The 143,039-nt window shown below is 49.7% G+C and overlaps 2 protein-coding genes and 1 pseudogene across 4 annotated transcripts; 2 read left to right on the top strand and 1 right to left on the bottom strand.

Moving 5' to 3' along the window:
* Positions 1 to 26,403: 26,403 nt before the first annotated feature.
* LOC143680279 (nucleolysin TIAR pseudogene) lies at positions 26,404 to 27,609 on the top strand (annotated as a pseudogene).
* Positions 27,610 to 45,587: 17,978 nt separating this feature from the next.
* ANGPT4 (angiopoietin 4) lies at positions 45,588 to 93,607 on the top strand. Its single transcript, XM_077112108.1, has 9 exons — positions 45,588 to 46,146; positions 72,838 to 72,981; positions 74,560 to 74,681; positions 77,342 to 77,574; positions 81,144 to 81,259; positions 82,934 to 83,035; positions 84,494 to 84,660; positions 90,374 to 90,504; positions 91,298 to 93,607. The coding sequence occupies exons 1-9, from the start codon at positions 45,838 to 45,840 to the stop codon at positions 91,456 to 91,458; spliced, it is 1,485 nt and encodes a 494-aa protein (XP_076968223.1). The 5' UTR covers positions 45,588 to 45,837; the 3' UTR covers positions 91,459 to 93,607.
* Positions 68,148 to 129,773, bottom strand: FAM110A (family with sequence similarity 110 member A). Of its 3 annotated transcripts, XR_013156299.1 has the most exons (3): positions 129,515 to 129,773; positions 71,802 to 71,862; positions 68,148 to 68,183 (listed from the first exon to the last, which is right to left on the bottom strand). XR_013156299.1 is itself a non-coding variant. In XM_077112116.1 (2 exons), exon 2 carries the CDS (start codon positions 120,901 to 120,903, stop codon positions 120,007 to 120,009), a length of 897 nt encoding a protein of 298 aa, XP_076968231.1. In that variant the 5' UTR covers positions 120,904 to 121,000; positions 129,515 to 129,773; the 3' UTR covers positions 118,384 to 120,006. The 3 variants fall into 3 exon arrangements, 2 of the variants coding, with proteins under 2 accessions (XP_076968231.1, XP_076968238.1); XM_077112116.1 differs by lacking the exons at positions 68,148 to 68,183; positions 71,802 to 71,862 and adding an exon at positions 118,384 to 121,000; XM_077112123.1 differs by lacking the exons at positions 68,148 to 68,183; positions 71,802 to 71,862; positions 129,515 to 129,773 and adding exons at positions 118,384 to 121,000; positions 124,330 to 124,581.
* Positions 129,774 to 143,039: the final 13,266 nt, after the last annotated feature.

The raw sequence follows: 143,039 nt of genomic DNA, 5'->3' as shown, positions 1-143,039 counted from the left end.
TACTTGTTAAAATGTACTTTGAAGTTTATCATTTTTTTGTATATATATTTCACAACAACAAAAAAATAAAGGTTAAAAAAAAAAAAGACATCTACCATCTCCCACCAGAGAAGACACTTCCAGGATTGAGGCCATCAGAAACTAAACAATATGCTCAAGGATCAAAGGTCTTTCAGTATTTTCCCTCATTTCTCAGCAACCCTCGTTATTGGAGTATGGCAGCCACAGCTGCAGGTTTCTCATGAGGCAGAGAAAGGTGCTGCCTCTTCCTGGTGCCTTTTTTTCTTTAAAGCCTTCTTGTGTCTCATTGGCTAGAATTGTATCACATGCCCATGCATAGGCCAATCATGGCCCAGGGGGATGCAAACATCCTGATTGGCTTAGACTAATCTGCTCACTGAAAGCTGTATTGAGGGAAAGGTCTTCAGTCAAACCGGGGTCCATTGGGAGGTGCACATCAGTCACTCCGGGAGGGTAAATGTGTGATAAACGGGCGGTGCAGTCCCCTGGGTATTTCCCAATACTTGTTCTCTCTTCGTCCTTAGTAGTAAGACCCCAGTTCTTAGCAGGGTACTGAGTCGCCCAGTAAAAATACTGTTATTTCTAAGCGTCCCCTGCAGCTAGGTGTGGCCGTGTGACTAAGTTCTGGCCAATGGGATATAAAAAGAAATCTCATGTGAAACTTCTAAGAAGCATCCCTAAAGAGAAAGAGCAACCCTGATTTCTCTCTTCCTCCTTCATGATCAGGATTGGCAGTGTTTACCAAATAAAAATACAGGACGCCTGGTTACACCTGAATTTCAGATGAACAGCAAGTAATATTTTAGTATAATTGTGTCCCAAATATTGCACCCTGCATTTTACCAGGCAACTCTATTCGCGATGGCGGGAGCCTAGGCAGCCACCATGGGACCATGAGGTGAAAGTTATAAGGTAAGCAAATGGTGGAGAAACAACAGAGGAGAAACTAGGATCCACATCCAAACTTTAGACTGCCCTCCTGGTCCACATGTTCATGGAAGTATGGTCCCCTGCCACCTTGTTTAAGCCACTGTTATTTTGTGTTTTGTGCCACTTGCAATGAAACCCAGTGCTAACTGATATCACAGAAAATGAAGTTAGGTGTGTGGGGGGGAGAGGTCAGTCTACACAGTGCCTTGGTGCACAGGTTCTGAAAGTCAGCTGGAACATGAGTTCAGATTCTGACTGTGGCACTTGCAGCTGTACTTCCCACATATGCCAGTTCCCTGCCCCCACCCACCCCCCAGCCAAGCATTCCTGCTTCCTCTCCTGAGACCCTAGATCTGAAGGTAGATCCCCTTTCTATCCAGGTCACTGTTGTGTCCCTAGAGGCCAACATGGAGAGAATGCAGACTCAGTAAATATTGTTGAGTAAATTAAAATTCAGACTCCAGGTGGAATACTACTGAGCAATCAAAAGGAACATTTTGATACCTACAAAAACACGGATCCATCTCAGTGTGAGTGAAAGAAGGCAGGCACGAAAGAGAACATACTGTACCAAAACCTTTGTATGAGGTTCTAGAACAGGTGAAACTGATTGATAGTGATAGACTCAGAGAAATTGTTGTCTTTGGGATAATAGATGTAAGGGAACCTTCTGGGTAATGAGAATGTTCTAGATCTTGTATATGCATGTGTCAAAACTCAACTACCTAGACACCTAAAATCCATACATTCATTTAGATAGAGCGAAATGTATGGATTTTATACATATCGTAATTTATGCATATCATAAATTATCATTATGCGTATCATAAATTATGCATAACGTAATTAAGATTATACCTCAATTTTTTGAATATGGAATTCTATGGGACCTTATACAATCTCTACCCATCTGTTCCTGATACCAGACTGTGCTAAATGCTGGGTGCTGCCTGCCCAATAGTATTCACGTCATCCTTGCTAACTGAACACTAAGTTTGTTCTTAACCAGATATTTTTCTCCAGCCTCCACTGTTGTCAGGGGTGGCCACATAACACAATTCTAACCAATGAGACTTCAGTGCAAATGTGTGAGGAGGGGATAGATGGAGCTGTTCTTTTCCTTCTCACCTTCATCCTGCCTGAAATGTTGATGTAAATTCTAGAGCACCAGTAGCCATCTTGTGCCCATGATTAGACAAGTCAAAAGGAAGACTAAGAGATCAGAGCTGCCAGCCCTAACTTTGTTGAATGACTAAAACTGCCAGCTGCTGCTGACCTCCAAACATTTGTCACCTGAGGAAAATAAAATCCTAATTTTCTAAGAATCTGCTAGATTTTCAGGAATGCTTTTGAATGAAAGTATCAGAAAACTCCAATTCACACACCAGTAAGGTCATGCCTGTTGTTGAATATTTTTAAATCACCTTTGAAAATAAAGGTTGTTTTCCCACATAATATAAATTCTGTAGGTAGGTAGCAGCTGGTGATGTTTCACTGACCTAGTGATGTCAGGGCTGGTGTTATTGTGAGTCTTGTGAACTTTCCCTCATGGTTGCAATATGACTGCCTCTGCTCCAGCCATCACATCCAGATCCAAGGTAGGAAGAAAGAGGCAATGATGGGAAAAGGCAATGTCTGTACCAGAAAAGCTCTTCCAAGGACTTTCATTGCCTCCTCCTACCCACTCACATAGCAGAGTTTTTGCCTGTGTTTCATTGTTGTATACTCCCACATCCTACGCACCTTTCAGATCCCTGTCCTCACTCAAACACAGGTGAGGACAAATACAGGTGAACAAATAAACTAGTACAACCTCTTTATTGGATAATTTGGGAATAATTCTCAAATTTGCAAATATATGCGCTATTTTCATAAATATCAGGAGTTATTGAAATATGGTTTACTATGGTAAAATTCATCTACTGCAAAACCATTTTCCAAAGTTCTTGTTGCAATGCACCCTCTTCAGCATGTGGTATTATCAACTATTTTTAATTTTAGCCATTCTAATACGTGTGTAGTGGTATCTCATTTTAGTTACATTTCCCTAATGACTGATAATGTTGAATATCTTTTCATGTGTCTGTTTGCTATCTGTATTTCTTTTTGGTGAAGCATCTGTTTAAATCTTTTGCCTTATTTTTTAATTGGGTTGTTTGTTTTATTATTACTGACTTGTAAAAAGCTTTTTATATAGGTTGGATGCGCATCTTTTTATCAGCTCTGAGTTTTGCAAATATTTTCTCCCAATTTGTGGCTTGTCTTTACATTTTTCAAACTGTTTTTGGAAGAGTAAACATTTTTTATTTACAGTAAGTCAAATCTATCGTTTTCTTTTCATTTGTGGGTCATGCTATTTGTGTCTTATCTAAAAAAAAGTCTTTGCCTAACCTACAGTCACAAAGATTTTCTCCTATGTTTGTGTCTAGAAGTTTTACAATTTTAGATTTTACGATTTCAAGTTAATTTTTGTATATGGGCTGAATTTAAGCATATGGATGTGGAATGAAATTTCACTTCTTGAAATTTATAGTATGTATAGCCCACCACAGATGTACAGAGTGGATATCCATTGCCGTCTTGATTAGAAGAGTTAAATATTAGAAACAAACTAAATGCCCATTAATTGAAGTCTGGGCAAGCACATTGTTCTAGTTTGCTAGCTGCCAGAATGCAATATACCAGAAATGGAATGGTTTTTAAAAAGGGGAATTTAATAGGTTGCTAGTTTACAGTTCTAAGGCCGAGAAACTGTCCCAGTTAAAGCAAGTCTACAGAAATGTCCAATCGAAGGCATCCATCCAGGGAAAGATACCTTGGTTCAAGAAGGCCGATGAAGTTCAGGGTCTCTCGCTCAAGTGTGAAGGCACATGGTGAACACAGTCAGGTTTTCTCTCTCATCTGGAAGGGCACATGGCAAACACGGCATTATCTGCTAGATTCTTCTCCTGGCTTCCGGTTTCATGAAGCTCCCCAGGAGGTATTTTGCTTCTTCATCTCCAAAGGTCTCTGGCTGGTGGACTCTGCTTCTCATGGCTACGTCGTTCTGCTCTGCTCTCTCTGAATCTCCTTCATTCTCCAAAATGTTTACTCTTTTATAGGATTCCAGTAAACTAATCAAGACCCACCCTAATGGGTGGAGACATGTTGTCACCTAATCCAGTTTAACAATCACTCTTGATCTGGTTACATCTCCAGGGAGATGATCCAATTACATACAGTATTGAATAGGGATTATTCTGCCTTTACAAAATGTGATTTTAATTAAAACATGGCTTTTCAAGGGTACAGACATCATTTCAAACTAACCCACACGTTGGCATTTCCATTCCATGGGAAACGCCACGGACCAGCAGCTGCATTCAGTTGCCAGCACCACACACCTGTGAGTGTTGTGCGCCGCTGGAGGCCACTGCGATTGGTCAGTGTCCTTGCCAAACCACCGTGGGATGTTTAGAATATCATATTGGCCAGGAATCAGAAAGAAAAAGGCCCTCTTTATGGAGTGGCATAAAAAAATCTCCAAAGTGTATAGTTAAATGAAATGAAAAAGGACCGTGCAGAGACAGCATGTGGACTTTGCCATCATTGGGTCAAAATTTCTATATGTATTTACTTGCACATGCATCAAATACTTTTGGGCAGAGTCACAAGAAATTGGTCACAGGAGGTGCCTCAGGTGTCTGGAGGATAGGCATAGGAGAAAGACACTTTTTACTATGTCTTGTTTGTACCCTTCAGATTTTGTACAGGGAGATGCAATAAGCATTCAGAAAATAAGTACAATTAGAAAATACAAACCAAACATACTTGCCCAGGGCTCCCTGGTCTGAGAGGTGCTGTTCCATAGTTTGAGAAATCCTCTCAGGTTTCCCGATACACAAAAGTTCTGCCTCCAGCTTGATGGTGGATGCTTATTTATCATCTGGGGAAACTGAGGCTCTGAGCAGGGCCGACATTCCCGAGGTCTCCTGGCCTGAACCAAACTGCCTCACCGGGGATCTACCAGGGCCAAGGGGGGCTGAGAGCCAGGAAGAGGCCCACAGCACCCCCACCCCACCCACCTCACCCCACTCCAGGACCTGGGCCGAGCCATGGAAGGTCCTGCTCAGAGCTGAGCCCATCTGGAAGCCATCTCCCACCCCACTCCCACCCAGGCTGTGGAGGAGGGGTGGGCAGGGCCCCAGACCACGAGCCCATCTGTTCCTCGTCACGGCTCTTGGATTTCCAGCTTCAGCCCTGGAAATCCCATTTCCCAGCCTTCAGCCCCGGACATCCCCTTTCCCGGCCGGGTCTGGCCACGTTCAGATCAGCTGCCCTCCCTGCTGCAGTACAGGTGGGAAAACTGAGGTCCGAGAGCAGAAGACAGTGGTTCTAGTTCCAGGCCTGCATGTCCCTTTACCTCTCAGAGCCTCCAGTTCCCCTAGTTGCAGCGATTTAATGTGCGTGGCTCATACAAAGCACTCGGCACAGCGAGCATTCAATAAGCAATAGCTGTTGTTATTATGTCCTGACATCCCTGCAGGCCTTCCAGCGCTCTAGATATTTAAATAACATTATCAACAGCTGATGTGCCCAGCACTGCTTTTGAAGCACTGACTGTGCATGAACTCATCCAAATTTCCCCACAGGCGTACAAGAGAGAAGCTCCAACAGCTCCTTCTCTGCTGCTGCAGCTAAGGTTCCGAGATGTTGAGTGACCTGCCCAGAGTCACAAAGTCAGCCAGTGGCACGGCTGGGACTTGAACCCAAAGCACCTGGATCCAGAGCCCCTGCTCCAAAGCACTCCCTCCCCTGCCCCTGTCCCACCGACCTGAGTCCTGACACTGCGGTGCCTGCAACAGGGTCCCTGAGATGGAGACAAACAGTGGTCCTGACCAACGCTGCCTGACCGAGGAACTGGTCACCACCAACTGAACGAGAAAACGAGAGAGGCTGGGATGCCCGGATGGATGAGTGTGGGGAGCCAAGTGGGGGGTGGGGGGTGGGCAGGGACGTGCTGGTCCAGAGCAGCCCGTGGTAGAGGGGGCTTGGCTGGACCCCCACACGTAAAGACCCATACATCCGATCAGCCTCCCGTCCAGGAATCTGCCTCACGGAAACCTCTTTCATGCAGGCAATGGGGCACCAACGAGGACCTTCCCTGCAGCACCGGCGGCTCCACTCAGGGCAGCCCAGCTTGCAGGGTGGGAAACTAGGGTGCGAGGAAAAAGCCAGATGTGGAGCCCATGAACTCTGGATGGGACATGATTTAACGCTTTGCTTTAAACCCTTCCAGAATTTCCCCCCAGAATCAATAATTGCTATATCAAAATGAGAAAGAGATAGCGAGCAGGTGTGCAGTGCCGTGTTTGGCACATGGTCGGGCTTAACCCAACACTTTTAAAAACAACTTTTATTTTAAAGTAATTTATAGATTCACAGAAAGTTTCAAAGGTCAGAACAGAGAGGGTCCCCCCATCCCTTTCCCCCAGGTGCCCTCACTGCTTATATCACGCTAACTCTATTGTACTATGTAAACCGGGACGTTGAGGTAGGTATGAAGGGTGCTGAATTCTGTGCCATTTTTTCACGGGTATCAATGTGTGTACAAGATGCAGAACCGTAGAGCCCCGCCTCCTCTCCCCCAGCCCCCTAAAGGTGAGGACCATGTTTGGAGCCGCTGGCGGCTGCTTGGCGCTGGAGTCCGGCGGGCCGTGGAGACCAGAGCCGGGCCCACCCCCGGGCTGCACCTGCAGTGCCCGAGGGAGAGCAGTGAGGACAGCAGGTGCAGGAGGGGGCAGGAGGGCCCGGGACGGGAGGGGGCCTGAGTCTGAGGGGGTATAAGACGGGCCAGGCACATTCTTAGAGTGAAATCCTCCATTACACCCCCCTCCCAACCCCAAGGAATGGATGAGGCCTTACCTGGTTCGCAGGCCGCCCACCCCCAGCCCCTGTGCGGTCCTCCCCACCGAGTGCCCAGCGAGCTGCCCCCACCCCTGCCACAACCCTGTCCCCCACCCCCACCCCTGCCCAGAGCCCTTTGGCCTTAGCTCCCTCATCCCTTCCAGCGTTGGATGGGGGCAGCCAGCAGCCCAGGGCTGGGAGCCATTAGAGCCAGCTGGGTGGGGACAGAGGCGCCTTTTGCATTTTAATCAAGCAGGGCATGAAGAGACCAGCCCAAGTCTGCTGCTCTGCGGTGGGTGGGCCGGGCAGGCCGGGGCTGGAGGGGAGAGAAGGCACAGCCCCCTGGGAAAGGAAAGGGGAACGCCAGCAGGGGTGGGAGGACGGGAGGCAGAAGCCAGGCTAGACAAGGAAGAGGGAGGATGGAGAGCAGCCCGGGCCCCGCCCTGGAGAGGGGACAGGTCTGTCTTCCCGCTTTGCTCCCAGATCCTCCCTTGCTCCCTTCTGCTGCCTCTCCAGCTCTCTCCAGGCAGGTTCTTGAAACCTACTCTCAGAAAACTGCCAGGCCCCCTTTTACACCTTCGGGTGACCTCTGACCCTTTTTCTCCTGCTAGAAACTTTCTTTTTCCAGGGAGGAAAGCTTGGGTCCGGGCAAGGAGAGCTGGAAGGCTGGAGCGGGCAGGGTGGGAGGGGCTTCCTGCTGGCGGAGAACAGCCTGGCTCCCATGCCTGCTCCAGGCATCGTGAAGCGCGCAACACCGTCCCCCAGCACGGACAGGGGGTGGAGATACGGGCGATCCCCAGGCCGATTGGCAGCTGGAAGGACCAGAAAAGGATCTGCATTGATAACTAATAACAACCCTGATGATAGTGATGGTAACGTTATAGTAATCCCAGCAGTTACAAACACCAGACTCAGGACATTCCATCCTCTCCATAACTCTGTGAACTGGGCTGCTTGCCATCCCCATTTCACAGATGAGCAAACTGAGGGGCAGGGAGGTTAAATGACTTTCCCATGGAGGCCCAGAGAGGGCCATTGACGGGCCCCAGGTCACACAGCAAGTCAGAGGCAGGCAGAGGCTGGGAGGCTCTGATTCTCAGGACTGTCCCTTTCCTCTGTTCGGTGTCAAGCTCTCTGCAAGGGCAGGAATGTGCTCCTGTCATCTCAAGGGCCTGGACTCAGCCCGGGCTTCATTCTCCCAAGGGGTTCAGCCTCCACATGTGCCAGTAGGAGAGAGAGAAAGAACAGGCATAGGTCGAGTGGAGAGCCAAGGAGATGGATTTGAACTGAGGCTTCCCTGCACTTTGGATGCTCTCTCATCACACAGTGCCAGCACCCAAATGAGACCTTCCAGGGTGGCCCTCTGCCCCTCCCCCATTGCCCACCCAAACTTACCTTTCCCTTGTCCCATCCTGGCCCCTCTCTAGAGTCAGCATCCCCTTCTCTCCCCCTGCTCACTCCAGTCCAGTGACATTGCCCTCCTTTCGGTTACTTGAATATGACAAGCTCATATGTGCCTCAGGGCCTTTGCACTTGCTGTTCCCTCTATCAGGAATGCCTTTCCCCCAACTTCTTGATTTATTGTCTTCATCTTACCCATGGTTATCCTAACCCCTCTTGTTTATTTATTGCCTGTCTCTCCGCTAGGTTATCAGCTCCCCAAGGCCTGTGACCTCCATCTAGTTTGGTCACTGCTGTATGCTGAGGCTAAAAACAATGCACGACATATGGCAGCATGGATGGCCAAGCCCCAAGGAACAGCTGTGCTGTTGGAAGGAAGCTTCTCTCAGAGAAATGCTACTACTTGAGAAGTCAGGCCTCTGGAAAGTGTCCTTGAATGCCCTCTGGGCCTCTGTTTTCTCATCTGTGAAGTGGAGTTGACACCAGCAGCACCTTCCTCACTGGGTCATTGCAAGGACTGAGTGAGCTGGGACCTACGAAGCACCCAGCCCTAGGCCTGACGTGGGGAAGTGCTCTCAACGGTTGATGTTATTATTATCATCAGTGTGGTAATTGTTATTATTTGTTTCCTACTCGGATTCCAGGGCTTGACATTGCAGTGGTCAGGGGAGGGCGCATCAGACCTCCTCAGCTCCCTGCTCTGCCTTGGCCGATGCCCACCCCTGATGCCCTCCCTGAGTGACCATCCACCTATATCCCACAAGCAGGACACCCCCTGGGGTGGGATTAAGGCCACATCCGTAGGTCCCAAATAGGTAAAAGATCTAACACCCTAGAGGTTTATTCCTCACTGGCTAAAAGCCAACACAGGTGTTCCCTATGCATGGGAAACCACCCCCCAAGCGGATTCCAGGGCCCGCTCCTGCAGTCGATGATGCATCCATCTTCCTCGCGGGGCTCCCGAGGTCTCCAGGCTTCCTCCGCTTCAAGCCCATGAAAGAGGTGGGGGGTGGGGATGGCGTGGAGACCAGCCAAGCGGAGATGAGACACAGCGGGCTTGGATGCCACCCGGTGGTTGTGGCCTCAGGTGGGAGGAGACTTTCTACCTGGGTGGTCTAATGCTGCTGGGCTCTCGGGGGAAGCATGCAGAGAAAGTGTTCTCCGTGCTGCTGCTGCTGCCCCGGCCCACCGTGGGCAGGCACTCAGCCCACCCTTTCGCACGCCTTCCTCCCCTACGCTAGTGCAATGAGTGACTTTCCGTCCCCGTTTTACAGGCCGGAGAGGTGGGAAGATGTGCTCAAGGCTGACCACCTGCTGTTGGAGGTGGGTTTGAACCCAGCTCTCCCCCCCCTTCCAGAAGTCTTGCAGGGAAAGGAGAGAGGACTGAGGAGGGGAAAGTTTGTCTTCATAATCTTTCACAGCAGCAAGGTCTCAGATGCAATAGGACAGTTCCAGAGGCCAGGCGAGGACATGGCTGGATCCTGGGGACAGAAAGGACACAGTGAATGCTGGCATCTGATGCAGCTTTTGTAGCTTGTCCCTTTTCCCCAGATCCCCCAGTTGGACTGTCCTCCTGAATTATCCTCCCCTGTCCCAGTAAGAAGGCTGGAGGGTAAAGGAGCCAGTTTCTGTATGTTCCAGGAAATGAGGGCAGAATGCTCAGGCCAACAGCAGAGTGTTTATTGTCTGCCCCCATCCAGGGGTGTAGGGAGTGCAGCCACCATGTCCCCACTCTTCTAACAGCCCCCCCACTTTCCAGCTGGGGAACCATTGCTTCCGCTCAGCCCATGTGGCGTGGGTGGCCACTGGAGTGGTTCGTCTCTGCTGGATACCGCAATCGGTGCAGAGGGGAACATGACTCCCCAGGAGCCTGTCCAGGAATTTCATGGGGACACAGGAGAGGGAAGTATATCAGTGAGGAATGCTTTCAGCTGCAAGTAACAGGGAATTTAATGCAGTGCCTCAAATAATAGAGGTTCATTTTCCTCTCTTAGGAAGAAGTCTGAAGATAGGGGTGTGGCAGTTTAACAACGTCAGGGCCAATGTCATGGTGATTTTCTTAGCCTCATGGTTGCAAAATGGCTGCCATGCTCCAAGCATCAGACTCGTGTACAAGGAGTGGGCAGCTCCAGCCATATCTGCTTCTATTATCAGAGCAACAAGAACACAGCTAGCAGACTTCACCTTATGGCTCATTGGTTAGAACTGTGTTGTATGGCTGCCCAGCTGCAGGAAAATCCAGAAAGATAGATATTTGGCTTTAAAGACTCTGTAGTGACTGGAGGCCGATAGGAACGAGCATTTGGTTAACCAACCCCAAGACCTGCTATAAGACATTCTTTTTTGCTCAGGAATAGGTTCCTTGGTAGGGGGCATGAATAAGCTGGCATTGTAGGCAGCCACCTGCCACTCTAATTTGAGCCCATCTGAGAATGGAGCAGTCCTGGGATGTAGTTTGAGACCCTTGATCTAGCCATGCCTGAAGCTGGATTCTCTTGAATGTATCAGTTACATGAGCTAAAGAATAAGGGAATATATATATATATATGGGGGTTTTTTCCCCCTTGAGCTCACTTAGGTTGGATTTAACTTCTTTCTCCTGGGCAAGAGAGCTCTCATGGTATAGAAGATGGCACTCAGACTTTAGCATCAAGTCACCCAGGTTCTACCCCTGGTTCTAATGTGAGTTTGATCTTGGCCAAGTCATTTCACCTCTATGAATTGCCAATGCTTGATCTCTAAAATGGGCTACTGTGAGTCAAATGTGGCATGGGAAACATCCTGTCACAGAGAAGAGCCTCAACACCCATTAATTGCTTTCCTCCCTCCTTTCATTCACTTACACGAATGTTTACAGAAACTGAAGATAACCCTATTACTATCTTCCCCATTTTCTTTCAGCCCCACCCCCGCCCTATTTTCAGAGGAGGGATGGAAGGCTAAGAAAGATGCTACCACCTTCTCAAGGTCTTGTAATTATGGTGGGAACAGTGAAACTGGAACCCAGGCTTGTCTGGAAAGTCTGAGCTCAAACCACAGCCTCACACCACGCTCCTGACTCCCGTGCAGATCCATTTTTCACCTCCCCCTTAGGCATCTCCTGTGGCAAGGTCATGTGCCAACCGCCTCGTTCCCATGCCCATACACGCACCTGGCTCTGATTTGCTCCCTGCCTCACAAGCCCACCCATTCGCCCAGAGGCTCCCAACAGCCTGTAAACCTTCCTAACTCTGATTCCCCCGCTCCGAGGCAGGTGAGGGTGAAGGAGTTCTTGGACAAAAGCTGAAGAGCTGCTGCCCCACCTGTCCTGCCAGCCCCCAGCCCCGTGGCAGGGGGTGAAGTGGCATTCCCATTAGGAGTCCATATCTTCCTGATCCATGAGGAGAGTGTCTTCCTTCTTCTCAGCTTCTCCCCAGCTCCAGGCCTTTGCCCAGACCTCACCTTCTACCGGAAGGGGCCTCCCCACCTGTGCACGCAAAGCTCCTCACCACCCATCTGGCCTGGCTCAAATGGAACTCTGCCAAGCAAGCATTTCCTTCCTCTGACTATCTGAGGACCCTGTTACACTCCATCATGGTCTCCCTCTCAGCACTTGTTACAACTGGAATGTCTATTTCTTTTGTTTGGTATAATTTTCCTGCACTAAAATCGAAACCGCCAAGGGCAGCATTTCTTCTGGTCCAGTCCATAGGATTTAGCTCAGTGCCAGGCACACAGCAAGTTCCCCGTAGATATTTGTTGAATGAATGGATAGATGGATGGATGAATGGGTGGATGGTTGGACTCTTAGTAGATGGAGAGAGAGGATGCCAGGTTTCCAGGAGGAAATAAGTTACGTATCTTCAGCTACATGATGATATTGTGAACCATTGGTTGCACACTTTGAATGACTACATGGTATGTGAATATGTAATATATATCAGTAAAAAAAAGTAATGTGTCTTTACTCTGATCTTCTGGGCTCTTCCCCTGTAGCATTTCTGATTCTCACAACAAATTGCAAATGAGGTAAGTGGTGGTTCCCATTTGCAGATGAGATGCAGTTGTTTGCACCTGGTCTCACCAGCACTGCCTATCTAGCATCTTGGTGATTACCAAGAGTCAATGCCTTCTTTCTGACAGCATCTATCATTTTAATTCTTTTAATCAGCTTTATTAAGGTGTAATTTACATATGATAAAGTTCACCCGTTTTATGCTTGCAGAGTGATGTGTTTTGACAAATTTCTACACTGGTGTAACTACCACTGCAATTCAATATTAAGCATTTCCATCACCCCTAAATGTTCCGTTGTGTCCTCTTCCAGTCAATCCCCACCACAACCCCCAGCCCAGGCCACCCCTAATCTGTTTTCTGTCATTATAGAGTAGATATGTCTTTTCTAGAGTTTCATATGAATGGAATCATGCAATATGAGCTCTTCTATGGTTTTGCCTTCTTTTACTGAGGATAATCTTTTGTTCTATGAATAAGGAATAATGTTGTTCTATGAATCCTGCATTCATTCTTTTTTATTGCGAAGTATGTATACATGTACCACAATTTTTACTCATTAACCTGTTGATAGACGTTTGGGCTGTGTCTTAGTTTACCAGGGTTGCTATGACAAATACCACATGTGATACATAAGTTCATGTCTCAACTTGGCTAGCTTATGGTGTCCATTCATTTGGTCAAGCAAGCACTGGCAGGATTGTTACTGTGAGGTTATTTCATGAGTTTAAAGTATAGTAAATTGATTGTATGTAGATTGATTACATCTGCAATCAACTGAGGAGATTGCCTTTGACGATGAGGAACGTCTTATCCAACTAGTTGAAAGCCTTAAAAGAAGAAGTGATGATTTCAGTGGTCAGAAGGGAGAGCTTCCACCTCTACTTCAGCCAGCTGACTTCTCCTGGGGAATTCATCAAAAACCTTCATCGGAGTCCCCAGCCTGTGGCTTGCCCTACAGAATTTGGTCTTGCCAAACTCCACAGTTGTGTGAACCGATTTCTATTTTAAAACCTCATGATCTATTTTATATATATACACATACAGATATCTATCTCCTGTCTGAACTTTTTCCCTAGGGAACCCTGCCTAAGACACCACAGAATCGTTGCTTAAAAAACAGGAATTTATTGCTTCACAGTTTTAAAGGTGAGATGGCCAACGTCAAGGTACCCGGAGGCCATGTTTTCTCCAAAGTCTGTAGTGTTCCCATGGGGCCTTAACCTCTGTCTCCATGACGAGGCGATGCTTTCTGTCTCCTCCTCTGGTTTCTATTTCCTTCACTTGAAAGGACTTCAGCCATATTGGGTAAGGCTCACCCTTACTCACTTTGGGCACCTTATTTGATAATATCTTTAAAGACTCATTTACAAATGGGGTCACAGTTGAAGGGTTGGGAATTGGGACTTGAACACATTCTCATGGGGGACATGATTCAATTCCCAAAAATTTGTGTCCAGTTTGGACTAATTATGAGCAATGCCCGTCTTAGGAACACTGGTGTGTGTCTGGGTGGACTATGTTTTCATTTCTTTTCGAAAAACACCTAGGAGTAGAATTGCTGAGTCTTATGCTAAGTGCATGTTTAACTTTGTAAGACTGCCAGACTGTTTTCTATCGTGACTGCACCATTTTACATTCCCACTAGCAGTGGACAGGTTCCAGCGGCTTCTCATCTTCGCCAGCACTTGATGTCGTCAGACTTTTTGACTATAGTCTTTCTGGTGGGTGCGCAGTGGAATCTCATTGTGGCTTTAATTCCTGACGATTAATGATGTCAAATACCTTTTCATGTGCTCATTTGCCATTTGTGCCTCTTGTTTCCTTGAAAGTGCATTAAGCTCTTTTTCCCATGCTATTATGTGGGTTCCTTGTTTTCTTACTATTGAGTTTTGCGATTTTTAAAAAATATATTCTGGATATAAATCCTTTACCAAATATCTATTTTGGCTTGACTTTTCATTACCTTAAAAATGTCATTAGAAGAATAAACATTTTTAATTTTGAGGAAATCCAATTCACTGATCTTTTATTTATAATTCAAATTTTTTGTGTCCTAAGAAATCTTAGCTTAAGTTAAACTTTTTAACTTAAAAGTGTATCATGATAGGACTAAGGTATATCAGAAGACTGGGTATAGGATGATATAGTCCATATCTTAAAATCTCAACTTCTGTGTGAGACTAAAAGGGGAGATATTTACTTGATGCAAAATTTATATTTTGGGTTGTGCATTTCCTAATTTAACTTGTATGGTCAGTTTAGTTGAACACCATAAGGACAGAGAACCTTGAATAGGGCATGAGATTTTGTTGGTTTGTCCAGGTTAGTGTGATGCCCCAATAAATCCCAGAGTGATTTAGACAGTGAGTAAAGAAGGAGTTGCAAAGTCCCCTTGGGGTAATGGGGAGAAAGGGGGAAGTATTCAACTTCCCCATTTGGAGAATTTCTGATAGTCTCGCAAGCAGTGAGGACAACCAAATTAATAGGCCAAGCCCTCGATCTTGGGGGAAACATACTCCCGCAAAGGATAGGCTAAGCCTACTTAAAATTAGGCCTATGAGTGACCCCCAGAGAACCTCTTTTATTGCTCAAATGCGTTGTCTCTCTTTAAGCCAACATGGCAAGTGAACCCACTGCCCATCCCCTCCACATGGGGCATGGCTCCAGGGGTATAAATCTCCTAGCAACATGGGACAGAAATCCCAGAATGAACTGGGACCCGGTATCAAGGGACTGAGAAAAACTTTTTGACCAAAAGTAGGAAGAGAGAAATGAGGAAAAAATAAAATGTCAATGGCTGAGAGATTTAAAACAGAGTTGAGAGGTTATTCTTACACATTATATAGATATCCTTTTTCAGTTTATGGTGTATTTGAGCGGCTAAAGGAAAGTACCTGAAACAGTAGAGCTGTGTTCCAGTAGCCATGTTTCTTGAAGATGATTGTATAATGATATAGCTTTCACAATGTGACTGTGTGATTGTGAAAACCTTGTGTCTGATGCTGCCTTTATCTAGGGTATGGACATATGAGTAAAAAATGTGGGTAAAAAAATAAACAAATAATAGTGGGAGCAGGGCGGGCCACGGTGGCTCAGCAGGCAAGAACGCTTGCCTGCCATGCCAGAGGACCCGGGTTCTTTTCCCGGTGCCTGCCCATGTAAAGAAAAAAAAAAAACAACAAAACATCAGAAATAGTGGGAACAAAGGTTAAAATAAATTTGGTAGATGGAAATACTACTGGTCAATGAGAGGGGAAGTAGGGGATATGGTATTATAAATTTTCTCTTTTTCTTTTTCTGGAGTGATGCAAATGTTCTAAAAAATGATCATGGTGATGAATATATGTGATGATATTGTGAGTCATTGACTGTACACCGTGTATGGAATATTTGTATGTTAAGAATGCTTGTGTTTGTATGTTGTTTTATCAATAAAAAATATTTTTTAGCGAGGGGTAAGGGGTATGGTATGTATAATCTTTTTTTTCTCTGTTATTTTATTTCTTTTTCTGTTGTCTTTTTATTTCTTTTTCTAACTCGATGCAAATATTCTCAGAAATGATGAATAGGCAACTAAGTGATGATATTAAGAATTACTGATTATATATGCAGAATGGAATATATCTTAATGTTTTGTTTGTTGTTAATTTTTCTTAATTAATAAATAAATAAATTTTTTTAAATATTTTTTTAGAAGTGTATCATGAATCTCTTTTTCCTACCAACTCTTTTTTTATTTTTTGCTTTTAAAAAGGGGCATTTATTGAGTTGCAAATTTATAGTTCTAAGGCTGCATAATTGTCTACATTAAAACAAGTCTATAGAAATGTCCAATCTAAGGCATCCAGGGAAAGATACTTTGGTTCAAGAAGATCAGTGACGTTCAGCATTTCTCTCTTGGCTGGAAGGGCACATGGCAAAGCCTGCTAGCTTTCTCTACTGGCTTCTTATTTCATGAAGCTCCCCCAGGGGCGTTTTCCTTCTTCATCCTCAAAGATCTCTGGCTGTGTGGGCGCTATATCTCTTTCGAAAATGTTTCCTCTTTTAAAGGATTCCAATAAACTAAGCAAGACCCTCCTGGAATGGGTGGAGTCACACTCCATGGAAGCCATCTAATTAAAAGTTACGACTCGCAATTGGGTGGGTCACATCTCCATGGGAACAATCAAAAAGCTCCCAGCCAGTAATATTGAATGAGGATTAGAGGACGTGGCTTTTCTAGCGTCCACCTCAGATTCAAACTGGTATTGCAGGTATGCGATTTTGGCCCAGGTTTCTTAACCTCTTTTTTTTTTTTTTTTTGTATAGAATAACACATATACAAAGCAAAGAAATAAAAAGCAATAGTTTCCAAAGCACTCTTCAACAAGTGGTTACAGGACAGATCCCAGAGTTTTTCCTGGGCTACCATACGATCCCCTCATATTTTTCCTTCTAGTGACTCCAGAATATAGGAAGCTAGAGGGCTTCGATATTTTTTATTATCACAATCGACTTTTTTTCCTTCTCTTTTTGTGAAAAATAACATATATGCAAAAAAGCTATAAATTTCAAAGCACAGCACCACAATTAGTTGTAAAACATATTTCAGAGCTTGACATGGGTGACAATTTCACAGTTTTAGGCTTTTACTTCTAGCGGCTCTAAAATACTGGAGACTAAAAGAGATAACAATTTAATGATTCAGCATTCATATTCATTTGTTAAATCCTGTCTCATCTGTATAACCATCACCTTTGATCTTTCCATCCCTCTCTTTAGGGGTGTTTAGGCTACGGCTATTCTAAATTTTTCATATTGGAAGGGTCTGTCACTAATATGGGGTAGGGAGATGGAAAATTCTGATGTTCTGGAGAGGCTGGGCTAGGTTTTAGGACTTATCTGAACTAGGAACCCATCTGTAGGTTATAGGTTTCTGGCAAGTTACTCTCGTGCATAGAACCCTTGTGGAATCGTATATATTGCCCCAGGTGTTCTTTAGAATTGGCTGGAACGGTTCTGGTTGAGGGTTGGCAGGTTTTTGATAGGTAGCTAGGTCTAACTGAAGCGTGCATAAGAGCAACCTCCAGAGTAGCCTCTCGACTCTATTTGAACTCTCTCTGCCACTGATACTTTATCACACTTCTTTTCCCCCTTTTGGTTAGGATGGAATTGTTGATACTACAGTGCCAGGTCTGGATTCATCCCTGGGAGTCATCTCCCACATCACCAGGGAGACTTTCACCCCTGGATGTCATGTCCCATGTAGGGGGGAGGGCAGTGATTTACTTGCAGCCTCAGTCTCTCTAAATGTCAGATTATATATAAAAACAGCCTCTCAAAATCCAGAAATAATAATCACCACAGCGGACTTAATGTGGCTGCTCTAAAAGATTACAATCTAAGCCCCTGTTTTCTTATAAGCATTTTCTAAAGGTGACCATACCATTTTTGTTCTTTTGTTTCTGGCTTATTTTGTCTCACCACATGTCCCACATGTTCATTCACATCATCGCATGCCTCAAGTCTTTGTTCCTTTTTGTAGCAGCACAACCTTCATTCATAAGTATACACCAACGTTCGCCAATCCACTTCTCCGTCAGTGCATCCTTCAGCCACCTTCATTCATCGGGCATCATGCAGAGGGCCCAAAGTCCACAGTCCATTCTCAATATTAGATAATTTCATTATTCCCAAGAGAAAGAAAACCAATAAACACACCCTCGCCAAATCTAAACCTCCTCTTAACTCTTGTCCCTCTCCCCATTACTTACCTCTGCTGTTGCTGTGGTAGTGCTGATGGTTTCCTTTTGAACATAGCTCATAGCATGCAATAGCAGTTTTTCCCCTGTACTCTGTACTTAAACACTCTTTGTACAAGAATCATATCTTTGAAGTATGAACTAATTCATATTTCTAGTGTTAATCATGCTACGCGTAGGTCTCTACAATCCCTTTCAACCTTGTTCATCTGCAATATGGTAATATAACTTACACACCCACCAGAGAATCACTTTCGCTCCTATCTATTCCCCTACATTGGAGTTCAATCTCATTAGCTATCGGTTCACCCATCTCTAGCTTCTATGTATCTCTAAGTCCCCTATAGTCTGTATTATAAGCCTCTCAATATACCTTTATGCTGGTCATAAAAGTGGAATCATACAGTATCTATCCTTTTGTGTCTAACTAATTTCACTCAGCATTATGTCCTCAAGGCTCATCCATCTTGTCATGTGCTTCAGGACGTCATTTTGTCTTACTGCTGCGTAACACTCCATCATATATATATATACCACATTTTGTTGATCCACTCATCTGTTGATGGGCATTTGGTTTGTTTCCATCTTTTGGCGATTGTGAATAATGCTGCTATGAACATCGGTGTGCAAATGTCTGTTTGTGTCATTGCTTTCAACTCTTCTGGGTAAATACCAAGTAGTGCTATTGCTGGATCATAGGGCAGCTCAATATTTAGTTTCCTAAGGAACTGCCAAACAGACTTTCATAGTGGCTGCACCATTATACATTCCCCACCAGCAGTGCATAAGTGTCCCAGTTTCTCCACATCCTCTCCAACATTTATAGTGGCCTGTTTGTTTAATAGCAGCCATTCTTATAGGTGTGAGATGGTATCTCATTGTAGTCTTGATCTGCATTTCCCTTATAGCCCATGAAAATGAATGTATCTTCTTTGCTTTTGAGCCATCTGTGTTTACTCTTCAGAAAAATGCCTTTTCATATCTTTAGCCCATTTTATTATTGGGTTGTTTGTTCTTTAGTTGTTGAGTTGCATAATTCTTTGCATATACAGGAAATCAAACCTTTGTCCAATATGTGATTTCCAAATATTTTTTCCCATTGAGTTGGCTGCCTCTTCATCTTTTTGACAGTCTTTTGATTTTGAGAAGTTCCCATTTATCTATTTTTTCTTCTGTTGCTTGTGCTTTGGGTGTAAAGTTTAGGAAGCTACCTCCTATTCCCAGGTTTTGAAGATGTTTCCCTACATTTCCTTCTAGAAGCTTTATGGTGTTAGTTCTTATATTTAGGTGTTTGATCCACGTTGAGATGATTTTTGTGTAGGGTGTAAGATAGAGGTCCTCTTTCATTCTTTTGGCTATTGATATTTGGTTCTTCCATGCCCAATTATTGAAAAAACTATTTTGTCCCAGTTCAGAGGATTTGGGGGCCTTGTCAAGAATCAGTTGACCATAGATTTGGTGGTCTATTTCTGCATTCTCAATTCAACTCCATTGGTCAATGCTTCTGTCTTTGTGCCAGTACCATGCTGTATTGACCACTGTGGCTTTATAATAGGTTTTAAAGTCAGGAAGCGTTAATCCTCCCACTTCATTCTTCTTTTTTGGGATGCTTTTAGCTATTCGGGGTTTCTTTCCCTTGCAGATGAGTGTGGTAGTCAGCTTTTCCAAACCTTCAAAGTAGGTTGTTGGAAATTTGACTGGTACAGTGTTGAATCTGTAGATCAATTTGGGAAGAATTGACATCTTAAATATATTTAGCTTTCCTATCCATGAGCAGGGAATGTCTTTCCACCTACTTAGATCTCCTTTGATTTCTTTCAGCAATGCTATGTAGTTTTCTGTGTACAGGTCTTTTACGTCCCTAATTAAGTTCATTCCTAAGTACTTGATTCTTTTAGTTGACATTTTGAGTGGAATTTTTCCTTAACTGACTCTTCAGCTAGGTCATTGCTTGTGTATAGAAATATTACTGATTTTTGCACATTGATTTTATATCCCTCCACCTTGCTGAATTTGTTTATTAGCTCAAGTAACTTTGCTGTAGATTTCTCAGGATCTTCCAAGTATAGTATCTTATCATCTGCAAATAATGAGAGTTTTACGTCTTCCTTTCCAATTTGGATGTCTTTTGTTTCTTTATCCTGTTTGATTGCTCTAGCTAGAACTTCTAGCATAATGTTGAAAAATAGTGGTGACAGTGGGCATCCTTGTCTGGCTCCCGACCTTAGGGGGAAAGTTTTCAGTCTCTCTCTCCATTGAGTTGGATGCTGGGTGTGGGTTTTTCATATATTCCCTTTATTATATTGAGGTAGTTACCTTTGATTCCTATCTTTGGGAGTGTTTTTATCAGAAAAGGATGCTGCATTTTGTTGAATGTTTTTTTGGCATCAATTGAGATGATCTTGTGATTTTTCCCTTTTGATTTGTTAATGTGCTGCATTACATTAATTGATTTTCTTATGTTGAACCAGCCTTGCATTCCTGGTATAAATCCCATTTGGTCATGGTGTATAATTCTTTTAATGTGTCGTTATATTCGATTTGCCAAGATTTTATTGAGAATTCTTGCATCTATGTTCATTAGGGAGATCAGCCTGTAATTTTCCTTTCTTATAGCATCTCTACCCGGTTTTGGTATTAAAATGATATTAGTTTCATACAATGAGTTAGGTAGAGTTCCTTTTACCTTTTTTTGAAAAGCTTAAGCAGGATTGGCGTTAGTGGTTTTGTTTGAATGTTTGATAAAATTGCCTTGTGAAGCCACTGGCCCTGAGCTTTTCTTTGTAGGAAGGTTTTTGATGACTGATTAAATCTTTTAGTTGTGATTGGTTTATTGAGATCTTCTATTTCTTCCTGAGTCAGTGTAGCTTGTTTGTGTACCTCCAGGAATTTGTTCATTTCATCTGAGTTGTCTAGTTTGTTGGTGTATAGTTGTTCATAGTATCCTCTAATGATTTCTTTTATTTCTTCAGGGTCTGTAGTAATGCACCCCTTCTCATTTCTGATTTTGTTTATTTGCATCGTCTCTCTTGTTTTCTTTGTCAGTCTTGCTAGTGGCCCATCAATTTTATTGATTTTCTCAAAGAACCAACTTTTGGTTTTATTAATTCATTCTATTGTTCTTTTTTTCTCTCATTCATTTATCTCTGCTTTAACCTTTGTTATATCTCTTCTTCTATTTGCTTTGGGGTTAGTTTGCTGTTCTTTCTCAAGTTTCTCCAGGTGTGTGTTAAGTCCTCGATTTTTGCTCTTTCTTGCTTTTTAATATATGCATTTAGGGCAATAAATTTCCCTCTCAATACAGCCTTTGCCACATCCCATAAGTTCTGATAAGTTGTATTCTCATTTTCATTCATCTCCAGATAGCTCCTGATTTCTCTGGTGATTTCTTCTTTGACCCACTGGCTGTTTAAGAGCGTGTTATTTAATCTCCATATATTCATGAATGTTCTCATTCTTTGGTGGTTATTGAGATCCAGTTTCATCCCATTGTAATCTGAGAAAGTGCTTTGAATAACTTCAATGTTTTTAAATTTATAAAGACCTGTTTTGTGTCCCAGCATATGATCTATCCTAGAGAATGTTCCATGAGGACTAGAGAAGAATGTATATCCTTGTGCTTTGCAGTACAATGACCTATATATGTCTGTTAGGTCTAATTCACTAATCAAGTTATTGAACTCCTCTATTTCCTTGTTGATCTTCTGTCTGGTTATTCTATCTATAGAGTGGTGTATTGACATCTCCTACTATTATTGTTGAAACATCTATCACTCCCTTCAGTTTTGCCAGTGTCTGTCTCTTGTACTTCAGAGCTCCTTGATTGGGAGCATAAACATTTATGATTGCTATATCTTCTTGGTGAATTGCCCCTTTAATTAGTATATAGTGCCCTTCTTTGTCTCTTATGGTGTTTTTACATTTAAAGTCTATTTTGTCTGATATTAGTATAGCTACTCCTGCTTTCTTTTGGTTACAACTTGTGTGGAAAACCTTTTTCCATTCTTTCACTTTCAATCTATTTGTATCCTTGTGTCTAAGATGAGTCTCTTGCAGGCATCATATAGCTGGATTATGTTTCTTAATCCATTCTGTCAGTCTGTATCTTTTAATTGGTAAGTTTAGACCATTAACATTCAAAGTTATCACTGCTGCTTTCAGAATTTTCTGCTTCTCTTCAACATTTGACAGACTGATTAGCATGTATGTTGGGGAAGGCCTATTTGGATTTATTCTGTTTGGAGTTTATTTGGCTTCTTTGATTTTTATATTTGTGTCCTTTATGAGGGTTGGGAAGTTTTCCCCCATTGTATCCTCAACTACTCTTCTTAGCCCTTCACGCCTCTCTTCTCCTTCTGGAACACCAATGATTCTTATATTTGTATGCTTTTTGTCTATCATTTCCCTGAGTTCTAATTCAATTTTTTCCATCTTTTTTGCCATTTGTTGTTTTGAGTATTTGAAGTCAGTTATCCTGTCCTCTAGATCACTTATTTTTTCTTTTGTTTCTTCAAATCTGGCGTTGTGTGCTTCTGGTATGTTTTTTATTTGGTCAACAGAGTCTCTAATCTCTGTGATTTCCATTATTTTCCTATTTATTCTTTCAAATTCCTCTTTATGCTCTTCTCCTGTCTTCTTAATCTCCTTTATGTCATTTGCTATCCCACTTATTTTACTAAGTAGAATCGTATGAACATCTTCCAATGTCTGTGTCAATCTAGTGTTTTAATTTGGTCATTGGACAGGGCTATATCCGTCTGCATTATGATATGCTTAGTGATCTTGTGCTGTCTTCATCGCTTGTAGATATCTTGATTGATTTACTTTGGGAGTTGATTTATTTCAGTAGTCTAAGACCTTATTTTTGCAGGATGGTTGTACAGCAGGGGGCAGGGCATGGGGTAGAACACTCAGTACAGTTATTGGTTTCAGGGCAGGCACGGGTACAAGTTGGGGATGTTACATTGATGCTTGTGAACGTGGGTACCCAGCAGCCAGGGTGGATGTAGCTGTATGGGTGCACCGGTCTGTGGGGCATAACCCTGGTATGCACTGGTCTAAGGCACAGGTTTTTAATGTGCATGCATAGAGCTGTGGCAGTAGGTCGGCATTATGCCTTCATGGATTGGGGGCAGATGTGATCTGGCTGCACAGGTCGGCACTTTCTCAGAGCTGGGAAGAGTGGCTGAGGGCCGTGCATATGCATGGTTCTAGGACTGCTGTAATGTGCGGTTCCCAGAGCTGAGTGACATGATTGGGGACCCATGTGCATGCGTGGGCCTAGGAGTGCTGTAAACTGATGTGCAGAGTTCGGGGTGGGGGCAGAATGAGGCTGTCCGACATTATGGGCAGGGGGCAGGGGTAGCCTAGGTATGGAAGTCAGTGCCTGCAGCATTTATGCACTGGCAGGAGCCTGAAGGGAACAGGGAGGGGGAGGTGGTGCTCGGGAGGGGGAAGGAGAAGTGGGTTGGCCTGCATGTGGGGTGGGGGGTGGGGGGCAGGTACGTGCACTGGGGGCTGGTGGGATGGGGGTGCCTGGAGTGAGGGAATGGGATCAGGTGACTGGGTTCGGGTGCATGGAGTATGGAATGAGTCACCGGTTACGGGGCTGCGCTGGTGAGAGTACCACACCCAAGGAGCACGGCCTGGCTTACTTCCTAGTCCCCAGCTCCCATCCATGCATTCCAACAGGCTCCGTGCCTCTGCACCAGGCTCCAGCTTTCTGCCTCTCGTTCCTTGGCCTCTGTAACCAGAGCTGCCCCATGTGATGCAGAAGGGTCTCCCAGGTCAGCCACACTTTCGAGTTGCCACCTCAGTTACCCTCCTGTCCCTTCTCTAACTTTTTCATGGAGCAGTGCTAATCTCAAACTACTCTATTCAGCCATCTTCCCGGAAGTCCCTACCAACTCATTTTTATAGCTATTTAGTATTCCAGCCTATGAACTTGTTACGATTTCCTTTTTCACTTCTGGAGTGTGGCCTTTTGGTTAGATGGAGATGTGGCTCCACCCATTCAAGGTGGGTCTTGATTAGTTTACTGGAGTCCTTACAAAGGGGAAACATTTTGGAGAGAGTTCAGAGCAGATGTAGACAATTGGAGAACAGTTGCTTCAGAGCTGACAGAGATACAGATGTTTGGAGATGTTCAGAGATGCTTGGAGTGTCAACGGCAAGAGCAGATGCTTACATATGGGTAGAGCCCAGCAGATGTCATCATGTGCCTTCCTATGAGCTGCTAAGCAAGCACCAGAGTTGTGTCCTGGAGGAACTAAGTAAAGGCTAACAGATGCTTGGAGTGGAAAACCCCAGCTACAGAAACTGGAAGCAATGGAAATGGGAAAAAGGATCAGCAGACACCAACCACATGCCTTCCCACCTCATAGAGGTGTTCTGGACAGCACCAGCCTTCCTTGTTGATAACTTAATTTGGACATTTCCATGGCCTTAGAACTGTAAACATGTAACATTAAATCCCCTTTTAAAAACTCGTTCCATTTCTGGTATATTGCATTTTGGTAGCTTAATAAACTAACACACACATGATAAATCAAATCAATCAATAAATAAGCAAATAAATACTTTAATATTGCATGCAAAGTACTAAGCCTACAGACACTTTGATGATTGTGCTGATGGTTTATAAATAAGTGGTTTTCTCATTAGTCAGGGTAAGTTAGGTTATGCTCCCATGACCAACAGTCCCCATATCCCAAGGGCTTAACATGATAAAGTGTTTTGTCTTTTTTTTCCTTTCTCGTGCTTTATGTCTAGTGTGGGTCATCAGGGAGGTTTGAAATCTCACACGAACCAAAGTTGACAGAGTTCTGGTCATCTCAACACAAGGCTTCTAGATTCCTTGAATTGAAGAAGGAAGCAAAGAATCACACGGAGGTTCTTAAAAGCATGTGCTCATGTTCATTGGTCAAACAAGCCATGCAGCCATGCTTAACTACAAAAGGGGTTGTCCTGGAAGGAGGGAGACTTGAAAATCTTGGTGAGCACAACAGATATCAATGACAACTGCCATTAAATACCTCACTCCCCATGTTCATCTTTGCAGTAAATTTGATACCTTCCAGAAATCTTGGAAGGATGCATAAGTTTGGGTAAAGAGACAGAGACAACCAGGGGGAAAGGAGAGAGGCCACAAGACATCTCTAAGACAACCAGGAAGTGAGAGAGAGGCTGCTGGGTTTTGAATCCTCACCCTGGGATGCTGGCTTGAATCATCTCGATCTTCGTGGTGACTTTTAGGGGTAGATATTATTATCTCCATTTTACTGAGGAGGAAACTGAGGCTTGACAACTTGCCCAAGGCTCATAACCAGTCACTGGCTGAGCAAGGGAAAGAACAGACTAGAGCTGCTGAACAAAACACCCCCAAAATATAGTGACTTCATGATACCTCGGATCAGCTGAATGCTTCTTCTGTTCTGGGAAGCTTGGCCAGAGCTGGATGGTGTCCTATATTTAGGGATTGGGTTGATGTCAGCTGGGGTGACAGGTTAACTTGGTCATGTGCCTCTCAGATCCAGCAGACCAGTGTGGGAGTGTTCACGTGGTGCTCTCAGGGTCCCAGGTGAAGCAAGAGAGAAAGCCCCAGTGCTCTAGCCCTTTCCATGCATCTGCTGGAGACACAGCTGCCAATGTCCCCTTGACCAAAATAGTCACATGGTCAAGCTCAGATTCAAGGGGTTGTAAAATGGACTCCACCTCTTTCTGACAGATGCTGCAAAAGTCATTTTGCAAAAGGGTGTATGTGCAGGGATGGGAGGAATTTGTGGTCAATTTTGCAAGCTATCACAAAAACAAACTCAAGTGTCCAACAATAGGGGATCAGTTAAGAAAACCTCAGCCCCATTGGAGGATTATGGCATCATTAAACATGTGCTTAGAACTGAGGAAAAATGTTCACAATATACTGTCAAGTAGGGAAAGCATTTTTTCCCCTACAAGAATAGGTTATTGCATTTTAAAACATGCAACTCATTGTATAAAACTCAAAGTGGCTGACGCAGCCCCCATACCAGCTCTGAAAGGAAACTGGACAGGCCTGAGGGGCAGTGCCAGTCCGAGGCCTGCAGAGGCCATGGAGGCGGGCACACAACATCGGCAGCTTCAAGACACTGATCCTGCAAAAGATGTGCATGTTTCCCCATCCATCAGATCGGCAGAAAGGCAGAGCCTGATAAATTCATGGAAAGCAGGGGTGCAGAGCCGTAGAAATTCTGTTCTGCTGTTCGGAAGGTTAATTTGGTGTAACCACTTAGAAGCAAAATTTGGCAATCTGGTCATATCCCAGGAGAAATGCTCCCACATTAGTACCCTAAAGAAACTCTTGCTCGTGGGCACAAGGGGTTATCTATAAAATTGCACCAGGTCCCCAGCCGGTGCCCGGAGTCCCCCTCCCCTTCCTCCCCACCCCCTCCCCTCCCCAGCCCTGCCTTCCCCCTTGTCCCGGGATCGCTCCGTCGCACCCACCATGATGGAAGACGACGGACAGCCCCGGACTCTATACGTAGGTAACCTCTCCAGAGATGTGACCGAAGTCCTTATACTTCAGTTATTCAGTCAAATTGGACCCTGTAAAAGCTGTAAAATGATAACAGAGCAACCCGATAGCAGAAGGGTCAACTCTTCTGTTGGATTTTCTGTTTTGCAGCATACAAGCAATGACCCATATTGCTTTGTGGAATTTTATGAACACAGAGATGCAGCTGCTGCATTAGCTGCTATGAATGGGAGAAAAATTTTGGGAAAGGAGGTCAAAGTAAACTGGGCAACAACACCAAGTAGCCAGAAAAAAGATACTTCCAATCACTTCCATGTGTTTGTTGGGGATTTGAGTCCAGAAATTACAACAGAAGATATCAAATCAGCATTTGCTCCCTTTGGTAAAATATCGGATGCCCGGGTAGTCAAAGACATGGCAACTGGAAAATCCAAAGGCTATGGTTTTGTATCTTTTTATAACAAACTGGATGCAGAAAATGCAATTGTGCATATGGGAGGCCAGTGGTTAGGTGGTCGTCAGATTCGAACCAATTGGGCCACACGTAAACCACCTGCACCTAAAAGTACACAAGAAAACAACACTAAACAGTTGAGATTTGAAGATGTAGTAAACCAGTCAAGTCCAAAAAATTGTACTGTATACTGTGGAGGAATTGCTTCTGGGTTAACAGATCAGCTAATGAGACAGACATTTTCACCCTTTGGACAAATTATGGAAATAAGAGTTTTTCCAGAGAAGGGCTATTCTTTTGTCAGGTTTTCAACCCATGAGAGTGCAGCCCATGCCATTGTTTCAGTGAATGGCACTACGATCGAAGGACATGTTGTTAAATGCTATTGGGGTAAAGAATCTCCTGATATGACTAAAAACTTCCAACAGGTTGACTATAGCCAGTGGGGCCAATGGAGCCAAGTTTATGGAAACCCACAACAATATGGACAGTATATGGCAAATGGGTGGCAAGTACCGCCTTACGGGGTGTACGGGCAACCATGGAATCAACAAGGATTTGGAGTAGATCAATCACCTTCTGCTGCTTGGATGGGTGGATTTGGTGCTCAGCCTCCCCAAGGACAAGCTCCTCCCCCTGTAATACCTCCTCCTAACCAAACACAGTGAGCTGGGACTCTAAACAGAATTGTAATTCATGATAGGCTTCGGTTTTCCTATGACACTCTGAAGACATGAAAGTAGACATCGGAAAATGAAAATATTTATTTTAAAAATTGAAATATTTGGAACCTTTAGCACAGCTTTACTTTGGTGAAGGACACATGTCTTCTAGTTCTGCCTTTTTAAGTTTTTGTTCATGATGGATATGAACATGATTTTTCTTTGTGTACAAAAAACTAAAATAAAGTCAATAAAGACAAAAAAAAAAAATTGCACCAGCATCGTTACGAATAACAAAAGACTTGAACCAACCCAAATGTCCATCCATAGGGAGAGTTGAATAAATAGAGTGGTCTCATTATACGATGCAATGCTGCACAACAATCAAGAGGGAATGACCCTGGCTGTTCTGTATATCTTATTTGGATATGATCTATATGCTTAATGTATAGTTCTATAAGTATAAATTGGATAGATCTCAAAAATATGATATGCTGTGAAAAAAAGGAAGACATTGCATGCAGCATTATTGCATATAGTGAAGTTTTGAAACTACAAAATAAACATTTTTAAATGATAAATATATAAAGTACCTCTGGGAAGGAGAGAGAAAAAATGAGACTGTTTAAGTGGATGTGAGGAGTGCCAACTTTGTCTATTTCATTTTTTTTAAAATATGGGACAAATTGCTAATTATTAACACAAGCTCATTAGGAGTGAGGAGTATACGGGTGTGTAGTATATCATTCTGGGCACTTTTCTGACTGTTTTTTGGAAGATAAATCCAAAATAAGTAAAATAAAATGAAAAAAGTTTGGGGAAGATTCCTTTGTTTGTTCCTTGTAAGAAAATCCTGCACAAATGTATATATTTATATGCCGAAGGATGTGATTTGGGGAAAAACTCTCCAAGATGTTAGCTGTGGTTTTGTCTCCGGCTGGTGCATGCACAGAAACATTTATTTTCTTCTTCTTGCCAATTTGTATTTTCTGACTTTTCTACGAGGGACATGCTGTGCTTGTTCAACGAAAACAAACAAAATGCAGAGGGGCCAGTTGGTTCTCTGGGTCACAGGCTCCCCTGGGTCTCTGTGGGGACCCAGGTTCCAAAATAGATCTGCCCTTGGACCTGGCAGGCTCATTCTCCACGTCCCGGAGTGAGTGCCAGATGCAGGCTCCGAGGTGGCCGAGGCCCCGAGCCTGAGAAAGGGTGGGTGCGGCTGGTGGCCGAGGCCCAGTGGTGCACCGACAGGCTGCCCATCCTCTACCCCGCTCCCCTCGACCACTGAGGCAGCAGAGCCAGAACGCTCCCATTGCTCAGAGGGGAAACTGAAGCCCCGGTGCAGACCTTGGGGGCGAAGCAGTGTTGCTAGCAGGAGAGGAAGTTGTGCCCAAGGCCCACTTTGCAAGGTGGCTTTAGGCAAATCCAAGTGCATCTCTGGACCAATTTCTCTGGCAGCCCCGATGGAGTTAACCAATCATGCTTACTGCTGCACCTTTCCCTCTCAGAAGATCTGGAGAGCATGAAAAAGATGCTGCGTCTTTCCAGTAAAAGCAAGGATGAAATAATAACAGCCTCCAACTAGGGAGCACTTATTATGTACGAAACACCTCAGGGGCATTTTCTCATCCCACCTCCTGTTAGCAGATTGTATTTTCTGAAAATGGCCACAAAACTATATCCAGCCCCCCATGCTCTTCTAGAACCTTTACACTCCCCATCAAGAGGTAAAGTCAATTTCCCCTCCCCTTGAACTTGGGTGGGGCTTCATGTCTACTTCTATTAGTAGAATGCCGAGGATTTGTGAGGCTGGTTCATAAAGAGCCGTATTGCCTTCCACCTGGCTCTTTCTCCAGGGATGCTTGCTCTTGGCACCCAGCACCAGGCCGCCTGGAGCCATATACCATTGTTCTGGCTGACGGCCCCAGCTCAGGTCTCTGCCAGCAGGCAGCCTCTGCCACCAGCTATGAGAGTGGATGAGCCTTTAGATAACTCCAGGCCCCAGGCCTCAAGCTGCTCCAGCTGATGCCAATTGGAGCAGAGATGCACTGCCCCTGCTGAGCCTGGCTCAACATGCAGATTTGTGAACAAGCTGGGGGTTGCCATTGTTTTAAAAACCATAAAGTGTTGGGGTAATTTGTTAACAGCACTGGTAATGGAAATTCCTGCCAACACCTGGACAATGAGAGATTGTTCTCCCCATTTAACAGATGAAGAAACCGAGTCTCAGCTACCAAAGTGGAATTGAGATTCAGTCCCAGGAGTGTAGGGCTCTTGATCTTCTGAGCCATCGATTGTGGTGCGGGTGGGTTTAGGGTGGTGGAAAGTGGAAATGGGGGATATTTGACAACCAGACTGTTGTCTTTGGCTCACGGGGATACTGTGTTTCTTGTTTCCCAGATTTACCCCATGATCTTCTGGGCACACTGACAGAACGTCCCCCAGCGCCTCCTGCCAGGTCACCCTGCGGCCATCAGTTGGTCTGGGAGACGTCCTGGTAATGTCCTTAGGAGGAGAACAGCACTTGGGAGGAGGACTTGGGCCTGCCTGAGGCGGCCCCCTGGCAGCTTTCGGTTATCACCCTGCATTTGGAAACACGAGGCACTGCAAAGGGAAGCAGGCTCAGGATATGGGGAGAGGGAAGGGGGGTTGCTGGATTGTGGAGACAAGGGCTAGTGACTTAATCCTCTTCTTGGGGGTCCAAATACTTGAGGAGTCCCACGTTGGCAAGTGCCCTCCAGGAATGATCCTATTTCCCACCCTTTGTTCCCAGGAATGGGAAAAGTCAGTTCCAGGAAAATGGGTCTCAGTGTGTGACTTGGAGCAAATCACCTCCCTCTCTGGGTATCAGTTTCCTCCTGAGCGAAACGAGAGAGGGGTTGGCATCCGTGTCCATGGCCCGAGGAGTAACTGGGAGGAGGGGTGCTGGCTTCTGGCCCGGCCCACCCTCTTCTCCCAATTCCAGGTCAAATGCCTCCCCGCTGTGTGGCTTCTGTGAATCAGGGAAGATGGTAACGGTGGCTTCATTGGGATTATCACGCAGATGCTATCAAAATGACCACCACCCTCTATTCTGGGCTCGCCTGTACCAGGCACCTCAATAAACCCCTGACCTGAGTGAACATGCCCAGCCCCTAGGGCTGGAGGCGTGCTGCCTCCTGATCACTTGAGCCGACTGAGGCACAGAGGTCAGGACAGCCAAGCCCTGAGCTCGAAGGCTCAGTCACTGTTAGCGGCGAATGGCCACCTGCCTTCCCTTCTCCTGGCAAGGCCCCACACCTGGTTTAATGTTCTTAGTCCCCTGGATGAGCCCCTCTTGCCCCACCACCCCCCAAATGGCCTGCCCAGCTCAAAACCCTATTGGGATTTGGAAAAACATAGGCAAAGAAATTACCGGACAGCCAGATTGCCCCCACTCTGGGAAAACAAGGAGAAGGAGAAGTGAGACTCCCACTCCACTCCCCAACCAACTCCTGGCACATCCTGTCCAGTCACAGAGTCCCCCAAGGCAGAAAGATGGGCCTCCTGGAAGACTGCTTGGCTAGCCCATGGCTCTACCGAGCCTGTGCCAAGACCGGGCTTGGAATCTGGAGACAGAGTTCGGGAGAGCCATCTAGTTCTCCAAGCAAGAGACATGAACAAGAACCTTGGTCTCCTACCATGTGTTTTAGTTTGTTAAAGCTGCCAGGATGCAATACACCAGAGATGGAACAGCATTTTTTTTTAACTTTTTTTATTGTATAATATAACAGATATACAAAACAAAGAAAGAAGAAAGCAACAATTTTCAAAGCTCTCTTTAACAAGTAGTTACAGGCCAGATCCCAGAATTTGTCATGGGCTACCATACTGTCATCTCAGATTTGTCCTTCTAGCTGCTCCAGAATATAGGAGGCTAGAAGGGATAAATTTCTTTTTATCATCACAATCAATTTTTTTCTTTTTTTGTGAAAAATAACATATATACAAAAAAGCAATAAATTTCAAAGCACAACACAACAATGAAGAGTTTGGTATGGGTTACAATTCAACAGTTTTACATTTTTACTTCTAGCTTCAACAATTTTACATTTTTACTTCTAGCTGCTCTAAGATACTGGAAACTAAAAGAAATATCAACTTAACGGTTCAGCAATCATATTCATTTGTTAAACCGTACCTTCTCTGTAAAACTCCACCATCATCTTTGATCTTTCCATCCCATTTTTTAGTGGTATTTGGGCTATGACCATTCTAACTTTTTTCATGATGAAAGGGACTATCAACAGTATCGGGTAGGGAGATGGAACTAATGTTCCGGAGATGCTGGGCCCTCTAAGTTTCAGAACTTATCTGGTCCATGGACCCATCTGGAGGTTGTAGGTTTCTGGAAAGTGGAATGGCTTTTTAAAAGGAAATTTATTATGTTACAAGTGTTCAGTTCTAAGGTCGTGAAAATGTCCAAACTAACTCATCCAAAGATACCTTGACTCAAGAAAGGGTGATGGGTCAAGAACACCTCTATCAGCTGGGAAGACACATGGCTGGCATCCGCTAGGGTCTTTGGCTTCTGGTTTCAAACAGGCATTAACTTTCTGCATCTCCAAACGCCTGGGTCTCCAGTTGACTCTGTTGGCTATAAAGCTTTTTCCAAAATGGTTCCCTCTTAAAAGGCACTAGTAAGTGACTCCACTTTGAATGGGTGGAGACACATCTCCACGGAAACCACCTAATCAAAAGGTCCTACCCACAACTGGGTGGGTCACTTCTCCATGGAAACAACTTAATCAAAAAGATCCCACCTGTTCTAGTTTGCAAGCTGCCAGAATGCAATACACCTGAACTGGAATAGCTTTTATAAAGGGGAATCTTAAAAGTTATAAGTCTGCAGTTCTAAGAAGTGAAAGTGTCCAAATTAAGGCACCAACAAAAGGTTACCTGCACTCAAGAGAGGTTGATTGGTCTGAAACACCTCTGTCATCTGTGAGGTCACCTGGCTGGCATCTGCTGCTCCCTTGTTCCTGGGCTCCAAGCTTTCAGCCTCTGTTTCTGTGGGGGTTCCTCACTTTGCTTCTCCAGGGCTGGCTTTCATCTCTTGGCTTCCCTTGGCTCTCTCCGGGTTCTGGCTTGCTTAACATCTCATGGCAATGTTTGCTGGGCCCCAAGCATCTCCAAACATCCAAGTCTCTTTTCTCCACGTGTCCACATCAGTGTCAGCTCTGCTGTGACGTTTCTGTTGGCTCTGAGGCTTCTGTTGGTTCGGTCAGCTCTGTCAGTTCTGGTGGGTCTAAAGCTTTTTCCAAAATCGTTCCCTCTTAAAGGGTTCTAGTAAGCAACTCCACCTTGAATGTGTGGAGACACATCTCTACGGAAACCAACTAATCAAAAAAGTTACCACCCACAGTTGGGTAGGTCACATAAAAAATAAAATAAAAATAAAAAATAGAAAAGCTCCTGCCCGACAATATTGAAAAGCATTGAAGAGCATGGCTTTTCTGGGATATGTAATATTTTCACACCGGCACACTGTGGAAAATGGGAAGGATCCCACCAACATCTCAGAGTTGTCAGCAGATGCAACACTTTCACTAGATCACTTACCCACGTTTCAGGCAATTTTTATTGAGCACTACTATGTGTCAGGCACCATCCTAGGCAATGAGGATATGGCAATGAACAACCCAGACCAAGGCTCCTGCCCACAAGGTGCAGGGGTGAGGGAAAGACAGTAAACATGCATGAATTGATGCAGGTAATTATATCAGGAAGTAGGGCATGGACAGAATGAAGCAGAGGATGGAGACAGAGTTGCGGACAGCTGTTTTAGATGTGGTAATCAGAGGCGGCTCCTCCGAGGGACACAGCTGTGCAGCATCAAATGGTGTGAGAAAACGAGTGATGTGCAGATCTGGGGGGAGGAGGGTTGCAGACAGCAAGAACCGCAGGTGCAAATGCTCTGAGGTGGGACTTGGTTTTTAGGTTCAAGTGACAGCCAAGAGGCGAGCATGGCAGTGAGGCAGGCTAGAACACGGAGAGAGAGGAGAGAAAAAAGCTGTGAAGAAGCCTTTGAGCAGGGATGTCAGGAGGGCCTGGTGTCCTGGACAGACTACCTGCCTGGGGCTATCCAGTTAAAGGAAACACCCAGCAGCAGCTGATCCATCTGAAGCCAAATGACCCCACCTGAGTGAGTCATCTAATGAGAAGGGTGGAGAAAACCAGCCCACCCAAATGCGCCATCTACCGTCAGGCACTGCCCTGGAAAGAAGGGAGGGTAGAAAATAAAGTCCAGAACAAGGAAGGGGGAGGGGGAGTAAGTAAAGTTACTCTATAAAAGCAATGGTTTCACATTGTTACTGCCTCTCGACTTTCTCACCTCTGTCTTTGTGAGAGTGTCCACATGTCCACTCACATGAATATTCAATAAATTTTCTTCCTACATACTGTCTGTGCCATGTCCTTGAATTCTTTCTCATGGCATGGCCAAGAACCTGGAAGCCTAAATTCAGTAACATTGTTTTGGTGAGCCAGCAAGGAGTGGATTCTCTCTGTCTGGTCTGGTGAGTACCAAAAGGCTTGGCCATGTGCTGTTGCTTTTTCTTCTCTCTTGGCTCACTGCTATCTTCTCCTATGCAACTCATGCAACTCTATGTCTCTAGGAATCTAAGGACTGTGATATGGCTCTCCTAGGACATAAACTCAGTTCACCTTGAACAAACAGCAACCTCTTGGAGGTGGCAGAAGCCCCATCTCCATGCCATGTAAATCCAAGGAGGCTCAGGGAAGTGGGTGATATTGCCCTTTGGAGCCTGACTAGGGGCTTCTCCCCACGTTGAGCTGGAGTCCAATGAGAGCCAAATTGAGTACCCCTGTCTCTCTCTACCTCCTCACTCTCCGAAACTTCCCCACACTCTCTTTTCCTCCCTTCTGAGGACCCAGACTCTTCCTCCTGCTGAGTCTGTCCCTCTTTTCACCTCCTTCACAGAGATCCTCTCCTTTGCCTCCAGATAAACTCCTTTCTTCTCTGTCTTTTTGTGCTTTTTGAGACATTCCATATTTTATAATGCATAATTCTGGGCGAAGTATTCTTATACAAACAAGGTGTTGTCATTGACATCCTAGAGGGTGACCTCTGGTTTAGGCCCAGGGAAATTGGGTACTTTCCAATGGGAGTGTTCTAGTTTGCTAGCTGCCGGAATGCAACACACCAGAGACGGATTGGCTTTTAATAAAAGGGGATTTATTTTGTTGGTTCTTCAGAGGAAAGGCAGCTAACTTTCCACTGAGGCTCTTTCTTACGTGGAAGGCACAGGATGATCTCTGCTGGTCTTCTCTCCAGGCCCCTGGGTTCCAACAACTTTCCCCAGGGTGACTTCTTTCTCCATCTCCAAAGGCCTGGGCTGAGCTGCAAATGCTGAGATGAGGAATACCAAGCTTCTTAGCTGTGCTACCTTGCGATCTCTCATTTAAGCACCAGCCAATTAAGTCAAACGTCACTCATTGCAGCAGACACACCTCCTAGCCGACTGCAGATGTAATTAGCAACAGATGAGGTTCACCTACCATTGGCTTATGTCCGCAGCAACAAGACTAGGTATGTTTACCTGGCCAAGTTGACAACTGAATGTAACTATCACAGGGAGATTCTCCCCCGAAAGCCAGAAGCGAGGTTTGCAGGGTAAATGAAAGCCCTGGCTACCCTTCTCTCTGGGTCTTTCCATCTCTTCATCCACTACTATATCTCAAGTCCCAGCTTTAGACCTCTTGAAGGTGTCGCTCGGGGCAGGAAAAAACCATTGGCTGGGGAGAATAGCTGCTGAGTGTACATTCACTTTCTTGAAAAAATCTGTGCTGTAAGGCACAGAGGAAGCCTCACTCCTGGCTCTGTCCTACAATACATCCTCACCAGACCCCTCTGATTGCCTGAAAAGCATACTAAGCCATGTTCTCAAAGCAGCCCAATTTCCTTGCTGAATGTACTTTCCCTGTAACTCAGTCATGGCAATACCAAGGGCTGGCACCCAGGAGATCCCCTCCCTAAAGTTTCTTTTTTTGTAGTAGATCCTTCCTATTCTCTTAGGCAGTAAATCAGAAGCACAGACACCCAGAAAGACAAGTGGGTCAGCTCAGCAGCTTTGGGATGGCACCAGGCCATCTGTCTTCTAAGTCTTCTAGGACCCTGGGGACACCTGGAGTTAGGGAGCCTAACCCCAAGGACCCAAAGGGGTCAGCACTGCGAATGGCAGGTCAGCAACCCAGGACACGGCACCGGTATGAAAATCTGCCTTCTTCTCTCTCTTCCTTAAAAATGGGTGGTACTTCCAGTATTCTGACTGACTACAAAATTGGGATGATCTTCCCACCACAGGGCTAAAAAAGGAAAAAGCTTATTTTCTACTGCACTGATGCCTGGCAGTAATATCACCTGGAGGACAGCCAACGTTGGCCCACGAATAGGACAGTCAGCTATAACAATTTTACAAGTAAATCTCTTTGTAAGAGGGAGGGAAGTGGCATGAAATTTCTCACACACAGCCATCGCGGCCTTATATCAGGATAAACCTATGAAGGACCCTTACAAATTCCTTTATGCACCGGAGAACTGTCAGGAACTTCTTCCTCATGCCTCTTCTTCACGGAAGGAGGTAAATATTTTAAATAATCTTCTTTCAAATATCCCAATCCTTGCACATCCTCATGCAGTTTCTAGTGAAACCCCTTGTGGCCGAATATAAAGCTTTCTTCTAAATTATGCTCTTTTTTAGCCCTCAGGAAGCTGGAAGCCTAGTGGACAAAGGTATTCCCAGGAGCGTGTCCTGGACTTCTCTTCGGTGGGGTGGGCGCCCCTCCTCGGGAGTGTGGGTCTAGGCATCTCCCGGGGAGGAACATCCCGAGGACACCCGGCGACTTTGCTGCCCGTATTTCCAAGGGATTGGGCCAGCAGAGAGGAAAACACCCAGCTCTGTGCACGCTGGGTGCCCCGTGGTCACTGGTGCTAGTGAGGCTCCTTTGTTTTTCCTTTTCCAGAGAAAATGAGAAATGGCAACAGTCGACATAGGCTAAAAGATGGGGAAGCATAGCCCTCCCACGTGACTCTCAATTACAAAACCATCCTCCGGTCTGGGAAAGTCGTTCGAAATTCCCTATACCCAGATATTTATAGCTCTCTATCAAGACAAGGAACTGAAAAAGACTTGTCACTTGCCCATGGCTCAATTTCCATTAGAGGAGAAAATACTTGTTTGCTAAAGTGCATGAAAAAAAGGTCCCACCAAGCTGGTTAACCATTATAAGCTAAGGGAAATCACTCCGGAGAAAGAGGGAAACCTGGCTCTGTTCCAGGGAAGGCCCGTGGAAGCCTTAAACAGTTACTAATAACAGCCCGGATTCCCGGGAAGTCAAATTTTGCTGGGCATGCATTTCATCAGCCAGTCTGCCCCTGACAATTCGGAAAAAGCTGCAAAAGCTCACCACGGGGCCACAAACTCCCACCAGTGACTTACTGAGAAACTGCCTTTACTGGTTTTAACAATGGAAACAAGGTCGAGGAGAAGGAGAAGGCAGAGAGGTAAGCAAAGACCAGAGAACAGGCTCAGCTCACGGCAGGCACCGTCGCCCAAATCGTGGCTCCAAGCCTTAAGGAGCCTCTTCATCTGAGTCAGGCAGCCACTGTCAGAGAGGGTGTCAGAAACCTTAAGACAACCCTCAACTTCAGGACCTACCACAGCCTTGCCCGAGGTGCCACCAACATGGACTTCGGGCCCAGGGAGTGCACTGTCTCCCGAAGAGGGGGCGGGACAGCCCTCTGAGCCCTGCTCTTGGCAAGTGAAGAAGACTAAGGGTGCCCAAGGCCACACTGACTTCACATCTGACCAACTTAAAGGAGCCCAGGTGACACTTAATGGGACAGGTGTGATTATTAATTTTTTTTTTTTAAATATCAAATTATTTTTCATCCTCACAGGACTATTCTGAGGGTGCTGCAGAAAAAGCAGTACTTTTTAATAGAGTCCTCAGGCAAATGAATTTTCCAGCGGCCCAGATGCCTGAGGTTGGGCTGGAATGGGTCCCCTCTGACAGTGGTCCTCAGAGCCAGCTTGTCACTAGTCCTCCAACACTGAGCTCTTAGACTCCACATATTCCAGTGCCTTCGCCTTCACTGTCTGCATATCCTTCTCAGTGCCATGCTGCTTCTCATAGTACAGGTAGCGCTTAAAGAAGAACTTCATTCGCTTGGGGGCCAGGCTCAGATGAATGACCCGCTCAAAGATGTCCCGGACTTCCTTTTGGCTGCCATGCTTGATGGTCATGTCAATGTAGATTGACCAGACATCTGTGCGCTTTGGGTAGGTGCTCAGGGTGTTCTCGAAAATGGCTTTGGCCCTCTCTGTATCCCCCAGCTGGAACTCAAGTTGGGCAAACTTGGCAATGACATCCACGTCTGCAGGGAGAGGGTGGCTCAGAAACACAATAAGCACAATAAGAGACCCCTTCATACAACACAAAGGGCTTCAGGGACAGAGTGAATTTGACTCATGACTTGGGTCTCATGACCTAGGTTATGACAAGGTAGGGGTGGGGGTCGGGCAAGGCCCAAACAGGACAGTGGGATGGGTTTAGGGCCAAAGGCTAGTACACAAATGGCACCAGACATTACATCCTCTGGGTACAGAAGAGGTAGGTCCCAGGGGCAACATAATTAGTTTTTTATTCCTCCATTCTTTGGAACTCTGGCATTTAAAATGAACATGCATTGTTATGTTCATGAGCATAGGATGAGTGATTATTAATTTTTTAACACTGGAATCATTCTGTCCTCAATTGCCACTCTGAGACGACATCCACGTGGACTCGCCTAATTATGGGAGTTGACGGTAAAGTTTAAACTAAACTCTGCACTACCCCTTCTCCTTTGCAGGCTCAAGGTCGTTCTAGTGTCCCATCAATTTCTCATTGTCCCTAAATATCCCACCCCCTTCTAGGGAGAGGTCTTTTTCACTTCTTGGGGTGCACCTTAAGCCTAGTAAAACCCCACTGGTGTTTGCCCCTTGTTGACCCGGAGTGCCCTCCTAAATTCAAGGCCTCTTGGCGTTCAGAGAAGATCCTTAAGCAAATAAACCTTAAGGGGATAAACCCCATCTGTAGGGGATGAAGGCATCCCAGGGCGAGCCCGCTGAGTAGCCCTGTCTACATTCAGATTTTCAGTCCTAAATCATTTTTTTTTCTAGATGCTAAAAGATCATTTATTTTAAGAATTTTATTTTCATAACATAATCTGTACATAGCCTGTGTATTAATAGATGGGCAACTCTTGCTGTATTTTAAAAATGCTTAAATTTAAATTTTTACATTCATATAGAATTGTATATTTATTGAGCCATAACATTGCAACAGGGCACAATAAATAAAATAGTCGGACAGTCAGTTCTATTGTGGCTCGAAGTTAATCATGAAATTAAAAGTAAAACTCCTTAGATGTGATTATCTAGGAAGGTAAAGGGTGTAGAATAAAACTCCACCCCCCCACCCCCCAAATGTGGCAGCTTGGAGTGTGGGGGAAATAGCCAACAGAATAAACAATTCAAATGTCAAATACTAAGTTATGTTTTATTTAAATCCAGTGTTTTCTAAAATAATAATAATAAATAATAATAAAAAGAACATGCATATTATGGCAGGCATGAGGGCCTGAACGGGTCAATGCTATGTTCATGCTAAGGCAGCTACTGCTGATCTCTGCAGGCCATTTGTCCTCTTAGGATTTATTGGCTGAGCCAAAGGAATGACGGGCCTTCATGAATATGCAGCTCTTGCTAGTTCAGGGGGACACTGGAGAGGCTACGTCAGCCCCAGGTCCTAAACGACACGTTCTGTTATATCCCTTTTCACGCAAACTCTCAATAACTATTTGCTTTTAAATGGGAGGGGCTTGAGGATGGGATTTCTGCCTTGCTCGCTGAGTACCGCCCAACGTGTCTCGAAATAATCTCCACATCTTTAAGAAGGCCTTAGCAGCCGACTTCACTGACCCCCGAATGCCTCAGAAGGTAGCCTTGCAAGGTGCTAACTTTGTAAACTAACATATTCCTAGTAGGAAGGTAAATTCTGTCTGTCATAGTCAGTGCTGACCAAATTTAATAAGCCCATTTGCAATATTCTTTAAGAAATAACACTGTGTGTGCATACAAAACTAGAATTTTCTCTGCTAAATAATGTAAATTATTATCCGCTCTTAATGAGCAATTACAAAAAGGTTTTCTTAACCATCTAAGGACTCTGTCTAAAAGATAAACATTTCATATCATATCAGAATAGTATCTTTGATATTTATGTTGACCTTATTATCCTTTATTTCAGAAGTCTTCACTCTTAAAGGAAAACTGTTAGAAAAAAATTTGTTCTCATCTCTTATAAAAATGAGGTGCTAAAATAGTTTAACGTATTACCTAAAAAAGGTGTTTAAGCAGTATTACAATAATTAAAAGAGATTTTCTATACTTCTGTTAGCTAAATTTGCACGGGTTAAATGTTATTCATATATTTAGAAATTGTTTAATATTCCTAAAAACTAAATAATATTCCATCCTCATACTGATCTGTATAATGTTAAAAGTTACAAATCATGGGAACAACCAAATTTGCTTGTCAGTTACACTACTTTACTCTAAGGCTTCTCTAAAAGTATAGGTAGTCAACTCTAAGTCAAAACGTCAACCAAAAGGACTTTAAAAGAACAACAAGGAGAATATAAAAATTAGGTTCTACTTGTTGATTAACCAACCCTAAACTTCTGCTATAGCTTGTTAGATATTTTTATTTCTCGAAGTAGCTTCATTAACACAAAAAACAAAACAAGCAAGGTAGGTGATAACCAGCTAAACTGAGTGAAGCCCAAGTCCTGCCCCAGAGACTTGAGCTCAAAAAGCAGAACTAATTGCCCTCACCTCAACTCTGGAACTAGGCATAAAGGAAAAGGCTGAATCTCAATGCCGATACCAAATATGCTGTCCTAGTCCACATGTTCACGCAGCAGTGTGAAAAGAACAAGACTTTTTCACAAAAGGCAGAACCCCAATTAAACACTGCCAAGAGATACCCGCTTTCTTAAGTGCCATGCACATACCAACAGAAAAATAGTGGCAATTCATTGCCCTGGCCACCAAAAAATAACACCCTCCAAGGGAATAACTGGGCTGACATAGCGGCCACAGCCCCATCAATCGAGCCCCTTCTAAGCCTCCTTCCTGCACCCCTAACTTGGCGCGTGTGCCTTCTTATTCCCCAGTTGAGCAGGATTGAGCTACCCAGCTAGGATTCACTCTTGGACCCAAAGGATTGTCATCCGCTTCCCTCGTTCCCAGTCTCTCTTGGCTGATACATCTCCTAGGCTCATTTCTATCCTTCTCTCACATTTGCCCTTGTATCTTTAAACTCACCAAGTCTATCTCTTCCAGACTAGAAGCCTTTCACACGAAACCAATGCGGATGCGAGGATTTGCAGGTGTTCTAACCACCCCTCTGGATTCTTCCTCTCTCAACTTAAACAAGATAGCCAGAAAATCCTATGCCCCATCAGGGAGGACCTGCACCCCCGGAAAAGCAGGAAGACGTATAGAAGACAGCAGACCTTTGTCCTTCAGCACCCCTTAAGATTAAGGAGTGGAAACTCTCTGAGGGGGGATTTGAGGCAGGCTAGAACAGGCGGAGAGCGGAGAGGAAAACAAACAAACACGAAGGAACCCTTGAGCTAGGATGGTTAATCAAGGTCAGGAGGACCTGGTGTCCTGGACACTTACGGGAAACACCCTGACTCACCTGGAGCCAAATGAGCCCCACCTGAGTGAGTCATCAACCGACCCACACAAAAGCACTATCCCCACCAGGTACTGCCCCGGGGAGAAGGGAGGGGAGAAAAAGAGCCCCCCCCGAACAAACGTAGGGGGAGGGAGCGTAAGTCAAGCTAATCTATAAAGCAAATGGCCTCACATTGCCTATCACCCCTCACCTTTCATCTTTCTTTACTTGTGAGCGTGCGCACATGTCATCTCCCAGGTGTAGCTAATAAAGTTTCTGCCTGCCTGCTCTCTGTGCTGTGCCCTTGAATTCTTTCTTGCAGCATGGCCAAGAACCTGGAAACCTAAATTCCTCTTGCCCAGTCACACTTGGCTAATGCATCTCCTGGGCCCACTCACTTCTACCCTCTTGCTATTGATTGGCCCTTACGTTTTTAAACTTCTCACCGTTTATTTCTTCCAGACTGGAAGCGTTTCACATGAAGCTAATGCTGATGTGAAGATTTTTCCGCCGTTCCAAATACCCCCTTTGGACTCTGCCCCTCTCAAATTAAATGAAATGACTAGAAAGTTCTTATCCCCGTAAGGCAAAACCTAGGCTCCCTGAAAAGCGGGAAGCAGCTCCATAAGAAACACCTTCATCCCTCAGTATCCCTGATTGTTAAGGGGTGAGAACTCTTGGAGGGGGGATTTGAGGTAGGCTAGAACAATGAGAGAAGGGAGAGAGAGAAAACACTCGTGAAGGAACTTTTGAGCAAGAACAGTTAAAGGCAGGAGGGCCTGATGTCCGAGACAGAAACCCTGCCTGGGGCTACCCACTTACAGGAAACCCCGGGCACCAGCTGACCCAGCTGGAGCTCAAGGCCCCCCACCTGCGTGAGTCACCTACAGAGAAGGGTGGAGCCAATTGACCTAATCAAATGCACTAGCTACCACCAGGCATTCCCCCCGGGAGATGGGAGGGTAGAAAAAGAAGCCCCAGACAAGGAAGGGGGAGAGGGAGTCAATAAAGCTAATCTATAAAAACAAATGGCTTCACGCTGCCTATCATCTCTCACCTTTCCCACCTCGGTCCTTGTGAGAGTGCCCCATGTCCTCTCACAGGTGTATTTAATAACTTTTCTGCCTGCTTACTTTCCATGCCCTGCCCTTGAATTCTTTTCTCATGGCATGGCTGAGAACCTGGAAGCCTCAACCCAGGGACAGTGGGAGAGGATGATGGCAGGTGAGGTGAGAGAGCTTACTGGGACCTGACTCCAAGTTGGAAGCAATGGGGAGACGTGACCACACTGACCTTGGGAAAGGCCCATCCTGCCCCCAAGGACTTCCTTGGGCAGCACAAGGCCTGGCAGGTCCCCGTCAGGCACCACTTGGTGGATGTGGCAGTAGCCCCCTCCTGGGCCTTTCCATCTTAATTTGTTGATGGAAGGAGAGATAAGGAAGGAGATGCTTCCTCGTCTTGCCCGGGGAGAAGCACAAACTGAGGGGACACATACAGATGTCCGTGGGAGACTGCCAGCAGGATCCATGGAGCTGGTGTTTCCTCCAGACTTGAACCCCTGCCTGTGTGTCCGACTTCCAGGACAGACCTAACCATGTCCTCCTGTGGTCAAGGGCTTCCCCAGCCAGGCCCTCGCTGCCCTCAGGGGGTCCTTAGACAAATCCAAACCCTGAGGCTGGGTGAGGAACTCCATTCCATCTTCCGAGGTTTGACTTCAGCCTGAAGCAGCGTCTTCCCTTGTATTGGGGATGGCCTTTGCCAGACTGAATGAAATTACAAAATAATAAAAGCAGTGGTCAACTTTTTAATTGAGCTCCTACTGTCCCCAGGGAGTTATTCTAGATCCTGGGAATATAGCATGAAGAAAAACAGATGAATTCCTGCCCTCAGGGAGTTTACTTAAAATTCCAGTGGCTGGATCCTGACCAAAAGGAGGAAAAGAAGTATAACAAGCTATCTAGTGGCTGAGACAATTCAAATAGAGTCAAGAAGCTACTCTGGAGGTCACTTCTACGCAAGCTCCAGTTAGGCATTGCTACCTATCATAAGTTGCCAAACCCCAACAAAAACCATTCTAGCCAATCCTAAAGAATACCTAGGACAATATTTAAGATTCTACAAAGGTTCCATGCACTAGGATAACTTTCCCAAAACCTGCAACCTCCAGATGGGTCCCTGGACCAGATAAGTCCTGAAATGCAGAGGAGCCAGCCTTTCCAGAACATCAACTAGTTCCATCCCCCATCCCATATTGTCAACAGCCCCTTCCAGCATGAAGAATTTAGAATGGGCACAGCCCAAATACCCCCAAAGAGTGGGAGAAAATTCAAAGGTGACAGTGGAGTTATACAGAGAAGTAGGTTTAACAAATGAGTATGATTGCTAAATCATTATACTGATATTTTTTTTTAATTCCCAGTGTCTGGGAGCAGCTAGTAATAAAAACCTGAAAATATGAAATTGTAACCCATAAACAGAACACTGAAATCTGTTCTACAACTAGTTGTTGCTATGTGCTTTGAAATGTATTGCTTTTTTGTATATATGTTATTTTTCACACACACACAAAGTATTTTTCACAAAAAAAGAAAAAAAGAGTTGATTGTGATGATAAAAAAAAAAATGTTTAAATAAATTCCAGTGGCTTGGAGAGGAGAGATTCAAAATACAGGTACCCATGACAATAGCAGACACTTATTCCCTGCTCCCCCTGGGCCCGCACTGCTCTAACTCAATTTTTATACCCTATGAAGTAGATGATATAATTTTCCCCAATTCAACAATGAAGAAACAGCGGCACAGAGAAGTGAAGTGACCTGCCCAAAGTCACACAGCTGGTAAGTAGTGGAGCCAGGAATTGAATCAGTAAACAAGTAAATAAACAAGTAAACCAAAAACTCCTTATCCCCATGCTGAGGACGCACATGCGTTCCTCATGCAAGAGGAGATCAGGATGTGGAGGCCCAGAGGGGTGCTTGTTCAAGGTCAGCCACTCTGTGTGAGAGGTGAGCTCTGACCGCACTCCGTGCCCTTCTCCCAGCGGTCACAGGCAGCCCAGGGAACAATCAGCCCAGGACAGTACAATTTCTCGTCACTGTCTCACCAACTGAGCCACCCAGGGAATAACGTTCCTCCAGACCTCAAGGGAGAAAGGACAGGGAGCCGGATTGCTGGCTGAAGCACCCAGTTTTCTGCCTTGGAAGGATTCTTTCTATCCCAAGAAGCAAACTGGATTTGCTCCCTCATCCCCTGCCCGGACTCCCTTGCCCCTTGGCTCCCCGGCTCCCTCTGGCCATCCCTTTACTGGTGTGGTTACCGAATTTAGGCTTCCAGGTTCTTGGCCATGCCACGAGAAAGAATTCAAGGGCACAGCGCAGAAAGTAAGAGGCAGGAAATGTATTAGATACACCTGTGAGAAGACATGTGGGCACCCTCACACAGACAGACATGAGAAAGGTGAGAGGTGATAGCCATGTGAGGCCACTTGCTCTTATAGGTTAGCTGTGCTTACTCCCTCTCCCCCTTCCTTGTTTGGGGCTTTTTCCTTGCACCCTCCCTTCTCCCCAAGGTGGTGTCCCGTGGTAGACAGAGCAGCTGGGTGGGTCAGGTGGCTCCACCCTTCTCCGAAAATGACTCACTCAGGTGGGGGGTCATTTGGCTCCAGATGGGTCAACAGTGGGCGGGTGTTTCCCATAAGCGGGCAGCCCCAGGCAGGTTGATTGTCTGTCTGGGACACCAGTTCCTCCTGATCTTGATCAACTGTCCTAGCTCAAGGGCTCCTTCACCGGGTTTTTTCCTCTCCCCTCTTTCCCTGTTCCAGCCTGCCTCGTTCCTAGCACTCCAACATCAGCGGGGGTGAAGTGGAGGGGGAGGAGAGCGGGAAGGCATGGGGGGGGGTCATTGAAACTTGAGATCCCAGCCTTGAGGGGGGAGCACAGAGAGAGACAGAGAGACAGGAAGAGAGAGAGAGAGATTTCGGTTGCGTTTGGTTTTCCAAAGCCGGCGGCTTTGAGTGTCTGGTATTTGCGTGTGAGTGTGCGCGTGTGCGCGTGTCCGCGTGCGGTTTGCTTTTCTCCCCCCCCCACCCCCCCCCGCAGGGAGGCCGGGCTCTCACTGGACAATAAAAGGACTCGGAGGAGAAGAGGGCAGAGCAGGGCCAGTGCGGACGGGGCAGCTGGTGGGCAAGAGCACAGAGGAAGGAAGGGAAAGGGGGAAAGAATAGAGGTGAGGGGGCGTCTGGGGGGGCAGGAGGTGGTGAGAGGAAGCTGAGCAGCTGTGGTATTTGGAGCAAGTATAAATAGCCTCCTGGACAGAGCTCGGACAAACGGGTTTGCAGCTGCAGCGGCTCTGCAGGCAGGCTTGTCCACTGCAGGCTGTGGCGACGGCGGGCGCGGCGCTGGGCAGCAGGCAGGCACATTCCCTGAAGACTCTGACCCCACACCCTGCACCTCCGCTACCTCTCTGATGCCTTCCTGGAGGGCCATGCTGCTGGGCAGCCTCCTCCTCTCGGTGGCCATCGTGACTGCAGGCCAACAGAGGGCACAGGAGGCGAGCGGGCGCCGCCAGGCACACCGTGTCCAGCACGGCCAGTGCAGCTACACCTTCGTGCTGCCCGAGCCGGAGCCCTGCCTGCTGGAGCCCAAGGCCTTCAGGGGCTCCCACAGCCTGTGCAGGGACATCCCAGCCTCCACACAGTACCTGGAGGGCAGGCCTGCCCAGCGCATGCGACAGCTGGAGAAGGTGCTGAGAAACCACACGCAGTGGCTGCAGAAGGTAACGGCCGGGCCTGCGGGACTGGGGTGGGGGGGGCACTCTGTGGCCTGACAGGTGGAGGTCCCCTCCTAGTCTGTCCTTGGTCACAGATGGCCAAGCTGATGGGACGCTTGTCTCTGAATTGTGCAGATTGTTTTAATGGTGCCGAGAGAGTGGCAGGGATGCCCCACGGAGGCCACACCCCCAAAACCAGAGGCATCAGAACTGGAAACGGGCTCCCTAGCTGCCATTCATTCATTCATCCAACAGAAATTTGTTGTACTCTGACCTCATGCCAGACTCATCCTGGGTAGCTGGGGACACAACTCAAAACAGAATAGCATGTGTCCTTCTGGACACACGTTTAAGGGGGGGAAAGAGATGATAAACAATAAAAACCTGTGTCAGATGGTGACATTATAAAATGAAGGAAGGGAAGCCAGTAAGGAATATAACCAGGAGTGGCTTAGGACTCAGGTGGTCAGAGGACTTCTCAGAGGAGGTGACATTTGAAGCAAGAGAATAGATGAAATGATGAGCAGGCCACGCAGGCATCTGGAGGACTGGCGTTCTTGGCCAGGGAACCAGCAGTGCAAGGGCCGTGAGCTGGGGATGAGTCGGTGTGCCTGGGGACCGCAAGGTGGCCAGACTGGCTGGAGCGATGCCCCTGATTTGACTGTAATAGGAGACTAGGCTGTAGGGGTCAGGGTGGGTGTCAGGAGCTGGAGGAAGTGGCTGAGACCACTGCAGGCAAGAGGGATGAGGGGAAGCCTGGAGCAGGGAGGGCCTGGGCAGGGGCAGGTGTGGCCAGTCAAATCCTGGTTGCTTCTGGAGGTGGCGCAAACAGGGTCTGCTGCTGACTTAGATGAGGGGTGGGAGAGAGCGAGGAGTTGAGAACGCCCCTGCAGCTCGGACCCCAAACCAGGGTCACTGTAGCCTCTCCTGTCCTCAATCTTGCATGGGCTCGTTCTACCAGCAAACACTTTGAGCACCTCGTGTATGCCCGGCCCAGAGCGGACGTGGCAGGCCTGGCTGGGACGGGCGGAAGGCAGGGAAGGTGGCCTGTGGAGTCCAAGATGAGGCTGGCCAGCCAAGTAGGAGCTGACCAGGGGAAGAGAGTGGGCCCTGGCCGCAGGTGCAGGACATGGTCTGGGTGTAGTGGCGGGGGGGTGGGGAGGAGAGCAGATGATTTACAGGGTTTAGAATGTATAAAACAGCTGACAGCAGCTGGCAGCTAGCTGCAAGGTGAGAGCAGGAGGAGACAGGAGTAGTCCCTGAGGTTCCTTTTTAATGAGGGGTTTCCAAATACTTTAAATCACGCATCCAATCAGTAAAAATTGTTTGCTCCCCCGATACATGCATATTTATTTAATGTTCATGTGATATGCTCAGTATTAATATGATATATACAGGGTATGACGCAGACAAAAATGGAACTTTAAAAGCTGATGTATGAAATCATGTAAATTGAAGTTCTGATCATTTCCTCCTGTTTTCTAAAGGATTGTCTTGTGCTGCCTCTGGGTTTATCCATCCCCGAGGTGGAGGGTCTGTACTATACATGCCTAACCAAACTGCTTCTTACACACACTCACATACACACTCATGCACACCCAGGCTCACATACATGCTCTTGCTCACACCTATACACACTCATATTCACACATGCTCACATACTCATGTTCACACATATATTTGTGTACACACACTCGCATACACACTCATGCTCACACCCATTCACATACATGTACACACACTCACCCTCCTGTCTTCATCCCTGCCCTGGCCTCCCCCTCAGGCCCTCGCTCACCATCTTCCCAGGGACCCTTCCCACTTGCCCTCCCACCCACTGGCCCTGCAGCACTTGGCTCAGCCACCCTCCCACCCCCATGGCCCCCTCCAGGAAGCTCCTTGCCTCATGTACAGGAGCCCAGTCCAGCGCAGACACCATGTCACTCTGCAATCTGTGTGTGTTTCTTTGGACAGCTGTTTCCGAGGCCTACCAGGGCCATTTCAAGTCTTGCCCCCTCCTCAAGCCTCCATCTTCACTTCCCACCCACCCGTCTTCTCACCAGACCATGGACGTCCTACTTCCACAAGAAGTAGAGGCTGCGGGCAGAGAGGCTGCTCAGCTGCCCACCCTACATCTGCAGGTTCACCCATGTATCCACCAGTCCCCAGAGCCTTTCTTCAGTCTCAGAGAAAAGAGGTTCCCTCACAGCCAAGGCCATCCCTCCCTCCTAGGTTTAAGAACCATCTCCCACAGCTCCTCAGCCTCCTTAAACCAGCTGTCCCCTCCTGCACCTCCAAACCTTCTTCTCTGCTGGTTCTTCCTCTGTGTTTAATTACACCAAGGTCTCTCCCATGTTAAAAAAGAAGGAAGTGGAAGATGAGGAAGATGAGGGGGGAAACAAGCTCTTCTCCTGCCCCATATTCTTCCTCTGCTTCCTCATTTCCTTTTTACTCCTTTCCCAAGACTACCTCCCACCTCCCAGGCAACAAACCCAGTGGCCACGGCTCAGCCTTCACCTCACTTGACCTCTTGAGAAATGTAATATTGGGGGCCAAGACCATCCTTCCAGAAACTTTCTCCATCAGCAAGTCCTTACCTGAAAACACACCTGCTCTGACCACTTCTCCTACCTACAACCCCCACCCCCCACCCTGGTCCAGCCACCACCCTCTCCCCCCTGGAAGATTATCATGGCTGACTTCCTGGGGTCCCTACTTCCACCCTGGAATAGGATGGGTGTCCATTGTCCACTCAGTCAGAAGGATCCTGTTAAAACCTAAGGTAGATCCAGCCCTTCTCTGCTTGAAAACCTTCCCGGGGTTCCCATCATCAGAATAAAAGCCCAAACCCTAATTCCTTGGAGCAACCCAGGACACCCATGTGGCTCACCTCTCACCCCCACCTCAAGTCTCAGTGCAAATGTTGCCTCCTCAGAGAAGCCCTCCTTGGCTCACTATTTAAACTATCCATCCTCCTCTTTGCTCTCTATCTGTTCACCTAGGTTGGGTTTTTCTTTATCACTGTCTGACATTCTTATATGCAATTCTTTGTGGATGGTTCTGTCTAGTCTGTGAGCTCCAGGAGAGCAGGGGTCATGTCTGTTTTGTTCACTGCTGGGTTCCCAGGGCCTCGAATAGTGCCTGGCACATAGTAGGTGTTCAATGAATGTCTGTTGAAGGAAGGAAGGAATGCTCTTCTCATCCCAAGCCCCCCTGCTGCTCCCTCCCCACCCTTAAATGTTGATGTTTTCCAGGATTGAGTCTGAGTCTTTTTTAATTTTCATACCTCCTGGCACTGCCACCCCCACCCTCCCCTGCCCCCAGTGTTGCCCTGATCACTCCTGAGCACCATCTCCATCCTGCTCTGGGATGGCACCAAATTGGCATCTGACAGGTCCAGGGCCCCCAGCCCGCAACCTTGGCTTCTCCTGGAAATCTCCCCTCTGAGGGTCCCTGGGTGGGTATCTCAACTCCAGGCCACATGAACCCTGCTCCTTCCCCCCCCCCCAACCATGCTCATGCCACCTCTCTCCTTTGAGTGCATCACCGCCCACTTGACAGGCTGGCGTGCAGCGCTGGGGGTCCCTGTACCCCCACCTTGCCCTGGATGGCAGGAGCTATCCGTCCCACCACCCTGCTGCTCTCGTCACCATCCTCCTCTCTTTTCTGCCACTGCCCTGGCACAGGTCTTGGCTCCTCTCGCCTGGACACTGCCACCCCTCCCACCTGGTTCCCTGCCGCACATCTCATCCTGTCAGCCACCTCTGAATCCCCTGGGTGCCTGGAGCTCAGGAGGTATTCTTGACCCCATGGGTAGATTTGAGGGGATGGCTTTTGGTGTCAGAAGGACCGACCTGTAGTGGCTTGTCCTCCCTGGGTGTCCCTCCACCTCCTGGCCTAACAGCCATGCCTGTGTCACCATAGCGCCCCTGGGACTGAGGAGCCCTGATGTGGGGGTCAGGCCAACCTGGACTCACAGGAGCATGATCTCTGTTCCCCCATCTGCAAAGTAGAGAAAACAACAGTGTCTTGGGGATGGCTGGGCGGGCGAGTGAGAGCACTCGCACGTGGCCCTCAGATTGCTGCCTGGCTCCAGTACATGCCTTGGAAACCTATGGGTGAGCTCACGCGTACAGGAACACCGCCGTGTGCTTTTATTTAATTCCGTGCAATCTCTAGTTTGAGCCTCGGCACCACTGGGCAGGGGAACCTCAATCTTGGTCAAGTCAGGGTTTCCACTTCCTGGTTGCAGGGACCCTCAGGGCCGAGTGTCCCCATCCTTGCCGGCATCCTCGGAGGGGGTCCCCCGTCCTGCCCAGTCTGTGGCCCCATTCCAGCAGGTGGTGGCTGCACCATTTCCTGGGTAAGGGGTCCCTTGGGTCAAACCTCCCGGTGTTCAAGTTGCTGCCAGGTCACCCTGGGCCCATGGAGCTTACACAGATCAGACCCTTCACCCTAAACACCTGGCTGTCACTTCCCCCTGGGTCCTGTCGCTTTCTTGGCAGCAGCATAGCCCGGAAGACGGCAGCCCCAAGTCTGGAATCCAGCTGCTGGGGGTTGAGTTCCAGTTCTACACCCTCTTAGCTGTGTGATCTGGAGCCTCTCTGAGCCTCGGTTTCCTCACCTGTGCAACGGTGTGATAACACTACCTACCGCTCTCAGGATTTAATGAGACAATGCACCTGAAACCCTTTATCCTGGTGCCAGGGATGTAGCAAACTCTCAGGAATTGCCGTCTGTCTCCAGTGGGGACCCTCCCTGGAGTAGAGACACCAGTTCTGCAAGGCCTGGATCCCTGGACCAGTGTCCTTCCTCCCCCGAGTTGAGGGCTCTCACCCCAACTCTCCCCGCCCAGTCCAGGGATGTTTGCTGCCTACCGTGGCCCAGCCTTCCTCCAGTTCTCCCTGCATTCTCCTGGCCTCGGCATATCTCAGTCTTTGAAACTCAAAAGCCGCTTCTTGGCTCCTGCTGTAATATCCCAGAAAAGAGAAAGAAAAAAGGAAAAAAAAGGGTTTCAAACTATTCTTATCCAATAGCACTATCCCCCTTACCCTCGTCACCATTAGAACTGACCCGAATGGGACGGAAGTCCATTTTCTGACCTCCCAGCCAGAGGCTCTCAGCGAGACCCCACCCACCACCCATCGCCTGTTCTGGGGGACACAGGAAGGGAATGAGGCCTGATAGCCTGGCTCCCAACTCCCCCCACCTCCATCCCACTGTTGGGAGCTGTCCTTTGTACCGCCAGGGCACAAGCGAGGAAACTGAGGCAGACAGGGGAAGTGTCGTGCTCAGGGCACACGGCAGTGAGAGCCAACCTGGACTCTCCTTGCAGACTCCAGTTTGTCTCTCCTCACTCAGGAAAGTGTCAGGGAGGCGGGGAGGCAGGGAGGGAGCCTGCGAGAGAGTGGGGTGCTTCCTTCTGCCTCCAAATTCCCAACCTCCCAGTTACCAACTCTCCTCTCCCCAAGCACAGCTGGCTGGTGTCCTGACACCTTGCTGGGAGAGCATGCCGCAGGGGACCAGCCCTAGCCCCACCCCTCCCCTGCACCCTCTCCGTTCCCTGCTTTCTCCCTGGAGAGCCTCTGCCCCAATGCCTCTTGTCTGAAATCCACTCGATGCGCTGCGCATAGGTCTTGGCTCCACTCCACCCTCTCTGGGGGGAAAGCTGCAGCCAGGAATGGTGAGGCGGGGACAGAGCCAGCTGGCACACCCGCTTCCCTGGCCAGCCCGAGCGATGGTCACGTGGCCTTAGGGTCTCGCCTCCCAGTCCAGTGGCCCAGCGCCCACCTGTGAGATGCCGCCAGGTGCTGCCATGAAGGGGAGGGGGGCAGAGCAGGTGGGGCATCCACCCACAGCAGGGGCTTGGCCAACGCTCACTCCTGTCCCTAATCCTCTCGGCCAGGAGGAGCCATGCTCTGTCCTGTCCCTGCGTCCCCCCAGAGGGACCCATTGTGCAGATGAAGAGACAGGAAAATGAGGACCGGACAAGTCCCCAGGCTTCCCAGTCACCCCTGGCTACCCCCAGCCACCTGAGGGCCGCAAGCTTCCCCTGAGCCTCGGAGCCCCCGGGCCTGACTGGAAGCCGCAGTCCCTCAGCTTTCTCGGCTGTTCAGCTCACTCTTTCTGCCTGTCTCCCTGTCTTTCTCTCTCGTTGTCCCTTCTTTCAGCCTGTCTCTTTCTATCTCTGTGTCTCTCTGACTCCCTTGGAGCCCCTCTTTGTTTCTCTCACTTCGTATTTCTATCTCTGGGGCTGCCTCTGCCCCTCTCTGCCTCCCGCACCCTTGCCCTGCATCTGTCCCTGCCCCCCTCTCAGGGCCTCTGCCCTAACCATTAGGCAGCCGCTCCCCACTCCTTGGGTGTCCACACTAGCATTCCCAGGACACACAGGCCAGATGGCTGGTGCCACCCCTCAGCCAGGCAGCTCACCAGGGGGTCTTTCTCCAACGCCTCCTGCACCCAAAGCCAAGCGGGGAGTGGTCAGGGGCTGGGCAGGGCCCTCCCAGCCTGGCACGCCCCCAGCCTCCACCGTTCACTCCTGGGCCCTAATGTCAACCCTCAGAATAGCTGGGCTCCCGCCTCGCCCAGCTGGACGAGGGTCAACAGCACGCCCAGTGGGAGCACAGCATGGGGTCCTGGCCCAGCCCCTGACCCTCCCAAACTGGCCTGGGACTCCCTGGGGACCCGGCCTCCCCATGCTGCCCATAAATTCTTGGCATTTTCATCCTCAGTTATCCAAACAAGAAATGAAGCTTGGTTATCGGACAAAATGCTTCGGGGGTTGATTTTCTAACCTCACTGCTGGCTCTTTTCTAAGCAATTTGGGGTTGGGGGATGGGGTGAGGTTAGAACAGCATCTGCTTCTTGGAGAAATGGGATTAATTCTCTAAGAAGGGGTCCTGGAAGTGGCTGGGACAGATGCCCCCAGACTAGGATGACCAGCTGCTCGGCGCCTGGGATGGGGCCAGGGGAGCAGCCCCGGCGTGGTCCCTCGCAGGGCTTTCCCCAGATGGATGGGTTTGTTTGCTCAAGTGTCTTGACAAGGTCAACCCGCAGGGGCCGGGCTGCCTGTCTCTGGCCTTTCCTCCCAGGCTCAAGTGCTTGGCAGTCTAGGATATGAACAGGCCCTCTCCTCCTTCTCCTCCTTGGGCAGGAAATGTGAGGAAACAGGCCCAGGTCTGCCCCAAGCCTGCCCCTCCAGGCCGGACTCCGGTCTCTGACCATTTGATTAACTTTTGGAGTCGGCTGTGAAATGTCTGAAATGGGCCCCAAGAGGTAGGCTGGGAGTCTGGGGCGGGCTGAGCAGCGGTCAAGGGGTCAGGTTCCAGCAGTGCCACTGACCAGCGGTGACAGATGTCACCTACATCGATTTGGCCCTCTAAAAACAGACGTCAAAGTCTGCCCTGCCTCCGAGAGGGAGTGTAAGGACAAAGATTGCAAAATCCACGGCCGGCTCTTGTTAAGCACTTACTGCATGCTGGACGCTGTCCAGTGTCTTTGTGAGATTATTGTGTCTAATGCGGCCAGTGACTCTGTAGGGTAAGTGAAATTGTCCACACTAGTTAACAGATGAGGGAAACTGAGGCATGGAGAGGTTTAGTGACTTGCCCAAAGTCACGTGGTTAGGGAGGGTGATATCAGAATTCCACCCCACAGCAGTGCCCACACTCTCACCCGCAGCCTACGCCACTGTGCAGCTCGGTCCCAGGCAGGCACTGGGGGCCACAATGAGAGCCAGAGAAGCTCACGGGCCCCTGGCCACCAACAGGGGCACTAAAAGCTGCTGATTTTTTCCCTTCCTCCACGACCCCCTCAGCCAGGGAGACCTTCCCTGAGGTTCTTCTGCTGGAAAAGATCAGACAAAGCCACACCCAGAGTGGGTGGCCCTTGAGAGAGGAGGGGACCCTGGAATGTCCAGCTGGACGTTTTCACCATCACACTCCCCACCCTTGGCTGGGGCCTGGGGGTAAATCCCAAAGAAGCGGAATATGGGCCTGGGCCCCAACTGCCTCACTTTGAAATCTGGCTCTACTGCTTGCTGCCTGTGGGTCTCAATCACTTTACCTCTACGTGCCTCAGTTTCCTCATCTGTGAAATAGGACACCAGTAGAAGCCACTTCATAGATCATGATGAGATTAAATGTGGTAACACGCATGCAGGGCTTGGTGCAGTGTCTGGCCCACGGTAAGAGTTCAATAAACGTCAGCTGTGGGTAACTCGTGGGATGTGCAAGGCAGGGGAAAGGGAATCCTTTTTGGTGTCAGCGCAGAGTTCCAACGTCCTGTCTCGTGTGGTTTCAGGAAATCTCCTTTGTGTCCTCCCTGGGCCTCAGTTTCCTCACCTTCAAAGTAGGGGTCATGATAGCAAGAATCTCAGGTGAGGACAAAGTATGGCAAAGCCTGCAGGGATCGTCTGTGCTGAAAGCAGAGCCGCCTCCCCTGGGGCAGGAGGGCAGGGCCTCAGAACTGGAAGCCTGAGGAGCCCCGCGGCCCTCACTTCCGACTCCAGCCCAACACCACCTTTGAACTACCCCATGCAGTATGGTCACCAAGCAGGCAGAAGAGGGACAATTTCCAAGCAGCAGGAAGACTGCCTCTGAGTCCACCAGGGCCAGAGCTGGGCAGCAAGAAGGGGCTACAAATGTGGCAGCTTGGACTTCTCCCCGCAGGGTCCTGCAGACCTGTCTTCACTCATTCTTCCTCTTGCCCATGACCTCGTTTCTTTTCTCAGCTTTTTCCTAATTTTCTGTGTGCAAAATGTGAGAAATGTGGAAGCATGTGAAGATGCAGAGGGAAAAAAAAATCCCTTGTCATCCCAAACCCCTGATAGCCTCCTGGCCAATTTCCTTGCAGTTTTTTTTCTATGCAGTTTAAATTTGTTACTGAAATGCTTTAAATGTATGAGAAGGAAGAAAGAGAAAACAAACAAAATCCCTCATTCCCACCACCGTGGCTTAAGAAAACCTCACCAATTCCCTGTGTCCCCTCCCCCGCCTCCTTCCCGGCCACAGAGACCTACCCTGAATTGGGGGGGGTGATAAACTCTTACTCCAGGGGTTTCCTTCCCTAATCAAAATATTTCTTTCATATATAAATGGTGTGATGCCATTGGCATCTTGGCATCTTTCTACAACTTACTTTCATTTGCTTAACCTTTTATTTGTGAGATTTATAGCTCTGCAAATGTGAGATAGGCCTGAGCCTCAGGTTTTCCATCTGTAAACTGGGAATGATGGTGACTGCATGCCTGGGATTGCCAGGAGCCCCAAATGACTAGTGGATGCTGAGGTCTGGGGCCCAGGCTGGTGCCACATCAGACACAGGGAAGCAAGAGGCTCTGATTGTTTTTCTCTCTTCTGAGCTGACTGTACTGCCGTGGCTAATACTTCTACGGGGCGTTCTCAGTGCCAGGCCCTGGCATGAGTTTTATAAATGTCAACTCATTAAACTTCACAACACCTTAAAAGAGGAGGGCTGCTATGATCCCCCGTTTACTGTGGGGAAACTGAGGCCCAGGGAGACGGGTGGTTTGAACCTAGGCAGGCTGGCTCCAGAGCTCACACTCGTAACCACCACCCAGACCACCTCTCTAGGGACTCCACTTTTCAGACAGTGTCACTGAGCCTGGGCAGGGGCCGTGACTCAACCACATCCACCCCGTGGTCAGTGGCAGGGACTAGACTGGAACTCAGGCGCCTGCACCCAGCTGAGGATGTTTTCTGCTTCTCCCCTCCAGCGAAGAGAAGACACACAGTGCCATGAACCCCATGGCAAGTCCACATGTCCTTACATTCCTGAATTACACACACTCCTGAATTTACATTGCTGGTAATAGTGGTCATTTCCCGGTCACTTAACCATCCCCTCCACCGACGTCTATATGTATCAATAATCAATAAGATAGTCCTTTTCCTCCCAGAGCAGTTGGGGGTGGGATGGTAGGACACTAACCAAGTATCCTCTCATATATAATGATGGACCATGATACGTACCCTGAAGGAGGGATCCATGTGTGCCCTAGGAGTGGGTAATGGAAGAGGGGAGGTTCCTGAACTTATTGGGGTGCAGGTGCCGGAAGGAAGGAAAGAGCTGAGATTTAAAGGGTGGGTTAGCAGTTCCTAAGTGAGGAAGGGAAGGGAAAAGTATTCCAGGCAAAGGGAACGGCAAGTGCAAAGGCACTGGAGTAGCACGGAGCACGGTGATTTGGAAGAAGTGAAAGGCATTCAGGGTGGCTGTGCTGCAGAAAGCCAGAACAGTGTGGCCAAGACAAGGCTGGAACAGTCATCAGGAATGAGACCAGACCTTCCTGAAGCTGACCCCTCTCTTGCCACCTTCTGCCCTGTCTCCACAGGGGTTCGCTCTGTGCTGGGCAGTGGCTGTGGGCGTCTGGACCTGCTCCCCGCTCCCCACCTGCCCTGACCCTATCTCAGTCACCCCATTCAAGAGGTCAGTCTTGGCCACCAAGGACACAAGGTGGGTGAGGAGAAGGAGCTCAGCCACTGGAATCAAATGCTAGTCAAGCAGCTGTGTGATGTGGGCAGGGTGCTTGGCCTCTCTGAGCCTTCGGTCACTTGTTTGACAAATGGGAAGAATCAGCCTTTCCTCTGGGCACTGAGGATCAGCTGAGAGAAAAATGACACACTGGAGCTGCGCAGGCAGGAAAGCCTGGGGCCACGTGGGCAGATGCCCTGGGGAAGCCTCTCTCTGCCTGGAACATGCTTTGCTCTATTTCCCTGAGATTGGATCAGAGCAGGCAGGTGGGCAGGCTGCTAGCACAGGACCACACCAGCCAAGGAGAACCTGCAGAAGCACGGCTTGATAGAATGGCTCCCAGACAGGTTCAGCCTGAGTTCAAATCCTGGGCTCACCCTGAGGAGCTGCCTGCTCTTGTCTTATCTGCAAAATGGGTTGACAATAGCACCTGCTCCCGAGGCAATTACAAGGTTTTACTATACATAGTGGTTAGAGCAGGTCCCTGCACATAGTCAGTATTCAGCAAGTGTTTGCCAAACAAAACATGGACACCACCACCACTTGTGCGGCCAGTAGGTGAGGGACAGCAAGAGATGTGCTGCTTCACCTCCTCTCAATAAAACTTCCAATTTCTGTACAGGGAAGAATAAGGAGGATCGGTCTGCTGAGCCCCACTTTAGTCAAACCTCCCACCCTCAGGGTTAGTCACAAACACAAAGGAATAGTGGGGTGTAGCGGGGTCATCTAAAGAGGTCAGGACCTGGCAGCCCCTCCCTACCTCCTGGCACGGCCCCCCCAGTCCAAATAGCAAAGGCAGGCCTGGCTCCCCATCCCTTGGCAGCCCCCAGCACATCTCAGTTTCTCCCGGTGGCCTCTTTACCTGGGACCAGCACTGGGTGCTGGCGAGGCAAGGCGAGGCTCAGCAGGCAGGACAGGTGCAAAACTCCAACAAATAGTAACAAGCACCCACTCTGTGCCAAGCTCTGCGCTAGGCCCCAGGGCTACTGCAGTGACCGAAACACATGAGAATCCAGCCCCAGCGGAGCATCAATTCCCTCGGTGAAGAGGAAACAATTAGCCCCAGTGCCGATGAGGCCACTGAGGGTCAGAGAAGCCCCAGGAAGGGAATGGCAATGTGACTTGAGCAAGTCCCTGCCTTGGGTGGCCGTGCTCGGGGCCAGACTCGACTCAGGCTGCAGAGGACATTTGGAAAAGCAGGGAAGTGTGATTCGAGCTGAGGGTTAAAAAGCTCGGTTCCATGAGAGGCTGCTGGTCCCTGGTTCTCCCCACCCCTGGCACCCTGACAACTTGCTCTGCTCACTCTGAGCCTTGACCTGGAAGGAAAGTGACTGCACGTCTCACAGGAAAACAGCCCAGGGCAGCTGGACTGGCTACTCAGAGAAAACTAAACAGCCTGGGTCTGCTTGGATCACAAGCAGGTGGGGTCAGGACCTGGGGAGGGTCTAGAGGACAGGGTTGCAAAGCAAGACAGAGTAGGAGGGGCCAACCCTGGGTCTTCGGGCTCCCCAGCCACAAAGTTGCTTCCATACTAAAATTGAGGAAACTGCGGCCTGGGGATGGTGGCAGGGATGTGACGTATCCCGTAAAAGGAGAAGAAACTGGAAGCAAGAGCGCCTGACCTCTGGCAACTCTGGAAAAGCCATGTATGAGTCATCTACTGCTGCGTAACAAATTGCCCTAAAACATTTAGCAGCTTAAAATAGCAATAAACATTTGTGATCTCTCAAGTTTCTGAGAGTCAGGAATTTGGAAGCTGCTTAGCGGGGTAGTTGGGGCTTGGTTTATTCATGTTGTTGCACTTGTACTTGTGTCACCTGGGGAAGGAGAATCTGCCCCCAAGCTGGCTCCCTCTCTGGCTGGCCAGCTGGTGCTGGCTGTGGCCGGGAGCCTCCCTGCCTGAGGGTCCTCAGGGCATGGCAGCCAGCTTCCCCCAGAGCTAGTGGTCCAGGAGAAGCCGGGCTGAAAGGACCTGGATATAGGAAGTTAAGCTCTGTCATTTCTATGACACCCTATTGGCCCTGACAGTCGGGGAGGGAGGGATGGGAAGGGGGCAGGCTATACGGGGGTTTAAATATCTCAAGGTAGGGCTCTAGGTGTTCTGTAGAGCCCCAAGGACTGGATTCAAACCCAGCCTCTGTCACTCGCAGGCGACGTGAGAGCCTCCTTTGTCCTCATCTGTGAAATGGGGACAGTGAGAGAGCCCAGGACGAAAGGCGACGTATTTGTAAGGCCTCAGCACTGCACCTGGCATCTAGTAGTGCCTCTGGCAATTGGGAAGACTTCGTGCAGTGATGAGGCCCGAGGCCTGCTCCGCTCACTGCCCTCTCCCCGGCACCCGGCCGAGATCCTGGCACCTCACATAGTCTGTGGAACAGATGCATGAGGGCTGAGACTGGATCTTATTCACTTCTAGAACATTCCTCCTGCAGGTAGCCCAGGCTGGCTTCCTTCCTTCCTGAGGGCCTCCCTCTGCTTCTATCCTGTAAACACTCCTCCAGGAGCTTCAATCTCTGCTCATATTTCTTCCATTTTCTTTCCCACCTTTGACCAGTTGCCTTCCTGGCCTCTGCGACCTCCACCCTCTCGGGGAGCTCCGCAGTGGCAGGGGCCAGGCCGGAGAAGTCCAGGCTTGTCTCTAGCAATCATACTATTAACTCAGTGGCAATCTGGAGCCCCGTACATGAAACTGACCCATTTGTTCTTTCCACAAATATTTATCGAGCACCTCATATGTGCCCAGCATGTGGGCTCAGGGGACACAATCATGGACAAGGAAGGTGAACCCTCCACCCCTGAGGCGGATATTCCAGTGGGGGCAATGGTCAAGCAGCAAATAACTGACCGCAGTAATTTCAGATGGCACAAAGCGCCGTGAAGAAATCACGCTGGACGCTGTGACAGTCTCGGTGGGTGGCCAAGGAAAGTTTCTTGGAGGAGGTGACCTGAAAGTCAGAAGGAGGCGGACTAGGGCGCACCGCTGGTTCAGTGGTGGAACGTTTGCCGTCCATGCGGGAGACCCAGGTTCAATTCCCAGACCAGAAAAATAAAAAGGAGGCTGATGAGAGGGCAGGGTGCTGCTGAGGTAGGGGGTGTAGATGCGTGTTAGGGGACAGGTGGACCTCTCTCTCTGGCTCCTGTGGCCCCCTCTGCAGACCCCCAGACCCCTCCTCCAAATGCAGCATGGAAAACTGGGCAGTTTGGTAGCAGCAGTCAGAGCAAACTGTACACAGCCTTAACCCCAACATTTCCACTTTTCAGGGTACACCTCACATGCAGCCTTGCACCAATGCTAAATGCCCAGGGTACAAGGACGTCCCAGCGGCCCCGTTTGAGGTGGCAGTGGATTGGAAGCAACCTAGAAGTTTATCTGTAGGAGCCCAGAGTCCATAATATTAGGAATATTATGCAGCTGTTAAAGCACTGTTGGCCAATCTCCAAAGTGTATTAAGTAAAAAGAAGCAAGGTGCAGGCAGGGGAGATAACGTTCTAATGGGATAAAAGGAGGGGGGAGGTGGCAGAACATGAAGTACTCACCACTGGTAGACACACAGAGTTTCTCTGGAAGAAAACCCAGAACTCCTGTGGTGAGCTGTGGGTTGGGGGGCCGTGGGCTGAAAGGGGTGGGAGGAGGTTTGTATTTTATTCTCCACCCTTTGGTTCCTTGGAATTTTGAACAGTGTGCTAATACCACCCATTTGGAAAAAATTAAACTTGCAAAAATTTACTTTTAAATTAAAACACTCATGTAAAGCCATCCAAACTCTGACATTTCAGATTTTACACGGGTCCGGACTGAACCCGGCCACTAGCCACTGTGGGTGGCCTCAGCCAGGTCACTTCCCCGAGCGAGGTCTCAGTTTCCCCATCTGCAAATGGGACCGAGCTGGGTGGTCCCTGGGGGTATTCCCGCCCATCCTCTGCTCCCCCTATTCCTTCCCACGTGAGCCCCCCGGCCTTTGCTGGAGCCCTCTCCCCTTTCATCACCGGGCCAAGCTCCAGTCCCCGCCCCACCTCCTTCCCCTGCCCCCCACAGGGCTGGGTTCAGCCTGTCAGTTTCCCTCTAAGTCCCACCCACCCCCAGTGCAGCTGTTTCCAAAGCAAAGGCATTTTCCCCCCAGAAAGGAATTTGTAAAGAAGCTTAGTTCATTCTAAGTGACAAGGGAGCCAGAGCAGAGGTGACAGGATGTGATTCGGGTGTCCATGAGTCTCATGGGTTGGGGGCAGGGGGAGCCAGGACGGAAGCTGAAAGGGCAGTGAACCCACACCGGGGGTGATGGTGGCTGTGACTCGGGGGACAGGGTGGGGCTGGGAGGCACGGGCAGATTCTAGGTGGAGACCACGGCCCGGCTGTGGGGCCGGAGAGAGGGGGCAGCGAGGAGCATGTCTGGACAACTACAAGGATGGAGTTCACAGACAGATGAAGCTGTTTGATCAAAGTTATGCAGCACAAACATGATGCAGAGCTGAGACTAGAAACCAGGGTCCCTGTCCGGAGTTCGTGCCACTCCACTCTCCCCACCGCTCCCTGCCGTTCTTGGGAGGTGTCCTGGGGAGGAGTCCTCAACCTTCCCTGACTTATAGGTTCGTTTTTGGTCTGGTTCAAGGAACAAGCCAGGGGCAGGGGACCTGGGAAATGGTTCAAGCAGGCAGAAGCTGGCAGTGGGGCCTGCCTGGCCTCTGGCCTCACTGGCAGGAGGGCTGAGCCCCAGGTCCTGCTCTGGGGGTGATGGGGAGGCTTCCACCCATCCTGACTCCCCGGCCTTCAAACCCAGCAGGCCTGGCTATGAACTCAGTGTCTGTCACCAACCTGAGTGACCGAGACGGGGTGACCCTATCTCTCTAAGCTCAGCCTCCCTACAGGGGCCGGGGATGAGGAGTGAAAGAGAAACCCTTTCTAAGGCGTCCAAGCCCTCCTGGCACACAGCAGGGGGAACGTAAAGGGTTACCAGGACAACCACCGTCCTCCAGGAGCCCCCTACTTTTGTGCCTATCCCTACTTCATGTCCAAGGAAATGGCCTGGTAAAGCCCCGCCAGCAAAGGGCAGCGGGGCCAGAGGCCAGGCCAAATGCGCCCTGTGCTGGGACAGAGCCTCCAGACTCCCAAGGTGCCGCCCAGCCCGGGCTGCAGGTGGAGATGCTGTGACAGACCAGCAGCAGCCCCAGACTTGGGAGCTAATGACAACGACAGCGGTAACTGCAGCTGACGTCACTGCAGCCCCCCCAGGTGCCAGCACGGTCTCATTTTGTCCTACACCAGCCCCGTGAGGGAGGCACCCTAACTGTCCCCATTTTACAGATAAGGAAACTCAGGCTCAAAGAGAGGAGTCGAGGCTGGGTGGGAACACAGACCCTCTCTGGGTTTGCAGTAAAAAAGTATTCCTAGAGCAAGAGGAAGCTTCCGGAAGCTCTCAGGGGGGACAGCAGGGAAGACCATGACGCTCGCTGTGCACGTGCCAGGTGCCATCCTGGTTCTTTGCCCAGGTGCCTCATTCATCCCTCACTTCAATCTTGAAAGGGGCTATTTGGGTCACCCCCTCTTTTGATAGATAAGAAAACTGAGGTTTGGAGACAAACCATGAGGTCCCATGGCCAGTTAATGGAGAAGTTGGGGTTCAAACTTAAGAGTCTAGAGTTCTTATGATAGAATCCTTGCAGCCTCTGGAGGGGTCTCTGTTGGGCCTCACCCTCCTCCCACATCCCCCCACCCTCCAGGACAGACCAGGCTTCCAGCTGACATCCTGCTGGCGGCAGTCCCCAAGGGCTCCACAAGCGTCATGGGCACCCCAGCTGCCTGCCCAGCTCAGCTTTGTCCACCTGGGGTCTTGGAGGTGGATCCCACGCCATCCCCACGCTGCCAGTCTCCTGCTTGGCCCAGCATCCTAGGACGGAGAAGTCACAAGCACTTCTACGGACAAGGCCTTTGGCTATGACCACCACGTGCGTGACGCTCCTCCCTTCAGCCTCACCAAGTGGCACGGTTATCACCCCATGAAGGCCGGAAGGGGAGGCTGTGAGGCAGCCCAAGCTGAGATGTATTGTTCCTGTAAATATAGTTCTTTCTCTCGCACTGCTATTACATTTCCCAGTGACTGCACCTTAGAGCTTCTCAATGCAGTTTATTTCCAAGCTATTTCTTCGGGGCCGTGGGGTTGGGTAGGGAGGGGGTTCCAATGCATTCATTCAATTTGACAGTATCCATGCAGCAACTCTGGATTTCTCAACACCCTTCCAGGCATCTGAGGTCTTAGAGCTGATGTTCCACTGTGTGGAAGGGGCACCAGGGGGCTTGTGTCCTGGGCCCTGGGCCCCTCTGGCATCTAATGAAACTCGGGACCATCCCTCAGAAAAATGTTTTTAAAAACATAAAATTAAAGGCACAGTTTTCCAAAGAAAATTTATAAACTGTAAGTTGCATTGACATACAGATTCAAAAATATTTCTTAAAACGGATTTGTGATATGGTCATTTATTGCTTCTGATATTAAGACGATTAAGTAACAGGATTTCACGGTGGCTCTAGTAGCCGTCATCATTTCGAGGGTAAACAATATGTTGGGGCATCCACAACCCCTGGGACGAGACGGGAGTAGAGCTGTGAGCCTGCACAGGCCTGCCAACAGCACCGTGGCAGCTTGTGGCCTACATTCATTGCTGTCGAAAAACTCATTTCAGTGGGGAAAGAGAATAGTTGTTTTCCATCCAAGTCTACAGATTCTCTGAATTCATGCCGCAGATTCCTCGGGATTCGGGGAACATCAGTTAAGAAAACTTAGTTCATATATGTTGTTTTTGTTTTACAGCCCATACCCCAGTAGGATATACCCACTATTTATGTCATGTTAGTTTCTCATTTCTGGTCCTCCCAAGCCGAGTTTTCTAAGAGAAAATTATCTATTTTTTTTTTTTACATTTTTTATTGTGAAATACAACGTATATACAAAAAAGCAATAAACTGCAAGTGCATTTTAACAAGTAGTTATAGGACAGGTTTCAAAGTTTGGTATGGGTTACAGTTCCACAATTTCAGGTTTTTCCTTCTCCAAGACACTGGAGACTAAAAAGAAATGTCAGTATTCAGTAGTCATATTCATTTGTTGAATCTTAACTCCTCTGTTATAATTCCTCCTTCTTCTTTGATCCTTCGCCCAATCTGTAGGGATATTTGGGTCATGTCCATTCTAACTTTTTCGGGTTGAAAAAGGGATGTCGACATTATGGGATGAGGGATGGGACCAGCTGATGTTCTCGGAGAGGCTGGCACCTCTGGGTTTCAGGATTTATCTGACCTGGGAACCATCTGAAAGTTTTAGGTTTCTAAAAAGTAAACAGTGTGTGCAACTTTTCATATACTGTTTTTAAATATTACATTAATTATGCCTGTCTACATTCTCATTCCATTTTCAAAACCCAAGTAACTTAGTAGTATGTAACGTGAAAAGATGTTCCTTCACCATCACACCCCCCACCCCCATGGCCCCCCACACCCAAAGCCAATCATCATGGTTAATAATTTGCGTCTTCGAGGCCTTTATCTCTCTGTACATAAAAAGCCATCACTTGGATCTTTCTTGTACAAAATGGGCTCACACTGTAGGTTCTGCATTTTGTCTTTTTGGCTCAACAGTCTATGTGGGGTATCTTTTCAGATCATCCCTCTAATGAAGCTTCCTCTCGTTCTCCTGAACTCTCGTGTATCATCCATGATAACCCATGACACGAACGTACCGGAATTGAGAAGCCTACACGCATCGGTTCCTTAGCCAAGCCACCGGCCCCTCCCATGACTGTCTCAGGAATCCACCCTAGCACCCGGGGAAGAGGAGCTATGATTATCCCCATTGTACAGAAGATGCTCAGACAAGTAGAGGCATCTACCCAACCTGCTTACACAGCCAGTAAGCTGAGAGTTGGGATTCAAATCCAGGCCCATCTGATAGCGGTTTACAAAATGCTTTTCCCGAATACGAACTACATTCACCATCTCCACGGAAGAGGCAAGCAGGGCAGGTCATTGACATTGATCTACTCTTTTTTGCACCTCAGATCCACAGTCATGCTCCCACCTGAGGCCCTTTACACTTCCTTGCCTTTCCCACCAGCTGGAATCCCCTTCCTCTGGACTTGCCCACAGCTGGCTTCTGCTCATCCTCTCAGCTCAGGTGACCTCCAGTGGGGCTGACTGGCCCCTAGCCCCACTCATCACCCTGCCTTACGCTCCTCCTGGCACATCACTATCAGAATTTAACTGTTTTATTTAGTGGACACCCCCTGGAATTGGGGAACTTGCCAGTTTTGTCCATTCCTGATTCCATAGTACTGAGAGTAGGACCTAGCACGTAGTAGGTGCTCAAGAAATGATTCCTGAATTAGTGGATGAAACGCAGTGGAGGAGAGGATTAGTTTAAGGAAACATTTAGCATTGCTCTATATATTTTTATCTGGGACATTTGATAGACTTTGAGCTTGTGGGGTTTTCATCAAGGTATAACTCACATACGGCAAAATTCATCCTTTGCACAATTCTGTGAGTTTTGACTGTATGAGTTGTCAAAACCTATTGTGTAACCCCCACAATCATGGTAAAGAATATGCCCATCATCCCGGAAAGCTCCCCAGGGCCCCTGGGCAATCCGTCCCCACCCTTGCCTCCAGCCCCTGGTAACCACACATCTGATTTTTATCCCTACATTTTTGGTCTTTCCAGAAAGTCATATAAACGGAATTCTACAATGTGTAGGATCTCAAGTCTGGCATATTATATTTGAGATTCACCATGTAACTGCACATACCAATACTTCATTCCTATTTAATGCTGAGTAAATCCCATTGGATGGATGAACATATTGTTCACCAGTTGCAGTTCTTTTAACGTAAATAATGCAAGAGAAAAACAGGTTCAAGCAGCTCTCCTCGGCCGCTGAGAACACTCATCCACAGATACTCATCTGTTGTCCGTCTGTCCAGAATCCACTTCCTCCCCCAGCCCCACCCAGTCAAAACTCCTTTTCTTTCCTTCATATGCCTTTTCATATGCCCCCTCTCTGACAAAGAGTAGGGCTCACTGTCCCCACGTCGCAGATTTGGAAAATGAAGCTCAGAGCCATGTAGTGATTCTCCAAGAACCCACAACTGGAGCGTAGCAGAGTCAGAACTCGAACCTGGGGCAGAATTCAAACCTGGGGTTGAGGCGGGGCGCGGCAGTCCGCAGGCCAAAGCGCAGCTTCTCTGAAGGCTGGTAAAGTAGTGGTGGGGGGGTGGGGGGGTGTCAGCTCGTTTCCCATCTCAGGCCTGAGAAGTTGCCGGCATGAGAGTGACAGAGATGGGGGCAGATCCAATCCTGGGGTGGGGATGGGGGTGGAGGTGGCTGGAGACCAGAACTTCCCATCCTGGGTTGGTTTCTCCTCCACGATCCTTCCCTGCCCCTCTGGCTGGTGCCTGAGCCCTGGCCCAGCCCCAGACCCCACCACACAGACCAATGTTAGTTGCCAGACACTAGCCCGGTCAAACTGGGCCCATCTGGCCTGGATTATCCCTCCCAGGACCCACGCTGGTGGGTGGGTGTGGCAAATTGGGTGATGGGCCCCAGCTGTGGGTACCTTCTGCTCCGCCCTTGCAACCACAGGACAAGTTGGGGACAAGTAGGGGTGCTTAGGGAGCTCTGGCCACTCAAGAGGACCCCAAACCCACCCTGAGCCCTCTGGTCAGCTCTGCAGACTTGGAGACCTGGAGGAACCAGGAGTCTTGGCTAAGCAAGGAGTCTTGGGGTACAGCTTCTCAGGAGGTGACCTTGGGCAAGTTGTAGTCACTTTCTGAACCTCAATCTGCCCATCTGCAAATGAGAGGCTTGGAGGAGATGCCTGTGAAGGTCTCACCTCAGCCATGAGCTTGCTGTCTCATGGCCTGGGAATTCAGGAAATCTGCATTTTAAACCAGGTTCCAGCAGGTTCTTGACCCATGGAAAGGTCCCAGGCCAGCTTCAGTATAACCCTGCTAACCCTCATCCATCCTGGTAGCTGATAGAGGAGCCGCTGGTAACTGATGATAGAGGAAGGCTGGTCCCAAATTAACCATATTGAGGATGGGGGGTGGGAGGAGGGAAGCTCCCATGGGTGATTCTAAGCAGCAGCCAGGGTTGGGAACCACTCCCTGTGGTTTCTTACCTGTTTTTCTTGTTGTCCATCCCCCTACCCCCATCCCCCACCCCCCACCAGCAGACAGGAAGCTTCTTTGGAGAAAGCACCATGGACTCTGATTTCTCTTTTCCCTGAGTCTCCTGAGGGCTCCTGGCACAAAGCACGGCACAAAGCTGGTGTTCCATCAGTGCTTATTTTTTATAACCAAACGTTTACTACCATGAGCCTCATTTAACCCTCATGTAGGTTATGGTACTATCATCAATCAGTTTAGGGGTGGGATTGAGGCCAGAAAGGTCAAATAACTTCCCTGAGAACACACAGCTAGCAGGTGGAGGAGTCAGGATGCAAATGTGGGGATGGTGGCACAGGGGGGAGTGAAGGGAACTTGACCTTCCAAGGGAAGTCCCTCTTCTAACTCCATAGTCATGTCTCAGTGTCTCCCCTAGACCAGGACCCCCCCGAGGAAAAGGATTTGGTGTCTCCTCCCTCCCTGAGTCTCTGGGGCACACAGAGGTGTTCGGTAAATGCGGGTTAAATGAACTGAATCCTCCAAGCTCAGATGCAGCAGTTTAATTGCTTCCTGCCTCCAGGCGTCTCCCAGCCAGCGGCTGGAGGTGGGAGATGGGTGAGGAGGGTGGACTCCAGTGAGGAGAAATCACTCATTTATTCCCTCAACCATCAGTGCTAAATGTTTGTTTGTTTCAAGCAAGCGTTGGGAGCTTTGGTCTCTAACATAATGACGATACTTGTAACAGAAAGCAGAGTGGGTGGTAATACGATTCACATGTTAAAATGAGAGTCCTGGCTGCGGGGAAGGGGTTGGAGTGGCCGGTGGGTGGCCCCATGGAGACCATGGTCACGTGAAGCAGGATTTGGGAATGAGGTTGGAGCTATGGCAGGCAGAATTTGCTAGTGGTTTGAGTGTGATGGGCAGAAGCATCACCATTTCCATCATGGACGTGGTCGGCTTGTGACACTGGTCAGGTGCCCACGCGGAGATGTCAGGTGGGCAGGACATGCAGGGGACAAGCTCGAGTGGGAGGCGAAGACGGGGGGGGGGGGCACTGTCTGCATGGGGATAACGTGAAAGTCCTAGGATGGACGCAAGCACCTGGGGCACAGGCCCCAACATGTTGAGGGTCCAAACCCTCTGATATCTGGTGATGCTGATGGAGGCCGCTTCAGGATGATGCTTTATACACATAAAATAAAAGTATAAGAATGCCCAATAATACAGAAATGGAAATCAAAATGCTAAAAGTCAAATCTGTGACGGAGTTGTAACTTTAAACAAGATCCAGCAGTGGGTTGGATAATTTCCATAATGCCGAAGTAATGGTGAGTAAAAATAGTGTTTCAAGGTACTTGTGTTGTGCTGAAGTCGCAGGATCTGCTGATACCGCTGGGGCTTGTGGCCTGAGTTTATAACAGAAGGAAAGGTTAAATTTGAACTACAGGTTATTTAGACCAAAGATGTCATTTTTTCACTCACCCGAGTTCCTGGACCCCCTGAATTCTCGTCCCAGACCCCATGGCCCCCTCGATGCAGGGAGTGAAGCAGGAGTCAGAGGAGGGGGCCGGGGAGCTCAGGGGAGACCCGGGAGAGGCGGCGTCAGAAGCGCACCCGGAAGCAGGGAGTGGCCGCCGACAGTGGCGGCCGCTGGGCCTCCAAGGAAGACGCCACCGTCGCGTCCCTAGAATTGGAGCCCAGGAGGACCCTGGCGGCTGGTTAAAGAATAAAGGGGAGCGTCAGGGCTGGAGCCCCATGACTCAGGGTTGCTCAGGGGGCTCCCCCTTTGTGGGTCATATTTTTTCTTGAGAGTGGTAAATACACAGATTTTCATTACGTTGTTTCTTTATATTATTCTTAATGCGTTTTTGTATGTATGTAATACACCATACCAAAATTGTTCATGATCTAAAAAAAAAAGTGGAGGCGAGAAATGGAGACAATGTGTTGAAGAGGTGTGCTGTGAGGGGAGAGAGGAACTGGGGAATGAACTGGAGGCGGGCGTGGGGGCTGAGGTTTGGTTTTTTTAATTTTAAGATGGGGGCTGTTGGAGCACATGTGTGGGTTGCAGGGGGCAGTGGGTGAGGGGCTGATAATGCAGGGGAGGGAGGACAGGAAAAAAGGGACAAAGTCCTCAAGAAGTTTCTGAGGGGCTTGTCTCTCTGGCCCGCCTTTCCTTCTGTGATCTCTATATGGACGAAAGGGGCTCTGAATAGCAAAAACCATTTTGAGAAAGAAGGGCAACGCTGGAGGACTCATACGTCCTGATTTTAAAATGTATTACAAAGCTACAGCAATCAAAATAGCACGGTGGGCAGTGCCATGGTGGCTCAGTGGCAGAATTCTCACCTGTCATGCCGGAGACCCAGCCAGGTTCGATTTCTGGTGCCTGCCCATGCCAAAACAAAACAAACAAAATGTATATATATATAGCATGGTACTGGCCCAAGGACAGACACATAGACCATTGGAAGGAGATTGAGAGTTCATAAATAAACCCTCACGTTGATGGCCAATTGATTTTTTTTTTTTTTTAATACATGGGCAGGCACCGGGAATCAAACCCGGGTCCTCTGGCGTTCCAGGCAAGGGCTCTTACCTGTTGAGCCACCATGGCCTGCCCAGATGGCCAATTGATTTTTGATAAGTGGGCCTACTCCACTTAATTGAAGAAGGAATAGTCTCTTCAACAAATGGTGCTAGTAAAACTGGATATCCTTGTGCAAAAGAATGAAGGTTGACTCCTACATCATACCACATACAAAAATTACCTAGAAATGGATCAAAGACCTAAATATAAAAACCAAAACTATAAAACTCTTAGAAGAAAACATGGGGAACTTCTTCAAGGCCTCATGTTAGACAACGGTTTCTTAGACTTTACACCCAAAGCAAAAGCAACAAAATAAATAATAGATAAATGGGACTTCATCAAAATTAAAAACTTTTGTGCATCAAAGGACTTCATCATGAAAATAAAAAGACAACCTACAGAATGGGAGAAAATATTTGGAAACCACATATCAAATAAAGGTTTACTATCCAGTATATATTAGGAAGTTCTACAACTCAACAACAAAAAGACAAAAAATCTAATTAAAAATAGGGCAAAAGACTTAATAGACATTTCTCAAAAGAAGATACACAAATGGCCAATAAACACATGAAAAGATGTGTTTATTAGCCATTAGGAAAGTGTAAATCAAAACCACAGTGAGATACAATTTCACACCCACTAGAAAGGCTAATATTTAAAAAATGAAAAACAAGTGTTGGAGAGGATGTGGAGAAGTAGGAATGCTTGTTCATTATTAGTGGGAATGTGAAACTGGGAAAAACAGTTTGGCAATTCCTCAGAAATTTAAGTATAGAATTACCATATGGCCTGGTAATCCAAATTCTAGGAATAAACCCCAAAGAATTGAAATCAGGGACTCAACCAAGTATTTGCACACCTATGTTCATAGTGGCATTACTCACAACTGCAAAAAGGTGGAAGCAGCATAAGTGGCCATCACAGATGAATGGATGAACAAAATATGATATACACATACAAGGGGAATATTACTCAACCCTGAAAAGGAATGAACTTCTGATACATGCGACATGTATGAACCTTGAAGACTTCACGTTGAGTGAAATAAGCTAGGCACAAAAGGACAAATACTAATATGATTTCCCTCAAATGAAAATAATTAGAATAAGTAAATTGATAGAGTCAAAAGCTAGAACACAGGTACCCGGGCTGGGGTGGGGCTTTAGGAATGAGAAGTTAATGCATAATTGGAACAGAGCTTCAGTTTGGGGTAATGGAAAAATTTTGATAATGGATGGTGGTCATGGTAGCCTGACATTGTGAATGTAATTAAGAGCACCAAATTATTTTTTGAATGTGGTTAAAAGGGGATAATTTAGGTTATTTGCATATATATTAATAGAATAAAGATAATTTAGATTGTGATGTACTTTGAAATTTTTGGTTTTGTGTATATATGTTATTTTTCACAAAAAAAAGAAAAAAAAGAGAAGGAGGAGTATAACAGAGAAGATAGGATTTAACATGTGAGTATGACTATTGAATCATTGTATTGATATTTCTTTTGGTCTCCAGTGTCTTAGAGCAGCTAGAAGAAAAAATGAAAAATCATACAACTGTAACCTATACCAAACTTTAAATCTGTTCTATAGCTACTTGTTAAAATGTGCTTGGAAATGTATTGCTTTTTTGTATATATGTTATCTATCACAGTTTAAAAAAGCGTTAAAAAAAAAAAGAAAAAAGAATTTGGAAACCATGTACAACACAGTGAACCCTAATAAATTATGAACTATAATTAATAGCATAATTATAATATCATTTCATTGATTGTAACAAAGTTACCACACTAATACAAAGTCTTAATAAGGACAACTGTGTGTGTGAGGAGAGTCATGGGAACTCTGAATTTGCTGCATGATTTTACTCTAAACTTGCAACTTGGCTAATAAAAAATAATTAAAACAAAAAACGAAAAACCACCAACCCAGAGTTTTTGATTCAGTAGGTGAGACCTGGGGTGAGACCTGGAAATGTGCATTTCTAATAAGCTCCTAGGGGGTGCCAATCCACGGATCACACTTTGAGAACCGCTGCTCTATCAATACAAGCCCCCCACCTGCTACCCCACCCCCACCCAACCTTTCTCTACAAGGAATATGCTCCTTCAAAATCACTCCAGGGGGAGAAAGAGAGTTGTGATGGAATCAGGGAGAAGAGATGAAGGGTGAAGTGGCCAGAGCCTGGCTCCCCAGTTGAGGTCACTACCTCTCTTTGGGGAGCACTGGTCTCCCCCAGGGGTCCTGGGAGCCGCCCTGTGTGACCTTCTGGCCCCCTTGGAAGATTGAGCAGGAGAGCAAGGGAAGGAGCCGAGGACGGGGATGGGGTGGTGGCAAGAGGCCAGCGCATGTGCAGCATGGAGTGGAAGTAGCGGAGGGCAGCAGGAGCTTTCTCCGTGGGCCCTGAGCCTGAGAAAAACACTGCTCACCTTTGTCACATGATCCTGGCTTCTCGCCTGACCAACTGCTGCTCCTGGAAAGAGTGCAGCCCTGGAAAAGAAATGCACATTAGCACGTCAGACCCCAGAATATGAGAGCAAGAAAAGCTTTGGAGATTGATGAGTCTTGCCTATTTTCAGATGGAAAATCTGGGCACCAGAAAATATAAAGTACAGCTTGGCAGATGGATCTGCAGACTCTTGTATGGGAAGAAAATGTGTCCCCTCCCCCTGTTGGCTGGCTCACTCCCAGGAAGCTGGTCAGTGGGCATGAGATTGGGGGCAATGCTCTGAGCCCTGCTGCTCCCTTTTATCATCGATTCGTTCAACAGATATATATTGAGCATCTACTATGCACCAAGAACCGTACTAGACACAGAGATAATGTGGTGAGCAAGACCAAGTGCCTTGCTTCATAGAATTGACATGCTAGAGGATGAGGCAAACAATAGACAAATATATATATATAGTCAAGTCAGGGAGTGATAATTGGAGGGAGCACGTGGATATCTGGGGGAAGAATGTTCTAGGCAGAGGAAACAGCATGTGCAAAGGCCCAGAGGTTGGCAGGTGCTTGCTGTGTTGAAGGGTTGTCATAGAGGCCGGTGCACCTAGAATGGAGTAAGCAAAGGAGGAACGAGTAGGAGAGGAAGTCAGAGTGGCAGCAGGGGGCCAGGTCAGGAAGGAACACGCAGACACAGGGAGGGCTGTGACTGGTCCTCTGAGTGAGGTGGGAGCCCTGGGAAGGCTTTGAGCAGAAAGGGAATGTGACCTGAGTTCAGTATGACAGGCTCCCATTGGCTGCCGAGGGAGGATGGACGGTGTGTGGGGCCAGGGTGGAGGCAGAGAGGCCAGGCAAGAGGCTGCAGGAGAACCCAGGCGAGAGGTGATTGGGGTCTGGCCTGACATGCTCCCAGGTAGGAAGGCCTCCCTGGTTGGGTTATGCTGTTCCAGGGAGATGCTAGAAGGGCCGGGAGCCTTTCCCCCAGCTCCTACCCCACGATCCCAGCCTCTGGTCTCCCCGCAGCTCGAGAGGTACATCCAGATGAACCTGAGGTCAAAGCTGGAGCAGGCCCAGGAGTACGAGGTCCAGAACCAGACGGCCACCATACTCGAGCTGGGCACCAGCCTCTTGAACCGGACCCTCAAGCTCACCGACGTGGAGGCTCAGGTACCAGTGGGTGAGCGGTGGGCCGGTGGGTGGGCGCCAAGGAGGCCCGCGGCTGGCCAGGCCAGCTCACGGCCCAGCCGTCTTGCCCTGACCCCTGTCCCCCGGTGAGGGTGGGGCCTCCTCTGGGCCTGTGAGCCCCGTACTCCCTCCCTGATGGCCCTGCCGGTGTCTAAAGTGTCTCCCTCCAGGCCGTGGGCCCCAGGTGGGCAGACACTGGGCTTTCTACTTGGGTAACTCCAGCGCCCGGCACAACACCAACCATGGAGTAGAAGCTCAGTGAATTCCCATTTAATTATTGCAGCACACCCCTCATCCTTTCTTTAGACAAAGCCATCTTCTGCTTCTGCCTCCCTCCATCCCCATCCATTTGTGCATCGCATCCTCTGTGCATAGCACGAAGCCCCAGGCCTGGTCCCTTCACCCATTTCTAAACTATTTCCCCCAAGCACCCACTCGGTGCCCTGTTCTGTGCTGGGTACAAGGGATGGCAGAGGGGACGCAGCAGCTAACGCAGTGTTCAAGGTACATTGGAAAAGATGGGAAATCACTCGTTCACTAGACCATAGTGGGAAAGGGGGAGGGCAAAGAACATGCAAATAAACGGAAAGGTGAGTGGATGGATGAATAATGAGTGACAGATGGGCACACATTTATTGAAAATGCTTGCCTGCGCCAGCCGCTGCTCGAGATGCCCGCTTCCAGTCTATAGCAGTCAAGACAACAGACACAAACACCCTACCCCCCATGGGGCTTACCTTTTAATAGAGCACAACGATAATGTACAAGATGATGACATATATGACAGATGCTCCTAAAGAGAAAAGCAGCGTGGCAGAAGAGGTGTGCGTGGGGAGTAGCAGGAGGGCTTGGGTTTCAGTGAGACCACAAAGGCAACGGGGAAGGTAAGACCGGAGCCAGGCGTGCTGGGAAGGGGGATTCCAGGCAGCAGGAAGAGCGAAGGAGAAAAGCCCTAGCGGCAGGTTCAGGCTGGCAGCCTCCAGGGATGCCAACGAGGCCAGTGAGGCTGGAGGGAGCCCAGGCGGTGGGGCAGGTAGTGCTGAGGGACCTGGGGCTTTTCAGCTGCATGGTTGTGATGCCACAGGAGGGTTTGGAGTGGGGTGGGGGGTGGGGGTTGCATTTTAAAAAGCGGCCCCCGGCTGCTGAGTAGAGAATGAACTATGGCGGAAAGGGTAGGAAAGGGTAGGAGTAGGGAGAGCTGAGACGAGGATGCTAGGTGATTGGGGTGGACATGGAGTGGGGCTGGGGGCCATAGAGGGAAAGGAAGTGGCCCCTTTGGAAGATGGAGCTGGCAGGACTTGCAGATGGATTGGATGTGGGAGCCAGGACAGCAGGAGGAGAGGAGCTGCCATTTGTGGAGATGGGGAAGAAGTGGAAGAGCAAATTTGCTCAGTTAGGCTTTTGAGTGAATGAATGAATGACCACAGGAACTAATGACGGGGGGGAGAAATAGGTCAGCAAGTGTTTGAAATGGCGGACCCCGCGGGTAGGAGGACAGCTGCTTGGCAGGGCTCCTGCCGGGCTTCCATGGCCCCCCACCCCCTCCTGCTTGCCGGGCAGGTCCTGAACCAGACCTTGAGAATGGAGATCCAGCTGCTGCAGACCTCGCAGTCCACCAACAAGCTGGAGAAGCAGCTGCTGTTGCAGGGCCATGAGCTCCACCAGCTGCAGGGCCTCAACAGGTGGGCACTGGCACAGGGCCAAGACAGGGGAAGGGGGTCAGGGCAGAGCTGCGGTGGAGTCAAGGTTGGGACCAGAGTGGATGGGTCCCAGGGCTGAGCCAGGGCTGTGCCTGGGGTTAGGGCTGGGGGCTGAACCTAGGCTGGTATCTGGGACAGGGGATGTCGTCCTGGGGCGAAGGACCATTTTAGGGCTGAGCAGTTAGTACTGGACCTAGGCCAGGGCGTGGATAAGGATTAAGACTCGGATTGGAATCCAGGTTGAAGCTGAGGGCCACAGTGGGCCCCAGGATGGGGACAGGAAACAGCCATTTTCTTAGGACTCAGGATACCTTCTTTCTCCCTCTCCTTCCTTTTTCTTCCTTCTTTCCTTCCCTCTTTCCCTCCTTTCTTCCTTCCTTCCCCTCTCTCTTTCTGCATGAATGCATGCCTTTATTCTGTAATTTTAACTTTACTGAGATATCATCCACATGTATCATTCCGCCTTGTCCCTATCCCAGAAGCAACAACAATTATCAGTTTCTTGGCTGCACCATCAGAGACCATCTCTGCTTTTATAAGCAAATATGCATAAGGGGAATGCCCTTAAACTCCAAGGAAAAGAAATAGTTATGAGGCATAGATGAGAGATAATCCGACATCTGAGGCTGATTTCATCTGGGATTTTGAGCTGAGCGGAGAAAATATCTACCGAGCCCAGGGGTCTGGAGGAGATGAAACCCACACAGTGACCAAGCCACGGGCCTGTCCAACACGTGCTGGGTCAGGGTGAGGCCAGCAGGGTGGCCCCGCTCCCTCTGGCCTGGGCACAGCGAATGACACTTTGTCCACCTTTTTATTCTCATCCCCCCACCTCAAGCTAGGGGAGGGCAAGGCCTGGGACGCTGTCAATCACTCTGGATTAGCAACAGGTACCTAGAAATCCACAAGCCAGAGGATCCCATCAGCAAGCTCCCTACACGTAGAGACAGCCGGGATCCTAGAACCTGACTGTGCCCAAACTCTCTCTCTCTTCCGTGGCATAACTTGGGGTCCAGGGGAAATTCCTTCTGCCCTGGCTGGACACACTTTCTTAATGTGGGGAATGAGGCAGCATAATGAAGCATGCAGTAAAATGTCTCCCTCCCATCCTGTTCCTTATCCACCCACACAACCGCACAAGAGACCACCGCCATTGCTTGTTTCTTATGTGTCCTTCCTTCCACTCATTCAGCTATTATTTTTGAGCTCACATCCTGTGCCAAGCACTATTTCAGATGCTGGGGATACAAAATAAGCAAATAGACAAAAATCCCTTTCCTCCAGGGTGGACATTCTCTAATTGTTATTCCAGGGTTTCTTAGGCATATGCAAATAAATTTGTATGTATAAATAGGTATGCATATTCCATTTTTACCCTTTTTAAACCCAAAGGTAGCATACTGCTCATCTGAACGTTGTTGGGTGTTTGGTTCTTTTTTTTTTTTTTTTTCAGTTATTTTGGAAACGGTTCTATAAATCTCTATGAGGGAACGGCCCATTCTTTTCTCCAGCTGCATAACATTCCATGAAGTAGCTGGCCCAAAATGTATTTTCCCCAGTCCCCCATTAAAGGATATTGAGGTAGTTTTCCATCTTTTATTAATCCAACCAAGGCCAGGATGAATATTATTTACATCTGTCATTGTACCATGTGTGCATAAATCCACAAGAGAAAATGTCTAGAATCAAGATGAGTCAAAAGCATCTTTCTTTTTAAAAATTCTTCTTTGTTTTTAATCCATTACAAAAATGTCTCATGTTTGTCATAACTTCATCAGACAACTGAGGTCTGTATAAAATAAAAATGAAAGTCTGTCTGCTCCACTTCCCTGCCTCACCTCCTCTCCATCTCTATCCACTCAAATCCACTCTGCAGAAGTAACAATGCTTAGCCAGTTTTCTTTTACATTCTTAATAACACAGGGTCCCACTGTGACCCTCTGTGTCTTTCCATGCCTTTTTTCTATACATTTACCTATATCACTCTTTATTTACATAAATACCTGTATTCATTCTATTTTTTTAATCTTCCCAGGCATGGGGTTTAGACAACAGGCATTAATGGGCCTGATAAGTCTGACCCCAAATCAGGGCATCTTCCCAGTCCCATACATATGAACTCTGCCTCCTTCTTCTTCATGGCTCAGAACATTTCCAGTGAGGCTAAAGCAGAATAGACTCAGCCAGTCCAGCTGCTGGGAATTTAGGCAGTTTCCACTTTTCCCTAGTACTAGCAATCCCCCAGCCAGGACTGCTGCCCACACTCCCTGGAGGATATAGCCTAAAAGTGGGCTGCTGGGTCAAGGGGGGTGGTGGTGGTGTATATTTGGGATTTGGTAGCACCTACCTGTTGCTGACTGTCCCTCCCCTCCCCATCTCTTCCTTCGACTGGACCGAAAGCCCTTTTACTCCAGGACCGGGTCTCTCTTTTCTTTGCCATCACTCTGTGCCAGATATAGAGGTGCTTTTACAGTGGGCACGGACCGCTGAGCTGTGTGACCCTGGTCAAGTTGCTCTACTTCTCTGAGCCTCAGGGCTCAGCCTTACCGCGGAGTCGCCCCGGGCTCAGGGACGGCGCGGTGGCGGGAGGGCAGCATGCCTGGCTCCCCCACGGCTCACGCCGATGCGCCCCCATCCCGCAGCGCGCTGGAGATGCGGGTGCAGGCCCTGGAGACGCAGCAGCAGGCGGATCTGGCCACCATCCGCGGCGAGAAGGAGCGGCTGCGGCTCCAGCTGGGGCGCCAGAGCGGTGCCCTCGCCAACCTCCAGCGCAGCTTGCACGTCGCCAGCAGCAACTCCAGCCTCCTGCAGCGTCAGCAGCACCAGCTGCTCCAGTTGGTGCAGCGCCTGGGGCGGGTCTTAGCCCAGGGCCCGGGTGAGCGAGCTGGGCGCGCCCAGGATCCGGGGGGTAGGGGGTGGTGTGGGGGGGTGCCAGCGAGCGAGACCCTGCTTACCCTCCCGGTTCATCACATAACGGCCTGACCCACTCCAACCTCAGTCTCCCCATCTGTGAAATAGGAACTGCAACAGTAAGAATGATGGTGACACAACAGTCCTGAGAGGACTCTGTGTCCTGACTCTTTGGGTGACCTTGGGCACAGCTGAGTCGTCCCTGTCCATCTGTTTAATGGAGGTGACAGGTAATAAGAACAATACCAGCCCAGACTGACAAATTTGGGTCTCAGGATCCACTCTCTGACTCTTCTTGTCTGGGCTTGTCACTACCCCTCCCTGGGCCTCAGTTTCCCTTCCTACGTAATGGGGAGGTTGGACTCCTTAGTCCCAAAGGGCTTCTCCCGCCCTAATTCCCCCTGCTCCTAAAACCTAGAGGGCCAAGCAGAGGTGAAGAGGCATCCCTAGCCCTAGCTTCTGAGAAGAGAGAACAATGCCTGTGGCTGCTCCCCAGACCTCACTGACCCCTCCTAATGGGACCCACTTGGGATGGCCAACAACTCGGGCACCCCCTCAGTGCCATGCCCATTTCTGGAAACTGGGAGCAGGACAGTCAGGGCCTCTGTCTCTTGCAAAATGCCAAACCCCTGTCTGTAGGTCTTGGAGGACAGGAAAAGGAAATGCCTGTTTGTGGAGTGCCGGCTGTGGATTAGCAGTGCACTCTGCTAGAAGCGGTCCCGAAGTTTCTAGACCATGGAAGTCTGTGCTAAAGGGAGGAGGCTTTGACTGAGGACAGTGAGGAGCCAAGGGATTGTCCTGAACAGGGTGGGACTTCTGCTATTCAGGAAGCTCATTCTGGGATGGAATGGAGGATGACTTGGAGAGAGAGGAAGGGTTCCTGCTGCTGCTGCTGCTGCGGGCTCTCCACGGGGAAGGCTGGAAGACCTGTAAGGGGCAAAGGACTCAAGCAGTAGTGACGGGGCCCCAGGCATCGAGGCAGACAGGTATTTGGGCAGAGGATCCTGCCATGGCTCTAACTCAGCTGGGTTGGGGTTTGAATCCTGAGGAAGCCACGGGCAGACAGTGAGGTGGATGCCTTCCAAACCACAAGATGGGGAGTGCCCCGGACCCATTACCAGCTTGTGCAGAGCCCTGGCAGTGAGGCTGCCTAAACGCATCCCATGTGTGGGTCTCTTATGGTTCAGCCCAAGACACCAGCCCAGGGCCCTGTGCCTCTCCCCACAGGCTCGCCAGTAACCCAGTCTCCAGCTGGGACCCAGTCCCAGGCTGAGTGGGAGGTAGTGTCGGGCAGCTCACCTGTGGCACCTTTTACCCAAGGACCTGTTCTCTTGCTTCACTGTCACTGGGAAGGACACAAGGGGATTCTGTATGTCTCCCTTGTCAAGACAGAAAAACTGAAGAAGGAGAGGGCCAGGCACGCTTGAAGCCCAGCAGGGTATAAGTGCCCCTTTCCCGTATGGCAGGGGGGGACTGGGTATGAGTAGAGGAGCCAAGGCACCAGCCAGCAGGGACTTTGGTTCAGACAGGGTTAGAGGACAGGGACACAGGTGGGAACGACCTAACCCATGCATGGCATAGGAAGCAGCATTTGTCAGCTGGGACTGGGTGCCCAGCCTTCTAGAGGCTCAGTGCTGAGCCCCAGGAGAGGCTTAGAGTAGGAAGACTTTGCAGTCAGATGGAGCAGAGCTCAAGTCCTGGCTCCTTCACTTACTGGCACTGGGAGTTTGCACAAGTCATTTGACTTCTCAGAGCCTCGATTTTCCTTATCCACAAAATGGGAAGAATAATAGCACCAGTCTCACAGAGTTCTTTTGCAGATGAGATGGTTTCTTCCATGTGAAGGGGCTCAGCACCATGCCAAGGGCCAAAAGGGGGCAAAGTGTGCATAGATTACCAGCCCAGGGGTTCCAAAGAGCCTAACTGCATTACGTATCAACACCAGCTCGCCTTCCTTCTCATGCTCCTCAAAAATAATTTACCTGGTTCTAAAGTCTCCCCATCAGTCCCTGGCACCTAGGAACCACTACGGTACATAGTGGACATTTCATTATTATTGTTATTATTATTGTTTGACCATTGTTGTCACTACTGTTGTTGACTAAGGGGTGGGTGGAAGAGCCTTAGAAAGTGTGGCTGGAAATCGAGACCATCTTCCACTCTGCCCTTGCCTTGCCCCATAACCTTGGCCTGTCCCCGCTCACCTCTGGGCCAGCACCTTCCCGTGCTCGGCTGGGCTGTTATTCCTATGGACCCAGAGAAGCTAGGAGGGACTGACAGGTGGGGTCGTGGAGCCCCCTGCCCAGGAAATGTTTGTGTACAGGCTGGGCTAGATTTAGGGCCCTCAGTTATTCCACTGGTGAGATGAGAATAACAGGCTCCTTCTTATGGGACCCTCAGCTCCAAGATTCAGGTGTGAAGGCAAAACAGGAAGTCCCGCGCCCCCACTAGCCTCCTCGCTGCTCACTGGCGTTTGGTATTTGACCATCTGAAACCTGGGCCCCATCCTTGGGTACTTGCCTACCCAGAGAGATTGGATTTTTGTGGAATCACAGCCCCAATCCCTCATTGAATCCCTCTAAAAGGGTCAGAGAGATCTAAAATCCCTGCAGTTTACTTGTCAACAGTTACTTTTCCCAGGCCAGGCTTGGAAGCCCTGGATGTGGTGGGTTCAGCCATTACATTTGATCTCATGTGGTCCCAAGAAGGGGCTCCTTAAGGCTTTGCTCAGCTCCCACGGAGGCAGGATGGAGGCAGCCCACCCCCAGGCCTCAGGAAGATCCAGCTGGAGGGGTGGGCTGTGGAGAGGAGCCCTGGCTTCCCACCTGAGAGATCACCCAGGACAAATCCCCCGTGAGATCTGGAGAGAGGGAAGGCTCTCTGCCACCCAACTGTGTGTCCTCGGGCCAGTCACCTGGCTCTCGGGCCTCAGTTTCCTCCTGTATGAAATAGGGAAGTACATCACTGGAGCTCAGGCCCCAATTCCTCTCTCCCGGATGACCCTAACTGCCTCCTCTCTCACCCCCTGCTTGAGGTCTCATCCCCTCCAGACCCCACCCCACACTCTGACCAGCATGAACTTCCTCACTCAGACGCCTGGGCCCCTCAGCCCGGTATTCAAGGCTGACCTGATCCCTGCTGAACTCTTGGCCTCAGTCCTTTCTGGTTCATCGAGCTGCCAGAGCTCTCTCTGGTCGCAGCTGCAACTCTCATGGGGTCATCATCCCCATGCCCACCCTAGCTTCAGCCTCAGCCCCCCTCCCTGCACCCTGTTTTTTCTGCACACACTTGGACCTCTCCCACCTTGGAGCCTTTGCATATACTGTTCCCTCTGCCTGGAACACCTTCCCCTTCTCCCACTGGCCAGCTTCAGGTTCCGGCTCAGTGGAAGGAAGCCTTCCCAGGTCTGATTCATCTCCAGGTCCTCAGCGCCTACCAACCTGGAGCCTGGCACAGAGCAGGCCAGAGTGTCTCCTGGCCCCTTCCTCTCATCCTAACTCTTCTCCAACTGCCTTCTGCTTTGTCCCCCTGCAGCCTCTACAAAGGCAGCTGAGCAGGTGTTCCAGGACTGTGCAGAGATCCAGCGCTTTGGGGCCAGTGCCAGCGGCATCTACACCATCCACGTGGCCAATGTGACAGAGCCCAGGAAGGTTAGGGGGCTCCTGGGAGCCAGATCATGGGGTTAAGCTGGAAAGTTCCCGGCATTGGAAATAAATCTTTGCTTCTCCAAAGATAGGTTTAGATGGAATAGCAGGAAGTAGTTCTGTGTTGGTTAAGGTGATGCTAGCTGAAGTAACAAGCCATGAACTTCCAGGGTCTTGACACAAGGTTTATTTCTAGGTCACATATAGTTCAGTAGAAGGTGGGATGGGCGCTCTGCTCCACTTGGGAATTTAGTAGGACCAATGGAGGCTCCACCATCTTCAGGGAGCGACTCCCAAGGTTGCCCTGAGCTTGGGGGCTTCGTCATCAGATGGGGCGGTGGGGAGGGGGCATGGAGGGTGGTGGGGACACGGAGGGTCAAGAGAGAGGTTTTATGATCCAGGCCTAGAAGCAGAAGAGTGGGGAACAACTAGCCAGACTTTCCCTTTCTTAAATTCCTTTCAACCGTTCTGCTTATTTCAAGAAAGGCTCAGCTTCTTTGTAGATTGTCTTCTCACACATGTTTCTTTCTCACACACATTTTCTCTTAGAATATGTTTTTACTTAAGTATTCATTTAAGTAAAAATATAGGGCACCATTTTTTAATGTAAATAGGCTGTTCAATTAAGTCAGCTATGGTGGAATCCAGGAAGGTGTGAATGAATGATATTTGGGGACCACTGATAGGGTTAAGAGCCAGCCTAGGAGGCAGGAAATCTGGGCCCAAGCCTCAGCTTTGCTTTTCACTCGCTTTGGACCTTCCCATTTCTGTGCCTCAGTTGCCCTTCCTGCATCCTCTACTATCCCCATAGGAGATACCACTAATCTTCCTTCCCACAGTGGGCTTTTCCCATCTCAGAGCCTCTGCACCCGTCTCTACCTGGCAGACATTATCATCCAAGGTCCTGTTCCAATGTCATCTCCTCTGGGGAGGCCTCCAGGCTTGCTCAGTTATACCCTGTTGGGGACTTCCCCACCAACTTCCCGATAGTTCATGTGTCATAGTCTGTCTGCCCCATCATAGCCCTCTCCAGACTAAGCCAGCCCCAAGGGTTGATCCAATTCTGGTTCATGTAGTACAAGACCAGGCACCAAGTTTGTTCTTATCGAACATGTACTAAACTAGCCAGAATAATAATGTGTGAGATATAATTGCAAATGGATAGTAAACTCTGAAAGAACTGTTTTTGTTTTACCCACAGCAGTATCCCCACTGCCTTGAAAAGAGCCTGGTACTGTGTGCTAAGTACTTTACACCCAGCAATGTTTACGCCTTACAGCCACCCCGCAATCATAGTGAACAAAGGGCCCCCATGTACTGAGCCTCTAACATGCACCGGCCTTGTTCTAAGCACTTTGCATGACTCACTCATTTAATCCACATAAGAAGCCCAGTTTAAAGGTGAGAAAATTTGGTACAAAGAGGTTAAAGCATGAACATCTCCATTTTACAAATGAGGAAAGAAAGACTCTGAGAGAGCATCACTTTCTCACTGCTTTAGAGAAATGGTGACGGTGGGTGGATGGGTGGGTGGATTTGAACTTGCATCTCTTGGATACCCGCTGACCACTAGGCTCACCTGTTACTCTATGAGGCTCTGTCCAGCCCCACTTGGGCTGGCCCAGATCTGGCTGCCGGCTGTCTCCAAGGAATTCCCCCCACACCACCCATTCCCTCCAGGTGTTCTGTGACATGGAGGTCAGTGGAGGTGGGTGGACTGTCATCCAGCACCGTGAGAACGGCAGTGTGAATTTCCAGCAGAACTGGAAGGATTACAAACAGGTAACACTGCTGCCCTGGAGAGGGGCTTTTCAGCCCCAAAACCTAGGGTGGGGGGTGGGGTTGTGGGCAGGGAACTGGTTTGCCTTCAGCCTTCCCCAGAAACAACCAGCCCACCTAAAGCACCCACCTTCCAACAGACCTGTCCAGTGGCTATTCACTTCTAGGGACTCCATCCCCTGAAACTGAATCCTCTTTGTGAAAGTTCTCAGACATGTCCTAACAATTAAATTTTAACTTTATTTTTGTTTTAGTTTCCAGAAAAGACAGTGTACATGCATTGCTAAGAAATGTTTTAAAATATACTAAAGAGGGTACAGCAAAAATTAAATCTCCCCTGCCCACCGATGATTGAATTGATTAAATGAATTTTCTTGTCTTTGCACACATTTCCAGGAGAGATTCTTTAATGTAGAGTCACTGGCTCAAAGACCATGTATGTTTTATAAATTGAGAAATAGTGACTCATTGCTTTCCCATTGTTTAAATTAAATTTTGCATGAAGGATTTTTGGCAAGCTGGTTTAAAAGCCTTTAAAGTTTGCTATAGCAAAAATATATATATAATAATAATAATACAAGAAAATAGAAAAAAGACCCCAGAAGGAAATGCAGCAATATTATTGCATATTGCTCACTTGATACTTAAAAATAAATACCAAAATTAAGCTGTGAGTGTTCTTGAACAAATTGGATTTTAAACAATCATTTAAATGGCAAAAAGAAACAGGGCGCTCTGCTGCAGAGAAACACCAGTCCAGAATGTTTTGTTCATCAGCGGTAGAGCATGACTTTAAATGGGGAGTGGGGCGTGGTGGTGGCCCTGTCCTTGGTGCTGAATTATTCTGGCCAAGGGCGATGGTTTCTCATAAGGCTGGGGTACTGGCAGCTCCTACTGACACGCACAGCACTCTTAGCGTTTCATTTCTATGTTGTTGAAAATTTTGCAATGACTGCCTTCTCACTGACAAAGTCTGCTTTACCATTTTGTATAGCTGATTGAAATTTACTTTTATTTAACATTTACTGAGGTTTAACATAGATGCAGTTAAGTGCACAAATCTTAAGTGGACGGGTCAGTGTATTTTTACTTATATAGTCACTCACATGATATATAGTATTAGATCTAGATATTCAATACATACAGCACCCCAGAAGCCCCCCAAGTGTCCTCTCCCAATCAATACTCTCCCAAATGCAATTTATATTCTGACCTCAATCACCATAAACAGGCTTTGCCTGTTTTTGAACTTCATAAAAGTTCAGGGTTTTTTTTGTTTTTTGTGGTTTTTTTGCATTTACAAAAGTCTTAGCCTTTTCCCTCTAGTTGGTGGGGAGCTCCCGCCCGCAGAGCTGCGCACACTGGCCTTGGCCCCCAGAGCCTGGCCCAGCCAAGCTCCTTAGCCAGGGACAGAGGCCCCTCCCCCAGCACGCAGCCCACGCCCTTCCTCCCCTCCCGTAGGGCTTCGGCGACCCAGCCGGGGAGCACTGGCTGGGCAATGAGGTGGTGCACCAGCTCACCAGCAGGGCGGCCTACTCTCTGCGCGTGGAGCTGCGGGACTGGGAAGGCGAGGAGGTCTACTCCCAGTACGAGCATTTCCAGCTGGGCAGCGAGGGGCAGCTGTACAGGTGGGCTCGGGGCCCAGGCCGGGAGGAGGCTGCAGGAGGGCTGGCAAGTGGGATGGCGCGTGGGCCAGGGGTCCCCAGGCTAGTGGCTACAGAGTCTGCGCCAAGGGTCAGACTCTGGGTGTCTCCTCTTCCCACCATCTGTCTCCCATTTAGGCGCGCGTCATGGGGTCTGGAAGCGGCTGGTTAGCACTCAGCACATCCTGGTCGCTGGGTGGGGTGGAGAGAATGTCTCTGACGCCACCGTCCCAGGAGCGGGAAGGGGTCTTCCGAGGTCAGGCACCCCAACTCAGTTATTTTCTAGAGGACCAGAAATGAGGGGGTAACTTGCCAAGCCTGTCCTGCACACTGGCAGAGAGGCAGAGGCCATAGGATTGGGACTCAGAAGTCCTGGGCCCATCCTGGCTCTGCCCTGGCTCACTCTGTGATCTGCCCCTCTGCTTCTTCAGTGTCAGAATGGGCTTAAATGTGAGGATATTGTAAAATCATCAAGGTTTCCCAGCCCCTCCTCACCCCGGTTCTTGGTGTGTTTAGGGAAAGAATTGAGCATTTGTTGAAAACCTACTATGTTCCAGGCCCATTAGTCCATTTAATCCTCCTAACACTTTGAGGTAGGAATAATAATGGGGAAACTGAGGCTCCAGAGCTTAAATTCCCTGCTCAGAGTTACAGTTTACGTAGAACCTGGATTTGAACTCAGATCTGCTTGTTTCCAAAACCCATGGTATTTCCACTGCATGGTGTGGTCTCTCTGAGAAACTCAAGAATCTTGAAGAGAAGTCTGGGACCTGGCTATCTTTGAATAAGGACAGAATTCAATTCATAGATTCATATTCATGGGGCTGCAGAAGACATGTCATCTGGCTCTTTGTATGAGGCTATTATCCCCTCCAAAGCTGGAGGGATCATCCAGACTTGCTTGCCTCCATTGATGGGGAGGTCATTTCCTTCCAAGGAATCTGTCCTCCTGCATTTTATGCTGAATTCCCCCTTTCAGCTTCTTTCTTACTAAATGCCCCTGGTTCCTCCTGCAATGTTGTTCTGACATCCCTCCTTAGGGGACTCACCACAGTCTGATAATATCCTCCTTAGAGGACAAGGTTCAGGACTGAGTAAGAAATCCTGGGTCTAGGCTAGGCTGAACTGAGATGGATGTTCTCCTTCTCCACACAGCCAACTGGTACTGACTCCTGCTTAAGTCACTGACCACAAAGCCTTGGTTTAAGTGCCATCTCCATCCCTCACTCCCTAAGTGACCTTTGGCAAGTCCCTCCACCTTCTCTTCTATGAAGCGGGTGTGCCAGATACACCTACCTCGTTCAGAGTGTTGTGGGGTTTGCATGAGGTACTGCACATAAAGCATTAACACAGTGCCTGGCACGTGGCAAATGCTCAGCAAATAATATTATAATTGGCAGCCCCTCTCACCCTTGTCTGGCCCCCTCTGTGTATCAGGAACCAAGCCCATTCTGTTTACTACCATTCCCAGTGCTTGGTATATGGTGAGCTCATAAGAGTTTGGCAAAGCCTCCGGAGTTTTTCATACACAGAAAGCAGTTAAAGCCTCATCTCCCTGACTCAACTCTTAGACAACAACTTCCATGACCCCAAGCCCAGGATATGTTATTTTTTCTTGGAAAAGAAATATCATTAGAAGGATCTCATTGCACTAAAGAACACAGGCCCTGAGCCAGACAGCCTGGGTCTGAATCCACCATATCAGCTTTGTGGCCTTAGACAAGTTACTTAACCTCTCTGAGCCTTGGTTTTTCTCATCTGTAAAATATGGTGTCTCTGTCATAATTGAGCCAATTTGTGGTAAGACACCTAACAAAAAGTAAGTGTTAAATAAATGTTGGAGATATACAAACATAATATATTTAAAGACAGAAATATAATTGTTCTGCATCAATGTGTATATCTGTTATTTCTGTCCATCTGTACAATCATCTGCAGTGTGTTTAGTTCAGATCTTCTCACCACATTGCCATACATGAATCTGATGTGCTCCCTCTGCTTTTAACCTGAGCCATGGAGAGCTCCGTGCCCATGGCACCAGACTGCCACACCCAGGCCTTAAAGGGCTCACGTTTGCTTGACTGTCCACAGAGCCCTCAGTAATAATAATAATAGTACTTTCAACACTTGTCCTGGGCTAAGCATGGCATGGTGCTGGTCATTTGGAGAAGAATCAGACCTGGGCCTCACCCCCTGAGGTTGTTCACCATTCAGTTCGGTGTATTTGTCTGGGTGGACACGTCCGCAGACCCGCAGGGAGACAGGAGTTGCTTAAGGGAAAGCTCAGGAGGCAAGGGAGCCAGAGGAGAGGCTTGTGCAATCAGAGAAGACTCCCTGAAGGAAGTGATGCCTGCAATCACTGGTGGTAGGCATTCTCCAGGCAAAGAGAGGATAAGAAGGGTAAATCAGGCAGAGGGGATGTTCTGAGAAAAGGCAGAAAGAATCGACATCCAGCTAAGCCACAGATGCTCCAAACCTAAGCAAGGTTCCACTGCTGGGACCATAAGGAAGAGCCTGAGAGGCTGAGCTGAGGGATCTTGGAAACTGCAGAGGAGTCTAGAAACTGCCAGAGGAAGGCCAGGGAGAGAGGGACAGAGAAGATGCCAGTCCCTGAGCCCCCACCTCCCAGGCTCAACCAGCTGCTGAATTGGGGAGGCTCCCCACAGAGAAGCCCAGGGCAGTCAACAGCTGGGGAGTGGCATCAGGCCCAGAGGGGCTCCTTTATTTGTCCAACACAATCATGGGGACCTCCTGGAGCCGAGCTGGAGCAGGTGTAGAAGCCTGCAGAGGAAGAGGCCCATGGCGTGGGATGGGGCAAGGCACACACAGACACCAGCGCATGTCTCCCCAAGATGCCAGCACACCCAGACCCAATTACGAGTGCAAGAGAACACACAGATACACTGGGACACACAGAGACACAAACACACATGTGGAGGGGCTTACCATACCCTTGTGGTACATGCATGGGCCTGCAGAGCACACAGACACACGAGTGCAAAGCTACACAAACACACACACACCTGGCACAAACACACACCCAGACGTGTGCAAACGTGCCTCACAGAAGCCCTCCCAGGTAAATGCACACACAATCCCAGGCACAAAGAACAGCTCCAAAGCATGCTTTTGGACCCACAACATATATTCTAGCACAAACTCAACGCAAACCCATTCATTCCTGTGCAGGTACAAGGGATCTTACCCAAACACTCACAACTACAAACACACAGACTCACACACATATCCACAGACATGAGGGAAATGCGTTTTGTTGTCTATCTCAGGAATCCCCAAGATTCTCGTGCCTCTGGGTCTCTTTAGGCCTGAGCCTGAAACACATCTAAAGGGCATCTGAACAGTGGGTCACGGTGGGGTTTCCCAGTCAGTGACTCAGCATCCCCAGAGACCACAGATCCCCATTCTGCCTCCAAGAGCAGAACAAAAAAGAAGCAGAGCCTAAGCTGAGAATTTAGGTACAATAGAAGGGCCAGAGCTGCTGGAGTGGCCCCATAGGACAGCCAGCTTTGTTCAGCCCTGACCCCATCCATCCCCCAGAGTGAGTCTAACCCAAAACCTCAGCCTGAGCTCTGAGCCTGGCCTTGACTTGACTTAAACTGAGCCTTTGAGGGTCAACTTCAAGGAGAAGCTGGGGCCGTCTGAGGGGGGTATGCCAGCCTTCTTGTCCCCACCCCAGGAAGCCCTGGCCAGGTGTGCCGTGGTGCAAGGGGTTTGGCAACGCCAGTCATCAGAACCCAGGGTCGTACATTTAAGAGCAAGACAGGGCTTCACAGCTGGACGGAGCCACTGGGACCCTGCAGGCCATGTACCTGCCTCAGCAAACAGACAGAGACCCTGGGCCGGTGGGCGGGAGGTATAGAGGCTGAGCCAAGCCCTGTGCCCAGGCCCCTCATTCTCTCTGGACCTCGCTAGGAAGCAGCTCCAAGGCCCTCTGCTGGGGGAACCAGAGGGGCCCAGAGCTGCCCTGGCCGCATCTGGCATAGGCTAGCCGCTGCCCAGTAGGAACTCCCTCACTGCTCCCAAATGGGCTGGCTCCCCACCTCAGCTGCCCGTGCAGCCCCTCCCCTTCTGCAGGCTCCCAACACCGCCTCTAGCCACACGCAGCAAGGCCTGAGGCCTGAGCCGGCCCTGCGCCGAGGCCCAGGACCCAGGCGCGAGTCCTGCCAAATGCGTTCCCATCTGTGGGACGCTGCTCTGCCCTCTGCTCACTGAAGTCGTCCAATCACAACAGCCCAACGAGGTCATCGCTGTTAATATCACAAGGTCATCGCTGTTAATATTACAAGGTCACGCTATTACCGGACAAAGGTGGCAGATTCTTTTGCCCATGCACTTATATGACCAATTCTTGAGACACTGGGGTTTCAGAGATAAAAGTTTACTGCTAAAAGCACAAAGCAGGAGATCAGATGGCCTCCTGGCCCAAAAACTCTGTCTCCCAGAACTGCAGTCATTTTGATAGTTACAGGATTAAAAGATGGGAAGGTTTTTAGTATTATAATGAGGTTAAAGTCTAAGGTACCACACATGTCAGACACTCCCATTTTGGTTAGATCCATTCTCAGTTATCAAGATAACTTTGGAAATGGGATGGGTTAGCTCTGGGCTGACCCTAATGTTAGTAAACATTAGGGGCTTTCTTTAGTGTTCACAAGACTCTAAGGTTGAAAAACTAAGTAAATGGGTACAAGTGAAGGTTAGTCACAGGTTGTTTACAATCCCAAGGGCACAAGATAAAGGCTAAACAGTCATATCAGAGATCAAGGCAGCTGGAGACAGTTCAGAGATTTCATGTGTTCACTGTCTACTCTAATATATCAGAAAGTGAAAAGAAATATCTATATAATAATTCAGTAATCATAATCATCTCTTAAATCGTAACTTCTCAGTTGCAATGGCACTAGTGAGGGGCAGAGCTGGGACTTGAATCCAGGTGTTGAGTCCCCAGAGTTTATGGACTTAGTCACGGCACAGGCCTGGACAAGCCCGCCAGGGCCTCACAGCCCAGCTGGGTAGGAGCCTTCCCCGTTGAGTGCAGATGTCTAAGTGGCAGGCTGGGACACCCACAGGCAGAGCTCCAGGTGGGCTAGTGTGGTCAGGGAAGGCTTCCTGGAGGCGGTGAGTGGATGTGGGGGGGGTACAACAGGGTTGGACCTTGCAGCAGGGTCAGTTGAAGAACAAAATGCACACAGTCTCCCAAATCAGGCCACGCTGGGTTAGAATCTCGTTCTGACTGTCATGTGTTCTATGACCTTGGGTAGGTTCCTTTGACTCTTGAGATCTCAGTTTTCTCATCTGTAAAATGGAGTAATAGGATGTTGCAAGGATTAAATGAGAAAGCGTTAATCCCCACAAAGCACTTTGAATAATGCCTGGCCTCTAGGGGGCACACAAAAATGGTTAACCTGCGTCCTGGATGTTTTCATGATCATTCTCACTCCTCTCCAAGGCTCAGGTTCAGCTTGGCAAAGGGGGTCAAGAGGTGAGCAGGTGGGGAGGGTCACCAGGAAGGGAAGCAGCACAAGGATCCCAGGCTGGGGCTCCCCCTCCCAGGGCCACCGGGGTGAGATTCGGCCTGGGATAAAGGCCTCTGAGAGTGCCCTGCCTCAACTCCTGCGGCGCAGCCCCAACCTGACTCTGGGCCCCTCTCTCCTCACCACCTCCGGGTGGCCTCCAGGCTTTCCCTGAGAGGGTACCATGGCACAGCAGGGCGCCAGAGCAGCCTGGTCCTGCAGGGCACCAACTTCAGCACCCGCGACGCCGACAATGACAACTGCGTCTGCAAGTGCGCCCACATGCTCTCTGGAGGTGGGTGCGAGATGGGGCGGAGCCTCACCCAGCCCAGGCTCACCTGACCGGGCCCCACCCATAGGGTCCCCTCCAGACTCTCGCCAACTCCTAATGCTGGCACCGCCTCAGAGAACAAGCCCTAGGGAGGCAGTTTGCCCAACAGGCCCCCTCCCCAGGTCTGCAGGATGGAGGAGGCCCGGGCATGCAGAGGCAGAGGCCGCCGCCCCCCACCAACGCTGGCCCACACGGTGGTCGGGGGGGGGATGGGCTGGGCATGAACCAGAGACCCAGACAGAGTGGGAGGGATAGAGGGAGACAGAGAGAGAGAGACATCAAGCCTGACAGGGAGACACAGAGGCAAAGACAGAACTGCGCAAGGATGATAAGTGCAGGCAGAGAGATGGAAAGCAAAGAAAGACAGAGAGATGGGTCCCACGTGGGAGAGGAGAGACCCAGAGAAATGCAGTAAAACAGGGACAGAGACCATCAAAGACAGACATACAGAGAGAGAGAGAGAGGGGAACCCTGTGTGTGAGGCTCAGAGAGCGACAAAGACCATAAGAAATCGACGGGGAGGGTGAGAGGGTGGATGAAATCGCACGAGGGAGGCGAGACCCGGGAAGGCGAGGAGGGGCCCAGTGGCGCCCTCTGGCGGTCCCGGCCTGAGCCGACGTCCTGGGAGCCCTCGCACCCGGCCCCCCCGACGCCCGCGCCCGGTCCGGACCCCTCCCCAGCAAGCGGCTTCCCCGAGAAGACGAGTCTTTGCTGGGCCCCCACCTCCCCAAAGCCTCTCCGCTCCTCCTCCCTCCAGGGTGGTGGTTCGACGCCTGCGGCCTCTCAAACCTCAACGGCATCTACTACCCGGCTGGCCGCCACCTGCGCAAGCTCAACGGCATCCGCTGGCACTACTTCCAGGGCCCCAGCTACTCGCTGCGCGCCACGCGCATGATGATCCGTCCCAGGGGGCGCTAGCGAGCCGCCGCGCCGGACGCTGGACCGCAGAGGGGGAGCGGGTCGGGGAACCCCTGGACCACCTGGGCCAAAACACAGGACGCAGCACCCGGGGCTTGTCTTGAGCCAGGCCTCCTTGGGCCAGGAGTCCAGAAGAGCCCCCCTGATTCCCTCGAGTTGTGAAATGGTGGGTGTTTGGGGGGTCCCTGCTTTGGCAGTACCCCTCGACCCTCTTCCCCCCCTGTCTCCGGCAAGGACACCCTGCCTACTTGAGGCTCACAACAGCCTGAATGAGCTGATTGAGACTTAACTGGTTTCCTCAAAGGAGTACAGGACTGACTGACGGTGGTGTTTCAGGCAGGTGGGAAAATACCTGCAGGCAGGAAGCTGTTCTGATGGAGATGCAGATGCTGCCCGGGGTTGTGGGGAGATCTCTCCTGTTCCAAGTCTGAAGTGAGTTTTCCCAGCCTTGAAATGCCTTTGAGTTTTCCTTTCAAGGACGAATGGGCCACATCCACCCACTAAGGGGAGTCAGGATTCCCCCACCCCACTAGCACCCGTGAGCCTCAGAGTCCAGAGCTCATACCTGATCTCTCAAGGGTTTCAGGTGATCTAGGAAGGCTTCACCCTCCATCCTGGTGTGTTCTAGAGCACCTCCCACAGGAGATAAGTAGGGCTACCCACTAACAGTACCTATGATCAAGTGAGAGAGGGAAACACTAGGTTAAACCAAAGTGAACAGTTTTAGCTGCAGAACTTATCAGAGCCTTTAGCATGGCCCCATGCATGGCAACTGCCCAGGAAGGGGCTAGAGTGGGCAGCTTTCCCCACACATGCTTATTAGAAAACAGTTCCTGTTTGTCCCGGAGCATCTCTCAGGGCTGTGGATGCCCTCAGAAAAAGCTGGTCCTTATCTGTCCTGAGGAGGCACCCCGGGGTCCCTCCCCGACCCTAAGCTGCACCGGCCCTTCCAGGCTACAAAGGTTACAGCAACCGCCTCCAGCAGCCCCTACCAAGAACTGCCGGCAACTTTTAGGTTAGAGCAGACACACCATCCCTCAAGCAGGCCCTGGGAGTCAGTATCCTTAGGAGTCAGCTGTGGACTGATGCCAGATCTCTGCCTGGGTGGCCGCCCCCAGCGCTCCCCAAAGCCCCAGCTCACCCAGACTCAGGTACGGTGAATGCTGAGGGCTGTCCACTTCAAGCCAACCCCCTAACTCCCCATCCCAATGCTGCGTCTGGGGGTGCAGAGGGGAGGAGGCTGGGCCTTTGCCTGAGTTGGGGACACCTGGGGCTCCACATGAGCTTTCTCAAGAGGCCAGAATCACAAAGGGGCCGCAGTCCCTGTGCCACCCCTTCCCCTCCCATCCACACATCACCCTCCTCAGCCCCATGGGTCACCGCAGACCTGTGACCGTCGATCGGCCAACACCCAGCGCAGCTGGGACCCAGCCTGCCCTCCCACAGCATGCGACCCTCCTGGGGGGAGCTGAGGTAGCACACAGAGGTAGCACACCCCACCTGGCTTTCCTGCCACCCCTGAGTCTCACCCTCAGCTGGTCCCCAGAGTGAGCACAGCTCAGACTTGGATCCCCAACGGTAACAACACTTGCCCCCTCTCAAGACCCAAATGATGTGGTTGCTGATGGCAGGAAAGGGGTGTGTTTAGAGGCAGGTTGCTCCCCAATGCTCAGATTACCTTTCACAGCCTTAGTTCAGCAGACTGTTTTTTTTTTTTTTTTTTGCATGGGCAGGCACCGGAAAACCAACCCAGGTCTCCAGCATGGCAAGTGAGAGCTCTGCCTGCTGAGCCGCTGTGGCCCGCCCTGTCCAGCAGACTTTTATTTAGCATCTGCTGTGTGGAGAGGGGTGCCACGGCCAGGGCTTTGGGGTCAGACAAACCTGCTCCAGCTGTGGGACTTTGGGACAATGGCTCAGCTTCTCAAGGCCTCGATTGTCTGGTCAAATGTCAAAACCTCTATTGTCTTATCTGTGAAATGGAAATAATAATCCCTCCTCGCTGGTCTGTGGGAAGGATGACATGAGACAATGTATGTAAACTCAACATGACATGGAGCAGGTGCCTAATAAATGTTACCTCCCCAAAAGGCGTGTGGGGTGAGGACAGTGTACCCCACCCCCAGCACATGCACCCCCTCTTCTGGAACCAGGCGGGGAAATTGCATTTTAGCTTTGTACTGCGGAGCTGGTAGGCTGGCTGAGTGCTGGGGGCTGAGGACAAAGCTGAGAGCCCCAGAGATGGGATTCCTCTGGGCACTGCGAAGACCCCAGTCCCTGTTTGTGCTCCGTAAATCCAGTTTCCTAAAAAGGCTAGGAAGCTGATTTGGATTCCCTTCAGACATCTGCTCCTACTATCCACCCTTCCTTCTTCCTCCACACCAGGACTCTCGGGTGCAGGGATTGAACACTCACCCTAGGGAATGGATTGGCTCACGCAGCTGGGAGGTCTAGGGCTGGGTTCAGACGCAGTTAAATCCAGGGGCCCAAATGACGTCACTCTCCAGCACTTGGCCCTGCCGTCCAGGTTGACTCCATTCCCCGTCAGGCTCTCTCCTGACATGATGCTTTGACAGCCCCGGGAGCAGCCCCCAGCTCAGCATCCCCTCGCCAGCCAGCACCAGTCCCAGGTCCCTCTGCTGCTTTCCACTATGATTCCCTTTGACCAGGCCTAGGTCACACGATCGTGCCTGGAACCAGACGGTGGGCCAGTCCAACCCAAATCCACACGAACGGGCAGTGGGGGAACCGAGGCACCGTCTTCAGGAGGGAGGGATGCTGGCAGGCTAGAAAAGGTGTTGCCTTTTCCTCCTCTGTCTCTCTGCCTCCCACTTCTCTTCTCCTCCATTTCCGCCCCCTCTCCCAGCCTTTCTGCACAACCTCCCCCCCACCCAAGGCCTGTCCCCAGGGTCCAGCTCACCCTAAGATTGCCTCAAACTCTCAAGGACACAGTTGTTTTGATGGAGCAGATGGAAAATGCTCCATGATGAGATAGCATCTGAACTCAGCCTTGAATGGTGTGCAGGAGTTCAGGAGGGATAATAAACACAGGAGGGCTGGAGCGCACCTCTGTAGGTATAAAACATCGGTGATGGCTTTTGAGAAGCACAGGCAGTGTGCTTGGGCTGTGGTGAGAGGCGGGTAGTGGAGACTGGCAGGCAGGACCAGACTGTGGACACAGGCACAGGACTTTGGGCCTTAATCCCACAGGCCAGTGAACGCAAGTTCAAATCCTGTAGGGCAGGGGACAGCAAACTGTGGCTTGTGAACCAAATCTAGCCCACCATGTATTTTTCATAAATAAGGTTTTATTGTAACACGAATGCACACACACAAAGGATACAGCTGTGTCCTGCCTGGGGATGCCAGACCCTGGTTTGCCGTCCTGGTCCCTGCCCTTGGAGCAGAGCCCCTGGCCATGTCTGAGCCTCAGTTGTCCCCACTGTACCCTAAAGAGGGAGCACCTGCCAACTGCTAAAGCCCTTCTGACAATGACGCAGACTCACGTTGGCTGCAGACGAGACAAGCCGGAGAGACCTGGGCAGCAGCAGGGCCCTGGGGAGGTGTGGCTGCTGGGAGCTACAGCTTGCAGAACTGGCTTTTGCGGTACCCATACATGCAAGTTCCTATACAGAATCCTGGCACCTCCCTGCGTCATATCAGCCTTCTCCCCATCTTAGTGATGAGGGAACTGGACTCAGAGAGGCAAGGGCCTTATTTGAGGTGCACCCAGCGACCCACCACCACCCCAGGGCCCTTGCATCCGTGGGCTGCTTCCCTCACCCAAAGCTCTCTTGAGGCATTTTGACAGTACCACAAAAATACTGGAGTGATGGACCCTCTGCCTGTATCCAGGGACTGAAAGAACTTTCTGGAAAGGTCTGCAAGACCAGTCCGTCCTTCCCCCTGACACCTAGTAGGTCTGGATGGGGCCAGATGGACAGAACACATAGTTCCCGAGAACTCTGCCCAGAAACAGCATGTTCTTGGCAAAGGCGGCTTCCACGCTGGGGGAAAAGAGTTTACTGCACCCAGGCCAGGGAGGCAGCCAGGGTGAGGTAGAAGGTGGCCCTTCAAGGGAGGGAGGGAGGGCCAGCATCAGCTCGTCTCTCTTAAGCGGCCATAGAGTTTGACCTCTTTCCCAGGTTTTTGTCCACCCCCCCCCCACCCCCACCCCCACCGTGGCCGCGTGAGCCTTCACCTTCCCCATCAAAGATGCTTCGGAAAGCTTCTATTGTTGCCTTAATGATGGCAGGCTCAGCATCAGCATCTTTTAAGGGAGCGGCCTTTTGGAGAATGGAGTCTGGTCCGTGGAGTGCATTAATTGGCTGCGTCCTCGCATTGGATTAAGGTGGGTTTGTGCAGCTGCAGTTCTCATGCTTCCCAAGGACAGGAAGGACTGATGGCCTCTAGCATCTGACACCTCCCTGTTCTGCCCTGTGTCACCTCTCTGAACATCCCTTTCCTTGTCTGCAAGGTGGGGGGAGCAGACTCGGGCTCACAGGAGAGTGCTGAGAGCTCAGTGATGGGGGGCATCCAGGCCTGGCACATCAGAGTGCTCTGCAGTCACTCACGCGTCCGTTCATTCGTTCACTTAGCAGGTGTGGATTGAGGGACTGTCTGGGCAAGGCCCGGCTGGGAGATGGTGACGGAGTAGGGAACAAGACACAGCCACAGTCTTTTACTCACAGAGCTTAACAGGCTAGAGGGAGAGTCTGGCAAAAAAAAAAAAAAACAACGAATTAACGAATTAGTTAAAATATTGCACACAAAGAAAATAAATAGATGTAGAGGGAAGGAAATTATAAAGAGTCCAACCTCGGGTGATCAGGGGAGGCCTTTCTGGAAAAGCGGTGTTTAAATTGAGGCCTAAAAGGCAAGAAAGAGGAAGCCAAGTGAAGCGCCGTGGGAAGAGCAGGCCTGGAAGAAGGAAATTAAGAGTGCAAAGGCCCTGAGGTGGCCACAAGCTTAGCTTAGTTGAGGAATTGCAAGAAGACCAGTGTGGCTGTAGCACAGTGAGCGAGGGGGAGAGTGATGAGGTATGTACCTTGCCTCTGATCTCTGAGCGTCTACATCAGAGATGGACCCCCAACCCCAATCCCACCCCCATACCTGCCAAGGACCGGGGAAGGGGCCCCCTGGATCCAGCCATCCCTGCCCCTCTAGGCCTCAGTTTCTCTATCTGTAGAATGCAGGAGAGAATCCCTCCACCTAAAAGTCATCCAGATGTGATTATGTATCAACCTGGGGGAAGGGCTTCTTGTGTCCACTGCCCTGTGCCAGGTGCCACTGGAGGGAGTCAGGAGGAGAAAGAGAAAACAAGACCTCTGCCCTCAGGCTAAATGGGGAGTTAAGAATGTCTCCTACCTGAGGGTCAGCTTGGAATAACTGGGATGATTGGCGGTGACTGCGCGCCTCCTTCTGGCCAGCTGTTCTCACAGCATCTCACTGACTCCTAGTAGGTTCCCCTGTTATCCCCATTTTACAGATGTTGAAACTGAAGCACAGAGAAGTCAAGTGCCTTGCCTGAGGTTGCACGGGGAGTCAGGGTTAGGCTAAGCTGCTGTAAGAAAGGCCCCAAAACTCAGCGGGTTGTATAAGATAGTTTACTTCTCTCCCATGTAAGCTGCAGCTGAGCTGGCAGGCACCTCCACTGCACCTCTCCTCTCTGGGGCTGGGGCAGATGTACCTGAAAGTGCCATTCCCTGCTGTCAGGAAGGGAAACAGGACAGTGGCACTCTCTGCTGCTTCCTGGCTTACAATCACGTCATGCCCCCTGCTGCCTGGAGCCTTCACTGGCTCCCCAGTGCCCTTAGAATATAGTCCAGCCCTGAGCCTGCAATCTGGTCTCTTCATCAGCCAGCTCAATACTGCTCTAGTTTCACTTCTGCTCCAGGTCTTCTCACCCTGAAGGTCAGAAGCTTCTGACTTGAAGGCTTCCTTTTGAAGAAATGGTCCCAGATGTCCATCAGTTTTTTCTGAAGAATTTCAGTTTCTTCTGGGCCTTTTTATCTCCTGTAGCACCAAACACAGGGCCCAGGACACGGTGACTGTTCCATGCAATACCGCTCATCATTCAGCTCTCTGGCTCTCCAAGCCCCACTTCTGCCCACACACAGGCTGTGTGGCTTTGGGCAAATGTTCCCACCTTTCTGAGCTGCAGCAATATCATCAATAGAATGGGGTAACAAGAGAGCCTCGAAAATTCTTAGTAAATCGTAAGGTGCCCACAGCAGGGCGTGCTGCATACTGAGAGTGAAAATCCAAAGAAGTGAAGTCATTTGGCCAAAGGATTACAAAGGTGCTTTGGACCCAAATCAACTGCTCTGAACATGTTTAAACTTGATCTTGTGTTCCCTCATGACCAAGGTTAAAGAACCATACGTTAAAAAAAGAAGAAGAGGAAACATGCATAAATATATGAACGTCTGCTGAGTTCCAGTTGACCAGTTGCTTGAAATTCGTATGTGAAGGTAAAGGCCCATTATCTCCACTGGATGCTCCTGGGGGTAAACTGGTACCCTGTAGGCAGAGGACGGACCTTCCTCCCAGCCCTGCCCACAGGAGCTCCTTTCCCCCAAATCTGACTCTCAGGCCCTGGCTTCAGGACGCCTGGCCACAGGGGCTGATGTCCCCAGTGCTTTTCTGAAGAGGACTTCACGCTCTCCTTCAGCCTCCCCAGCCTCCTTTCTGTGCAAGACAGGCTTCCTGATTCTAATGTGAGGGTCAGGGGAGAGGCTGTGGATGCCAGGAAGCCCCCTGGCTGGCTGAGGACCCTTCTCTCAGTCTTCATCCGCCCCTGTGCATCTGGGATGGGGTATCAAGACCATGGTGGACAAGTCCTGGTTGTGTCCACAAGTCACAGGGGACTGGACCAGCCCCTTCCTTCTCCAGGCTTCACTCTCCTCATCTGCAATGTGGGAGCAGTCCAGCCCTGCTTGCTTTGCAGGGTAGCCAGAAGACTCATGTAAGATCATCCCTTCCCTTCGCAAATATTTGTTGATGATCTACCTGTGCTGGGCTCTGGAGATACAGCCATGAGCAAGATGGACCTGGCACCTGCTCTAAGGTCCTTACGGTCTGGGGGTGGGTGGGAGGAGACAGAAATTTTAAAAATAATAAAACAACTGAACATGCATTATAGTACAATGCATGAACTATAAGGTGCTCTGGGACTTATTCAGGACAAGGAGGAGCTAGTGAAGGTAAAGGAGGGCTCCAGGCAGAGAGACGTGCAAAGGCCCAGGGGCTGGCCCAAGGAGAAGCACCAGAGAAGTCAGGAAGGGTAAGAGGCAGGAATCCCAGCAGGGGCTGGGGCAGGCAGAGCCTTGGGTTCCAGTCTTAGGAGAAGGCACAAATAGATGTGGCCTGAACTCAAAGGAGCCAGCGCAGTGGGGTGGCGCAGAGCCCAAAGGCTTTCCGTTCTCCCATCCCCCACCCCCACCCTGTGAGCGTGTGACCTTGGGCAAGTTACTTCCCCCTTCAGAACCTGGTTTTCACTCTTGGGGAAATAGAGACGTGATACCTATTTTGCTAAGGATTTGTGAAGATTTAGAGAAAGCCTATTTATTGCGTGTGAAAGCCCTGTCCCCAGGAGGCCCCTCCATAAATGGTGGTCTGTGTTGTTCCCAGGGCAGCCCGTGGCATTTCTGGGTTTTCCCACTCTTTCCCATGTCTTCATCATTTGTCATAGACAAAACTTGGTACAGACAAGATGCAGACCCCGAAAGACGTCAGGGCAAACATAAACAGAAAGAAGCCAGTCCATTCAATTGCTGTTTCCCTGTGGTTTGGGAAAGGACCCCGGGGTTCCACAGAAACCTAGTTTTAGAACAGTTAGACTGAAGGAGAGGTGCAGGGGTTTCTAACAAGGCTGACATCTGTGCAAGAGGTTCTGCTGACTGTGACAGAAGCCAAAGTGAATGGAACCGCTTAGCCACTAACCGGGAACCTCAAGAGGAAAACAGATAAATAGTGGTAAATTCCTACATGGAAGGGAGTATTTGTTGGGAGGGGGCACTAGGGCAGCTTTTGGGGTTCTGGGAATGTTTGTTTCTTGACCTGGGTGAGGGTTACACATGTGTCCAGTTTCTAGTAAATCATCAAGTTGTACCTTTATTTGAACACTTGTCTCTATGTGTGCTTCTCTTTATATAGGTATATATATATTAGTATAGGGAGATAGTACATGTACAAATACAGTGGAAACACAGAGGAAGCCATTTGAGGGAAGATAAGAGTTTGGGCAAGAATTTAGCAACAGCTAACAAAATTATGTATTTTACCCTTTACCCTTTGACCCAGGAATCCTCATTTCTAAGAATCTGCCCTGAATAGATGCAATATATATACAAGTTTATTCACTGCAGCTTCATTTTATTAACAGAAGACTGGAATCATCCCAAACGAATAAACTACGGTATTTATTTCTGTATCAAACCATCCCAACCTTAGCGGCAAAAACCTGCCACCATCACAAATGAAATCAGAGAGAAAGATAGATGATAAAGACTGAGATGGTATAATCTAGGAATGCCTAGAGTGTATAATGATAGTGACTAAATGTACAAATTGAAAAAATGTTCGTGCATGAGGAAGAACAAAGGAATGTCATTACTGCAGGGTGCTGAAAATATATGGTAATATTTTAAAATTTTAACTTATGTGTGAGACTAAAGCAAAAAATGTTTATTTGGTACAATGTTTACATTTTGACTAGCGCATTTCCTAATATAACTTATGCAGACAGCTTAATTGAACACTATAAGTACATGGAACCTTGAGTAGGACACGAGATTTTGTTGGTTTGTCCAGAGTGATGCCCCGATAAATCCCAGAGTGATTTGAACAGTGAATAAAAAAGGATTTGCAAAGAATGGTGAGAAAGGGGGAAAATACAACTTCCCCAAGTTGAATTCTTGATATTCTCACAAGCAGTGTGGACAACCAAAGCTATAGGCTGAGCCCCCAGTCTTGGGGTTTGTTCATATGAAACTTAACCCCACAAAAAATAGGTCAAGCCTACTTAAAATTAGGACTAAGAGTCACCCCCAAGAGAGCCTCTTTTGTTGCTCAGATGTGGCCTCTCTCTCCAGCCAACACAACAAGCAAATTCACCATCCTCCCCCTTTCTACATGGGACATGACTCCCAGGGGTGTGGACCTTCCTGGCAATGTGGGACAGAAATCCTAGAATGAGCTGAGACTCAGCATCAAGGGATGAGAAAAACCCTAGAATGAGCTGAGACTCAGCATCACGGGTTGAGGAAACCTTCTCAACCAAAAGCGGGGACAGTGAAATGACACAAAATAAAGTGTCAATGGCTGAGAGATTCCAAACAGAGTCGAGAGGTTATCCTGGAGGTTATTCTTATACATTAAGTAGATATCACCTTGTTATCCAAGAGGAAATGGAGAGGCTGGAGGGAACTGCCTGAAAATGTAGAGCTGTGTTCCAGTAGCCATGTTTCTTAAAGATGATTGTATAATGATAACTGTGTGATTGTGAAAACCTTGTGTCTGATGCTCCTTTTATCTACCTTATCAACAGACGAGTAAAATATATGGAATAAAAATAAATAATAGGGGGAACAAATGTTAAATTTAGATTGAAATGCTAGTGATCAATGAAAGGGAGGGATGAGGGGTATGATATGTATGAATTTTTTTCTGTTTTCTTTTTATTTCTTTTTCTGAATAGATGCAAATATTCCAAGAAATGATCATGATGATGAATATGTAACTATGTGATGATATTGTGAATTACTAATTATATATGTGAAACAGAATGATCAAAAGTTAAGAATGTTTGCGTTTGGTGTTTTTTGGCATTTAAAAAAATTTTTTTAATTAATGAAAAGAAAAACCCTCCACCATACATTTTATTATGCCTGTGGATTCCATGGGTCAGGAATTCACAGGGGTACTGAAAGAAGGGTTTTTCTCTACTTCATAGTGTCTGAGGCCTTGGCTGGAAGACCCACATGGCTGGACATATCTGGAAGGGGGTGTGGTGGGGAAACTAGAATTATCGGGAGGCTTCTGTTTGTCACCGGGGCTGGGGTGATCCCCAACAGCACTCTGCCGGGACTTGGGCCGGGACACGGGCCGGGACACCTGTGCTTACATGTGGTCAGAGCTCCGGCAGCCTGGCAGCTGAGCTCTGAGAGGCAGCATCCGGACAGCCAGCATTCCAAACAGGACCAGCAGCCTAACTTTTGGGGCCCAGTGCAAAATGAAAATGTGGGACCACTTGTTTAAAAAGCAAGGATTAAAAAACGCTGGTATATGTACTAAAGTATTAAACTTTTTCCTTTCTTCCACAGCCTCTCTCTAAGCTTGTCATGATGCATTTTATTTGCTACTTAATGTGATTTTTATTTTTTGCGTGGACAGGCATCAGGAATCGATCCCGAGTCTCCATAATGGCAGGCGAGAGTTCTGCCACTGAGCCACCGTTGCACCGCCCTACTTAATGTGATTTTAAATAAAGAAAAGTTAAAAATTTAAATTATTAGCATGCATTTTACCATTCCCTTTATATTGTGCAATGACAGTCTTAAGGCAAACATAAGAACATTTAACTCATATGTGGAATCACTGGAATTACACAATTGGTATTTTGTAGCTAGTATGTGCATATGAATTTCATTCTTACCAGACAGTGGAAAGGCAACCCAAAACTAACTCAACTTTTTATTTCACTTCTTGATATGTGCATAGCCTACTGACATTCAGCTCACTAATGAATAAGGAAGGACTAAAGGAAAAGGAACTATGGGTTGCCCTATCTTCCCCTTTCCTTCTCTGCCATCATTTTCAGTGTGAGAGGTTGACTAATACAGGGAAGTAACACGAATTAGAAAGGATATGACACAAGTTCCTTGATTGCCCATGTTTCTTAGAACACCAATGCCTTCTTTCTGCAACTGAGAAACTTCGGGTTTGAACTCGGTCATAGACATAGCGTGCTTACCTTGTATTCGCTTTGCATGAGCTCCCATGCATTGTAGGTCTACCAGAATTCTGTGCTCAAGGGGACAGGAAAGCAAGGAATGGTGGACGCCTACGTTGCATGTATCTCTTCTGCTCACACGCATGCTCCATTGTCCCATTGGATTTCACTTACCATATGCAAAGGCAAAGGTAAAATTATTAAGAATTTCAAGATGGGAACAGCTGACCAGGAAAACAAGAAAGGAGCCCTTCTGAGCACAGGTCCTGAGCGCGTGGTGAGCGTGTCATGGAAGCCGAGTAGCAGACACCACGGATGCGATTGCAAATGGAGCTGCAAAAAGAGGCTTAGCGACTGGACTGTGAAGTGGCCCCAACTACCTGGACAAGTATTTTCATCTTTTCTGTAACCCACAGCAAACAAGAGCCCCCAGAGCCCCTGCTCTGAGACCACATTTTCTTCTGAAGTACACACAAGGCAACATTTGTGGGTGTTGGGCATGCACGTCAGTTTTAGTGCAACAAAACTGTTTTTTAAAAATCCAAAAAAAGTTAATAAATTAGACAAAATGCAAGTTATTGTTTTCTCTCCATGCCCAAAGTTCCTCAGAGAGTCTGTCATTTAGAATAGAAGAAATACAGTATTTCACATAATCTTCACAACTGAGTAAGCAATTGTCCCTATTTTTGAAATGAGAGGAAGTGACTTGCTGTGATTTGTCCACTCTGCCTCCCCGCCCTGTACAAAACACATCGCAGAGAGGGAACAATTAATCCAGTGTGGTGCAGGTATGAGAATTAACAAATGATGACCACAAATAATCCACATGACACCTGTTGTTTTATTGATAACACTAACCTTGGAGAAGAAAACAACAATTAACCAGAATTGCCGGCAACTTTGGAAAAATACATTAAGAAGTAAATGTGGGGAGCAGGAGCCGGGATTCTGGAAGAGAGGCGTTGCTAACAGAGGGCCTGTTCCAGAGCACTGCTGTCCCAGGGGCTAAGTTGAAGGGACAGCCTTCAGCTCTGCCACCCAGGTGGCCAAGATCCAAAGACCCCTCTGGGACTGCCCCTCCCACCCCCAGGCTATGGGCCCTGTGGTAGTTAGATTCAATTGTCAACTTGGCCAGGTGAGCGTACCTAGCTCTGCTGCTATGGACATGAGCCGATGGTACGTGAACCTCATCTGTTGCTGATTTACATCTGCAGTGGGCTAGGAGGCATGCCTGCTGCAATGAATGACGTTTGACTAAATTGGCTGGTGCTTAAATGAGAGAGTGCAACGTAGCACAGCCCAAGCAGCTCAGCATACCTCCTCTCAGCACTCGCAGCTCAGTCCAGGCCTTTGGAGATGCAGAAGGAAATCACCCCGGGGAAAGTTGTTGGAACCCAGAGGCCTGGAGAGAAGACCAGCAGAGACCATCCTGTGCCTTCCCACATAAGAAAACCTCAGTTGAAAATTAGCTGCCTTTCCTCTTAAGAACTAACAAAATAAATCCCCTTTTATTAAAAGCCAATCCATCTCTGGTATGTTGCATTCCGGCAGCTAGCAAACTAGAACAGGCCCCAAGACTCCTGGGGGGTACTTTCTGACACTCACTCCCCACAGGCAACCTGGCCTGGGACCTGTGGTCTCAGATGCATTTCAGTCGAAACAAGTCCACTAGGGAAGAGTTCACGAAGGCAACTGCCTCCCTCCACTCCGCTCTCCCCATCCTCCCCAAAGCTCGGCCCAGGTCACAAGTCCAGCCTCCAGCCAGCAGCTGAGCCCTGGAACCAGGCTTGTCCTACCACCCCTATTCCACCTCCCAGCCCTTCTGCCCTCCCCCAGCCCAGCCTTTTAGCCCTGGGGGCCCAGGGAATATGGGATGCAGTTAATCAAAGGGTTCCTGGAAGTCAGAGAGAAGGCTCCGAGTGGAAAAGGAGTGACGGCTCCCTCTTCTGCACATGCATTGCGTACACCCCACCCCCCGCACTCATACACACTCACACATGCACACCCACGCAGAGAAACAGAGATCCCTGTGCCTCACACCTGCCTCGAGATATTTACACGCATTTGCTTAATACAGAGAACAGCCCACAGTAGCCCCCAGGCTGTGAAATCCCCTGTCAGGTTTAATAACGCGCAGTCACTCGTGTTCGTGCGTGGACTGCTGCAAGCTGCTGTCTGTGAGTGGGTCAGCTGGCTTGGACCCCAGCTCTGGAGCAGACCGCTTCGGGAAATAAGTTCGAATCCTGCCCTTGCAGGCAGGGTCATTCACTGAGTCCCTGCTGGCGCTGGTCAGCACCCCATTTCAGCCCACCCACCAGAAGCCCCCTAAGCAGCGAGGGCACAGCCCAGGCTCCCCTCTTCACCGTTCATCTGGGGCAGTCCCAGTAGAAACCAGGCTGCCCTGGTTACGGCTACCAGGGCTGCTCATGTGACTCAAATTAATTTAATCATACTACAGAGGGAAACTTAGAGTTTGGGCAGGTAGAGGGGTTTTCTCTCTCTTGACCGCAATGGAAACTGTGCTTGGGACCAACCTGAGAAGGTTGAGGGCCTCGTGGAGGACCTGAAAGAGCCTGGGTGTAGAAGGACATGGCGGAGCTCCTGGATCAACCATCCCTGAAACCTGCCTTTCGCCAGATATTAACGATTTTTACTTAAGTCGCTTAGGGTTTGGGACCCGTTATTGCAGACCGTGGCATCCTGGTGCTGGCTTTTTCATTATCTCCCTGAACCCCACCCAACCCTGAGAAGGTGGCCCCATTTCACAGTTCAGGAAACTGAGCCTCAGAGAGGTCAATTAATCTGCTCAAGGTTGCACAGGCAGTCAGTGTCGGGGCGGGGGGGGGGGGGGAGTCAGAATTTGGAGCCAGATTTTTTATCCCCAAAATGATTACCTTTGCCTTCCCATCTTCTACCAGCTAAAAATCGTCGGCCAGGGCCATTGCCCAGAGGCACATATGTGTGCTTAGGTCTAATTCTCAAACTCAATAATGTACAACCCACGTGCATTCCGGGCCCACAGGCTCTAGTATCACACGTGTGCCCACAGTGTGCACATGTTTTGTATCCCCTTGTTTTGCTTTTCTGTCTCTTCCACCATGTGAATTGGTTTGGAGTATTTAATATGAATTTCTATATTTCCTTCCTTCTCCCTAACTTCCTATTTCCAAAAAAAATTATAAAAGTATTTCCTGACAAACAGAAATGGACTCAGCTAGGCAGGTGGAGGGAGGGCAGCTGATACATGAAGCAAAACACATTGGAACTCAGTGCAAAGCCCTTCCCTCCTGGGTCTCAGTTTCCCCATCTGGATAATGAAAACTTGGGCTGGACACCATGTGCTGCCCTTTGGCAATAGTCCTGGGGAATCCACAGACCCTCACTCTGAGCCCAGGCTTCACCTGACAGTCAGCATGTGCCACCTCTCCTAGGATCTCATCGTGGCATCCTTCACTTACCTCATTTAGAGGTTGGCTCAAGACCAAGTAGATAGGAAAGGAAAATTTCTAGGAGAAGAAAGAAGGAAGAGGAAGAAGTAGTCATCATCATCATCATGTGCAGTCTCCATGGTGTTATCAATGCCCCAGGGTCACAACAGCTTCATGTTGCTTCACCCATAGCATTTGACTTCCAACCTCAAAGTCACTTCTTGAGGCAAGATGGCTGCTGGAGCTCCAGCCATGATGTCTGAGCTCCAGGTAGGAAGGAGAAAGAGTGGGAAAGGCAAATGGGCTTTCCTTTCACCTGGTCGATCTTCTCTAAGGGTATTTCCCGAAGCCTCATCTAATAACTACTACTCATTGGACAAGTTGCAAGGGAGGCTGGGAAGTAGAGTCTTTTAAGTGGTTAGTTGCCACCAGGACAAAATCAGGGTGTGGTTAATAAAGAAAAGGGAGAGAAGAGAATTGGGTAGGCAATTTTAATTCCATTTTAGAGATGAGAAAACTGAGACTCAGAAAGGTTGAGTGACTTGCCCAAGTCTGAGGACTAGTCAAAGAGGGAGATGGACTTGAACCCAGAAGGCTTCTTAAGCCTGTGGCTGCAACCACTAATCTCTGCTGCCACCACATCAATGCAACATTAAGCTAGTGATATGAATGAGGTGGCTTTGCTGAGCCTGAATCACTACTGACAGCATGAATGTGGGACATTCAACGATGATGCCATTTCTTTTGGGCTCTTCACACACTTCTACCTCACTCCATGTATTGATGACATTATAGTCCCACCATTTGGCTCTGTCTTGGCATCACTTGGCCTTCATGTAGCAGAAACTCACCCTTCACTCATCACCAGGAGGCAGTTACGATAGTGAAGCATGGTGCCCCAGATCACAGGCTCAGGAATCTAAGCCTAAAGTCCCCCCTGGCCCCATCCGCTGGACCACACAGAGAGGCTGAGTGACTTGTGCAACATCACACAGTCAGAAAGTCATGGAGAACCAAACCCTGAGCCCAGTGCTCTTTCTACCATCCCACAGTCACCTGTATGGAACAAATGGGTAACTGCTCCATTCTACAGTCTTCCCTCAACCCAGACAATGCTGTGTCCCCCTATATCAGCTCAGAGGATTTGAGTGGCAAACACCAGAAGCCAACTAACCAAAGAGACCACAGTGGATTTAGGGGAAGGGATTCCCAGGATGGGGGAAGAGTGAACCCCAGCCTGTGTGCTCCTCAGGGAAGGGAGCTCAGTGGCAGAGCCTGGGCCCCTCCTCCCTAGGATGCTGAGTGGCGATGACCCATCCCCCACCATCCTCTGCCCACACACCCTCCCTTCAAGTTTCAAATTCCCCAGGAGAGTCTCTCAGCTGCCCAGCCCGCGTAGGTGTCTGTTAACACCAGCTACTCAGCCAGGGTCAGAGGACAGGGTGCACAGCCAGTGGGGATGTCATAGCGATGTCCGCTCCCATCGGTGTCTATGACACGCATCTCCACCTCAGAAATGTGCACAAGCTACAGCCATCTGTAGTGAGTTGAACTGTGTCCCCCCAAAAGATGCATTCCAGTCCCAGCTCCCAGAAACTGAGTGTGACCTTATTTGGAAATTACAAACATTTTTAAATCAGGATGAATTCATACTGGATAAGGGCCCTAAACACAATGACTGGGGACTTTATAAGAGAAAGGGAAGGAGAGCGGAATAAAGAAACCCAGATGCACAGGAAAGAGGAATGGTGACAAAGGAGGCAGGGGACAGAGTGATGCGGCTACAAGCCAAGGGCTGAGGGGGGCTGCCGGCCGCCACCAGAAGCTAGGAAGTGGCAAGAAACAGCTTCTCCTCCCAGAGCCTCCAAAAGGAACCAGCCCCACCAACCCTCGATTTCGGCCCTCTGGCCTCCTGTACTGTGAGAGAATGAGCTTCTGCTGTGTAAAGCCACCCAGTTTGGGGTGAGCTGTTCCCACAGCCCTAAGAACGAATGCTCTGTCCCTCCAGAGGGAATCAGTCATTGTTAGAACTGGGAACAGAAGCAAATGAGAAATAAATGGTTACGTTGCCCCAAACCTTTATCACTTACAGGCACTGTGATCTCCGGGGCCTGGGTTTAGGTGGGTGCCGGGGCAGAGGACTCGGGTGAAAGGACGAGTTTTGTTTTCACGGAAGCGTACCCAGGCCCCGCCCAGCCCACACACCTCCGGAAGGGGACCCATCGTCCCTTGCCCTGGGACTCTCAGCCTCGTAGGATGATGCTGGTGAGGATGACAGTAAAACCAGCTGACGTTCTCCAGGCACCCTACCAGGTACCTGACATGCATCTCCCATGTCATGTAGTTATTATTAATAGCCCATTTTATGGATGACAAAACTGGGGCTCAGAGACATCATCCAAGGTCACATAGTTAGTAAATAGCAGAGGCAGAATTTAAACCCAGGCAGCTGAGCTCCTAAAACAGTCAACTCTTAGGGCTGTGAGGGCTCCCAGAACACATCTAGCGTACAAGACCATTTAGCAGATGAGGAAAATGAGGCCCCTGAGGAGGAAGAGGTTGGGAACCTGCATCTGTGCAACAGCTCATTGATGCCTCATATCCATCGGGGGAAAAGCATTTGTGTTTCCTTTTATAGGTGGGGGCATTGCAGTGCAGAAAAGGGGAGCCTCTAGCTCAGGGCCACATAGCTGGTGAGTGCCAGGGCTGGGATTCTAGAGGGGGAAACTCTGACCTAAGCCTGTGCTTTCTCCCCTCTCCCTGGGGTCCCAGACTTGGACATGCTCCAGAGGCACCTTTGGCCCATGCTCTGTCCATGGGGGTGGGGGCTCTGCCTATCTCTCGGCCATCAGAACCGCCCCAGCAAGGGGCCTGCCCGAGCTTGCTGCCCCAGGAGCTAAAGCTACTCAGTGGGTGGCCAGAAGCTTGCTCTTGGGGTGGGGGGAAGGGCAGTGCCCCAAAGGAGTAGGAGTGGGCTGAGGGGCAAGCACTGGTGCCTGGCAGGGCCTCCAGGGCTGAGGCATCTTCTCCCTGCTGTTGCCTCCTTGTAGGAACCAAGGAACCAAGGTTCCATTCCTGTCTGTTCTCTGAGCCTCAGTTTCCCCATCTGCATATGAGGAGGTTAGACTCAGTGGTAGCCAGGGACCCTTCTTACTCTAACACTGTATGATTCTAGGATGCCTATATTAGGTCTCTTTTGCTGCATAACAACTTAAAACAAACGTAGCCACTTAAAACAACATCCATTTATTTTCTCACAGTTTCTGTAGGTCAGAAGTCTGGGCACGGCATAGTTGGGTCCTCTTCCAAGCTCGTTCGAGTTGTGGACAGAGTTCAGTTTGTTGTGCCTGCAAAGCTGAGGCCCTCGTTTTCCTGTTGGTGCCGGCTGGGGACCCTCTCAACTCCTTGCGGCCGTCCTTGGGTCCTAGCCTCCTTTGTGTCCCTAGTTCCCTCCATCGCACCTCCAATACATTCCCAAGTCCAATGGGCTCCACCTTCAGTATAGATCCAGAATCCAAAACTCCTCGCCCCCCACCTCCCCCAGCCAGCCCCAAGCTTCCTTCACCTCACCTGGACCATTGCAGTAGCCTCCTTGCCTGCACCCTGCGTCCGCCAACACCGCCCACCACTGTTCTCCCCTGGGAAGCCAGAGGGGGCACTGCCAGGAGCCAAGTCTGACCCCATTCCGCGCCTGCTCAGACCCCACCCCACCCCCACATGGCCCTAAAATGACTCGAACACCCACGCCCCCTTATGCCTCTCCCCTGACTCACTCTGCTCCAGCCACACCAGCCTCCAGGCAGTCCCTGGACACTCCAGGCTGGCTTCCTCCTCCAGGTCCCCCGACCCGGTACCCACGAGGCCCCCTCACCCTCTTCAGGCCTCTCCTGAAATGACACACTGCCGGGGAGGCCTCCCCTGACCACTATTTAAAAGCGCAATTTCTGTTTCTGATAAAGTTAGACACACACTTCCCATCAGACCCAGCAACCCTGCCCCTAGGTATTTACCCAAGAAAAGTGAAAATACATATTCACACAAGGACTCGTACATGAATGTTCACAGCAGATTTATTTGCAAAAGCCAAAAAGTAGAATCAACCCAAATATCCATCAATAGGTTGAATGGATAAACCGAAAGTGGCATGTCCACACCATGGGATATGACTTAGTCATAAAAAGAAACAGGCTCCTGATACCTGCCATGTGATGAATATGAAATGCATTTTGCTGAGTGAAAAAAGTCAGACTCATGCTTTATGATTCCACATCTATTATAATCTAGAAAAGAGAAATCTAATCTATGGTGAAAGAAAACACATCAGTGGCTTCTTAGGTGGAAAGTGGGTGGCAACAGGGGATGACTGCAAAGGGGCATGAAGGAATTTACGGGATGATTGCAATATTCTCTGATGTGTTTGCCGGGTGGACACACAGATGTTTACAACCATCAAAACCCACCAAGTGACATACCTAAAAGGGTCAGTTTTGTTGTTTATTAATTATATATCCGTAAACCTCCTGCCCTGCTTTGTTTTGTCCATGGTACCGTGACCATCTGGTATCTGTATTATATTGCCTCTCTTCCCATTGGAATGTCAACTCTACAAGGGCAGAAACTTTTGTTTATTTTGTTCTCTTCTATATCTATGCCTGGAAAAGTTTTTAGCACACAGTAGGTGCTCAGTGAAAACTTGATGGATGGATGGATGGATGGATGGGTGGATGGATGGATGGATGGATGGATGGATGGATGGATGGATGGATGGGGTCAGTCCCTGAAGGTTCAGCGTTAATTGAAGGGCATGGCTGATAGAAGTGTTTGTTCACCTACCTGGATGTTGCAAGACACACTCCAAACCGGCAGGGCCTGAGAGACGATAGAAGTGTCATCACTCCTTCCAGGCTGCCTCATCACTCAGGCATCTGGCCCTGTGTCATGCCCACCACCAGCCTTGGCGGGTGGCCCAGCCCAGAACCTGATGTTCATTGGCCGGTTTCCTGTGGGGGCTGTGTGTGGTGGAACCAAAATATTAACGTAGAGGGCGGAGCCACAAAACCAGGCTGGCCAGAGCCCAGAACGCGGTCCCAGGTTGCCCACAGGGCAGCAGCCGGCGGAGCCTTGTAGGCCCGTTGTTTGTCTGTCTGTGTGCTTCAGGCTTCTTGTCTACGCTCTTTCGCTCTAGTCTTGTTTAAATTGATTTCCATTTTCTCTGCGTAGATAACACATCAACATGTTTCAAAATTCAAAAGGTCCCAAAGGTAAAAAGGGAGCCACTCCCCGCCTCCCCCCAGTCCAGCCAGCAGGTTCTCCCCCTCAGAGGCGGTCAAAGTGCACGGGTCCCTCTGCGAGGCGGGGCTGCAGTTTATTTGGTGGCTTCCCATTGGTGGACGCAGTCGATGGTTTGCTGTCACAAACACTGGTGTCATCAATAGCATCGTACCCTTCGCCTAGAGTACTTTTAAATCTAATTAGTTGCCCACATTTAAACAGTGAGAAAATGACATATGCTAAACTTTTTTTTTTTAGGATTCTGGCTTCTCGTGAGAACTGGGAAGTTTGGGCCCTACAGAGCCCACATGTTTGGCCGGGTCTCTCCTTTCACCACTGGCCTACCCCTGCTTTCCGAGAGAACACTGAGACCCAGAGAAGGGTGACCCACCTGTCTGGGTGTCAATAAATGTCTCCATAGGGTGGGTGCCAGGGTTGCAGCCCCAAGCCTTCCCTCTCCGCAGCCCCGCATGGTGGCCGTGTGCTCTGTGGCACAGGGCAGCGCCTTCTGAGATGCCAACTGACAAAACAATACGGTACCCACTTCACAGGGAGAAGGAGGAACAAGCGCCCTGGGAGTGCTCTGCTCTGAGCTGGGCACACAATGTGTGCCGGGGATTGATCGGTGTCTGTTATCTGGTGTGTATGTGTTATTTTCCCACTATTTACATGTTTAAATATTAGCAACTAAATTTTTTGAAAAACCTGTGCGAGGCGTATAATGTTAGACATCATAGCGTCCAGGATTGAGGGATTGGTTCTGCTGGCAGATGCTGAGGAATGGGGGCCCAACAGGCCACACCCAGTTAGGACGTGGCAAAGGCAGGATTTGAACCAGAGCTGGTAACCCCCATGCCCTCCCTATCAGAGATCTGAGGGCCAAGGGTGAAGGGGGCGCCCTGTTCGGCACTGAGGCTCAACTGGGGGCCACGCCAAACCAAGCACTCACCCATGCACACACACACTGACATATCCAAACCCCAGGGCAGAGGCAGGCCAGGACTGGGTTTGCATCACAGCTATACCGTGTCTTGGCTGTGGAGCTTTAATGAGACAGCTGCCCTCTCTGAGCCTCAGGGGCCCCACCGGTAAAGTAGCTACTGCGCAGGGTGAAATTAGACACAGACCAAGAGAGCTTTGCAAGCTGCAAAGTCTGCAGGCATGTCAAGGATTAAGGGAGGAGGGATAGGTAGGGAGAGAGGCCAGGGCATCCTGCAGGCAGAGCTCACTCTTACAAACCTCCCAGGGCTGCCTGGCCCAGCTGTCAGGCAACCTCGATCCCAGCCCAGCGGCAAGCTGGCAGGCTCCAGACAGAGCCTTCCTGGCTCCAGCGAGGGTGAGGGGCCAACCTAGGGACTGGACTGAGCTATTTTCATCCCCAGAGAGGCTTTGTCTTCACCAGGAGTGTCCGGTTCCCTTCCTCCCCCACAACTCTGTTCCCTCCACAACCTGGGATCTTTGTTCCCAATGTCGAACCTCCCACAGACCACAAATGCCTCACAGCACAACTAGGGAAACCGAGGCTTAGAGAGGCAAACAATTTAACTGGGTCTGTCAGCTAGACTTGAATTCAGACCTCCTAATTCTCAGGAGCCAATTATTTCCAGCATACTATTTATTCACTCATTCTTTCCATCCAACACCTACTGTTCCCAGAGGAAGGGAACACAACCTAGAGCAAAGCAAAGTCACTGTGTCCTGGAGCTTCATTCCAGTAACAGACAATAAATAAATATTGTAGCTCTGTTAATATAAGCGAGGGGATCCTGGATGCTAGGAACAAAGCCAGGCGGGGAGCTAGAGACTGTCAGACGCTAATGGCTTAGCTGGGAGAAGGCTGGGGGGAGGGGTCAGAGAAATCCTCTCTGAGAAGATAACAGGTAGACAGAGACCTGAATGAAGTAAGAGAATGAGCCACGTGTGTATCTAGAGGAAACAGCAAGTGCAAAGGCCCTGAGGTATGAAAGTGGTTGGTGTCTTCCTGGAACAGCAAGCAGGTAGCATGGCTGAAGCAAAGTAACTGAGTAGGAGAGATTGAGGACTAATAGGGGACCAGATCATGAGTGCTTTGCAGGTTAGAGTAAGGCCTTTGAGTTTTATGTTAGGCTGCCTGGCAAGGTAAATACATTGTTCAAAGGCCAGTTCCTAGCAGTGGCTCCAACAGCCCCACACAGGCTGGCCCTTATGATGCAGATCCAACTTCACCCACTTTCTCTCTGTTCCTAAACCTACCCTATGAACCACAGGGCCTTTGCACATGCTTTTCTCTCAAAATGGATTTCTGTTCCACTCCATTCCCTCTTCTGCTTTACTCCCTTGCATCCTTCACATGTCAGTGCATAATATCTCAGGCTTCCCAAACCTCCCTGGCCAGGTCAGCAATCCATTCTACCAATGTAGACCTATCCTCCCAGGCCCTTCATCTTAGTTCTTGAGATGATCAGTAAATGTCTGCCCACACGTTATATTGTAAGCTCCCCAGGGCAGGTGTATTGGCCCATTTTGTGCACTGCAATATCTCCAGGGTACTACTAGGGTTTGGCACAGAGTAGGTCTGCCAAAAAAAAAAATGTGTTGCATTAATGAACAAATGGATACCAAAAGCACAATATAAAGATCATATTTCATTAAATTTTATCCAGTTTTCAGAAGCTCAAATTGGTGAGGCAACTTGCCTAAAGTCACACAGAAAGTAAGTGACAGATCCAGGACTGAAACCCAAGTTTGTGTAAATCAAAAGCTCAGTACTTTGCCCAACGCTTTACTGGACACCCAAAGGCTATGGCATGTTGTTTGAAAATTGGCTGCAATAATTCCCCCATGCCTGTGCTCATGCACTTTTGCAATGTGTCTAAGAGATGGCATTCTATTTCTGCACCTTTTGAGTCTGACTTGGCTGGATGACTTTGGCCTATGGGACATTGGTAACCATGATGCAAACAGAGGCTTAAAAAGCACTCGTGCATTGGAGCTTGTTGTCTCTCCCTGAATGTGGAACCCTGAGACCACCATGTATATGAGTCCAAGCTGGCTCATTCACTGGCGGTGAACTGAGGCACTTCAGCAGCCTGCCAACTTCCAGGCATGTGAGTGAGGTCATCTGAGACCATAGAGCCTCAGCTGATCGCACCTCCTTGAATAAACCCAAGCAAGATCAGAAGAATTGCCCAGCTGAGCCAGAGTAAATTGCCTAGGCTTAGAATCATGGGCTAACAAAAATTGTTGTTTGCCACTACATTTAGGATGGTTTGTTACACAGCAAAGGCTAACTGATACACATACCTGGTGAACACACACTCTGCAGACAACACCTGCACATGTACATGCAAAGGTAAACAAATGACCCTCCAAAGAAAAGCTGCTGGCACCCACACACTCACATGCCCTTGCAGGTCACAAACACACACCCAACCTCACCCATCCTCACATATCCCTCCACCCAGAACACCCTCCTGGCTGCCCACGTGTTGATGCAATGTCAATCTGGGGATGAGAGGGTCACATTGCCTAAGCTCTATGTCCCCGGTGGTGTCCAGCAGACTTTTGTCAAATGAATGAATGAATGAAGTGAATCAAGTAAAGGGCATAGGATGAGCCAGAGATCCGCACCGATGGGCAGACAGGAGAGGACCATCCACAGGATGAGGAGGTGACAGGCGTGAAGAGCCAGCCTGCGAGAGGCAGTGCAGTGTGTGGTGAAGGACTGGGCTGTGGATTCAAGTCCTGACTCCACAGTTTCTTAGCTGTGTAACCTTGGGCTAGACACTTAGACTCTCCTGGTCTGTTTTCCCAGGACAAAAACATTACCTCAAAGGGTTGTTGAGAGGATTCACGATGGTAATTCACATATGTTCTCGACACTGGCAGGTGGTCACAGCTGTTTCCCCCCCTCACCCATCAGAGCCCACCTTCAACGGCACTTCTCCCCTGAGCAGCCCACTCCTCCATGCACCCTCTCCCACCATCTCAGCCTCCCCTGTGAGCGCCTCGAGGGCAGGGGTGGGGAGCCCCAGCCCCCAGAACACGCAACTGCAGAGTGATTACTAAATGATCACCATTTGATATTTCAGTGAAGCTGAACTCCCCGAGGGCCTGAGATTTCCAGGATGGGCTGACAGGTCTCCAGGTGGGAATGGAGAGGCCTGGGGCCAGAGCCTTGGCTTAAGTTCTCATCCACCCTTGAGACCCATGCAGGCATGGACACTTCTGTCTAGCTCGCCTTCGTGCCCAGCACAGCACCTGGCACAAGTGGGTGCTCACAAGTCCTTATCCAGAGAGCACGAGTCTTCAGAGTTCACTTGTGCTTGAGATTTTAGTTATAAAGTCGGTTCCTCTATTTTAAAGGGCAGGGTTGGGGGAATGTTAAAAAAGCACTTGAAGAGCTTCCGGAGGGCCATTAGAAACCATAAGTGTTCTGAAACCATAAATGTTCTGCTCTGTGTGACCATAAAGAAATGAAGGGTGTCAGAAGAATTAAGGATAGGTTCAGTGGAAACTAAGCAAATGAAAACCAAGGCAGGTAGTGACTCCAGGAAGAACTAAAAGTTGTGCTAGGAAGGAAATGTAACCATAATATCCAACTTCCTTAACAGGAAACAGTACTTACCTAGTCATAATAGAATAACACTAAATAGTCATTTAACGAAAAATTGAAATAAATGTAAATTGAAAGAAGGGCAGTAACTAAAACCTAAATCTTCCTCGATAACAGTAATTATAAAAAGAAACTTGTTGACCACTTATGGGTGATGTGCCTTGTTCTAAACACTTAGAACATGCTGAAACCTCATGACAATCCCAAATCCTAAATTCTTATTACCCCCATTTTACAAATGAAGAAACTGAGGGCCAGGAGGTTAAGTCACTTTCCCACGGTCATACAGCCAGGACAGGGAAGTTCTGGAATCCAAACCCAGGCAGTCGGACTTCACAGGGCACAGTTGGGAAGTCAGTCCGTCAGTATTTGCCTAAAATTAACCAATCAAGGAAACAGCAGGGGAAGCACACTAATTAGAAATACGGAGGGAATAGTTACAAGAGTTGAAAGTGGTTACCTTTGGGGAACAGGGTTGGGAGACAGAAGAGGCAGAACAAGCGAATGCTGTTTTTTATTAGTGCTGTTTAATTTATATAGATAAACTCGAGGAAGCGGGGAGAGGAATCGACGTGGAAGGGACATGAGGGAACTTTCTGGAGTGACGAAGACGTTCTATATCCCGAGCGGGATTTGAGTACTGTATGCATTTGTCTAAACCTGTCAAATGGTACTTTTAAGATCTGTGCATTTCACTGGATGTAAATGTTATCTTCCCCCCAGAACGAGCAAACAATCTTAAATGTTGAACTCTACTTAATGACATGCATGATGAAGTGCTTAAGGGCAGCGTACTGACGCTTGCAACTTGCTTTGGAGAGCTTCAAAAAATACATTGCATTAATGGACGGACAGAGGGACAGACGGGCAAATCCATGACAACAAATAAAGCAAAACATTGACAATTGTGAATCTAGGTGGCAGGTATATATGAGTGTGTCCATGTACAATTTTTCCAATTTTCTTGTATGTTTGAAACTTTCCCTAATAAAATATTGGAGAAAAATACAAATCACCTAAAAAAAATACTCATTTTTTTAAGAACTTGGACAGGGTGTTCTGCCCTGGGCCTGGATGGATCTGCCCAACTCCAAGCCCTCCCGTGTTCACATCTATCCGAGGAGCAGCTGTCACCGTGTGCTGGCCGGTGTCCCCTCCCTACGCTGACATCCCAGAGGCAGGGACCGATAACCCAATTCTTTGGCTCCTCCTTAGTCCTCCCGCATTCCCAGGATGTCAGGTAGGATGGGCGTCTCCTTTCGCCCCCTCAAATGCCTCAGTAGCAGTACCCGAACTATTTCACACGGGTCAGGCATCCATCCTCTACCAAAAGGGCAAACTGAGGTCCTGCAAATATGGGGGTGGGGGGTGGCCTTTCCCCGGGACCCATGATACCTTCATGAGGGAAATGGACAGCCAGGTGGCCCAGCTCCTAAGCCCACGTGCGTATAATTAGCTGGTGGGCAATAGATCAGGGAGCAGGTCTCATCTCTGCCTAATTAAGGGCTAGGCAGCTGGGCCCAGGCTGGCCTGGAGACCTCTTCTGGGGGCCGGGCAGCCCCAGACGACAGGGCAGCAGCTGCAAGCCCTCAAAGGGGCTGAAAAGCGGTGACTGCCACTCACTGCTGCTCCCTCTCCAACTGGAGGTGGAACAATAGAGAGGCTGTTTCTGCAGATCCCCGAGGCTGACAAGCTGTCAGTGAGGGGTGAGGGGAGTGGCAGAAGCCCCTGGTCGCTCCTTCTGCAAAAAGAGGTTCCAGAATCTGGCAGGGGAAGTGCCCTCTTAGAGCCAGGCTGCCCTTGTAGAAGTCAAGTCTCAGCTTGGAGACTTCCCACTTCCAAGAACCCCTGCTTGCTCTCTTCCCAACAAGTCCTCTTGAGTGCCCTTCTCTGCTACCTCCAGACCCAGATCCTGGGAACTGCCCTGTTCTTAGAGCAGAAGCCCCCGAATGCACTTCCATGATGTGTGGCTGCTGGTTAGTTGCTCACTCTCTTCCCTGAGATGAGGGCAGGGACCACATCTGTCTTGTCTGCTGCTGGGCACCTAGTAGGTGCTCAGTAAGTGACCAAGAGGAAAGGCCATAGACTGCAGACTGGGGACAAAGCTGGAGGATATGTTGGGAGAATCAGGAATCCAGAGTGCGGCTGACTGGGGTGCCTGGCAGGGCCAGGGTATGACCCCAGGCTCTAGTGCAGACCTGCTGTGTCCCGAGTCCATCAGCCACAACCATTCCCTGAACCTCAGCCTCCTGCTCTAAGACAAGACCCCTGACCCTCAAAGGCTTACCCTGCGGATTCAGTGGAAGGATGGGTATGAAGTGCCTGAGCCCAAGGACTTGAACTTCCTCCAGAAACAAGGTCTCCCAGCCCTACCACTCACCGGTCCTGAGACTCGAACCAGCTCCTTCACATGTCAGCTGCAGCCAGCTTCCCACCCCCACCCCACTGGGTTGCTGGGACCGGCAGGTCACAGAGAGGGTAATGCTTAGCCCAGCATTCCAGTCCAGTGCCCTGAGGCTGGTCTTTGCAACCTCAAGAGCCACAACCTCTGCAGACCCCTCACCCCCTTAGCAAGAGGACCCAGGAGGGCCCACCCCCAGCTCTGTCGCTGCCCCCCACCCCGTGCCCAGTCTCCCCATCTGTACCTAGGAGGGTACTCCCTTCTGGTGAGCTCTGACACCATCCTCTTCTAGTACCCAATTTTCCTTCTTTCCCCAAACCACCAGGTCTAGCCCTGGCCCCTGGGGACTGGTTACAGACTACCAGACAGACAGCTGGGCTGAGCTGGCTGTTTGTCAACAACCCAGCGGAAATCTCCTCTTTATGCTTAAAATAAGACCTACAGCAAACCTGTCACCAGCACCCCCATTAGCGCTTCCTGTTTCTGAGTGGAGCAGGCTTGGCTGCCCGCGGGAGAGGAAACACCACCCAGCCTCTCTCCACTCCTCCCCTGGGGGATGGGGACTGGGGCCAGAAGCTACCCCAGGCCTTCGTCCTTTGTGTGCCAGGCCCAGGAATGGGGTCTCCTGGTGGATAACCAGCCTGGTAGGGTACCTGAAAGAGTTGAGACCTCAAAGCCTGGTGTCAGCCCCTTCTTCCCCTTTCCCCAGGTGCTGCAATGTGGGCACAAAGGACCTAGGCCTAAGAGTGTCCCAACCCAAAGAAGAATGTGCTGTCCAACTCTCCCACTGAGGCCCAGAGTCATGCCAGGGTTATTCGGGGCTGGCAGCAAGGTCACTCACTTTGCTCTCTCCATCCTGAGTTCCTCCTCTTCCTCCAACAGCTCCACTTCCAGTCCCTGTTCAACGACCTACAGGAACTCAAGTTCAAAGTTTGCCCTCTCTGAGCTTCCTGCCCCCTTGGGAGCTGGGCAGGGTGTGGAGGAGGGGAGAACAGGCATGGTTTCATGCACCCCCATCGATTTCTCCCCAGAAGGTCTCTTCCTGGTGCAAGAGAAAGGAACCCTGGGACAAAAGGCAGGAGACCGAGTTCTAGTCCAATTTACCCTGTGGGTGGGCCTCAGCTGCCTCTTCTGTGAGAGGTTGACTAGTTCACCAACCTGCCCGGGCCATGAGGAACCCCTGTGAGCAAGTCTCATGCCAGGCCCGCCATTGACCGCATGCCCCACCAGATCCTGGGATTAACATTACTGAAATTTGGAGGCCCCACCCCAAACCTGCTCTTCTTACCCTCTCCCCTGGTGAGCACAGAAGAGTCTGAAGGCCCAGCTCTTGAGAATCAAGCATTCATGTTTATTAACCAAGGGGAGCAAAGTCAGAGCAGAACAGATTCCAAGCCAGCCCTGCCTATAGTCTACCCACCCGGGCCAGGCTGCCAAGAACCCGGAGAGCAGTGGATAGGCTTCCCCTCCCAGGCCTTGCCCCAAGGCGAGTTCAGGGAACCAGAAGCCACTGGGTAAGGAAGAGGAATCAGCAAAAGACAGAAGCCCAAGAAGGATAGAGGAAGCAGAGTAGGTAGGCAGACAGGCGTAGTGAGATCCTTTGGCCCCTCACCCTTGGTGGGGAGGGCAAAATGTCCCAAATCTAGCCCCATGAGAGGAGTCAAGCAAAAACCCTGTGTGTGAGGAATGGGGGTGCTCCAAGATCCAGAGGCAACTCTTTCCACGGTCAGTCCTCCCCAGATGGATGCTGGCCCAGCCTCTGAGCCTTTGCCTCCATACACAGTTCACTAGAGGCAGCAGCCTCTGATCTGCCCAGAGCCAGGGAATGGATCCAGGAGAAGTCAAGAGGCCGATTACATCTCTTAAGATCCATCCTGGAGCGAATGCTGAGTTCAGTGGAGGCCTAGCCCTCGGCCGCCGGGGTCTCCCGCGCCTGCCGCAGCCCGTACAGCCACTTGATCACACGCGCGTTGCGCTCCACCACGGACACGCCATAGGGGACCCGCTCCCGGGCCCGTTCCTCAGCAGTGACAGAGCTGCGGCGGGAGCAGCCCTCCTCAGAGCTGCCCGGCCCAGCACTGGGTCCAGCCAGGGACACAATGTCTGAGCTGGCCCGCGCCAGGTGGGCCACGCCCAGCCCCCGCGCTTCCTCTGGGTCCAGGCCACAAAAATTAAAAAAGCGCTCAAGGTCAGCTGCTGCCCGGGAGAAGCGCTCGCTCAGGTCTGACTTGGAGCGTTGCAAACCCAGGGGCCGGGCCGGGCTGGAGGTGGCGACAGTGCCCGGAGATGGGCAGGGCTGGGCAGGGGAGGCAGGGGAGGCAGGCAAGGGGCGGACATCCACTCGGCGCACGGCAGAAGTGCTGGGTGGTGGGCGTGGAGGCGTGGCCGGAGGGCCCTGGCGGGCTCCCTCTGCCCGCCCTGGGGTCCGGCTGACCTCAGCAGAGGCCACCGGACTATCGCACAAGTCGATAAGGCTGCTAAGGATATCCAGGTCCAGCTGGGGCCGGCGGCCAGGTCGGGGCAGAACACGTCGGCTGGGCGTGAGCACTGTGCGGCGAGTCCCAGGGCTGAAGAGTGGCTGTTTGGACAGGAGGGGCTGCACAGGTTCCTGCCGGGTGGTGGCCACGTGCAAGCTCTTGACATACTTGGCCTTGTCGGCTTCCAGGCGCTCCACAGCACTAAGTTTCCGGGCTCCCCCGTCTGCTGGCCGCCGCAGCAAGTAGCCGGGGACCTTAGTCCGCAGGCGGAAAGGCAGGGCTGGGGTGTCACGGGCTCCGGGGGTCAGCGTGTCCACAGGCATGGCTGTTGCATAACCTGGCGGCTTCGGTCTAAGGAGACCAGAAAAATGAGGAGACAGAAATCCAACAAGAAAATTGGCAGCTGGACCCCAGCACCCGCTGCAGGGAAAGAAAGAAAAGGGAGGATGAGCTCACTCAGACAAAGGCTCAACCCAGGCGGAGAGGCTGGGGACTCCCTCCCTATTATAAGGTAAATGCCACGCCCCTGCTTCACAGGGAGCCAATAGCAGGAGGAAAGCAACTGCTGAAGTGCATATGGCCCTTCCCACACTCCCACCCTCCCCTGCAGGGTCCAGCCCAGCTGCAGCAAAAAGAAAAAGGTGCCAGAGAAGAAAGACATGGGTGGCCCAAGTAGAAAAGACTGGGAAAAAGGCACGCTTTATGGGAGCAAAGCAGGGTCTGGGCCCTGTACTGGGAATTCAATCTCAGTGGGTCCTTTCAACAGCCCCATTTTGCCAATGGGGAAACTGGAGTCCAGGGAGGCCAGTTTGTTTAAGCATAAGCACGCAGCTTGCTTAAGCTAACCTAGCAAGTTGGTGGCATTGCCCCAGGGAGGTCAGTTGGACCAGGCCCTGGCCTCCATGTAGGGAGGTACTGGCACAGGTATGCTGGAATCTGGTGGCCAAGAGTAAAGGGCACCAGCCCCACACCCCACCTGGAGAGCCCACAGGGAGCCTGGTACTACCTCCACCATTCACCCACCCAAGCAGGAAGCCAAGATTTGCCATCCACCTGCCTAGACATGACTAGCCCCAGGCACAGGAGCAGAGCTTGTTGGGGAGAGAGCATAGGAAATCCCCACCCCACCGGAGTCCAGACACTCGTCAGCTTCCGGTTCAGCACCCAAATGCCAATCCCACAGTGATCCATAGATGTTGGTTGGGAGCGTCAGCCCTGAGCTGCACTGCTCCAAGAGAAACCAGAAACGCCCAAACCACACAACCCTCAGCAGAGACCCCCAGCAGACCCTCCATCCACCAGCATGCATGGGATGGGCACCCACAGGCAGGAGCGCCCACACCTGGGTACCCAAGTGTCCACATGGTCACCTAAGATATGTATAATCTGCCCCAGGTATTGTGTCACCACCGTACCTGCTTCCAAGGAAGCACTGGGGTCACCAAGCCCCCTCGAACCCTCCTGGGGATGGGACAGAAGAAAATCAAACCCAAAGACCAAGTCCCTAACCTTCTTACTTGTAAAGTGCAGACAGGGGTGGGGCTTAGACTAGGTGATCCCTAAGAGGCCTTAACAGTTCAGGCCAGGGAGACCTGCGCTGTACAATTCAATAGCTACTATGAATTGAATGTCACTATTCAATTGTAACTATAAATTTCAATTAAACACAATTTTTAAATTTAGTTCCTGGGATCACATGAGCCACGTTTCAAGTGCTCAATAGCTACCTGTGCCCAGTAGCTATTGTGACCAGCCACATATACATGTGACCAGACAATGCAAATTAGAGTGTTTCCAATACCACAGAAAGCTGAACTGGGCAACCCCACCTAGATGTCCAGAATTCCAGAATGCAGGGGTTGGGAAGGGTGCGCAGATATCCCCACTGTGTGCTGGACATTGACACTATCCTCCCTTGGAACTGGGTCATTGTCACCTGCTACTAAAAATGGAGAGACTGAGGCTCAGAGAAGTGACTGCCCCAGGCCCTGGAGCCAGTAAATAAGGCACAAATTTATATGACGCCTGTGCTGGCTACCCTAATTTTCATGCTGTACCCTGTCTCTCCCCAGTCTCCCTTACTCTTTCCTGTTCTTTTGTGTTTATCACTTACCACCTTCTCTACCATATAACTCACTCCTCTATCATGTTGATTGTTCTTAAATCCAGGAGGATGGGAGCAAAATGTCTTTGTTCACTGAATCTTATTTCAAGATATTACTCAATTCATAGTAGGTGTTCAATAAATATCTGTTAAATTGAAATGCCTGTGGGGCCAATGTGAACTGGATGAACTAGGATGAACTGGAGAGGGTCACATTCAGCCTGCTGCAAGCATGTGGGTCCGAGGCATTAGACATAGAATCCTCTAGAAAGCTGGGAATCCAGAAACGTGTGAAAAATCGAGTCATACTTTAAAACATTGCATGTACCGGGCAAACAAAACATGTCTGCAAGCCAATGTGTCCCTCCCCCCAACTGTCCCAGGAGCCACCAGTTTGAGACTTCTGCAGCAACAGAGGATTAGAAGCAGAACTCTGGGGACTGGTCAATTCTGCTCCCCAGGTAGAAGAAATGAAGGCTGGCCCCTCAGCATCAACCCCCAGGAGACAAGGGTCTGGCCGGAAGGGAAGCCTTGCAGAGCCGGGTCCCCCAGGTAGCCAGACTCTGCCCCACCCCACCCCCCACCCCCCCACCCCCCCACCCCCCCACCCCCCCCACCCCCGGCCGCTGCCTCCCAAACCAGTCCAACCCGTCGGCGGCGGTTCCCTTCGGGGCACCGTCAGGGAAGGCAGAGGGAGGAAGGAGGTCAGGTGGGCAGGGCCGGGGCAAGAGTCCCGCTCGCCCCCCAGACTCCCCCCTTCACCTTCGACCCGGGGCCTGATTTGCCGGCCCCGGGGTCTTCTCGGCGGCGGGGTCGCTCGGGTCAAACCTAGCCGGGTTTTGGAGACCCGGCCTGGCCCCCCGCTGTGGCCTTGCGCAAGGCCCTGCGCCTCTTACAGACACGGTTTCCTTATCTGTGAAATGCGGATAAAAATAGACCTTCCTGAGCCTCCAGGTCATGGTGAGGATGGAAAGATAAAGCAGGTCGGGAGGCCTTTTCCTCAACACCTGGCAAAACGGCGCACTCCACGGACGCGGCTTCCTGACTATTACTCTTGACACCAAACGCGGCGCACGGCCCCCCTTGCCGGGTGTGCCAGCCAGGGCCGCGCAGGAAGGAGGCGCCCGAGAGAGGCTAATCAGTCAGCTAACCTAAACCAGTTCCGTTCCAAAGGTGGGCAACCGGAGGGGGGACCTCATGTCCCCTCTGGGGCCGCCTCTCCCGCCGGCTACCAGGCAGGGCTTTTCAACGCTGCCAACAAATGCCCCCAGCTGTGCCAGTCCCGGGCCCATCTCGTCCGCATCCCCGAGGCGGGCAACCCCAATCCGCCCCTCCCCGCGGGCCGGGTTCTGCCCTTCCCCACCCCGACGAAGTCCTGGGGCTCCCGGCGGAGAAGGGGGCGCGAGCTGGCTGGGACGCTGTGTGATAACCCGCCGCTCGCCGCCCCTCTCTGGGCGCCCGTGGGCCTGGCTCTCAAGCGAGGGGGCTGCCGGCACGGTCCCTGTGGTCGCGTCCACAGCGGAAGGTGAGTCCCTAAGCCACCCGCGTCTTCCCGAGGTCCGAGGGGTGCTCGAGCTGCCCACCGCCACCCCACCCCCAGCCCCCGCGCCCCGGCCGGGCGCCCCAAGCCCGGGCCGGCACGTACCTGGCTGCTCCCGCGCCGCAGCCCTGCGCTGCTCCGACCCGGCCCACCTGAGGCTCAGGGAGTCTGCGATTGCGCAACTTCCGGCGGCCGCTGGCAGGTGAACCCGCCGGCCCAGGTGTTACCCGAAAAGAAGGGGGGAAAGCCAGGAGGGGGGCGGAACCCGAGCCCAGGGCGCTGGGAGCGGGCCCGGCGCTAACACGGGTCCTGGGCTGTCCCCCGCCATCCGGGGAAGCTCTTTCGGGGGACCGGGCCCGCCACCACCCCCCCACAAGCTGTACTAACCCGGTCCGCACACCTGGCGCGCGCGCGCGGAGTCCCCACGACCCACCCCGCCGAGCGCACCCATCTTAGAGATGGAAAAAGGAGCCCCTGAGAGGCACAATCACAATCACCATCAGTTAGCGTTCACCATGCCAGGAGAGAGTCAGGGCTTTCCCCTGTAGTAATGAACCCATTTTAATCTTCTCAGCTAACCCTATGAGGTGAGCGCTATTATCATCCCCATTTCAGGAAGAGAGAACTGAGGCTGGTACAGGCTGAGTTACTAGCCCAAAGTCACCCTGAGGAGTTCAGCCTGGGTACTTTCCCTCCAGACCAAATCTCAATGCCACGGCTTGTCAGCTGTGTCCCTGGAAATGTCACTGGACCTTGCTGAACCTCCATCTGTCAAGTGAGGAGAGTCCCACCTTCTGGGTGTGAGCTCTAAGGGCTCGAGGGTGCCCAGAAGAAACTTTCTGCAAGCTGTAAACAACAGTAATAATAATAACTAGGATTGTTGCATGCCAGACACTGTCAGGAATTAATAGTGATAAAACTAACAAACAATTTTCATAATAAAATAAGAACTAATCTTTCCTGAGACCTTCCCTTGTACTGGGCACTGTTCTAAGTTCTTTGTATATGTTATCTCATTTAATCCTCACACCTCCCAGTGGGGTAGATATCTCTATGATGTCCATTTTACAGATGAGAAAACTGAGGCCAAGAAAGGTGGAGTTTCTCACCCAAGGTCACAAAACTGATAAATAGCAGAGCTGGGATTTGAACCCAGGTCTGGGGAGGAGATAGTCTTCAGTGTTGGCTTCAGCCACTCACAGGGTATGTCTGAATCCTGAGGAATATAGAGCCTTCCTATCTGGACCCCAGGAGAAAAAGCCATCTCAGGAACCACTTCCTGGCTATGGCTCTGGACCTGTTTCCTCAGTTGTAAAATGGGGACAATGGCAACAGAAATTTTTGCAACAGACATCAGATCTCATCACTGCTCTGTTTAAACCCTCCTGTGGCTCCCCATTGCCTCAGAATAAAGTCCAATCTCCCCACTCAGCCCTCAGGTTGTGCAGACCTCACAGGCCGGGCCCACCTCATCCCAGCCTCGCTCCTGCCCTAGCCTCACTGCCCTCCCCGCTGTGCCCAAACAGACCAAGCCAGGTCTTTCCTGCCTCAGGCCTTTGTACCTGCTGTTCTCTGCCTGAAACCTCTTTCTTCAAGTCTCACCTTGAACGTCACCTCCTCAGAGGTTTCCCAGACCATCCTGAGAGGCTCCCACCAATTCTTTTTCAGTCCCTTTTGTTCCCTTCTATGCATTCATCACATCCGTCATTTTGGATATTCACTTATTTATCTATTTGCTTCTTGTCACCTCCACAGGGCTGGAAGCTCCACCAAACCTTACTGTACTCTTCCTCCAGGGACCAAGCATAAAAGGAAATAACATTTACCAAGTGGTTGGACTGGAACCCAGGCCACCTCAAAGGTCAGTGCCCCTCAGTGCCAAGGTCTGCCCCCTGCCTGAAGCTTCCCCAACTGTCTCTTTCCTCCTCCAGTCTCAAGTCACCCTCCTTCAAGCTGGGCTCTGGCCACCTACAGCTGAGCCCTGTTCTTTCTGCACATATGCCACATCCAAAACTTTGCACATGCTGGGTCCCTGCCTTTTTCACTCCATCTCTCTGGTCAACTCTATAGGGGATGTGAGTCTGGACTCTGGAACCGGGTGGCCTGGGTTCAAATCCTGGCTTCACTAGTGATTAGCTATGAGACATTGGGCAAGATCTTCAACTTCTGCCTGCCTCAGTTTCCCCAACTATAAAACAGGACTCCTAACAGTGCCTCCCTCCCCGTGTGAGGCCTGTGCATGACAAATGCCATCAAGTGTGAGCTGTGATGAATATTCAACCAACCAGATCCTCCACTGCCCAGACACTGGGCGAGGCCTTCATCAGAGTGACAAATCTGAAAGTAGCATGAGTAACAGTTAAGAGTGCAGAGTCGAGAGCACTCTGCCAGGCTGCCTGGATTCAAATCTAAGCTCTGTGTGACCTTGGGCAGATTACTGAGCTCCCCTGGGCTCAGTTTCCTTCTATGAAATGGAAGTGAGAAGTGCAGTAACTCCCTTACATCACAGAGTTGAGGGAATTAAATGGGTTCATACATGTAAAGCACATCGTGAGTGCTCAAGAGGAATTACTGATTTTGATCCCTTGTTAAGGGGGTGGGAGCTGTGTTTTCTGATGTTTACAGTACCGTGGCATTCCGCACACTCCCCTCTTCCTTCCATCTGCTTCTCTCTTTCCCTCCAGTGGTAGCTCAGTTGGGACTTGACGGGAGTCGGGGAGGCCCCACCTGCCCCAGAGGGGATCATGAAGGCTCCAGGCAGCAGGGAGGGGGCCCCGGCCGGTGGGGCAGCCTCAGCTCCATTTCAGCCCAGCTGTTCAGGTCAGAGACATGCAGCCTGGCACCCTCCAGGGCCAAGCCAGTGCTGTGCTATTTGTGGAGTCTCTCCGGACACTCACGCCTGGGCCTGCCCAGGATCCGGCCCTTCTCCTCAGGAAGGGAGAGGTGAGCAGGCCATAGGAGAGGTGCTTGACTCACCTGCTGCCCACCTGTACCACATGGCCCCTCTAGGCCTCAGTTTGCACCTCTGAGAACGGGGACAAGGGGCTTTCAGTGGGGACTGAGCCTCAGGGCTCACCTTCATGACTCTGTACGTCAGCCTAGAGGTCAGAAGAAACTTCTGACCTACAGTCACGGAGCAAGTCAGTGACAGATCATGGGTAAGGCAGTGGTTTTCATGATCAAATATATAAATTCATAGTGTTGGGTAATAGATTCACATGGCTCAAAATTTTAAATGAGTAACCAAAGTCCCTCCCTGTCCCCTCCCTACAGGCACACTATGACCAGATAGCTATGTCCTCCCAGGATGCATATTCTTTCTCTTTTTTTTACACAAATGGCAACATGCTGTGTGTGCTGTTTCCACCCTTGCTCTTTTTACTCAATAATATGTATTGTTCTGGGTGCCACAACAGCACAGAAAGAACGTCCTTGGCCCTGTTCACAGCTGCACGGTATTATTTCCTACTCCTACTGATGGGCGCTTAGTGAGCGTCCAGTCTCTGCCCACTACAAACCACACCGCAGCATCACTGCAGCGACATCATTTTTTGCCTGGAAGAAATGCCTAGTGGGGAGACAGCTGGGTGAGGAGCACGCACTTGTAACCATGTCAGAGACGGCGGGACTGTGCTTGGTGGAGGCCATGTGAGTTGACCTCCCAACAGCATAACACACAGACAGTCTTCAATAAATGTTAGCTTCAGTTGTTGTGAAGGTCATTACACTCCTGGAATAACGTCCCAGCTGGCTGACTTTTCACTTTCTAAGGATGCTGCAGATGGGAGGGGATGAAATGGAGGAGGCAGGGGTATCACAAGGCAGTGAGAGTAACATGGACAGCCTGTTGTCAAGCACAGAGTAGCTGCTACCCATTGTCATCAACAGAGATGCCAGCTGCCCTTCGTATTAAACCACTGCCACCTTTTCATACCATTTTCCAGATGAAGGACTGAGGTCCAGCCCAGAGGCACCCAGCCTGGCTCAGGGGTTTTCTCGCCCAGCACCTCCATCCTAGAAACATTTTTTTAGGGCCCACCCCTAAAGCCCGGAAGAATTCAGGTGTTGATACTCTCCCCACTGTACAGATGGGGAAACTGAGACCCAGAGAGGGCCACAGATGTGCCTGAAGTCACACAGCAAATCAGCAGCAGAAGCACACGGGAACTCAGATCTCTACCTCCTGGTGTGTCTGTGTCTCCTCCAATCCCTTGGCCTCATATGGCCCAAATGCCAGGGATGGAGACTCTGGCCTGCCCTGGTGACATACTCTGCTTCTCCCCAGCCACAGCCCCATCCCACCCCAGGCTTGACCCACCCCCACACCTTTACTCCTGATGCTCCTTCTGCCAGGAATGTTCCCACCCAATTGGAGCTTCCCCAACCTTCAGCTCTCAGAGTCCAAATGGCCCTTTCCCAGAGCCCTCCCCAGATTAGCTCAGGGGCACTGTAAGCACTCTCAGAGCCCTCACCCCCTTCCCACTGCAGCACTGAAATTTGACATTTACATGTGTGATTTTATGCAGTAAGTGTGTGACCATAAAGACAGGATAGGATCACTATTTCTGATTTCTCCTTTTACTTTGGACTTCAGTGTGGCTTGGCATAGCACTGTTCCTGCTCCTCCCCTGTGAAGGGATCCAAGACTGTCAGATCCTATGATTCTGAATGTCTAGTATTCTAAGATTGAAGCCTGATGCACTGGGAGCCCACTCCAGATTTGCCAAATCTCACTGTGGGACTTTGCAGCAAGGCCCTTAACTTCTCAGAACCTCCGTCTTTCCATCTGCAAAAGGAGACCAACGATAGCAACCTGAGGCATATAGGGGTCCCTGGAAAGTAGGGCCTGCTCCCAACTCCACATGGGGGTGTGGTCTAACCGTCTATACTGACTTCCCCTGCCCCCAACCTGGGACAGAGTCACAAGAGGCCAGTAACGATTCCGGGGGCCAGAGCATCTGCGGCTCACCCAACATATGGCCCGGAAATGCCAGTCCCGCTTGCTCCCCCCTCCCTCCCCTACCCCTGAGCAGCGGCTGGAATTAGAACCCTGGGTCTATATTAGGGGCTGCGAGGTGGAGCAGGAAGACCTGAATTGAATTCACTGCAAGACATCGCCCGACCAGGCCACTGGCCTCTTTGAGCCGCCGGGTCCTTATTTGTGAAATCGGTACCACGCCTCCCCGCAGGTACGACACGGTGAGGACGCACACAACAGGCGATCGGTGAACAGTGTCGCCCCCTCGCACCCGAGCCCCACGCTCGCGCCCCGGACCTCCCGCGCCCTCACCTGGAACCCGCGTCAGGTGAGTCCGGGCTCCTCCAGCGCGGGTCTTGGGAAGGCTGACAGCTCGGACCCGGGTTGGTAGTGGCCGCTCCCACCGCGGGCCGGGAAGATCCAGCCCCTCGTGGGGACCCGCAGGGGCCTCTACAGAGCTGCTCTCCGCACCTGAGAAGGGCGAAGGATTCTGATCTTCCAAAGGCCCCCACCGAAGCGAAGGTTCCCTGGGGCGCGGAGGAAGGGGAAGTGAGAGCACCGCTGTCCACCCTCCCCCACCCGCCGGAATGGTTCGCCCCGGACATCCTGATTGGTTCCTCACTTCCGTTCGAACGCCGCGCCGCGCAGGTTGCCAGGCGACAGCTTAGCGTCGGTCTAAAGATTGACGCCCCGCAGCTCCGCACGCCTGACGCTTCTCTCCCCGCCCGCCGCTCGTTTTTTCCGGTGGCTGCTTTAGTCAGGGAGCCTGGTTCTTTCCTTTCGTTCTCCCTCTGCCTCTCCCAAATGGGGATTTCCTCCGGGTCCCCAGCTGGAAGAAGCACCAGTGAGCGGCTCTGGACTGGTTTCTGATGCCAGCTTTGCAGCTAAGTAGCTAAATAGCTTGGGCAAGCCCCTTCCCCTCTCTATTGCCCCGACTACACAATGAATGGGTTAGTTTTTTAAATGTGTATATCCTGCAGCCCCCAAATTTATCCTAAGGAAATGATCGAAGACGTGACCAAGGAGTGATACAGCCCCGTGTTATTCACCATAGCAAAGTAATGGAAACAAATACCCAGTGAAAGAGGATTTGTTATATAAGGTCTTCAAATGGAATAATAACAATAAGAGATAACTATTGAACTTTTTACATGCCAGGCAGCTTTATATGACATAACTGTCCGTGCTCACTATAATCCACGTAAGATAGGTGAGCATTTAACTACACCCATTTTCTGATGAGGTATATTATGCAATCATTTCAAAATACTTTAAGGACGGTGTGACGGTGGCTCAGTAGCAGAATTCTTGCCTGCCATGCCAGAGACCCGGGTTCGATTTCCGGTGCCTGCCCATGCAAGGAAAAAAAAATGATGTAGTTAAAAGATATTTAAAGATAAGGGGGAGATGCTAAGGGTGTATTAAATGGGGGGAGAAAGCATGTTTTCAAAGCAACTTTTACTGCATATAAATATATGGTAAATGCATAACGAAGCAGCCCAGGTGCATATGTATAATTATTTATAATTACAGCGATTAATTTTTTCTCTGTGCTTTTATGGATCTTCCATATTTCCAACAATTGAATTTGTCAAAAAAAAAAAAGACATTTTAAAGGGGTTAGAATAAATTAATTCCAAGGGCCCTTCAAAATGAGGAAATTTTGTAACAGTGATTCACTGGGTATAGGATTTTGCTCAATTTGGAGCCAGCTTCTGTTTCGTTCTAATTGGTATCTTTCATTTATTCATTGCTCAGCCAATGATGCAGCACTTAACTGTGTCCATAACCTGGGCAGCCACTGAATGGATGGGCACTTGACAATATGTCAGTAGCTAAAAATGATTTGTGTACCCTGGCACAAGCACCAACCAAATCAGCACAGATAGCATCATAAACAGGGAGTCTGGCTCTACCTGTGAGCACCAGATAACATGAAACCTGGCACTAACTATGCTCTTTGCTAGATTATGCTCGAGGCTTTACACAGGTTATCTCATCTGACTTCAATACAATCTGAGTAGAAACATCCTATTATTTCCTTTTTTTTTTTTTTTTTGATGAATAAACTAAGACTTGCCTGATCCAGAACCAGAGCTCTGAACCATTCTTTTGTTCCCCTGTAAATGTGCATAACTATTTGGCATTAGCTTCAATAGCAGTGTTGAGAGAAGGCAAAGAGGGTTCTGTGATCCTGTAAAACAAAAGTGAAATCTGACCAGGGGCAGATCTGGGCTTTCCACAGCTTATACTTACTGTGCCGGTTTGAAACTATTGTGTACCCCAGAAAAGCCGTGTTCTTTAGTCCTGACTCAGTATTGCTGGGTGAGATCTTTTTGATTAAGTTGTTTCCATGGAGATGTGACCTATCCAATTGTGGCTAGGACTCGTTTGATTGGGTGGTTTCCATGGAGCTATGTCTCCACCTGTTCAATTGCTTACTGGAGTCCTTTAAGAGGGAGCCATTTTGGAAAAAACTTCAGAACTGACACAGAGGAGGGACCTTTGGAGATGCAAAAGGAAAATAACCCCAGGGAAAGCTTTCCAAATGAGAAGCCAGGAGAGAAAGCCAGCAGACTTCTCCATGTGCCTTCCCAGCTGGCAGAAAAACCCCAAACCTCATAGATCCTCTGTTGAGTCAAGGTATCTTTCTCTGGTTACTTCAGTTTGGACATTTGTTATGGCCTTAGAACTATAAGCTTGTGACTTAATAAATTCCCTTTTTAAAAGCAGTTCCCTTTCTGGTATATTGCATTTCCAGCAGCATTAACAAACCAATACGCTTATACACTTGAAGTGGACGTCTTTAAAAAAAAGAGCACACAACTTCAAATATAAAATTAAGCACAAAAGTGAATAAGATAAAAAACACAACAAATAACAAAGTATTAAAAGTTGACAAATTCCACACAAAAAAAACCCAGAAAAAAATGGCATTATTGTTATTAATTAATTACCTCTTTGACATACCTCTAAAATTCTTCCCACATATTAGCTTCTGGCTCCATGTGTACATTTCAAACCTCTCCTCTATTCCCCATATACTTCTAATGTCGGGTACTGTAAGCCCATTCTTGTCAATATGACCTCTGACTTTGTACCTTCATGTCGCAACACCAGTTGAGCAAGCATAGTGTCTGTGGTAGGGTAGGGATATTCCTGAAAGCCATTCTTATATCAGGTCAGTTAGTAATAATTTATTCACAAAAGTGACTGGAAACAGCATAAATATATCTACTAAACCCAAGCAAATGTGTCCTCAACTCAAAGTCCCCTTAGCCACATCCCCAATGTCATCCAACCTACCCCCAACATTACCTACGGCAAAGAGAAGTTGGAGTACAAAGAGATGGTGGTTTGAGCAGAGTGCAGCTAAAATATCTTACCTTGGCAAATTTTGCAAAAGCATATGACCTTGTGAACACATTGCTAGGGTGCCTCCCAGAGCTCAGCGTCCCCATCATTAAAATGGGAATGACAGCCATGGTGTCCTGGTCAGATTCTTCTCTGAGATGTACACTTTTAATCAGGGGTTGGGAGATCATTGAGATGCCTTGATGAAAGGCCCTGCTGACATCTTCAATGTTTCCCTTTGTCCTGCAAACCCTCGGGCTTAAAATAAACAAAACTAAACAAAAACTCAAAAGCTCATTCCCAAATGAAGAAGTGAGGCAAACAAGAGTACAACAAACTTCCCCGGGACCCCAGATTATGCCACTGAAGAGAGATGATATGGGTGCAGTCAGATTTGAGAACTTTGGACATCTGCATCTGCCAGCAGCATATTGGCAATGTCCCCGATCATCAAGGACCTGTTAAGCACCCAGTGCCAATTTGGAGCGATTGACAGTGTCCCAGGCCTTGTCCACCCCCAAGGTGGGGGTATAAGAATAAGAAGGTGGACAAGCTGTCATGAGCTGCGCCCGGAGCTGGGCAGCCCTGATGGCCTCACCCTGGCCCAGCACGATTGAACAGCAATAACCTCTTGCCCTGTTGACAGGCCCGTGGCTCGTTCACTGTGGGCTTCGTCTCCTCCAGAGCCCTGAGCTTGGTAGATTTTTCTCCACTCAGCTCAAAATCCAGATGATATCAGCCTCAGATGTCAGCTCTGTGTCTCCATCAGCCTCAGATGTCAGCTCTGTGTCTCCATTAGCCTCAGATGTCAGCTCTGTGTCTCCATTAGCCTCAGATGTCAGCTCTGTGTCTCCTGGGTGCCCATGGCTGTGTTTTATTTTGTTTCTTTTAATCTAAAGGGTGTTATTGCCATACAAATTTGCTTGCATCTAACTTCTCTGGAAGTGGAGGTTACTGGGGTGGCTGGGACACAGGGGAGGGAGGAAAGCTTTTTAGAAAATAGTGTTTATGCCTTTGGATTTTGTATCTTGTAAATATATTATCTATTAAAAAAAAACATATGTGTGGAAAGCAGTTTGGTGGTTCCTCAAAAAGTTAAACATAGAGACACCATATTACCCAGCAATTCCACTCCTTGTATATATACCCAAAAGCATGAAAAAGAGATACTCAAACAAATATTTGTATATCAGTGTTCCCCGCAGCATTATTTACAGTGGCCACAAGGTGGACACAATACGAATATTGAATGGATAAACGAAGTGTGTCTCTATATGGTGGAATATTATCCAGCCATATAAAGAGTGAAGTTCTGAGAGCTGCTACAATATGAATGAATCATAAAAACGTGTTAAGTGAGAGAAGCGAGGTACAAGAGGCCAAATAGTGTATGGTTCTGTTTATATGAAATATCCAGAATAGATAAATCCATGGAGACAGAAAGCAGCTCAAGCAGATTGGCGGTTGCCAGGGTCTGGGGGAGAGAGGGAAATGGAGGTAACTGCATAATGGGGTTGAGTTTCCTTTTGGGGTGATGAAGATGTTTTGGAGCTCGATAGAGGTGGTGGTTGTACAACATTGTGCATGTACTAAACGCCGCTGAATTGTTCACTTTAAGATGGTTGGTTCCATGTTTTGTGAATTTCACCCCCGTGACTTTTTTTAATACATAACATGTGTAAGGATAGTCTATGAGTGAACAAGAGAGCACAGCGAACTAAAGGAAAATACAGCCAAGTACCTCCAAACACCATGGGCAAGAAGGCAAACGGGGATGCCCGTTCGGATGAGTGTTAAATGCCGTCCGAACGGGCCTGTACTTGCATCACTTGTACAAACTGACCCCAAGTAAATGATGGAGATGCAGAAAGATTTAAAACAAGAGTGTTCACCACAACATTGTTATTAATTAAAAGTATATAAAATTAAAAAGGGGGGAACAACCTAATTTCCTGGCAACAGGGCAATGAGCATGGTGAATGGAACTGGGATGGAATATTATACAGCCATTAAAATAAGGTTTTTGAAGAATACTGAGTAATATAAGTAATATGGAAAGAGGTTTTAATAGCATATCTCTCCATTTATTCTCTCCACAAATATATTTATTGAGCACCTGCTACATGACCGGCCTGGTTTCAGGTGCTGGAGGTACAGCAGTGCTGCCAGGGAACTGACATTCTACCTGGGGAGACGGACGCTACATGTGCAGTGAGTCAACTCAGGTTGGCCAGGGTCAGCTGCCGAGCCGGAGCTGAAAGCCAAGGGGAGCTCTCTGGGTGGGCCTTGGCCAGGGCTGCACAGGGGAGCCCTGATGCCGCAGCCCCACGCCCAGGGATTCAGATCATTAAAGCTCATGGGGCAACATGTCTCCAGGAGTCACTCCCATGCCCCAAACTCTCCAAGGCCTCCCCAACCCGCACTGACTGCCCCGGCTCTCAGAGCTGCCCGCTGGCAATTGCTTCTCCTACTACCCTCGCCTTTAGCCCCTCTTGCTCCAGCCTCAGGGCCTTTGCACTTGCTGCTCCCTCTTCTAGGCTGCTTCCCTTCCCGCTCCCCCCACCCCCACCCCAGAATCACCTCCTTCCAGTCTTTGCTCAAACACCATCCCCCCTGGAGCCTCCCCCACGGCTCACATGGTGTCTTTTCATAGAGCCCCAACCTGCCGACAGCTGGTGTGTTCAGCTGGCTGTGTGTTGTCCGTCTCCTGTACCAACTGTGACCCCCCCGGGGACAGAGCCCACCCCACTCTTTCCCACTTGTCCCACAATTAGAGATTTGCAATTCATATCATCATATCAAAGGCTCTGAGGACCACTGGAGCAGAAACGCCTCTTTCTCTTTGCTTACTCCACTGTTTCCCAAACATATTTAACCCTGAATCCCTTCCTAAACAGTCCACAGAAATAGTGAAACACTGTCTCGAGAGCGTGTCTCTGGAATGTGACGGGGGACACGTGCTCCTCTACCAGCATCCCCCTCTCCCTTTTTACTTTTTGCCATAGGTAGGCTCCAGGAATCGAACCTGGGTCTCCAGCACAGCAGGCAAAAATTCTGCCACTGAGCCACCGGTGCACCACCCCTACCAGCACCCCCTTTAAAGCACAGATACTTCCCCTGGGTGAGACACAGAGACCATCCTCTGCCTCCAGGTCCCTGCAGTCCATGCCTCTCCAGCCACCAGCGATGCCTCCAGAGAACCAGGTGGCACATGCAAAAGAATCGGGGCCTGCACAGCATTCCAGCTCCAGGACACACCTGCTGGCCCAGCCAACTGTGGGCCACTCAGCCACCAGGTAGGACCCTCCTCCCTCTTAGGCTCAATTTCTCCAGCTGTGCAATGGAGGTAATAACAATGGAGACTCGCCAGACCCACAACCCAAGCAGGGCTCTGGATTTCTGCCCTTAGAAAGGATTTGATTCCACATCAGGCAGGGTCAGAGCAACTACAAGGCCAAATGTGTAGCTCCCAACACTCAAGATTAGGGGTCCCACTTCTCCCAGAGATCTTAGGAAGAAGCAAGCAGCCTAGGCATCTCTGGGGAACTCAGAGGAAGCAGGCTGGGGAGGACCCGGCCCATCCCGGCCTCTGCTCTCCCACTCCCTGTGCCTAGCAGCCAACCTCAGCCACATCCAGCTGCCTGGAGCCCCACTCGCCTGCACCCCTGTGCTCCCCGCAGTGCCTGCAGCCCAGAATGCTGTCCCCATGCTGTCTTCACCTGGCTCACTCCACAGCTTCCCGGGAAACCTGTCCTGCCCTCCTCCCTGGCTTGGTTAGGGGCCCCTTTTCCTTGCTCCCACAGTCTCTGGGGCTTGGGTTGCATGCACCCCGATGTGAGCGTATTGAAGGAAGAGGAATTGGCCAGCTCCATCTCCTATGCCCCAGCGCCCAACCCAGAGCAGTGTACACAGCACGTGCTCAATAAACATTTGCCCAGTGGGCTGGGAAAGGGCCTGCTGATTGCCTCCCATACATCCCTCATCTTCCCCAGTCCTCTCCTTCCAAGCAGCTTTCAAGGGCTGACCTGGTGGAGGGGTTGAGAGCCCTGAAGACCTGTGTTCAAATGCTGGCTCCACACCACCCTTTTTGCTGTGTGGTCTTGGGAAAGAGGCTCCACCTCTCTGAGCTACATCTCCTCCACTGCCACCTGAGAATGGTGAAGTCACCTCACCGGGATATTGTGAGGATCAAATGAGAAAATGGGCACAGAACACTCTGCATGGGGCTTGGCATGTGACAACCAACAAACGTTACGATTACTATTATACCATTATTGTTACTATAGCTCAGAATGAGAATGAAATTCCCACCTGATTCCCCCTGGCCGGCCTTATCTTTAGCAAGATCAGCCCTGACCTTCTTCTAGTGCATTTAAAGAGGAGGGAGGGGTGGATTCTGCTTTTTTGGCCTTCTGCCCAGGCAAGGGGTGAAAGGGAGGCCAGCACCCTTTGCAGGAGGCCTGGGCCGCACCTGTCCGCCTCCTGGGGCGAGATTCGTGACCTTGCAGGCTGCAATCTATTCAATGGAGGTGATGATAAAGCCCAGAACAAACCATCTGAGCCTGGATGTGGAGAGTATAAAAACAGCGCTTGGGTTGGGGGTGGCTGTGATTACTGAGCAGGCACTGGGGCTGAGCATCCTTCTGCCTCTCAAGTTTTTGGAGCCTCAGCTCCCTGTCTGGAGAAGCGGGAGGTGGCAGCTGAAGGTCTGGAGCCAGCACTTAGACGCCATGTGCCAGCCCCTATAGACCTTCCCTCTTCACCTGCTCTTGGCCAGTTTCTAGATGTATTCACTCATTTAACAAATATTTTATGAGTCCCAGGTCTGTGCCAATTACTAGACAGAGAAGAGGAACAAAAGGAGTTACAGTCCAGTGAGGAAGAGAAAAACAGACATATCAGTGAACAAAGAAGTGAGACGATATTACAAACAAAAATCAAACAGGGTAAGGGGATAGGGCATGATGGAAAGAGAAGGGGCTGCTTAGGAGAGTGGGCTCAGGGAGGCCTCGAGTCTGAGAGCATAGCTGAAGGATAAGAAGATAGCCAGGTGCAAAGCCAGAGGAAAGTCAAAGGGGGCCACATGTGCAAAGGCCCTGGGGCAGGAATGAGCTTGGAATATCTGAGGCATAGCAAAAAGGCCAGTGGCTGGAATGGAGGGACAGGAAGACAGTAGATTTCTAAGAGCCTATAGGCCACAGTGAAGAGTTTAGAATTTAAAGATAAAAAGGAGCAAATTTTTACAATTCAAGAAACTCTGATATTGCTATTTGTAGATTTTTCCTTGTTCGCCCTAATTTTAAATTGGTTTATGAAAGTTGCTGTACAAACACAAGCTTTACAATAATGATATTTTATTTTAAAATGCCAAATATAAAAATCTGAAATAACAATAATTTAAGGTCAAGGTTAGAATTCTGGGGTCAGCTAGCCAGATTTTAGATCTCAGCTCTACCACCCAATGTTGCCTGACTTGGGAAAGTTCTTTAAGCTCTTTATTTAATATCCTCTTGCCTTTAATGAGTACAATGATTTCTTCGAGACAGTCTTCAGATGAAGCTGGCAAAGCTCTTGGCCCAGGACCTGGCTGGAGCATAGCTCGGTGGGCATGTGCTGTGCTAGCGAAGGCAGTGAAAGTTACACAGAGCAATCCATGGAGGCTCTGCCTTAATGTCCTCGAAGCCTGGCTGAGAATACATGGGCTCATACCCTAGAGCCAGCAAGCCAGATGCTAGCTCGTATGATCGGGCAGCCCAGCAAACTGTCTCTGGGATTAGGATGGGGCTGACAGCCGAGGGATGGTGGCGGGGGGAGTGGGGACAGCGAGGCCTGAGCATCAGGCTGGAGTTGCCGCCCATCAGCTCTCCACGCCCAAGGTCTTCATACCCCAAGAGCCAGGAAGAGCTTTGAGCCCAAGAACTCCAGAATGCTTTCATCCTGAAGTGTCCGAACCCTTGGAATCCCTTCCGTCTAAAACCCTAGATTCCGTCCTCCTCTGGCTCTTAGTATCATGGGCTGTGAAAGCTGAAATGACCCTAAGGACATCATCAGGTGGAACACGGTTTTAACAGAGATTAAAATCAAACCCAGAATTTCCCAAAGTAGAGGGAAGGGGAAATGATAATTTGCATATATCAAATAAATACTCTCGGGCAGCCTTGCCCACTAGAGCTTTCTATGAGGATGAAAATGTTCTACAGCAGCTACTAGCCATATGAGGCTACTGCGAAGTTGAAATACAGGTAGTAAGACCAAAGAACTAAATTTTAAATTTTGTGTCATTTTAATCAGTTAAGTTTCAGTAGCCACAGGAGGCTGGTGCTGCCACACATTGCCCCTGTGCCATGGCACCTTTTCCCAAAATTTTGCTGATTTTAAGAGAGAAGAGCCCTCACAGGTGGGGTTCAACTGGAATGTCTATTGTTTCCTTAAAAAAAAAACAAAAACCATTACATCAACCCTATAAAACGTGGATCACGAATATGGCAACAATTACAAAAGTGGGACAGAAGTCACTAAACCAAAGCAAAAGCCATCCGGTTCCTGCTCAGTATGTGACAGATGGGGAAACCGAGGCCCAGAAATGGAGAGGCTGAGGCAAGCTGGCTTGTTTCAGGTGGCAGAGGCTGCCTGGGACAGATGGCGGCAGAGGCTGGAGGCTCCCCTAGGGCTGGGGGTGGGGTTGGGCAAAAGACTCTCCACCCCCCCACTTGCAGCCCGAGCTGACTGAGAGGTCTGAGGTCAAAGGCTGGGCCTGACAGATGGGGTTTTGCAGGGGAAGAAGATTCAGGGAGCTAGGGCAGGGAGCCTCTGGCCTCACACAGATCCCTAATGAAAGGAAACGACCTTGTCTCCATGGCTCCTCCCCATCCCCAGATGGCCAGGCTGGAGGGAGGGGGAGAGAAGGTCAGGCCTGGGGGCAGAGCCTTTGTGGAGACTCAATCCTGTACATCAAGACCCTCCACCCTAGGGGCTCAGGCCTTTCCAGCTTTCAACTTGACCCCTCACTCGATATGCAAATAGGATGCAAATTAGCCTGTGGGTGCTGGGGAGCCCGGCCTGCCTTTCTCTCTAGTGGTCCAGACGCCCCCTGACCTGGCAGCCCCAGGCCACATCCCAGGCCCATCCTCTGCACGCCTGGCCTGACCCCCACACTGCGGCGGGGGCTGGAAGGGGCTCAGCTGCTCTAACTCTGCCTCCACAGGGCACCCACCCTCCCTCATTCATCCTCCACCCAGCCCCAGGCAGATCTTTTAAAACAGAAATCATATCCCATCCACCTCTCTCTCCAAACCTTCCCTGGGCCTTCCCCAGCTCAGGACAGCCCTCCTGACCCAGCTCTGCCTTCCTGGCACACCTCATCGCGCTGCCCCTGTGCACCCTTCCAGCCCAGACCCCAGACCCTTTGATCAACTGGCTCTCACTTCATAACCTTTGCACACGCTGTTCCCGCTGTCAGAATGCCCTTCCCCATTCTTCCCCCCCCTCCCCCGCTCCTTCTCGTGGGTCTCAGTTCAAACAAATGCCACCTCCTCCTGGAGGTCCTTCCTGTCCTCTCTTCCACAGACCCTGTTTGTCCCTCACAGCAGGAGCGACATCTGAAATTATCGCATACATTTGTTTGTTCTCTTATTTTCGTATGTCTCCCCCACTGGATTGCAAGTTCCACAAGGCCGGAGCTTTGTCTGTGTCTCTGGGCCTAGGACAGTGCCTACACACATAGCAGCTGCTCCATAAAGAGTTGCAAGTGAGTGAGTAGAAGAACGAAGGACAAGATGTCCCTTCTGAGACTCTGAGGATGGGAAATATTGTAATAATCATTTGTTCACTCAACAGATTTATTGAGCTCCTACTATATGCCAGACACTGGGGAGGTGCTGAGGATACAGCAGTGAACAAGACAGCCTTGCTCTCCCCCTGTGCGCTGCCCAGAAGAGGGGCCCCCAGTCCAGCCTGGGTGTGGACAGGCTTCTCGGAGGAGGTGAGAACTGGGCTGAAGCAGGGTGAGCAGGAGGGAACCAGAGTGAACACGAGAAGGGAAGAGGAAGAGGTTTGGGACTGGGGGATGGGAAGGGGGCGGGAAGCCAGGCACCCGGGTCCCCCAGGTCACAAACGCCCCAGAAGGCAGGAGGAGCCCTGGGTGGTGGGGATAATCCTGGACACCCAGAACTTTTCACATCACCGAAGTGCTTTCTCACCTCCCACCTCGCTGGAGCAACCCCCATCCCCTTCCTGACATTACTATCCCCCCCACCCCCATTTTACAGGTAGAAATACAGAGGCCCAAATCACAGCAGGGGCAAGCCCATGCCCCCCGTCTCCCTGTCCAGTGCTCCACCTACTGCATCATCCAGGAACACCAAGTCCTTTCCCAGAGACTTCTAAAGCCCCAGGCACACACCCCCCCCCAAGAGAAGACCCCCCTCCCTCCTATCCGGCCCACACCTCTGTACCCCTGCAGACCAGCCCTGCAGGAAATAAACGCTGACCCAACGAGGAGAAAGCAACTCCCTTTCTAGCCTGGTGAGAACCTTTTCTTAGGACACTCCTGGAACTCTCTAATCACAGTATTGCTAATCTCAGTTTATAACTCATAGCCAGCAGGCTTCAGCTGGCAGCCTTGGGCCTGGGCCCTGCATGCGGCTAAAACATTGTGTCCATTTTCCTAGGCACCTTCTGTTTAGGCCCAAAGACACTTGCTTTCCATTTGGTGTATCAAGTTTCCTTTTACCAAAGTCCACTGTCAGCTGTAAAATGCATTTTGGAGACAATTGGGGACATTAGGATATCCGGAAGTGTTAATACTGTGGAGTAAAATAATCTTCTTGTGCAGGGAAGCAGTCTTAATTTTTAGGGAGGCAGACTAAAGTACTCGGGTGGAAATGTGTGATGTCTATTAATTATATTAAAATACTTCAGAAAGAAATAGGTAAAGCAAATATGGCAATGTTAGCTATGATTGAATTTGGTTGTTGGGTATACAGTGTATAATGGTATTCTCTAATTTTCTGTGCACTTAAAACTAGTCTGTTTAAACATTAGGACATCACTCACTGTGGCAGTCCCTGGATGTGGCCACAATTGTGAACTTGAAATGAGAATAGAAGAAGACCAGGCAAGATGGATGGAACTTTCTGGGTTGGAAAAAAACCCGTATCTGGGAGGCGGGGTGGGTGCTGCGTGGCCTTTCCCTGTCTGCGTCCCCTTCCCTGGGATACCCCAATTCTCCACCCTGGCATCTGACACCCCGAGTGGTAACGAGGCCACAGCCCACCACCCCATCTGCAGTGCATCTGCTCTGAGGCCTGAGCCCCTTGCCCAACAGCTTAGCTGTCCCCGAGCCCCCGGTAAGCCTGGCCCCTCTGCCGGTGGCTGCCCGTGGTGACCTGGGCAGGGCACAAAGAAGGTCAGAGAGCAGCCCCGGCCCCCAGTGGGTCAGGTCACAGGCAGAGGAGAGGGGAGAGACCCCAGGCCCCTGAGGTCTTGAGATGAGGGAATCACTGGGCCGAGGGGCCGGCTGCTAGCCCCAGCAGGAAGGCTGCAGAGGGGAGGAGGCGGGGAGGAGGAGCTGGGGAGGGTTCTGAGCAGATCTCTGAGTTAAGATTAGTTAAGATTCGGGATCTACTTGAAGAGGCCACAGGATTCGCTGAGGGATCAGATGTGGGGCGAGGGAGAAAGAAAGGAGTCGGGACGGGAGAGCAGCAGCCCTCTTTGGGTGCCTAGCTCCCCTGCTGTATTCCCAGTGTCCGGGACAGAGTAGACCTCAAGAAATATAGTTACTGGAAGAAAAACAACAAATAAAGGAAGAGAAGAGAATCCCAGATTCCAGTTCCCCCGTGAGATGTGAATGTTTTCTGTTTGTTTGTTCGTTTTGTTTTTCGCATGGGCAGCACCGGGAATCCAACCCAGAGACGGCCTGGCAGGCGAGAACTCCACCCGCTGAGCCACCCTGGCCCACCTGTAATGTTTGTTTCACTTTTTAAAGTCTGTTGTGAAGGGCGACCTCTGGTGGCTTTGATTTGGAACTGCAAGTCTTCAGATTGGGGCCCGTAAGAGACTGAGTTATGGGTCTTGGAATCTGGACAAAATCAGAGACCACTCCCTACCCCTCACCCATTTTACAGATAAGACACTGAGGCTCACCTAGGGTAGCAGTCTGGTCTCCCTCTCAACGCCACCACCCCCATCCTTTCTCCCAGATATTGCTTTCCAGAGCTTTTTAAACCATTCTGCAACCATTTCGGTGCCTTCAGGGAATCTCCCACTGCTCCTGGGATGCTGGGAGCCCAGTTGTGGCATTCCTACGTAGAGGCATGGTGCTGTAACATTCCCCACTCCCTGAACTAGCCCAACCCATCTCTAGTTGGCTGGATGGGAAATCTCTGCCCCATGCTGAGCAGGAATTTCCACCATCCTTCACTTCTTAAGTCTGGCCCCAGAGCACCCTGTAGAGTCCATTTGTGGGGCACACACCTGGAGGCTG

This window comes from Tamandua tetradactyla, chromosome 1, assembly GCF_023851605.1.
Source record: "Tamandua tetradactyla isolate mTamTet1 chromosome 1, mTamTet1.pri, whole genome shotgun sequence".
In the NCBI taxonomy this organism is placed as follows: domain Eukaryota; kingdom Metazoa; phylum Chordata; class Mammalia; order Pilosa; family Myrmecophagidae; genus Tamandua; species Tamandua tetradactyla.
This window is presented reverse-complemented; position numbering and strand designations above follow the sequence as displayed.

Excerpts from the sequence above, each read along its gene's own strand:
- ANGPT4 (XM_077112108.1), top strand. The coding sequence starts at position 45,838 with ATGCCTTCCTGGAGGGCCATGCTGCTGGGCAGCCTCCTCCTCTCGGTG. Across the intron at positions 74,682-77,341 it reads CAGCTGCAGGGCCTCAACAG|CGCGCTGGAGATGCGGGTGC; the intron begins GTGGGCACTGGC and ends CCCATCCCGCAG. Across the intron at positions 81,260-82,933 it reads ATGTGACAGAGCCCAGGAAG|GTGTTCTGTGACATGGAGGT; the intron begins GTTAGGGGGCTC and ends CATTCCCTCCAG.
- FAM110A (XM_077112116.1), bottom strand. The coding sequence starts at position 120,903 with ATGCCTGTGGACACGCTGACCCCCGGAGCCCGTGACACCCCAGCCCTG.